A 144,179-nucleotide genomic window follows, 5' to 3' on the forward strand; every position below is an offset into this window, starting at 1 on the left:
ATCTGTGGCTTTAGTGTTTTGCTGCTGCGCATGAGGTTGCAGCTTTGAATCCCGACTGTGGTGGCCACATTTTGATGCAACGGAATGGAGACACGTTGGTGCACTTGGATTCAGATGCATGCTAATAACTTAAGCACCCTCCACTATAGCATCTCTCTTAGTCCTAGTGTTGCTTTAGCACATTTAACACACTCAGTCAACCACCGCATTGGCAGGGCTATCGGTGACAAATTGAACTAAACCTATCCACTCATATTCTCTCCAAGATTCTTCTTGGACATTCCAGTGCACACTCCGGTGATCTAAGAGCTACAGATCGCCACTAAGTGTCCTCCGCACTGCAAAGTGAAAAAGCATCTTCATGGGAGGTTTCTTTGTTTTCTGCAAACAAAAATGGAACTGGTGCATCTTGGGGCTATGTGATCACAAGATGTTTGTACAACAAAAAGATTTAACCCATGAAACATAAAGGTCCTCCAGAACCAAGTTATGGAATCCTAAAGTTAAGGATGCAAAGACTACGGGCAAAAACTATAGCTATGAGAAAAAAAGATAACAGGATTCCTTGTTACCGTTTAGTGTTCCTTGTCACTATCAAGAAGCTGCTCATCAGATGGTTATATGTTTGAGCAGTGTTAATTTGTGGTGGAATGTTGCCTTGCTTGTGTGTATGATGAATTGCAGTTCCATATGCAGCACCTTCATATTGCAACAAGATGTAATGTGTAGCTTCTGTAATTTGCAATTTGGAGGTGACTGTGCAATTTGAAGACAATCAGTATGATTGAGCATCTTATGTGGGAAGCTTCTGGCTTCAATTCCTGTACTAAAAGCGTTTGAAATTTTACTCATGATTGGACAAGTACATATTTCTAACGTCTTTCTTGGACATTCTGAATTTCTGTATTTTACTTGCATTTAATGGATGTTAGTACATCATTGTTTTCATGGCTGGCTGTGTTTTTTGCTGCACATTTTCTTGCAACATTGTTTCATTGCATTTAACAGTGCCATCATTTCCTGCTCTGAAAGCTTTTGTGGGATCGCCTTACCTTACCTTAATACAGTGTCATCATGACATTGATTTGGGGCTTGTTTATTATGGTCACAGTTTCAATTAACTAAGTTACATAAATTGTTTTCATTAATTTGTGTGTACGTGTCTTGACTTGGTTGAGTGGTAATGCCCATTTTCGATTTCTTATCAGCATGTTGAAGTCTGAACATGCCTTATAATGTGAATGTAATGCACTGAATGGAATGCAAGCAGGCACAATTAAAATTTGAGCTGTGTACTACTCTTACTGGTTTATAATCAAATATCATGCTGATAGAGCTATATGCAGTACATATTTAAAATACATGAAATGGAACCTCATTTACAATGTCCAAAGTCTTTGCTCATTCTAACAGCTGCTTAATAGTTTTAATAGCTGTAGCAAAATGCCAGTGTTTCTGCATTCACGTGTTCATTTTGCTAACGTGTTGGTAGAGCTACTAGCAAACCTCCATCCACTGGTGGATTTCACGTGATGAAAGGCTTCTTGTATTTATCATCATAGCATTCGTGGCTAAGGGCTCTGGTGTCTTCAATGCATTTCCTGGTTAACATAACTGACCAGTTCAGCTGGTCTACTGTCAGTTTTCAAGCTTGTGCAGCTGGTTTATTTCGTGCCACATTTTTCATGGTTTTAACTGGTCACAAGTGGTAGCACTAAGGCTAGTTGATTATCATTGCATATGGTTTGATTCTCTCTTTGCTCCTACACAAGCTATTATATGCTTTTTTGCCATGTGCTTCCTGTATTCTTGCTTGGTTTAGGAAGAATGTATTACCTTGGTAGTCATTAGGACATTTTTTTTCCATGTGCATAGCATGGTTTAGAAAGAATATGTGACCTTGCCTGTAAGCTTATTTCTTTTCAAGCACATCTTTTACAGCGAAGCAGTCTATGGCTAGGGTTCCATGGATTTTTTGTGTCTGTCAACAAATCTGCATGTGTAAAAATTCAGCTCCCGAATTTGATGCAAAATCGCTTCATTCTATGCAAAAGCTTATACGTCTCATCACTTGGATATGCATTTTCAGTAGATTACTTATAAATAGGCACCATTTTCAAAATCGGTAGACTCTCTGGTAGATAATTTTGCTTGCTTATGGGGGTATGAGCCATTGCTTAAGGGGTTAGGAGCCATTCATTGTCTTACATGACAGATTTGTCATTCAGTTTAGCGGGCATAGAAATGGTTATGCATTTAATAACAGAGGTGATACGAGATGTGTGTGCATACCTGTCGTCACGATGGCCACCGATCAGGATACTAAATGCATATCCAAGTGATAAGACATATGCTTTTGCATGGAATGAAGCGAATTATATGAACATGGTCCTACTAAGACCACTGACCAAGGCACAGCGATCAAGAAAACTTGTGTGCGCATTCATGTGCTGCCGGTTTAGAATAAATGTATGTGCCAGTGATGCTCTACTTCCACATATCCTCAGTAGCATAATGGCAATTTCTCGCCCACTTGGTCCATTCCGTCGTCCAAAAGTGCCCTTAATAATGCAATGGAACTGCGCCGGTATTCTACAGCGTCTTTCTAGTGATCAGGAAATACGTGCATGTTCATGTCCCGCCAATCAAAATAAAAGTGCGTGTGCATGTGCCTTTCATCGGGTTTGCTGCCATCACCGCTCAAGAGAAATTAAATTTGCTCATACCTTTGATCTAAATTATGTGTCACCTTGATGTTGTGTGCTAAACAGCTTTGTTAGCAATCCACTCCACAGCAGTGGAATGGTGCACAATTTTCTTTCTTTCTCTTTTTTTTTATTGCTTGCAGCTAGGGTTAGTTTTGTCCATGCAGGTATGATTTAACACAATATTAGGACGACCAGCGCGTGACAACAGACACGGGGTGAAAAAAGATGACTGATGTGTTCCTCCCTGTGTCCTTTGCGTTGCGTGCTGGTCGTTGCAATGCAGAATCTGCTCGCCTAAAGCTACACCTTACTTAAACCCATGGTACTTGGATAACAACATAGATTGAATATGTATTACCTGTGCTTCCTCTTTGCCTACAATAACACAAGATATGTCAAACATGATTTCAAATGTGCTAATCAGCACTTGAAATAATATGTATGTTCATGCTGATGAAAGTGTACTGACACACTCTTATGCTGTAGCAAACTCTTGGCATTCAGACGCATGCTCAATGAAACGTTCCAGTTGTGTTCAGTCAACACAGATGTCAATGTGCGCGATTGCCCAGATTTGTTTTCTTGTGCATTTTCACTTGAAACTTCCAGCTGATGTGTTATTAAGCAGTTATAGAATTATTGAGTGGACGTTGTGGCATGTGCTACTCTGCGATGGCTTGCATCAAATTTGTGTTGTGCTCCTATTATTCTCATGTTCAGTGTATTTCAATTTTGTTTATCACATATTGACAACGTTGTGCATACTCTTTCAATATTACAGTTAAACATTGATATGAACGAAATTCTTGATGTAATGAATTATTCAACTTTTTATAAGTTCTTGTCTATAGAACATGTATTTAGAACCTCAGTATGATGTCTATACAGTCGAACCCGACTATATCAAACCCGTTTACATCGAATTATTCTATATATCGAACAATTTCTGGTCACGGTATAGTTACAATGAGTATATATAGCAAAAATTACGCTTACATCGAACAAATATTGCAGTGACTCCCGATATATCGAACGTCAAGCGGCGGAAAAGTGCCCCCAGAGGTTGGCTTTCCCTCGCGGTAGCGGGGAAACCCGGCGGCGCGGCTCCATCCAACCGCTCTCCCTACCGTGACCGCGCTATCTCGGGCTGTTCGGGCGAGCCGTCGACACTCCCCGTGTAGCGCATAGTGGAGTCTATTAGGCCACCATCCTCCCTCTTTTTCTATCATCTTTCACTTGCCACCCCTCTCCCCTGACGACGCTTCGCCGTGCTCCCGCACGGGTTGCAGAATCAAGCGTCCTTCCTTTCTTTAGATCACTATCTAGCGACACTCCCCAGCAAAAGATGATCCTGGCCCGCCTACAGCGCTTGCTCAGACAGCCAATCAGAAGCTCTTGTGCTCTCTTCGTGCAAGATGGCGAAAGTGCGAGTTGTCTGGCTGCTTCTCTGGTTTATCGTGTTTGCGCCTTGTGGGCCTTCTCCCGCAGTGTTGCCGTGATGGAGCGGCAGAATTCGCCGTTTGTCGTGAAGCTCGAAATCATAAATCGCGTCGAACGCGATGAGAAGTTGGATGTCCCCGCAGCGTGCAAGATTCCGAGGAGCACTCTCGGCACGATTAGGGCTAAAGTGGCCAGACTCGCAACCCGGTGCCATGGCGCCCGACGCTTACGCACGGCCGTGTACGAGGGGTTCTTCATACGTGCCGGTTTCCGCGTGCTCGGTGAGGACTGTAAATTCTGATGAATGCGACGAAGCCGTTGCCGAAGTTTGGAGCTAGCTGACAAAATTTCCGGGACATTCGAATCAACGGTGGACGAGTTTGTGAGTGCAGATGATGGTGTCGCGACCACGGTAGAGCCCGGAAACTAAGACTACATCGCCGACATCGTACCGAGCACAAATTACAGTAGGAACATTGAGGAAAGCAACTACGGTCCTTTGCCCATATCCTCCGAAGTGACTGGTGCACTCGCATTAGTCCGGCGCTTCTGCGCGAATGCGGAAGGTTGCGGCCTCAGCTGCTCCGACTCCTTAGACAGCGTGGGGAAGTGCGTGCGTCGCAGGCAGCGAAATTGCCCAAGCAGAAGAAAATGCAGGACTAATTTATGCCAAACTAAGCTAGTTTCGTTAATAAAGTGATTTTATAAATGGTATGTGCTTTTATGACATCCAATTATTTAGCAGGCTGGCGTTTTTTTGCGAGTTCGATATAGCCGGGTTTGACTGTACACGATTTCAATATAACGATATGTCACTGCCGCCGCAAAGGAATACTGAGACAATAAGTAGGAACCTCCACTGACGTAGATAGTCAAATGGTTCAATTACAAGCGGCTGCTTGTGAGTGCACCTTTACAACCTGGCGAACCATGCCAAAGCAGAGCAGGGTCATGTTCGTGTGAAGTCCAAGTGCGATAAAATACTGTTGCGCTCCATATGCTGTATGCTTTGGGTGTGAGTGCAAGCGTGTAAAGGTGAGCCAAGAACGACGGTGGCTTGATGAGCGCAGTTTTCCTGTGCGAGTAAGAAGAAAGGGGAGAGCAGAGCGAGCTGACAGTAACGCGATTATGTGTGTGCGAGGGGGCAGGTTGGGGTGCATCCTCTTTTCTAGTACAACCATGACTGCACATGGCTGTGAGCGCACATTCAGAGGCTGTGTGTGCAGAGAGAGGGCATGCCCAGATGGCGTGGCATCATGTGCATTGTCCTCCCGTGCACTTATTACTGGAGTTTGTGTTATCTTGAGTTTAAAAGACGCACTGAAGTGAGAGGCAGATGCAGTATTCGCTCCCCACTACCGGTGCTTTTCATGATAGTGTTGCCCCACTGCAGGAGACGCTATCAGCCGCGGTGGCGGAGAGAATGCGAACGCGTGGCTGGCTTCGCCAATGTGCAGTATCAATGACATGCATGAAACCTCATCACCGACTCTCAAATTCAGCAAAGTGAAATTTCTTTCTCATTCAAATTTGCTTTTCCTGAGTAGTATTTGCCTGAGCTTGTTGATTACACATAGCACAAATGCTTTCCAGCAGAATGCACGGACAGAAAGAGATGACACATGTCCCTTTCATGTTCAGTTGCTAGTCCAGTGTGTGTCATCATCCCTTTCTGTCCGTGTCACCGCATTCTTCTGGAAACCATTCTTGATTTTTGGAAAATTTTGGGCCCCTTCGATGTAAGAAAAATTCATCAGTGAGTGTACTTAGTTGCATAAAAGGTTGACTTTTAATAGAAGCAAATTGCCAATTTTACCCGCTTCGTTATATCGAGGTTTAACTGTATTTTGTTAGTAGGTGTATGTGAAAGTTTAAACATTTTCATTGAATTGAATACCAAGATCCCAAAACGATATGGGCCTAATACATATAATGTATGTGTACACAAGGTCTGCTCCAGAAGATTGTGCAGTATGTTTAAGCAAATTAATTTCGCAAACTTCAGATACATCAATGTGGTCACCCTCGAAATACTCCCCATTAGACACAATATGCTGGTTCCACCTTCCACTGCTGAAAGCTCTCTTTGAAGTCCTTGTCTGTTGAGCACTTCTGCATCAATGTTTCCGTTCCTTTTGAGCACCAGTTCACATTTGAGGAACGAAAGCCGCAAGGAGCTAAATCTGTCATGTAGGGAGGTATATTCAGCACAGTGATAGAAGTGCATGCCAGAAACTCGTGTACTATCAATGCAGAGTGCACAGGGGCATTATGGGCATGCAGAATGTGTTGCCACTCTCTCAAATTGGTTGCACGCAGTGCACATGTTCTCTCAAAAGCTTCAGGACCTCCACATAGAAAGCTGAATTTACAGTTTGACCTCTGGGTACAAATTCTTAGTTCAGAATCCCCCACGGCAGTCAACAAACACAATCAACATGACTGATTTTTGCTTTGTTTTTCCGTGCTTTCTTTTTTGGCCTTGAGCCGTCTTTGTTCTTCTACTCATTGCTCTGCAACTTCAGCTTGATGTATTCATAAATCCAAGTTTCGTTGCCTATGACGACCCTCTGGATAAATTCATTGGTATCGTCTGAAGTTTTCCAATCAATGCGACATTCTTTACCTCACAACTTTTGTTCTGGAGTCAGCAGTTTCGGCACCATCTTGATTAAGACTTTTTTCATCTCCAAAATTACAGTCAATATCTGATGAGTGGATGGCTTTTCCAAACCAAATGCTCTTGTTATCACATTAAGAGTCATTCAGTGGTCACAGGCCACAAGAAGATGCACACGATTGATGTTTTCATCTTCGCATGAGGTGTGGCGGTGCCCTATTTTGCATCGTGCTGAGAGTCTCCACAGCCTTCCAGAAAATGCTGGACCCACTTGAACACAGTTCCTTCCTTTAGGGCATCCTTTCAATAGGCATTTTGCAACATTTTTTGAATTTCTGCATCATTCCTTTTTCTATCTCACAAGGAATTTGATGCTGAACTATCGTTCCATCTATTTGTTGGTCTCCATTCCGGCAAAAAAGTGCGTGCATAAAATTCTGCATTGTCATACAGTATTATAGCTTGTACTAGAGGTCAACAACATACTTTTAGCGAGAGAGAACAGGGCCGCAACATGTTCCCACTTTCTTGCTGACTTAATGCGTGAACTTTTGGGGCAGACATCGTATGAAACTGTATAAAGAAATGGGAAGGAAAAGCATGTTACCAAAATCTAGTTTGTTTCCTTCAAAACATGCAATGCCATTGGAATACTGCTGAACTGTGGTATGCTTGTAAATGAGGAATACACTATTAGCTCTATGCAGTTTCAGTAGGTACTGTCTCTGAACAGGCACTTGAAGCAGCTGGTGGACAATATGTGTGGTCTCCTTGCCACATGAGGAAGGCTCCCATAAATGCAGTAGCCATACATGTTGGGCCATAATCAACCACTTTAAAGAAATTGAACATAATATTATTGCATAGAATACTTGATTCAAGGGAGAAGCATATATTTCCTATTTGAATTTCCAGTGTACTTACACTTTGGAATAGTGGATATGTCATGCAAAATTTTTGCCACTGTCAGATCATTTGCTAACTGTGGCACCACAGTTCCTGGGCAGTTTTCCTCTGCTACTTGTGCTTGTTTCAAATGTGCAAGAAATAAAAAAAATCTGCTTACAGACAGCTGGCCTGCCATGATAGCCTGATGGCTAAGTGCTTGCATTGCAGAGTACAAAGTTGCTCGTTCACTTGGTAGCTTTTTTGCATTTTGATGGGACTGAAGTGCTAAAGCACACATGTAGGCAGAGCTTGGTGCTAGCTAGAGAACCACTGAAGTGATTGAAATTATTCAGTAGCTCTCCACAGTGCTTTGTCATAGTGTGAGCAAAGCATAGACTTTTGCAAGCTGCTGTCTTCATTTTGACTAACATTACTAGATCAAGCATTCCTTGAGGTAAGGTAAACACAAGATGGCAGTGCTACCAGTTGCTGTAGTGAACGTGTTTTGGGACTAGTCACTTACTCAAAGAATTATGCTTTAGCCGGCTCTGGTTACCACTGCCCAGTCAAAACAAGAATCAGTCCACAGGGGTAAAGCTTTACTTAAAGCACTGGTTCTTCCAGCACCAGTAGTCAAAAGAAAAAACTGATGGAATGCATTATTGTCATCTGGGCATGTGCCTTGCTTGTAGGAATCCTATGTAATACAAAGGCGTAATGTATGCTATCAGTCGTCGTGATGCTTTAGAAGTTTACATAATTTTCACTGATGAAATGATGTTAGCAAGCAACTGTTTTTCTTAGCCGAATATTCAGCGGTCAAATGGGGCTGTTTCATACGTCAACATATACTCTAACCAGTTTTTGCCTCTCATTTCACCAGCCTAATTCTATGGTGCAGTGAGTTTTGTACTCAAGATGGGAAGAGTTATTGTGCATGACAAAAGACTTATTCCTGCAAATATTGACTGAGTCTTTGTGTTCTTCCTCTCTTTAGTGTCATTTCCAAGTATGGCAAGTCTTCAAGTGGAGAAGTCTTACCACTGCACAGACCTTTATGCACGGGGCCTTCAAGCTGCAGTTGCATGCAATACAGCCTATGTGGCAAGTCATCAGGTAGCAGGTGACACACAATGTACAGATCTTGCTCGCCAAAAGTATGACATGGCTGTTCCTAGTCTGAGTACAGCAGTCAAGCTGGAAAATGCCATGGTTGATGGTGGCATCAATGAGGGCGCAGATGAGAGGCCTGAACACTTGGACAGCTCCGTGCATGGCAAAGGCCAGTGTTGGCTAACAGCTAGTCGTGACAAGCGGCGGCCGCGCTGTGATTTGTGTCCATTCTCGGCAACCAGCAAGTTCCATTTAATGCAGCACTTTCAGAAGCACTATGACCAGAGGTGTTTCAGGTGCACCGTCTGTGCGAAAGTGTTTTACAAGAGCGTGCACCTGGCCGACCACATGCGTACCCACACGGGAGAGAGACCCTTTCGGTGCAGCATCTGCCTGCGGCAGTTCACTCAGAAGTCTGCCATGGTGCGTCACAGGTTGCAGGTGCACAAGCAAGGGAAAGACCGCTGAGGCAGAACATCACTTTGCTTGCCTCGGCTCTTGAGGTTTTGGTAATTGGTGCGGGAGAGAATCTCTCTGTTGAAGAGAGCACGCCAATGCACAACTGTAGAATGCAGCTCTCTGTGGGGATCTGAGTGCTGTCACATATCTCTGTGGAAAGTTGAAGTGTCTGCGTTGTTGTGAATTATGTTGGCCTTGAGGAAGCCTTTAATCATTGGAAATGTTGAAAGCGAGCTAAAGACACTTTTTTCCACGGTTGCATCATTGATACCACAGTCCCTTCACTCCTTCTGCAAGTCCCACTACCTAGGGAGTTTCATAAGTAAATTCATTTGCCTTGACAGAATCAAGATACAGCCTTTTTATGTGTGCGTGTGTGTGTGTGTACGTGCATGCGTGTGTATGTGCATGTGTGAGTGTTTTATGATTGCATTTCTTATGTCTTGTCATTTGTTATGATGTGAATCTGTGGTGCACAAAATTATGCTTTCAATTACACATTGACATGTGTGAGATTTGAATCTCATTTTAAAGGAAGCTAACATGTCGTTCTGATGTATTGACACTGGTGCTAGTTGTGAGGCTTAGGCACAGTGAGTGTGAGTGAAGCCTCCTTTGTAATGTATGCAGCTACTAGTCAGTTGTGCCAGCTGGGTACCGCAGAATTGCCAGCATCATCCCCCGTTTGACACTTCACTGTCTCACCAATTATTGCAATTCACTAGTTCACAGTCCAGCTATAGCTGCAAGTTAGTCCCGCTTTTGTTCAGTCCTGTGACTGTCACTGTTGCATTATCAGTGGTAAGCTGCCTGTAATAGAAACAGCATGATATGCTGTTTATGCTCACAGGCTCGCATGCTAGTCAATGCATTCTGCCTGTGTTTTATTTTGTTAGCATTAACACTGTTTAATATTATTTTAAGAGAATTAATAGTTGCAGAATTACTACCACCACCAACCCATTTTGACTTCTGGACAAAGGCTTTCAAGAGATCTCTCTTGTGTCCCCAAACCCCACCATGTGCTTTGTCTAACCTCATTGTGCCATCTAATTCCTTGTTGCCTTTGACTCTGTGCCGTTTCACTTGACACTCTTTACCATTTTGTTACTGTCGTAGGCCACCGGTTATCTGTTTTTAACCACATGACCTGCCCAAATCAACTTTTTCCTTGTAGCCTGCCATATATGCTGCTTTGATTGCCGAGTGAGCTGCAGTATGATAACCTTAAAATTACCCACACGTGTACATGTGCAAACATGCATGCACACGCACAGACAGGTGCTTGGCAATAACATCATCTATGAGGAAAAATGTTAGTTCATTTCATTAATATCCATCATTAAGTTTTCATTACCACAAGCCTTTGTGTAATCTGAATCATTATAGAATTGTGAAGGTGCTATCACATAAAGTGTTAGTGTGGCACTATTAAAAATTACCTTACATGAGCAACAAAACACATGAAGGAAAAAAAAAATGAAAGGTCAGATATTATCTATTTCCATTAGGCATTGTATGGGGCAGTGTTCTACAAGGCTGTAGTTTGTGGACCCCATGGTGTCACTAGGAGAGCTCATTGGGGGTTTGTGGGTGCCCTTCCAATGGTGCATCATGCGCAACCATTCCTTAGAAAAAGCCGTCGCTGCATCTACAGAGATTTTTAACATGGCTTTATGGAGATGCATTCTTGCTATTGCACATGACAGGATCGTAAACAAAAAACAGAATTATGATAGTTTTATAGTTGCTATATCAAACATCTTTGGCAGAATGTGAGGACATAGAAAGCACCCGGAAACTTGATTTTGGTAGCTGCAAATATGTGTTTCTAGTTAATATTGCTCCGGGTTGATGCATTTTATTTATTTACTGTTGCGTCGAAAAGAGTGTTTGAAAAGTATCTCTGAACAAGCTGGGAGAAAGTCACAAAGTGTGTTGAAAGTTGAACCACTGGTGTAGACTACAGTGCCACTCAGGTTACTTTTAAAAGAAATTCTAGTCTTAAATAAAGCTCACCTCAGCCTCATCCCATCCTATGTGTAAGCCTGGTGGTCCAACTTCTCTGTGGTGTTCATCATCCCTTGTTCTTCATTTCTTGTTTCCATGTAATGAAATCCCAGTGGCGCATATTTGTGCTTTGCTTCTCACCTGTGTTGAGTGTTGTTTGTATCGATAATCTTTAACCAGCTAGTCCAAATACATCTCCATCTTCAAACATTCATTTGCAGTCATGTTGCACTTGAAAAGTTAGCAGAAAGTGTGCGTCACAAGTTGCATGTAACATATGCAGTGGAGCATGGGAGTCAGCCTTCAAGTGACATTGTGAAGTGTAGGATGACAGCATGTCTGTTGAAACTTCCAAGCATGCAAAAGAAATTGAAACGTGTCGTTTTAGGCTTACCTTTTGCAGCAAGCATGCATATCCCCTGCGGAGTTGTTCGATTTTTATGGAAGAATATATGACACAGTTTTGGTGATACAGGTTGCTAGAGGATCATGCCGACCTCATCTCTGGCAGATCTCATTTTTGCTCTGTCTTATGCTGCCTGTTTGTTTTTAATGTTTGATAGGCTTTGTTAAGAGGGGAGACAACCCACCCATCACTGAAGGCCTATTGTGCTACAAATGGGCTTGTTTAGGTGTTCAGTAAAAAGTGGGGCATTTCATAGAAGCCAGGAGAGCCAGAAACCTTTTTGTTTTGAGAGTCTCCTCTTCTCTGCCCTGTAGTACCACCGTCCTTTCCTGTGTATATATTTTATGTCACTCAAGATAACTTTTTCATGGAAGCTGCAGTGTCCCATATTTGTTAATTGTCTTGCTGCCAGTCCTAAATGATTTTGCCCCTTATTTGCTGTTGCCAGATGTTCTGGAAAACTCTGTGCAGCCTTCCCAATTTCATACACACTCCTGTCTCAATAATTGAAATTCAGGGAGTTCAAAAGTCAAGTAATTGTAACAACGTTAGGGCCCAGTATGTGTTTAATTAATTTCCAAGTAATTGAATTTCAACACACATTTTAATTCATTAAAACAACTTAGCTTCTTGGGTACATAACAGTGCCGCCAATAACCGTTGATAAGAGTGAATCTGTAAGGCAAGAGTAGCCAAAATGCCCGTGTTTGATATTCAGGTTGCTTTGAATATTGATGATCAGTTTGGCAGGGTCACCACAAGATGATGCTACCAATACTTGTGTAACGTCAAGGTGGCAGCATTTTTCCATGTTGTCATTGGCCTTCCCATGTTCTCGCCCTTTGTCTGGATGATAAAAGTGTCTAAAGAGCGGATGGTTTCAACTTAGACCCTTCTTGACGGTGATAACTGAGATTTGAGCATTGATCTGAAACTTCTTAAGCATGAGTTTTTAACTGCTTTTCACGGTGCAAAATTAACTGCAGAAGGTTATTTTTGCATGGCTGTGTGTTTTTCTTTTAATGTGAACAAAGAAAGCCTATGATGCACGTTAAGTGGGACACACTCTATATATCGGTGAGCAAACACCTTTGATTAATTATTGAATCCATGCATGCAGATGTTCAACTGCCTCTTTATCTCTCGTGGCTAACACTAATTATTCACTGCTTGTGTGTAGGGACTATCTGATGGCATCATGAGATACGAATTAGGGGAGCCCGTTAAGAAACTCGAGACCGTCTTTAATAATAAACCCACACATGTGGGAAACATCACAATAAAATAATTGCCTGTGCTATGCTAGTCATTTTACTGTCCTGTCAGCCAGCACAAATTGAGGTGTTACTAAGGGTTTGTCTTCCTGCAGTGAGTGGTATAACTGTTTTTTTTTTAGAGACTTGCACAGTTTTGCATGCACTTATTTTTGTTTTCCTTAATTTAATCTGACCTTATTCTTTGCTTTTATCAGATCCCCATGTTACTCTCGCACTGAGTACAGATATTAATGTAAAAGTGTGAAAACCTGAAAAAATGTTGAGACCAAGTTGTGAAATAGTTTGGAGATTTCAGTGCACTGCTCAACTTGTATTCAGTGGCAGCAATATCGCTGAAATGCTGGCTTTGCTCTGTCGTGTGCCGAGGCTAAGCATTTGTCATTTTGGTTTTGTTGCAGCACTGAGTCTGTTTGGTTCTGTTGCCTTAAAACACATAATCGCTTAATACAAGAACAGTTTCCACACAATAATTGATGTACTGTTAGCAGTGCATGAAGTGTGCTACTTGATAGTCTGTAATGTGCACCATGTTTCACAATAAAGGAAAAACCATTTAATGTTGCCTGGAACGCTTCAGTTTTTGTTAGTGAATTGAAATTATGGCTTAACTGAACTCTCCAAAGCAAAAAGAGTTAGGCGTAGCAGATACGAGTTGGATATTGAGTTTAGCAGCAAATGGAGCTAGACTTGAGTGCATGGCATTTTGTATGTACTGCAACATTTCAATGTACGTACATGCTCTATAGCATGTTCAAAAGCGTGGTAGTAACAGACACATTTGTACCTTTTCTATTGAACTGTGATCACACATAGCACACATGAAAATATGTTCTTAAGTAGTGCAAGTGGACTACAGCCTTTTGCTTGTTGTTAATTGCAAATCTGAGTCTCGGTTAAAGAAACATTCCTTGACCAGCTGGGAAAGTCGTGCTTCCCACTTGTACATCCTTGTGTTAAGTTGGCTATACTAAGAAACTAAATAAAAGTAACAATTGGTAAACATCTTTTTCTTGTTAGTCTATTGTTAGTCTGTTATACCACCAGTGTTATAACGCTATTTACTAAAGACTTCAGTAGTTTTTGTTTGTGTTGTGCCTTTACAAAAAATTTTTTACTTCACATCAAGGTGCAAGAAAATGACTGACCTAATGGCCATTATTATCAATTGCTTGTTGTTTTTGTCATCGTCGCCCACATCACTAAATTGACATTGGGCTTCAAGGAAATGCCATCTATTATTTGGAATGTCTCGCCTCTGCGGGCTGCATTGTTATTTCTGTTTTTTACGATGATAAAGCACAAAACATGGGACAAAAGCAAGATGATATGGGCAGGACAAGCGCTGTGAACACTGTTATGCAAAGACAACAATGTTACAGGCATCAACGGGTATCTTAAGTTTTGTACCATATGTTCATACTGTTTTTGCCTTATGCAGCTTGTCCCATTTGTCCCATCTTTCTTTGGTCCCATGTTTTGTGCTTCATCGTTGCTAAATGTGCTTTGCTGAGTCGCCCAAAAGAATGAATGAATGAATAAATCTTTATTTTCCCACTCAACCATGGAGGAAAGCGAGCAAGCAGCTACAGAAAGAAGGCTTGAAATACCCTCAACCCCCTGAGAGCATCCGACAGTGAGGGAGAGCAGAAAAACGTACTCAGTCAACTAAAAAAATGACAATAAAGGCCAAAATAAAGGTGTTGCGTGTCACCACACTTAAGGTAATCACCACAGACACATGTGCTTAATGATTGCTCAAACTTATTTAAAGCGTACTGTGCACACGTATCAACATGAGCTGAGCAATGGCAACAACAACAATATAAAGCTCCAAGTTTGACAAATTCTTTAACACTTCAAAGAAACAAATTCACAGGGTGCCAACACAAAGTGCCTAGATAGTACTCGTAGAATATTGGTGCAGCCAAATCAGCTAGTCTAGACACTGAAGTAGCCTTATCCAATATATGAAATTCATTTGATGAGTGCGGTAGGTTATTGCTGAGTATTCTACTAGTGCTGTTTCTCTGATGGCTGCCATGCCTGTGCTTTTCTCGCAGGCATAGTTTTCGTTTCAGACAAAGTTGCAGTGCTCCAAGCCGTTCAGCTGCCACCAGGCTGGCCCCACCAATCCCCCGACGATGGCAACACTTCGGGCAGTGCCAACGGCGCACAGGCAGCAGCGACAGGCATCAACCAAGCTGCCCACGCCTCCGTGCAACCTGGGGCGAACGTCGCGTTGTACGCGAGCAAAAGGCAGCTGCAGTTCTGCACCTTGTGTCCGTACACGACCATCTTCACCAACAGCATGGTGCGACACATGCGGACACACACGGGCGAAAAGCCGTTCAAGTGCGGCGTCTGCCCGCGCACCTTCACCCAGAAGCACCATGCGAGGGAGCACATGCGGACCCACACAGGCGTGGCCCCGTTCCAGTGCAATGTGTGCTCTCGTAAATATTTCAGCAAATGTAAACTGCGTGACCACATGATCGTTAAGCATAACGGTGGAGATGTCAAGGGAGGTTCGTCACTCCAAATTACTTACGTGGGGAACACGTCATCCTGAAATGGCATCTTGGGGTTTCTAGCCTGTTCTTGGGATCGCAGTGGTTTCTTACAAGTTGGTAGCGGGTCATTCGACGTCCAAGTATTAAACAGTGTGAAATACTATGTTGCATAATTTTCTCCATTAACTTGTCATGTTTTCCTTGCTCTATTTAGCTTTCTTTCCTATTATTACAGGCAGCTAATGTGTAAATGTTTGCATGCACTATAGCATTCATTTTGATTTTCAACACAGTATACCCCTATTATTTTCGTTCTCCATGGGAAATGGAAGATATCTACACTTGAAGGTAAGCATTTCGACAGAATTGCTTGTCTGGTTGGGAAATTTATTATGACTTTCAGACTGACTCCAACCAAATAAATGAATTTTATTAGCCTGACGTTTCAGAATACGGGGGGTAACACAAACCGCGTGAAGGGCAACCTACCCTCTGTGTATATCCATGTCCTTGGTAACATGACGAAAAGAAGAAAAGGATTCCAGTCAGGTAGATTCCCGCTTAAGTCACCAACACCAAAACGTCTGCGCTCACCCGTACCCCCCCCCCCCCCCCCCTGCCTGTCATCAACAGCACTATCGCGGGCCAAGCTCCCCCAGCACCGGTCATCCCGGCTGACCAGCACCACTGCAGTCATCTCATCCTTTCGCTTCCCCCCCTTCCCGTCTGTGAAGTGTCTCCCCACCTTCTGTACTCTCCTCGCCTTTTTACAAAAGACCCTTTAAAAGCTGCACACCGGCACCCCAAAGAACAACCCCTGAACAAGGAGCCGAATAGGCTCTGAAACGTCGGGCTAATAAAATTCACTTATTTGATTGGAGTCTGTCTTAATGTCCTAAGGATATCTAAACCTACGATTATGGCTGTAGAAAAGCGCTACCAGTAACTGGTATGGCGTCGAGTTTAATTTTTGTATGTTGGTGCGGTTGCACATTCTCTGATTTGGGGCCACGGGCTTCCTTGCCCATGTCAACTTACTAAATGCAATAGTAATTTTTTTTTGGTTGCTTTGAAATTGCTACACATTACTTGCTCCTAAAACTAATGCATTGTAACCTTTCTTCCTTAAATGCCTTTTAATGGGCCTGTAGGGTGTTAGATTAAATATAAGTAAGGGCATAGCTACGGGTGTTTCTTTCATTCTTTTTATCTCATTTCTTTTTTCCTTGCACTATCTATGCCAAACTCATCTAGAAGAATACACCAGCTGATATGGCAAAGGTAGTAATACTCTGGTTGTGGGCTAGTCATGTGCAGGAGATGGCCTAAAAATGAACACTGGAGGCATAAAGCTGTTTTACTCTCACACATTTGGAAGTTCTGAAACAAAGGTAGTAGCGGTGAGATTTTACCACTGTAATGTGGCTTATCAAATAAACTTGTGAATGGAAGAGGGCCACTGAGAAGGCAGAGTAGAGTCAACTAGTTTTGTCTTTGACAATTTACACCAACTATAATTGGTTCAACTCACTTAGTCATGCTTGAGGCACAAGTCGAAACCATTGAACTTCTCCTGCTGAAAATATCAACTGCTGGCAGCCGATTCCATAAAGTGGCCCTTCATAAATACAAACTGCTATGTAGTCAAAATGTTAGCTTCAGAAAATCCTGATATAAAAGAAAATTATATTTTCTAAACCCTCGGGAAAACACTGCAATAACAGAAATAGGTCTATAATTGGCTACATCATTCCTATTGCCACCTTTAAATGTGGCACTTGCTCTGGTCTTTTTTTTTGTGCAGTGCACCACGCCAGACTAAAGAATTTTAAAAATTCGGAGCCATTCAGGTGTATGACCAGTGGCGCTGTATATAAATAAAATAAAACAATATAACTTGAATGTGCACATTATGTTTATCTGTATTTACATTTATCTCATGACCACACTAATTATGGCTTTATGGTTGCTATGATAGACGGCCTTGAGCTCTGTGACGGCACTGGAGATGTTCTTGGTGAACATTAGGTCTATGCACGACTGATGGCATGTCGTGGAGACATTGGTCTTGGTGTAACATTAAAGGTCGAACCTTTCCAAGAGAAACACCAAGAAACACTTTCCATCGGGATGAGACACATCGTCGTTAAAGTCACCCACAATGATGATGGGATTGGGGTTCACTGGGAGGATCCACCTAAATGTGTAGATCATAAGGGACCATTTCATGGTCCCTATTTGACGTTCCAGGATGAATGTATACGGTGGCTATAATTCTGTCTTCAGTCTGTAAGGTGCACGCGTCGGCACATTCCATGGCAAGGCTCTTGGCCATCATCGGTAAAGCATAGGGCACAATTGCTGCACTGTCATTATTTGCGTAGATCGCAACGCATCAAACCATCATCCATCATCGGTTTTGACACGTCTGGCCTCAAACGCAGCTGGGACTCATACAATGATAGGATTTTGTATTATGCTTAAGCTATTCTAGCTCTATAGACGCCGCCATCGTTTTTGCTTACACGTCTGGAAACTAGCCTAAGACTAGCTCCTCTGTAAAATAAAAATTGCAGCTGAGTCCATCTTGTAGCAACTGTCAAAGTTTATGAGATTATAATTTGAGCAATGTAGTTACATATTATATAACTGAAGGATTTATTTATTTAGAATCTGTACTTAGAATCTATATTGGTCACCCCGAGATTTCTATTCCTTTGGTTATAGGCACAATACAGTGCATCTGAGATTGGCCCACTTTGCTATGACACTCACTGGCCAGGGTCAAACTTGCCCATGATGGTACAATGGTGATGCGGTGGTGGTGGAAGGATGTCGAAGGGACAACAGTGAGATGACGACTGTAAAATGATGACAGTGGGACGACAACAACATTATGACAATGGGTTGTGCCCAGTGTGCCCCCTCCTTTAGCTATCTGCTTGAAGTGCATGGTCGTTTTGGTGGCAATGAGGATGGGATGAGCCCATCCTATTGGTTGTGCCCTTGGAAGCCCTGGCTAGATACGCAGCTTGTCACAGTTCGAAGAAGCTACAGACAAGTCGCCAGCATATCAAGTACTGTTAGAAGCTTTCTTCGAAATCAGTAGAATCACATATGTCGGACAAAAGAAGCGTGTGTTGCTCGTAGCAGCTAGGGTATGCGCACCCACACCATGGTTGTCATTAATCATCGGTGCACACCAACGAAGGTGAACACACCTACCTGTGCCCTTGTGTCGGCGGCCTTGTTATGGTGAGTGGCTTTCCTGAAGTTAAAAAGTGCAGCAAGTGGGCATTCGGAGTGTAAATCACCTTGTGTGCTCACGCAGAGCTGTTGCTGATATTTTGTCACGTCTCGCTGCTACAAGGCCACTGATGCACCATACTGTTGATGCTCAACTAGATAATTGCAAGGGTGTACAGTGCTCAGCTTTTTAAACATCATTCTTGGAGCTCATAGCTGTAATCACTTTTTGCGCTCGCAGCATATATCGGCCAGGACACCGAGCTGGTGTATTGTATGCAATCAAAGCGAAGGCCTTTGTGACGTGCATTAGGACCTTATGATTACATTTGGGGTCCCCCAACAAGCACCCAGCTAAACACGTTGCCCAGCACTCACCAGTGGAGCAAAAATCGTTGGCCACCACGGCCACCCTAGCCATGTGCGGTTTGAGTGCCGCGTTCATAAACCACATGCGAGTGATCTACCAGACCTCACTGTACATAAGCAAGAAGCTCTAGACATCCTGCAGAGGCATTTTGCACTCAGCCAGAACTGAGTATGCCCTGTAGTCTTTATTATGAAAGAAAATAAAGAAAAAGCAATCATTTTCACCTTTCTTAAAGGGGCGCTTTTTGTACATGGGGATAAAACGTCCCCGATGGGCAGTGGCCTAGCCAGAATATATTTTTTTAAGGGAAAAAGGCACGCACTTGAAGAGCTGGGCAGGTTAATGGGGGTACTGCACAGGCTGCATACTAGTGAAAATTTCGGGGAGGAAGGGGGTGCCATGCCCCCTTGCCTACGCTGCTGCCAAGAAGGTGCAAGTCAGCTACCTACATACATTTATAAATACATATACACACATTTGAGTTCAAAGAAATACATAGTAGTAATGTATTTCTTTAAATACATTACTAAATACGTACACTGCTACTTCGTCGCCATCGGGTACAACTCTTGAGCGGTTTGCTAACATCGTCGCCACAGCTCAGACGAACCGATGAGTTGAGGCCGCAGTACACCGTGGCAGTGGCGTAGTCTGTGGCACATTGGGCCCGTGCACCCCTCCCCTCTCCTGAAATTTTACAGTGGAGCTGTTTACCTCTAGCCGCCATATGCATACATCACGTGCGTTGCTAGAGGGGATGCCTTGGGTGGCTTACGTCCGTATCGGGGACGCAACATGTGGACAGCAATGGAGATGGGTAGGGGAGAGGGGAAAGCCTGTGAACGTGGCCTGTGCTCCTGTGGTTGTGACGTCACGCGCGTTGGAGGTGCCAGAGCGGCTACAGAAGCAGTTGGGGCCATTGAGGAAAGAAACATGGGTTGCGACAGATGCATGGGAGGTGTGGTGACCACGGCGGTGCTTGTGTCGGAGTAGTGTAGTGCTGCTCTCCTGCTCCCCCTTGCCACTAGTACTCAAGTTGAGGCAAAGTGCAAAATAATGTGTCCTTCCATTTTTAGTACAATGCTATTTTTGTTCTACCAGGTCTGCTTTTTCATTTTGTTTATAGTAATGAACATGCCACGCATTTGATATACTTTTGTACAACATCTGAGCAATTATATAACTAATTATTTTCTATATTCATTTGGTATGGCTGTCCATAAAATGATATTTGCTTTGTTATTACATATTTTTAGGTATTTTGCATGTCTTCATTGTTTTTGCCATTGCCATTAAATTTTCGAGTTCTTTATAGTTAATTGTTATGACTATGTAATACACGTCATGCACTATTATGCAATATCTGAGTGCATATATCAGAAGCCCTTCTGTTCTTTGGTAATTAGATCATTTTATAAAAATCTCGTTTTTTATATGTGTACACATGAAACGGCCTTCGCGTTTTATTGTGTTCTATTTTTGTATTTCACTGCTTTAATTTTTAAACTTTACATTGAACTTTTGTGTTGTTTAGTAGTCATAAACACGTCATGCATCTTTCACTTCTGTTTGTTTTCTGAGCATGTATCAAACCACCATATATAAATGTCTGTTTTCAAAAACGAAGTCAATGAAATGAGACGAGATGTTTGGTGTGTTATAAGTGGAATAAATTTCTTTATGTTCAGACACATGCTGAAACTATCACAGTAATGGACAAGACTACGTGTATGCTAACACACAAAGAATACACGGCACACCACGCACGACTACACAAACGATGCCAACGCGCAGCGTAGCGCCCCCCCCCCCCCCCCCCCCAAAAAAAAAACTCCGCGCGCAGGCAACAGTAACAATGATAATCGGTGCGTGCAACATGGGGTTGGAGGAGGGAGTGGGATGATGAGCAGAGCAGGTCAGCATAATAAAAACAAGCAAAAAATTATGCAGATCCCACTAACTGTGGGAATCTATGTAAACGAAGCATTCCATGCTGGATGCTTTGGATGACAATAATTAGCGGTGATGTTGACGGCTAAAGCTCAATTTCTTCAACGTTTAGTCTAACACGAGAGTGAGTTGACGTTAAACGTTACCTTGTGGGCACCACTGCTGTTCGTCTGCGTAGTACACAGAACATACGGGGAGAGGTGTTTGCTTGAGGCGTCGTGCGCATATTTCATAACCTCTGAAAGGGTTGAGCATAGTCATTGCCTCACATGGCACGTAACATTGTGGAAGCAGTATTAAACGATTATGGGACTGTACGTGCTAAAACCACAACCAGATTATGAGGCACGCCATAGTGGCAGACTCTGGATTAATTTTGACACTGTGATGTTCTTTAACGTGTCCCAGAAGCTAAGTGCAAGTGCATTTTTATTTCACCCTCGTCGAAATGCAGCTGCCGTAGTTGGGATCAAATCCATGGCCTCTAGAAATTCCATAGCCACAAAGCTAATGCAGCGGGTACAGAAGCTTACGAGACGTTCATTTGAAGGATCGCCAGCCGTTTATGTGCAAGCGCAGGTAAGAGCGGGCGTGAGAGAGAAAATCTGGGGGCTCATACCCTTTTGCTCCTTGACTATATCGTTACGGGGGAATAAAATATATGTATTTACAACATATACAGTTACGAGGTTGTAGCTCGACGATCGTCTACCGATCGTCGAGACACTTCAACCTCTCCTTCACCTCAAAACGTCCAATCGTCCACAGCGGCAGAAACTCGTACATGACAATATGACTCTGCCTAGGCACTACAGAGGAGGTTTCTTAGCGCGCATTGTATGCGTTTGTCCCCTAGACATGCCTGCATTGCGGAGTGCGGTCGAGTTTGCTTGCGCTCCGCCGCTGGCTGCCTGCGCGGTGAGGCAGTGGGCACAGACGCCCCGTTTGGTGATCACTGTGTCTGAGGGGGCAAGGTTCTGACTGGCATTGTATAAGTCGCCGGTTGCTTTTTTCGTCATGATGATAGATTGGATTTATTACAAGCACTGCTCCAGAAGGGCACATGTAACCAGCAAATGGAGGCCTCAGGAGAGCACCTGAGGTTATAATAAAGCAGGTGGTGCAGGATCTCCAGGGCACCCAAGGGGTAACAGGGGGATCAAAGCTGGAAGCAGGGCGGCCCGTGGGTTGGAGCTGTGGCAGCCGAAGCCGGAGCTGTGGCAGCCGAATTATTGTAAGAAACTCTATGCCTCTATGCACCGCAGGCGCGAGACAGTCTGTCCGACATAGCGGTCGCCAAGTCGGGCGTCAGTGCCCACTGCTTCACTTATTTTATTGCGCTGGCAGCCAGAGTCCGAGCCGTTCGAGCGTTAACAAACTCGACCCCATTCCGCAATGCCGGCACGCCTAGGGACAAACGCCTACAACACACGATAAGAAACCTCCTCCGTAGTGCCTAGGCAGAGTCAAGGAGCAAAAGCCCACAGATTTTGTAGCGTGAGCTACACTGGACGAGGGTAAGCAGTTTCACGTGGCTCCTGGAGAGACGTGCTGCGCATGTGCGAGCAGTGACGTCACACGGCGGACAACCGACGCAGCGGAGCCGCCGCGCGCGATTCCAGAGGAGTGACGTCATAGCCGCGGCAGACGCACTGGCGCCGGCGCGTGCCCAGCTGTGCGCCTCCGTTGCGCAGTAGCCAAGTCTGACGCTGCGCCGGTGCCGCTTGAGAGCGCCTCTCATTTTGTGCGCATGCGCAGAGGTATCAGTGGGGGTATACATATAGCGGGACGTCTGCCAATGTGGCATGGCATGGTCATGGCGAAGGAGAGCGAACTTGCTGCTCAGCGGCGCAGAAGAGCGGAGAAGCTTAACTCATCAGATTCCGAAGTAGTTGCCTGGCAATTAGCGGTTGAGCGTAGGAAGAACGAACAGAAGAAAGCTAAACGTGCTGCGGAGAAACCGGAGCAAAGGGAGGAACGTCTAGCAAAGCGGCGGCGGCAGGAGGCTGAGCGACGTGCCCGATTATCTCAGCAGCAGCAACAAGACGCCGTCGATGACCTCAAGGCTCGCCGTGTAAGCATGATAATCAAGCTAATTGTAAACAACCAGGAAAGCTAAGAATAATCAGCTGAACCTTAGCTCACGTTGCGTATATTCTGGCGTAGCCGAGCTAAGCCACTGCTAATTTTTCTTTCTCGCGTCCATGTATGCATGCGCATACATGGCTGGCGATCCATCAAATGAACGTCATGAACGTCTCGTGAGAAATAGCGCCCACGCTACAGTCTTTTAAAAATCCAAAAGAAGCCAAGCCAAATCATTTTTTTTTTTTGGCTATTGGGGTGAACGCAGCGAGGACATAACACGAATAACATATGGTAACCACAGAACACCTATACAAACTTACATGGCGAGAACAGCAACCCAGTGAACGCAACACAGCCGCTCGTAACGACCGGGTGCACGCAACGCCGGCCTTCTTTATGTGCTCACTCTCGCCATGGATAGCGCGTTAGTTGGGCTATCCGTGCGTGCGCTTCAGCGCAAGCGACAGGCTGAATCCACTCATCCAGGAGATATAGCTAGACGGCAGGCTGCGAAATCTCAAGCAAAAGCAAAGTTGCTTGCTGAAACACCGGAGCAGAGGGAGGCCAGATTAGCACGTTATAGGGTATATTACCAAGCGCGGAAGCGTGCGAAGACCGAAGCTACTGCAACCGCCGCCGTCGGTCAGCAACACGAACAAAGAGACGAAGCCATTGATACAAGCAACGGCACCCACAACGAACGTTTGACGAACCACACCTTTCCGCTGGCGGCAGGCTCGACTGCGACGCCCAGGTCTCACCGCGACTTCACGGACAACCCGTTGGGCAGCGTGGGTAACATGTGTGAAAGAACGCGGCACGCCAATGACTTGACCGCGGTGAGTGAGCCGATGTATCCTACGCTAGATATGGCATTCCCCGAGTGGGAGCCAGAGTCTGTCCGTTCAGCCAATTTGTCGCACGTGTAGGCAATTTCTTGTCAAGCAGAAAGTGCCTCTCGTCAGCGTAAGCAACGACTACCCGCCTATGCTTGCCGGCTTGCCTGCGTTGAACGATGTGGCCGAACATCTGCTGTGGCCCCGGTCAAGAAACACAGGCACACCATCAGATTTGCAAGAAAGCCTTTAATAAAACTACTGGGCTTCTTCAATTTTCGTAGTTCTGGCAGCCAGAGGGCAGCCAACTAGTTCCGGTCCTGATAGGAAGCCATGTGGGCTGGGATCCCAAGACAAACCGAAGCTGCCCGAAGTTTGCAAAGTCGAACGCCGGGGTAGCTGGCCGCGGGATAAATGTAAACAAGCATGGCAGCACCAGGCGAGGCGGCACGCGCTCGGCGTAGACAGTCCATTTATGCGTTGTCAGCTTGAAAATATATAGTTGCATTCAGGGATACGATCACTTTCGCGAGATTTCGCGCGACTCGGCACGGGATGCGCACTGGACACCTCACTTTGGACAGCGCAACCGACAGCCTCCGTCGCGTACAATGCGAAGACGCGAAATAGCGCGTAAGTGATTGTATCCCCGAAAATGATCGCTCGAGGATCTGTGCTAGCAGCGATCACGTCGCCTGCCGGCGACAGTGATGAGTTGGCGTTGTGTCATCACTTGACAAGACATGAAAAAGCGGGATATCGGGTACGTCTTATACGCATAAAATTTTGTGCCGACCTGCTTGGGCTTTGATTTCAGAAAGTTTGTTTTGGCTGATGGTGCATCTAAGGAGCTGGGGATGCGGGTGGCGCATGAAAATGCACACTGCCTGTGATGACTGGAAAGTTTCACACGAAAAACAATATTGGTTGCAATCATGAGAGCAATAAGCTAATGTTCGTGTTGCCTGATGTATGTGTGCCTATTCTCCACCAGTGTATTCTTAATGTCAACTGCCTGCAGTTCGAACACATCACGGTTTCGAGCTGCCACCCAAGCATACGACGGAGAGACTGAGCAAACACGGGCTAGCTGCAACGCGTTCACTAACTGCAGAAAAAAGAGATATTGTCGCATACATATGCAAGATATGTGAAATGGAGCACCACCAGAGAAAGAACCAAAAATGTACCGCATTGGGTGTGAACGAGCGTGTAAAACTTCTGTGGAACACGATGCAGATAATATGCGTGCATGAGAGTGCAGCATGCTGTTTGCCGGGAGAAGACTTCATGGGACACACAAAAGCTTCAAATGGTTCACTGCCAGTCGTATCGCACTGCTTTGCAATGTGGAACAGTACATTAGAATCCAAGAAGATAACGCTAGAAAAAACGAAATCTGAATATGACCATAGCCAGTTGGCTGAGCGATGCCAGCGCAATGCCAGCGTGACAGAAATGAAAACTACTCTTGATCTTCCACAGCCAGCCGTAGAAAGCAGTCACGCATTTGTCTTTTTCACAATATGTACTATCACAAGCCTGCTCTTCGATCCTTGTTCATCCTACGAGAACCATTTCACTCACACCGGCTTGATCATCCCCATATGGTTAACATACCATATTTTTCAACTGCTGCAGGCTCGCAATCATTTGTCCTCTTAACCGCAAGGGACTGGAATCACTTACATGACTTCATAACAGGCATAGCTAATTCAACTGCCTTTAAAAATGCCCTATCAAACTTATTGTAGTACCATACATTACTTCCTCGTGTGTAGTTTACTCTACGGCAGTATGTAAATATTCTGTATAATGCTTCGTTCCTTGCGTTATTATTTATCGTGTTCACTTTTATTATGTATGCCCCTCCCCTCTGTAGTGTATTTATACCCTGAGGGTATTGGAAATAAATAAGTCCTCAAGCGCCCGCATTCTAGTCTGTCAAGTCCCCACAAAGATGGCGGCGAGCGATCATCGCCTCTTTTAGTCGTCTGCTTGCCAGAGAACTTCCAGAGAGCAGCCACACCAAAATCGCCCTGGCTGGTTCTGGCAGCCTGCAGGTAGCCAGAACTGTCCAGCCCGAGTAAAACGAATGACTGGCGGAAGTGCGTGGCGCGGTGGGCGGAGCAACCCGAGAAAAACAAAGGTGATCTGGCTGCCAGAGCCAGCCAGAGCTCTTTCTGAGGCTTCGGAGCAAAGACTATGCCCACTGTGCGCATAGTCTTTGTAAAACCAAGCCAAACAGAGCTTTCGCCCGTGATAACTAGGTTTATAAGAGTTTACCTCAGCCAATATTTTATTAGTGGTCGTATTATTATTATTATTATTATCAAATGTTATCTTGTACTTTTCAATTTTTTTGCAATTCGTTTTTTTTCTTCATGTCTCATCAATTTATGTATATCTTTTTTTGCCTTGGGGGGGGGTCTGTCATATTCATAGGCACGGTCCTACAAGCTAACTGAGGCTTAGACCGGCCTGCTTGTGTTGTTTTGTATATTTTGTGGCAATAAACATTATTATTATTGTTATTATTATTATTATTATTTATTATTATTAAGATCTCTTGAACAGATAATTCAAAATTATAGTAGCTGTCTTTACCAGTACATTTTTTAGCTGTGGACGTCTAGAGGTACATGTACTTCAGTAAGCCGTGCTAACATTGCAAATTGTTAAATGAGGCACGGACATCAGAAAAAAAATGTTTGTACTGTTGGATAGTAATGCACGTATGTGAACCATCCTTTATTTAGCAAGTAGGTGTAACAAGGCATAGCCTGACTGGTCAACGAGCACATTTTGCTTAGACCAGTTAATTGAATGTCACCTGTAGCAATTACTTATTTCTGAAATAAAAAGAATATCTATTTTGTGTACCGATGATATGATACTGTGCATGTGTTGACTGAAACAAGGATGTCGCCTCTGCATGAAACACGTCATTCTTCACAAAGTGTTGCTCTGCTGGGTATCTTGAGAATTGAAATAGTTTCTAGCAAGGAGACATTTTGTCAATGATGCTGCAACTCGAGCAGAAAGGACATCCTCGTTTCAGTTACAGATGAAAAATAAGCATGGCACCAGCATAAAAAACAAAAGGTTGTTTTACTATGAATTCCTAAAAATGTAGATGGTTCACATCTGGACAAAGAGTCTGGGCATCACTCTATCTGCCAATATAAATTTTGTTTTTCTGATTTTCGTGCATCATTTAAAAGTGAATTTTAACTTACTCTGTGGGTGCCTCTTGTAAAATATTGCCCTAAGCTTGCATAGAATCATGCAAAAATAACCAGTTCATCGCCATACCACCCGTTAGTAAATTCTATAGCATAGGACACCTTATAGAGATCGAAAAGTAAATCAGAATATGCTGTTAATAAATTTTTTTGACACTCTTCGTACAGATGAGCTCCTCATGAAGTGCAGTGCATAAAGCATGAATGCAGGCCTAAAATGGAGCAAGACATCTACTTTGCTCCATGTGACATATTCAAATTTTATTGCATAACAAATTAGAAAAGATGGAGAACATGTAATTAAGAAAAGTGACAAATAGCAGCAAAGGTGAGAACACATGCATTTTGAAGATAGCTGCTGCTTCCATAGCAGGACAGGCTCTGCAGGTAAATTTCCCTTACTAGGAGAGCAGTGGCTGCCCACGAAGGCTTGCTCTCATTGGCTATGTGTGAAGGTTCATACACAGGCAAGAAAAACCTGCACACAAGAGAAAAAAGTAAGAGAGAAAATGAAAATGTCTAAATCGGAACTTCAGTTAGCAATATGTGCCAAGCAAGAGGGTAGGCTCACATTATAAATAAACTTAAGCACTACTTTCTTTTAAACCATTAAGGCCTAAGAAAAGCCTACCAGATAGATTTTGTTCATTTTCGGTGCACTAGTCTTTTAACTCTAATCACATTGTGAAAGTTTTATGAATTGTACTTCATTATTTCGACATTTTTCACTGTTCATTTGTCACTCTTACAATATAGAGTATGCAGGTACCATACAGAGGACTTGCGATAAAGTATAACAAAGCAATACTTCTTGGGCTGTATTCTTGGTCAATCACTTTTGTTGATATCATTTCGTGTTGGCCCTAATTTGCTTAAGTCCATCACCAGTAAGGTGTCGCTAGATGATGCATCATACAAAAATTGAAACTATCTCGTGACGTGATCAAAAGAGAATTTTGCCTTCTGTCTGGGCAGTGGTTACTTGCTGGTTGGGCCAGAAAGTGCAAAGCGGCTTGCAGAGGTTACAAACTCATCAGTGCATCTATAGCTAGGTAATTCTGAGCACCTGCATAAACTATATAGCTACTGAGAAACCACTAAACACAAAAAACTGTATTCAAGTTGTGGCCCATGCTGAACAATTGCACACAGAGGCGCACCTAGCAAAGTGTCAAATGTGGCAGCCTAATCAAAGGGCCGAAGCAAATAAGTTGCTAAGTTCTCATAACACCTGTAATTCCTATTATTGAAATACATGACAAAAAACTGCACTTGCAAGCTTTATAAAGCCATTGCAGGACACGTAAAAACGAACATGATTACAAGACCAGACACCCTGGGACTGCTGCAGTCTTGTTTTGTGTTCTTTGTGTTTGTTTTTATTTGCACTACTATGGTTTTATCAAGTAGCAGCCGACTAGCGCAAGAAGAAGTTATCCTATGCACAGGGAAGTTATGACAGAATTTGCAAAGCACCCCTCCATATTGCTGGAATCTGCAGCATTATGCCTGTTCTACATGCACATGTGACATAAGACAATCTGTATCTCAGACGTATGCACCTCCGCACATCATTATATGATATCCTCACAAGGTCTGTTCCATTTGCCTGCACCACCTGAACCAGTTCACAAGGTACTGCACTTTGCTATTTGTTTCAGTGGTGCAGCAGTGGTGCTCTCTGAACCACTGCATTTGTTTCAAAAGGTGCAGGAAAGGTGCATGGCAGGTGCACACGTACAGGTGCGAAGCAGCACCGCAGCAGGTGGCACAGCATGCGATTGAGCAAAAGCGCCACTGAAACCCTACTTACACGCATCAGCTGTGTCTGCACAAGCTCGGGGTCTATTTATGCCTCGGGAGCTGATCATACCTCTGGTTCGGGACACCTCAAACTTATGCATCCGGTGCACATTAGTTGGACAAAACACAACGCCTGCATCGTGGCCTTCGTTCTGAGTGTCGCGTAGTGCCTGCACCACAGAAATCGAGCTGCACAATTTCTTAACTTACCATACACTGCTGTGAAACGGTTCACAAGGACGCACGCGAATTGAATTAGCCTACAGTAAGGGCAAAAAGCAATCTGCACAACCTACCTGAGATGATTTATTTGGCATGTGCCAACTTAGTGGTAATAACGGTAGGGATAAAATCAAAGTTCATTATTGTATGGAGGCCTTGGCCCATCTTTTAAAGTAGACCATACAGCGAATTTTAGAATAAAGAACTTATTACATGCTGACTGGAATACATTTGTGCTTCATGGACGCCAGGTACAACATGCACTGTTATAGCGACTTTTTGTGCATGTATGGAATACTGCAAGTAGTGACAAAACAGAGTTGATTTGTGAGTTCTTACAAAATATTGACTAGTGACAGTTCTCAAGTTTGTTAGGGCTTTGGGAAACTAACTAGTAGTAGTAGAAATAAACCATCTCTCCACTGTGGTGCTGCAAAATAGAATAATGGTGACAGCTTATTAGGAATGAGTGCAAAAAAGTGCCTGTTTGTAAATTACCAACTAGCTCTTTCATTTTAAAGGGATCCCCAATTTTAACCCATATATAAAGCGCTGTGAAGACCAGAGAGGTACAGTACCTTGATTTATGCTGATCATGATGAGGCCCCGTCATCCTGGTAGCACCAGCAGAAAAGATTGCTTGCATGAGTTGTCTGTACAGCGAAAACAACAAAACAAGAGAGCATTGAGTCAGTTGAAAGACAGATTTGCATACACATATGAGGGGAAACACATTCATTAATAAACAGATTAGAGATGCCGCACTTACTACAAGTGCAGCTTATTTAGACCAAGGCACTAGTGCAATTTTTATGTAAGTGACCGATGCATTTGATGTGGTATGACACAACTCAGCACTCCAGTAACATTTTTGTTTTGCTATGAAGCGCAAACGCTGCAATATGCCTGCATGCAAAGCTGTAACTCATGCAAAAAAAAAAAGACAACACAGGGCAAGTTCAGTCTGGTTCATGATTACGGCTGACTTCACTCCCTCTGGTGGTTTCATGTTAGTTAAACATAAACAAGTGGATGGAATCTTCGGGCAAAAGATAAGGATGACTAAAACTGGTAGGTTACAGAAGCCTGGTGATCAATAATTGTCATGATTAACGTTTTAGTTATGAGACAGCTAAAAAGTTCAGCCATTACTGATGAAAAATCAAGTACAAGGAACTTCATTTATCGAAAAAAAGTGTTGTCCGAACATACAACATACAGAGAGGCATCAAGGGTAACGAAGGCGGTGAATGCAGATCCTGCCTTTGTGATAGTGAGCTGTTGGTGAAAACACACAACAGAGCTTATTACGTGAAGCACTCATGCAAAACACATGGCAAACAACATGCACAAAGCTAAATGACGCCAGTTAACATCTGTCAACTGTACGGAACAGCTGAGAACGGAACACAACTATAGTTGGATACAACTTATGTCTGCAGTGAAGCCCCACCCATGCCCTCATAACCACCAGCCACTGTTCCTCCACGAGGCCGCAAATAGTTTGTACGTCAAACTTTCCCTGTTACCTGAATAAGGCAGTAACCAGAAAAATAAAATTATTAGCTCGTAATTTTATGTTTTTGCTCGTCTATTATAGTGGAATGGTGAAAGCCTAATTCTTTACTCAAGTGAAATAAAATGCTTGCTTCGCTGCAAGTATTTATTGTCAAGTTTAACTTCAGTTGGCAGTGAAGTTCCATGTGCAAAACAGGCTCAGCAATGAAATGAACTGTGCCGAGGACTTTTGAAGAGTGAAATTCTCAGACTCCATACATTTTGTCCATGTCTGTTGCACACCTCATTGCTACCGCCGATTAAAAGGCTCTTCTAGAACAGCAGACACTCCAGAGGTATAAAGTATGACACCATTTTTTGAAAAGGTCGCATGATGATGCCTTTATTTGCTTCTGTGGTTGGCTGGGGGAGCAACACAACCCCCAGACGGTCCGTGTGCCTTGGTTGCCAGCTGCTCTTTTAAGTTGTATCCTACTGTAGTATCACATATTTAACCATGCCCCCGACTGGAACATTGCATGCGCCAGTGGCCGCTGCCCCCCCCCCCCCCGAATTCTTGCCCCCAGTGTTGCCAGCATTAAGTGAAGTGCCTGACAAATTTAGAGTGTGTCTGCTTGACTAACGTTGTAGCTAATTGCAGCGCACTGGCACTGTATGCCACCAGTGTTTCACTTGTTGTTGCCTCGAAACATGACTAGTACTCACGAGGGGGATTGGTCAGACTGGAATAATTGGAGAACACCCCCAACAAAATACCCAAGAGAGGTAAAGGCAAATATTCAAAAGAAAGCATTGCTTGCTTGCTTGTTCCTTATCTCATGGCGCTCATCCACTGCTGCCAGGCTGTGCTGGGTGAGCATGGGATAATGGTTGTGAGGTTTCGTGTGTGTGTGCCCTGGCCTGAAAAGAATAACTTACCATTGATTGTTGACACAAGATTGGTATACAATTAAGTTCTGATGTTGCCAGCTTATTATGTTGCTTCTCGTCCGTGCTAACTTTTGTTCATTAACACCAACGGTCACCCTACCTTTAACATGCCTTTTGGAGTTCCATGCACTTTAAGGTTAAAAGTTATAAGTTCTTGAGTTAGACGTTCTGAATGTGTTTACCTAAATGAATTCTGGTGACACAGGTAGGGGGTTGTTGCCACAGATAAATACATACTAATATATTTTGGGCTTCTAGGTTCTGTTTAGAAGAACATCTATTTGCAGTCTTCCCTTGGACCAAGACTTCTATAGCAATTTGTTCTTTTCCAGACGTTTTTAATAGGTTCTGTGTTTCAGGAGTGGAGTTTTCTCAAGGGGGTAATCTGTGCATGTGGGGAGACATGCATGCCATGCCTTTTGGTGGCTTTCTCCGCACAGTTCTGAAAGCTGGGCATCTGCGGCTTAGGTGGGGAGGCTTATGGTGTTCGGTTTGACTCAATGCAGTGGTCGGCGTATCGCCAATGCCTCATCGGTGTGCTTCTGTATGTTGCACAAATGCAAGAAGAAGAAGAAAATGGGCGCAAGCTATCTGCTGCGTGAGCATGGACGGTTCACCGTGGAAGCCGACAGCCAAGTCACATGTGTGTAGCGGCCACTTTTGTCATTATACGCCTCAGTGATGTTTTGGCCAGATTCGGTGAAGGGGCACTCGACCTCTAATAAGCCAACTTCATCACAGTCTCTGACAGGCTGATCCAGTGAACCAGCAATGAAGGAATAATCTTCGAGAGTGTGAAGGCCTGTCTCGTATACTTCAACGTCCTTGACAAAGTACTGAAGGAATTGAACATGCTTTTCAACAGCTACACCCTCACTTTGAAGGCCATATAATCTTGGGTCTTCTGCTTAAAATGGAAGCTGTTTGTAGGGATAAAAATATTTCTGATGAGCCCCTCAGGCTTCACACAGTGAAGTACTCTTCAAGAAGTCGAAGCGGTGAGATGACCAATTCTCTGTGGTCCGCAACTGGTCATTGCATTGGCCTGCGGTCCTCTGACGCAGCTTGACTTTGGGTAACTGTGAGTGGAAGTTGCTGATACTGCTGATGTTTCAGATAGGCACTGGCTTTGAGTTGCAGTATCAATTCCAAGATAGAGAATATGCAGCCATGTTATAAACGGAGAAAGCGATACGGGCAAGACATAGCTGCTGCTTTCTGTGAATGAACACGTCGCAAGATGTCGCTGAGTGTTCTTCGAGAAGTGCAAAAGAAGAATCTCGCTGGTGTACATGCCTCATACACAACTTGTTTTGATGAGGGAAATACACTATGTAACTATATCGATTGAATTCTAAAAGCATTACCGTTGACAGTCATCGTGAGGTGATTTCCCTTAAAGTTATTATTTATTTATTTATTTCACATCACCACTTGTTTATGTGCTTTTATTGTTAAGCAATCAGTGCACCTACCTTGTGATGGCGCTATCCATCCGCAAGGCATATTGTTGCATGATGGTGTTTTAGCGCCGCAAAAAGTGAAAAGGAAGGCAGTGGTATGCTGGCTGTCTGGCTCAACCTACAATAGACACACACTATTTCCTTTTTGTAGCCGTGTTTCAAGTGCAGCCTATTCCGAAGTGCCCCATGCTTGACTGAAACCAGACCTCTTATGTACTATGCATTGCATAAATGTTGTGTTATGCATGCCTCCTACTTCGCTGTGTACTACTTTAAGGCAACACTGCTTACTATGTTTAATGGAGAGCAACTGTATCAATACTGCAAACTCTGTTTTGCATAGACTCTACCACACTTTACCACTGAAATGCCAAGCGTCGTGCACTAGGCACACACATGTTGTGTGTGCCCAGGTTTTCTTTATGCTACTCTTATAATTAACTGTCTTGCTATGAACATTGCAAAAGCATAAAGCAGCTCCATCTGTGCAGCTCTTCCTATGCCATCATTTACATTTGGTAAAACGCCACCGAGAATTATGTTTACTGTGCACTTATATTTATAGATTTAGGCTTGAACCTACATCTAACATGGAAAAAATAAGATAAGTACGAAATGTTAGGTCAGCACTTTTTTAATGCCTTAACCGTTTTATTATTTTGACAATTTCTAGGCATGAACTGCTTATTTGTTAAAAATTTGATATTGAATATTTTTCTTCTAAAAAGCAAATTTTTGATGTTCAAAAAAAAAATTTAAAGCTGATACTAAGTAAAATAAACCAAATAAAGTTTATTAGTGCTCATGCTAAATGAGGCCAGCTCTCTGCTGGTAATCAACAATAAAAGAACAGAGCAAGAGTGCAGTTCAGAAAGATTTATCATTCTGACAGTGCTTTACCAGGCATGCCCAAAAATGGAAACTGAGGAGGCTTCATGGGAATGTAATTCACGTCGATGCACCACCAATGACGCGCACTGGCAATAGTGTCTTCTGAGCAGTCTTCTTCTGATGAATTGTTACCTTGAAGTCATCGGCTATCGCTTTCACTTCCAGGAATAAAGTAAACTTCGGTGCCTGAATCATTATTGTCTGAAGAGCTGGACGACGGTGAAAAGCTTCTTTTTCATAACAATGGACCAGCAATATATGCGTCGCATCTACCAGATGCCATTTTTTGAAACTTGAGTTGCCTCCCTAAAAAGTTTGGAACAGTGGTTGAAAAAGAAATTATCTGCCAAGTGTTGCCATCTGCGAAGTCACACACTAACTAACCTGCAAATGAGTGTGTCTCATTCAAGATGCTCAAAAAGAGATATCTCGAGTGGACGAGTGTAGATCGTCCACTCGAGACGGTTTTGGAACAATTTGGCAAAGGTGAGCTGTGCTCGTCCAAAATGGCCCTTTGCAGTTATGTGTTAGGCCCCTCCCAACATATGAAAATATGTTCCAGTAAGATGTCAAGAAGCACCCGAGACGCATGCGTGCTTTTATTTGCTGGTTATTTGTGTTTGTAGTACCAGTGTTTGGGAACTTTTTCAACTAATAAGTGCATGAAGAAGGAAAAAAACCAGTCAAAAACACAAAGGACAAGAGGAGAGGTTCACACCTCTCCTCTTGGCCTTTGTGTTTTTGACTGGTTTTTTCCTTCAAGTATGTACCAACTGGCCCAGATTTCAACCCTTCTCTAATAAGTGCACTTTGCAACATCTCCAGGCAATGGCAGCACTTCTTTTCCACCTCGGTGTGTGAAGGGATGTTCGTGCAACATATGGCATGAAGTGCTGACAGGATGGCAATGTTTTCTGTGCTTGCATTTTATGGATGAAATTAATGTGTGGTCAGTGAATCAAAAGATGATTTTAATGGCGTGGATGAATATAACTTGCCTTCAGATGTTCAGCAAATGTCCTCGGATGAGAGCACTTTAGAAGAAAGCGGCATTAAGGAGCCTAAGACTCGGTACAAACCTTCACCCAGGAGACTGCTTTGAGTGCTATGATGCAGTGCGCTGCTACTGTTGAGAGCCTGTGCAATAAATTTTATGAAATAAATGATTTAACATGTGCTTATTCAGATGAGCGTGCTTTCTGGTTGGTGTCTAAGTGTGCAAAACAACTCCTCACTAGAGCCACAAATTGGGTAAATGTGCATGGCTGCAAAGGGTTAAAGGTCGCGTGAGTTTCTTGACACTTCGGGAGTTGAGGTGTCTTCAAGTATGTGCTGATGACTGCTCATACAGTCTGCATACATGAAGGGAGTTTCAGATTGTTGTTTCCAGTAATTGAGTTAGATTAAAATAGTAATGTGGAATCTACTGGAAGATGATTTATTAATATGCTATAAGCAGAGCTTCTCACAAAAATCTAATGGCATAATCTAATGGCTCATCCAGGTTCAAGCTTGAAGTGAAAGAGGGCCTCCTATCACGGCATGCGCTGAATGCCTTGTAGATCTCAAATCATTGTGATGTCACCGCGTAGAAGCCTCCCCCCCCCCCCAGAAAAGAACACGAATGTCAAAGGACTTGTTGTGTAGCATTATGCGTGTTATCGGGGTGGAAAGACAGAAGTAGAAGTTTATTACGTGTACAATACAGAACAGCAATGTACGATTTGATGTTTTTGTGAAAGTAGCAGACGACATGCATCGGAGAGCGACTTGGATAAGAAACTTCACATTGGGAAAAGGTGATGACTGATACCGCACCGTATTTTTCGAAACACTAAACTCAAGTTTACTTCTTTATTCCGGGCGAGTAGGCCATGGCTTTTTTTTTTGTTTATTTTAAGTATCTACTTTTTCAAATCTTTTTTTCAAAAGTTTCAAATCATGGAGTGTTTTGTTTAGGCAGGCGATTTGATAAATTATAGTGATTTATGTATAAGCGTCATTTGGTTGTGCTTGTTTATAGCTTTCTGCCCCAACATTAGTGTCATTACTAATGCACTTTTGTCTGCAGGCACGGTTGCAGGAATGCTAACTGCCTTGGAAGGTCAAAAGTTGATCATGAGACATGTTGTGCTGTGAGCCGACATCGTTTCCATAGCATGCTTTAGTTTCGCGATGCAAGCAGAAGGTGCTGTTTTCTCATTTAATACGTTGAGTTGTCAGTTTATTTGCACATAAGAAATTTATAAGCAACAGCAAACAGCGCTTGTTCAAGCTTTGGAGCGTTCAATGGGTGCACAGCGCTGCTATTTTGCTTTTTGACACTGTGAACACACCTAATTCCATTACAACTGGTTCAGTTCATTTTTAGGTCATGCATTTGCACTAATCCTAGTGACTTTTCCCAAAAGAAAACCTTGACTTAAAATTGTGAATATGTTGTAAGAAACTCAACTTGGTCTGATTGGTGGTTATTCACTTCTTGAATTTCACTTGGGTTTGAGCATCTCTATAGGTGGCACTTGTCTGTTGTCTTTGAAAGCCCGAGTGTAGCTTTTGCGAAGGGAGGCACTGAGCACCGTTGGTGGCTCCAAAAGAACGACACACGTACTAGTTCCAAAACACGCCCAACTTACCCTCGGCTGCACTGATGGTGTTTATATATCCCCAGTGGGGCACTCCTTGGGGCCGTCCAACAGAACAATGTACTAAAATAAAATATACATTTCTCTTCCCTTTAACATAAACGGTATTAAGCTACACGTAATCATCCAGGTGCCTCCTTCGGCACTCTCGTTGAGGCTGTGCCAATTTCTGTGGTGGTTGAGGTTGTGATGTGAGGGACAGCGTCTGTTGGTGTGACTCGAGTGACTCCACTTGTTGCCGAGGCTGCATATCTTGGATGGATTGAGATTCTGGCAGACTTGAATGCGATGGTATGGGTGAAGCGGTGTGTTTGGGGTAGCAAAATAGGGAATGAATAATCATGCCGTTGTAGTGACTGTTTTGTGGGACTCTTCACTCTGCTCTTGGAAAGCTTTGCATTCCACAGAAAAACTTTTGCTGCCAGCAACAAGCAAATATGGTTCAAATTCTTGAAGCCACCGATTCCACGGTACTGCTGGTGTTCCTAGATGGTTCAAGATAAGGAGGGGCCTTCCTATAAAGCTAGTAATGTTGGGGCTGTATGGTTGTGCGTTGTTTACACCACCAGGTATTTTGCTGAGCTTCCTGGTGATGTGTGACATGAGCGGCTATGGAGGATGAGGGGCTGATTCAGCAGGTGGTGTTTGTTGCGATGAAAATGAGCCAAATGGGTATTGCTGCACCTGGTGTTGGTGATGGGCTGCTTCGTGGCTGCTGGCTGCAGTTGACATGCGGCAAAAAGTGAAAGGCAATCATGACACACGTCGGCTGTGACATTGTAGTGTTTGCGAAGGGTGGCACCGAGCACCGTTGGTGGCTCCGAAAGAATGATACACACACTAGTTCCAAACCACGCCCAACTTACCCCTCGGTTGCAATGAGGGTGTTTTTATATCTACAAGGGGTGCCCCATGGTGCCATTTAAAAGAACAAAGTACTAAAATATAATACACAATACCAAATCCTACCTTAAACACTGTGTACTACAAGCACAGACAAGCACCAGTCAACGGACGCAGATGGCCTTGTCACACGTATCAGCTATCAAAAGAAAGGTGTGGCCCCAACTTACAAACATACCTCTAATTTGTTTATATCCCAAGACATACTGACTAGGTAGCATTGCAGTTTTCAGCCTCAGTGCAAGATATCTGTATTTAGCTTCTGAAAGCTAGACAGACGTTCCTGTCTATCTATTGTGAGGTGCTATAGACCGTTTTTTTCCATGGGCGTCACCATAGTGCTACACAGCGGCGCCATCTATGGGCAGTCGGCATGCTGGCTTGGGCGAGTGCTCCTTTTTCCATGGCAGATATACGCTCGGCGGTAGTTTCTGGTGTTGTTTTCGCGTTCGTGCGGTCTATTTAGTATGACGTGGCGTCTTCTACGTGGAAAATGGTTCTGCGAGACGTACTGTGGTGCTTTAAGTCAGCATGGCCGGACTTTCTGCTGGCGCTGAAACAGACGGAGCATGCAGCGTGATGTGTGAGTGCATGTTTGAGCCTACAATCAGCCTCGGAGAACAATTGTGTATTTCCGAAAGTTCTATTCACTAATGTGACCTTATTGCAGTATTATCCTCTAGTTCTAAGCTCTGGTTTAGGAGCAATGAAACATACTCTACGATCGTAACAGCATGGGTACCGTTCTGCTACGATAGGAGCTGTGCTGTTATGCTGTGACAATTGTGCAAACTGTTAGCTGCAGATGACATTGCATAACTACTTGGTTAGGTGGATGAGGTTCCCACCCATGAATAAAATAGTTTTGGTTAGTAATAACAGCATACCTTACAGTGTGAACTATATTTGTCCAGCAAAGTGGCCGTTTATGAACTGCACGGGTATCCTAAGCAGTGGTAGGTGCTGGATTACAGTTATCTTTGTTCTATATAGCGCATGGTCCAAGCATGTGGCATCAACGTTATAGACATATAAACATTGTGCATCGTGACTATGCGAGGTCATACTGCGGCGTTAGTCCATTTTCTCTTTCTTTTTTTGAAGAAAAAGGATGATAAGCAAATTTTTTTTTCGGTTTTGTTCATTCCGTTCTCTATGACACACTCACACGTATTACGAAAATTTTGTCCTCAAAAATAGCCATCTCATTCTTTTTATGCGATTCTTCTCTGATATTATGGCTTTACAAGGCAAAAAGGTAATGCCGAAGCACATAGCTTATATATGTATCATGCTTGTTCACCAACCACAGTGATCGCTGTGTTGAGCACCGCCATCAGCCTCATGCAGGAGGCTAGCGTAGACATATAGTGATTTCAAGCGTACTAGATTTGAAATGCGTGAGAACGATGCCGGTGTGTCACAAATATTTGATAGCATCTGCCGCTTAGATGTTTCGTGGTTGCCTTAGGTTGGCTGTACACGAGCATGCACTATTATGTTGTAGTCCCGGCACCAAGTAATCAAATAGTGAGCAGATTTACCATTTCATACTGGTAATACAGAGACGCTGGTTCTCTTCGTTGAATTAAAACCGATATATGCAAAATAGTTCGCAACACGTACACACACCGTGACTGACAATGCGTGTCGCATCTTTGTGGCCCCAAGAGATAGTTCTGCATACTGTAGTTGCCGATGCACCGAAAGGCTTCCCTAATCACCTTATATGAACGGACATTGCATAAGTTTCACAGTACTATCTAGAACATCTTGAAATCGTTCTGCAGCACACTACAGCAATGCTTTCTAGCAGCGCCGCGCAGGATCGCACAAGCCATAGAGGAGGAAAGCCTTGCCGCACGCCCCTTTCTCCTTACCTGATGAAAACGTCTATATATGATATACTGCAACACGAGTCTCAGCGCGGAGTTGCCAATGAGGATCGAAAATAGTCGAGTATCGTACCTGTAGCACTGGAGCAATGCTGCAAAAAAGTGCTTGCACCTTTCAAAGGCCTGCTACGCACAAACACCTCCCTTCTTTAAATATCTGGCTCGCTTAAAAGGCTCTGTCATTAAAAATAAAAATATGATGTGGCTCGCTGAGCAGGCCGGATGTTGGCATGCACAGCGCTATGATTTCCGTGGTTTCGTTGGTGAAATCGTAGAGAAAGGTGAAATCCTCGAGACCGATCAAAATAAGGTAATTAACAGCAACGACCCTTTCGACTTCGACGAAACACCTCGATTTGACGCCACGAATGAGAAATGTGTGAGCGCAGCATCAAGTGAAAGAGCCGCTGTGAACCTGGATGTCAGCAATCTTTGTTCGTTTCATCAGCATTGCCAGCACAAGTAACGGACTCTGAGGTAGCCAATGGTGTACTTTTGTGTGGCTGGGGTGTTCCGTGTTGCTGTATGAAGTGAAAAAGAGCTGCTGCGTCTGCATAGCCTTTCACATACAACCCAGAAGCCTTTGCAGTAATGCAGAGTAACTGCATATATTGTTCAGTGGTTGTAAGGAAAGGGTGCCAGGCTCATTTTAAGTTTAGCCTTTCTTGATGTTCTTGTTTGACAGGTGTGTGCTGGTTCCATGGCAGGTGACAGTGGCGGACTGAAACGTGAGGTTGCTGACATACCTCCAAACACAGGTTGGTGATTTTTTTTTTTTTGGTCAACCAGTGCACTTGTTTTATTTCATCAGCCATGCTTGTATGCAGTAACTTATCAACAAGAATCCTAATATCTGCACTAGTCTTGCATTAGAATTGCTAATGGGGCAAGTTGATACAGCCTTACAGAAAAATGAACTGCACAAGTGACAAGGGGTAGTGGAAGACATCAAGCAGCATTTACTTGAGACTAAAGTTTATTTTGGAAGAACAGTGGCTGCATAACACAAGAAATTGTGCATGTGTGCAATGAGCTGGAATGAAAGAGAAAGTAAGGGGAACCAGAAAAAATAGTGGCAGAACCCATCTCATGGTGAATGTCAATGATTATGCATTAGCATTGAATCACAATTGTATTGCCATTGTTGAAATAAGTAGTGAAGGAGGTGTGTACTGCAGTGGGACTCCTCTTTTGCACTTCCCTAAGAACACTTGGTGCCATCTAGTGCTGCCGCTGCAAGGCTCGCGCGAGGTCTCAGAAATCATGGCACACCTGTACATGCAAAGCCTGAGAAACGTGTCATGCGGCAAACGGGCTCCTCTCTCGCGCTTCTTTTTGCGCACGTTGAGCCATCTAGTGGCTATGTTGAGAAGTCCGTGCATTTTCTCTGAGTGCACAGAGTGCTGGTGCATGTAAACGCTGGGAAGTATTCCCTTGTTTATCACACACCTAGTGGCACATGCAGAGTGACCAAAGTTGGTGAGAAGTTCATTGAAGAGCGGGACATACGCAGTGCATTCATGGCGAAGCTCGCTAGGCTTGAAAGGCGTTCATTGAAAAGCTGCACATACCCAGTGTATTCGTGTGACAGCCTGTTAGTGCATGGAATTCCTGTCCTTGAGGAACCTTTGTGACTTTGGTTCAGTTCCATTCAGCATTGGAGAAACCTAAGGGGTCTTTTTCATCATTGTGGAGTGGCACATTCCCAGTGGGACACACCGAGTTACTGAAGTTGGCGTCAAAAGTTTGTTGAAAGCCACCCATGGTTGCTTAGTGGCTTTACTGTTGGGCTGCTAAGCATGAGATCGTGGGATCAAATCCCAGCCACGACGGCTGCATTTCGATGGGGACATAAAGTGAGAACATCTGTGTACCTAGATTTAGGTGCACATTAAAGAACCCCAGGTGGTCCAAATTATTCTGGAGCCCCCCACTACATCGTGCCTTATAATCAGATCGTGGTTTTGGCATGCAAAACGCCACAACTGATGTTTCTTTTTTTATTGAAGACCAGCGCAGACCGAGTGGGACATACTCAGTTTCTTCCAACAGCAGTGCTTACCCAGTCCCGCATAAACAGTGACCCAAGTCAACCTGAGAGAGCTTCATTGAAGATCAGCATGTATGTGGACACTGCCCATACTCAGTGGCCCAAGCTGGTACACTGGTTGCTTTTGAACTCTTGTTACCTCAGCACAGCAGTTTCATGCATTGCAGTAACCATTTGACCATGTACAACCTAGTGACTAAGGTAGGCAGGAAAACGGTTAGGTACATACAAACATAGATAGATAGCCCCCGCAAATTGCATGAAGTACCCAAAGAATGCCAATGTATTAAAAACAAAGAGACACACATTTTACAATGCATGGATAACAATATTGGCATTCAAGATACACAAGTACTTTTTCATGGAGGGCAACTCAAAGGTAATTCTGATGTGCTTGTTCTTTTTTATGCCTCCATTTTTGTGCCTCCATTACAAGGATGCACTCTTAACTTTGTGATGAACAGATATTTTTCGATAAAGGGACTGCAACCATGCTGTGTGGAATGCATTGCCACAAAAGGGGATTACCTTGCCAATAATGGACTGTGCAGTTGTTTCTGTGTGCACACAAGGACTGTGGGCGGTCATCTCAGACAAAGAGTCCATTGCATTGAATCAGGGTGCTCTTGTAGCGGCATGACTATCTCCTCCAGAGCCGACAAAGACGTTGGCTCACATGCATGTAGCGCGAGATAGAACACGCTAGTTTGCTTGACCTGAGCAGCTGCGGTGTTGGCCGCTTCCGGGTTCCTGAGATCCCATGGTACCATGGCTGGCTGGCCTAAATAAACCGTGGCCATGGTAACTACCTCTTTGCGCTGCCTCCCACACTCCTAATGTCCGTCAGAAAAAATGTTAAACGTGCTAGTTTAGATGCTTTGCATGTGGAGGCTGCGGCTCTATACCTTTTGAATCGCCTGAATTTACGCAATTTTAACCATTTTTAAGGTCAACCTGGCAATGGGTTGTATCTAGTTTCTTACAAAAACACTTAGATGAGTTACAAGTAGTGCATCTGTTCATTTACCCATGTTCTGAGGTGGTTGTGGAGTTTTTGAAGAAGCGGAACCGTGAAGGCTGTTTTGTTTTCAGTGTAAATGTTGATCTTTATTATTCTCTTCCACATAAATCCATGTTCAGGTATGTTAAAAAGTGCTATATTAAGGACAGTGATGAACATAAGCTTGCCAACCAATGCAAGACCTCGGTGGAAGGGTTTCTAGAACTTTCGGAATTCTATCTAAAATCAGCAGTCGTTAGTTGAAATGAAAACGTTTCAATAAAAAAATCTGGTGTATGCATTGGCCCAAACTAGCGCCAGTTCTTGGTGATATTTTGCTTAGCCTAGTAGACCGGTTGATTCACCAATATAGAAGTAGCATTCTAAAGGGCCTTTTCTGCTACGTTGATAATTACTTGGTGTTCATTGATACTGCAGAGCCAACTAGAAGTATGATAGACAAAAAGAAATTCAGAGAAAGAGGCCTCTACCTGAAATTCACATGTGAAGCCTCATAGAATAGTGAACTGCAGTATTTAGATCTAAAGCTATCATTTCTGGGTGGCCATGTATGTTGGATGTACTCTCTCAAGTCTACTAAGCTGCTGTGCAATTTTTATTCGGGTTATTCAAAAGTGGTAAAAAAATGGTTTCATGCGTTAGTTCAGCGGTGTTCAAAGTTTGTTTCCATAATATTGACGAGAGCTTCGGGAACCAGGTATTTGCACTTCAATAACAGCACATACAAATAACAGCATTTTTAAAGTTTTTATCTAAATGTGCGAAACTCACCGAGAATAAGCATAATCAATGAAAAAAAAAATATTTTGCGAAAACTTTTTCTTCAATAGGGGGGAAACCCTGGGTGGTAGGCTGGAAGTGGGCTTACCCTCAAGCCACCTATTCCTTTGTTTCAAATTTGTACGCAGAGCTCTCATCATATGTGAACCATAGGTGTACATTTCATTTGCTTTACATTCGCAATCACGTACGTCTCTGGCACCATTGCAGCGGGTGATCTTGAATCGGTCTGTCTCTTATGACCGGGCTTTTAAACAAAAGCGAGCCACATTCCGAACTTCTTCTACCTCATCCTGCGTTGATGCCCTAAACCAACAAATGCTGCTTGCTGCCTTTCATTCAGTGCTGGCCAAAGACATTTAGCCAGAAACTTGAAATTTCGTCGTTATTATATTTAGTTCACGAATTCTAGTTAACATAATAGCTTACACATTTAGTGCTTCTATTTTTAAAGTGTGTAGCTTTATTTGACCCTTTCAGCCATTTTTGTTGTGATCGGTAAAGGTCAGACTTTCAGTGCCAATACGAAGGCACCAGAGTTATGCAACCAAATTGTGGGGCACCGTACGTACAGTTGAACGAGAGTGACTCTGAAGGTTTAGGTGAGAAGGACAGCCTTCCTCTTCTGCCACCAACCTCTCCTCCTGTGGAAGCAGTGGGAGAGGAGTATGGCAGTCACCTTATACACCAGCACTTGCGCCATTGGAGACCTTGTACATATGACGAATACTGCATCTACAGATGTACGGCTCAGTGGCTCTGTTTTATACAGAATTACACAGTGAAACAACCAATGCTACCAAAATATCTTTGCAACAACTAGTGTAGGCCTCAGTGCACATAATTCTTATATTAAAGTGAATCGCTTTGTAGAAGCATTCAGCTGTTCGCTTGCATTGACTATCATTGTTGATGGTTCCTGCATGATTTCTTTTAATTGTGCAAATGCTGAACACCTAATGTCAGGAACAAAACAAGACAATTATACTATACAGTGGAATCTCAATAAATGGAGATCGCTTAAACGGAACTGTCCCATAAATGGGACACCAACCTCATGGTTGGTTGGTTGGTTCATGCAATTGTATTCAGCTTTGTCTCTCAGTAAATAGAACTCCTGATAAACGGAACCAATTTTCCTGGTCCCTTGAAGTACTGTTTAAGGAGAGTCCACTGCATAACAAAGTTGCACTCCATATGTTAAAATCAGAAAGAAGAAAAGCCGTAAATTTGTTGCTGTAAAGTTGCTTCACTTGAAACTTTAATATGACTGACTTCTAGTGTTACAGTGAAGCTTTCTTTACCTATTCTCCTAGTATTGGTGTGGCTGCTGTCTGGATGGCTCAGTATTTCGGGGGATATATTTGAATGTATGTGCAAAGGTTACATGTGTGCTAAATGAGAGTGTACCTGTGTTCTGCGTAACAAAAAAAGTTATTCCTACAGAAAACCTGAACATATAATGTTTGCTTCCAGGTATCTCTAAAGCACACCAGCCTGTTAAGGGAGGGGTGAATTACTGTATTTTTATATGTTTAACCTGCACCAAAAATTTAAACTTAACAGTTAACTCGGAGTGCGGATTATATGCGGATTTCGCCTTAAGGTGTGGCTTCATGGTAGCTAGGCACATGCTGTTGTAAAGCTACACTTTAAGTCAAGGTTCTTTGCCATTAAAAGTTTTGTTATCTTCTAGGGAACTCCACTCCTGTGTGCTGAAGCTCCCTTTTCCCTCCCTCGTAGTCGCCCACTCTCCTCACTCTTTAAGGTTCACCATGTTGCATTTAGTGGTTAGTGAACTCTGCACGTGACGCCGGTGAACTAAAACTGGAATCACAATGAGCTGTGCTGAACGGCTGTCCTTTATGGTGCAGCAGAAGCTGATGATTATCAATATCACCAAAGTGGGGTGGCAGGAAACAAAGCCACTGGTCGAAGATACTATGTGGACGTGTCATGCATCTGCGAACAGAGGCTCTTTTTGCAAAGATTTGAGCATTTTATGCGGTTATTCCTGCTGGTTATATACGCATATTTTCTTTTTCTTTCCCAGTTGTTGTAATTGGGGTGCAAGTTATGTGTGGGGGGGGTTATATGGCAGAAAAATACAGTATGTCATCACGGTGCATTGAAAACGGGAGATGAGACACGTGTTACAAAAACAGTCAGTTAAGAGATAAAGCATACAGCTGTCTTCTTTGTCTTCAGATCTTCTGCACTACAAGATGGAGTCCACTAAAACTCTCGTCATTATCCTTATAATCTGTGTAGAGCAGGCATGGCAGTATTTAACAGATTCTTTGATTTGCATTATTTTCTTCTACTTAGCCATTTGGTATGTGCTGCTGGGTGTGTGCCTATTCCAGCAAATGCTCTAGAATGGGTATGTCCCACTGCAATGGAAGAGGTACAGAATCCTTAAATGGTGCTTGATACGTGTTGTACTTTTCTGTGCATACCTCTGTCATCAGTGTTTTTTCCTTGACAAGCGTCGTACATCGCCTTTGTCCTTGTGACATTGCTGCACATACTCTATTTTCATCTGAGTAGAAGTTTGCATTTCAGCATAGCTTGGGTGTGATGTCTAGTGTACGAACCTATAAATTGAATGAAAATAAAGTGGCAATCTTTGATGCGGATAAACATAAGCATTGCATGACATTATCTTTATTTCTTTATTTCAATAGCCTAAAGGCCCTAGGTGTGAAACAAGGAAAAACAGCAAGTTTATTTGAACCAAGGTGTTCAGATTAGCATAGTTATAAAAAAAGTCATCCAAGTACATTGAAGAGGAGCATAGCACATTTTGTTAAATATCCAATAAAGCACTGATCATAAGTACATTGGGAAAGAACACTGCATACATATAGCATACAAAGACTATATAAAACGAAGGCAGGCAGATATGGGTTGGCAATGTTTTCATTTTGTAAATAGCCCAGGAGCGCTGAGTGAAATACTGAAGGCTCTGATATCTCGGCGATGTCAGACGGCAGGGAGCTCCATTTGCTTATGCACAATGGTAAAGGCAAATTTTGGTACTTCTTCGTCCGGGTGAAAATGGGCGATAATATGTGTGCATGTTGAAGTATGAGGGGCTTGAAAAATCTGCGATTGGGCGAACGTTGTGTTGCTATGGTAAAGTGAGTAAGAAATGATAGCCGAGTATGCCGTCTGCACATGGCAAGCTTAGCTAGCTTAAGTTCTGCTTTTAGTGATGAAACGCTGATGAAATGTGAATAGGATGACGTGACAAACCGTGCCACCTTGTTCTGTACCATTTAGAGCATGTTAGTAAGACCTGTCAGTTGAGGATGCCATATGATTGAAGCATATTCTAGATAGGGCCGAATCAATGAATTGAAAGCGCACAGTCTTGTATATTTATTAGCGAAATGCAAGCGTCGTTTAAGGAGGCTGAGCTTCCTGGAAGCCTTATTAGTACCATATTTACTTGCATAATGATCGCACCTCTGAATTTTGTCATCAAAATTCAATTTTTTTTCTTTCCCGTGTAATGATCGCACCCCGAACTTGCCGCAGCGATATGTTGTGTGCCAAGTATAGCTAATGATGATCGCGCTTACCATCTGTCGAATGCTGTCGAATGCTACGCGAACGACTCTTCAAGACATACCAAGTGGTCTTTACTCACCAAATGTTCTTAAAGGGCCCCTGAAACGGTTCGGACAAATTTTGTAGACGCGTAGGGTACAGCTTAAGTAGAACATTCACACCACAATTTAAGTGAAGCGTTACGTATTAATGGAGCTACAAGCGATTAGGTTACCCTCCTCCCTAGTCATGCTTTTCCTCCTCAACTCGTTTGCCGAGCGATCGGGGCTAAGCTCCGCCTTCACTGGTTTCGCGTCACGATGCGATGTCACATCGTCCACTTCCGGTTGTTTTGGAGCCCGCCCCCGCCCGTGTGAAACCTCTCCGCTAGCCGCTTGGCCGTCGACCCCAAGCGAGAGCTATCGAAGCAGCGTGCGTTGCGAGCATTCTGTCGTAGCGCCGAACGTGTCTGGTATTCCGGTAACCACAGGCAAGCTGGTCATTTCGGCAAATGACTGGAGGCATAAACTCAAGCTGATGAAGGAACTTTAGCGTAGACGTACGTGCGGCCTGATCGGTCTGCACGGTCCAGCCACTTGTTGGCGCAGCGCTAATATTGCTCTAACCAAATGTAAAACATTTTAAACATTTATAAAAACAAAGTGTTGATGATTACACTCCTGCAAAAAATACACACCAGCAGCCAAAGAAGAATACACTTCGTTACTGCTACTGTGTATGGTTGAGCTCTGTGCCACCAGGTGGCTGCACCGTGCAGACCATTCGCATTTGCGATTCTGCTCATCCCATGGCTCATCCTGTTACGGCACAGTCAAGCAGCCAGACCCTGTCCCCTTGCGCTTGCATTTGCCCTAATACCGGACTCGCGAAACGCTATTGCGCGCGTTAGTAATCTTCCGGTGTAAAGTGACGGCCACAAACGCGCAAACCCTGGCGCCGATCGGATAGCGGCAGTCCGATGCGCAGCAGCCAGCTCGCTCGTATGCTGCCTTGCAGAGGGACACGATGTCGCAGCTTGACATATTGCCAGTCGCTACGTTTGCAGTCCACAAAGCAACAAAGTCGAATCATAGTGCTCGCGAAAAGACTGAGACCGACTCTGACCGCGGAGCTCTCGACAAAATGGAGTACGTTGTAACGCAAGCAGACGACACTTGCTGTGTGCCGGAAGTGCTTAATTGTATTGAAAAATCGTTCTTGTGCATTCTCTTTATGTTACTTTCTGTTTATAAAAACAAATGAACTAACATTCCAACTATTACGAAGATCATTTGTTTACCATAAAGTTGGAAAAATGATTGATCATGCGCCCTGGTCAGCCAATCAGATAGCTCGCCCCACTGACGTCATATGGGTGATTTTCGTCATATGGGTAGGGGCGGCTTAAAATTCCGCCGAGCAGCGTGCTCCGATCGGCAGCGATGTGCATTTTTAAAACCTTATAATAAATTACACGCTTTACGCGGAGCACTTAGATGTGTCAATTAATGATCAGAAGGACCTACTCTAACGACTCAGTACGTTTGTAGAAAATCGTCAAAATCGTCAAAAAATAATTTCTTTAATATTTGTACTAGAGATATGAAAATCCGCTCACTTATGTAGCCTTTCAAGCAGATTTCAAATATGTCATCAGTTCTTGTGCAGCTGCTATAGTTCTTGAGTTATGTCCTACACAAGGGCAAAATATAGTGATTTTGTAGCCACCTTATTGTGTAATAAATTTTCGCATTATTTAGCTCTTTGTAGACTGCAAAGTGCCGATGTCTATCTAAACAGTGTGTAAAATTACTAGAACTATGAAAAACAAAATTAGGACACTTCAACAAATTTATTTCACAATCCCATGAAAACAACGTTGTACACTTATAATTTTTTTATACTAACAAAATTTGGCATACATACTCTTGAACATATATAGTGCTGGTTTCTACTTGAAATTGCAGTATCTCTCAGCAGTAATCGTGAAAGTACAAAGTTATATTTCAGGGAATTGAGAAAAGAAAATTAGTTGACATACTATTTTTTTCCCTAGTTCCAGTAATTGTACATCCTGTTTGACTAGATATCGGCACTTTGCGATCTACAAAGAGCTAAACAAGCTACAGCGCGATGCTTTTTGTGAAAATTTAGTACGCACTAAAGTGCCCAGAAAGGTGACTTTATTTTGCCCTTGTGGATCACTTAATTCAAAAACTATAACAGCTACAGAAAAAGTAATGACATATTTGAAATCTGCATATAAAACTCTGTAATTGGCCAAATTTTGAAGCCTCTAATACAAGTAATAAAAAAAAAGTCGTTTCGAGGAGCATCAAGCAGATGCCCCATTTTATTCCTTTCATCACTTTCCACACTCCCATGAAAAAAAAAAAGATACAACCAAACTTGCCTTAGCTTTATTATTTGTAGGCTTTATAATGGTGGTGGTCAACAACAAAAAAGGCGCCTTATGATTCTTCTCGTCTGCACTCGTGGGCATGCAGCAAATTGTGAGCGGAAACAATAGTACCCACGTTTACACTGATACGTTAGAAGCGTACCCTATTTATACGTCGATGCTTGTAACACAGCTAAGATATTCGCCCACCCTTAGCGGAAACGTGCCGTATTAGGATAGTAGTGAAGACGAATGCCGCAGTTTCTGCAGCATACCCGCCATGTGTTTCTATGTCACTGGCAGCTAAGCACGCCCATCTCTGTTTCTGTCCCTCAAAGAGGACATGGCTGCGTTATTGTTGCAGAATTGCTGATATTAACGATAGTATTCATTAATGATATGGAAGAAACTGTTTCAATGTGTGTAGTGTACTCGCGAAAAGAAAAAAAATTACGTTCCGCGCATTCGGCTTGCTCCGCCGGCCGCCATTCTTGTTTTGGTGTCCCGCACTGTTACAGTGGCAACTGCCTGTTTGTTGACCTGCTGTCATCCCGCAGCAAATGTGGGATGAAAAACATTCTTTTTTTGCGGGAAATTTAACCCCCGTAATGATTGCACCACTGAATTTGCAGCAATTTTTTTTAGAAGAAAGTGCGATCGTTATGCGAGTAGATACGGTAATATGCTCAATGTGAGCACGCCAGCTTAAATCATAAGTAAGTATGATGTCCAGGTACATAGGATCCGAAGGTTCTTAGCACCCTCTGCCACGTCGTAGGTTTGACTGCCACCTTGGTCAGGTGCTCTGCAGCTGCTTGGGGCTGAGGGCCATGGGTTAATTGTAGGGGTCATTTGGGTGGTAGTGGCCGAATACTGCCCCAGGGAGGTCATTTCCTGTTCTGGTGAGGGACTGTCTCTGTGGAAGCCTAGTGGTTCCTAATTTGGTTGCACCTGGACTAGTGCAATCTCACTGGCTCTCGGGAATTTGTTTCTTTCTGTTGCCGGGGTCAGGTGCCACTCCAAGCCTAAAATTGTCGACTGGACAAGGATTCATCCTGTCTGATTAGAAGCCCAGTGTTCTACCTCTGCACCACGCCACCACTCTTTACATGTTTGCACACTGATCAATTCCTCTCGTTGATTTCTTTGGCGTGTGCTGTGCGTGCTTAGAGAATCAAGAGCGCTGGTTGAGAGTCGAAAAACAGTCCTACATAACTGGTGGAGGTGCTGAGTAGGGCTGGAATTTCCCTACTGACTAAACGAGAGAAAGGCATCCTGGTTCAGTGAGGGTGTAGTGTTGCTCTGCTGTGGTCAAGGTGCGGCTAGCATAGGCAGCAACTTTCTCCTCGGAAGAACTGTCACGCTGCAAGGGGACACTGCCAATTCTGTGGCCTCTAGCATTGGTATGTGGAAGTATTGACGCAAGCTCATCAAAGTGACACAGGACAGGGTCTGATGTCAGGGCCTACTGAAGGTCTTGAAAGGCAGTTTCTCATTCGGCTGACTACACGAAGTGAATGCTGGAAGTTAGCAGCTTGTGAAGAGATGCTGCGATGGTCGCTAAGTTCCCGATGAAGCAATAAAAATAAGAAGCGATACCTAGGAAGCTGCAGAGCTTTTTAATGCACTAGCATTGTTAGGCTACTTCACGCACTTTCTGGGGCTATGTATATAATGTATGTTTGTATCTAACAGTTACCTACCTTGGGTCACTGGGTAGTCACACCTTGGACACGCCTCGTACATAACTTCTTCCGGCAGTGGCAGTAGATTGGGTCGCTATATTGATTCAGTGCTAACACATTACCATCGACAGTCATTGCGAGATGGATTCTGTCGCTTTCTTTAGTATTGCCTGCAAGGAAAGGTGAGTATCGTGGAAACTTTGTCAGAGTTTGGTTGAATGGCCTCTTTGATGACAAGGTGGCCCAGCACTTTGATGCTCTCGTGTTAGTGAAGCTACATTTTTTGGTGTTCAGCTGAAGGCCAGCTTTAGTGAAGCACATGACAGAGGTATCCATACATTCACCATCTTACAGAGCTTTCTAGGCACTTTGTTGAAAACCTGGAAGAAGTGCAAGGTTGGATATTGTGTACTCTGTATTTAACACAAGGTGCTCAAGCAGCTGTCTGCTACTGCACACTGCTATCCTACTCGCTATTTTTTTTTCAACTTAATTATGCTGTGAGATCATGCTGTTTTTTTTTTTAATGTATGCGATGACTTGTGGTAGAGCACACATAAAAATTCAAGGGGCACTTGGTTATCCCTACTTGGATGAATGCGAAAGCATTGCGACCACCGCACGATGCCTAGACATTATGCCACAATGCGAGGTTGTGGGTTCGACTCCCACCAAAGGTCGTGGGTCCAAATGCCTTAACTCTGTCTTAATTAACTTTGCTGAAATTAACACCAAAGGTCATAGATTGGACTTCCACCAAAAGTCGAGGGTTCAAATGCCTTAACTCTAACTTAATTAACTTTGCTGAAATTAACACCAAAGGTCATGGATTGGACTTCCACCAAAAGTCGAGGGTTCAATTACTTTTTGGACCATTAGTGGTCATGCCAATGCTGACAATTACACCGGATTTTCTGCCTCATGAGCCATATAATGCTTTCGCATTAATAAGGATGGGTAAAGATTGGCAAAAATGTAATATTAACAGTAATTAAAGCCTTCATTTGGCGCAAAATTTGAGTGTTCCCTTTTAGTGAAGCCTTTGTTCAAGCTGACGATGGCTAACTGTGCTCTTGTCCAGATGAGATATTTAGCACACATATGGATATGCTGATGTGGGGAAGTGGTGTATTTTGGCAGCAGGTGAGGGCTAGCCTTAAGGGTGGATGTAGTTGTTGCAGTATGATCCTCCATTGTTGCCTTAGTTCTGTGACCTAGCGTGGTTCTGAATAGGACCCTTCTTCTCAGTGCTGGTAATAACACAATTGAAATGTGTAGATTGTAGCACCTGTCCTCTACTGTCTGGCTGCTTTGCATTGCGCAATTACGAGCTTTAGTCATTCAGGCTCAGCACTGTTGGCGCCCTGGCACTAACAGCATATGTGATGGTCATGTGGACTTGATGGTTGCGGATAGCCAGCTCTGAAGCTTTGCTTGAATGCTCCTCATTTGGTGACAGGGTGTCTACCAACCTGGAAAACCGGGAATTCTCAGGGATTTTTAGTAGTCTGGAAAAACTCAGGGAAAACTCAGGGATTTTGTGCCTCTATCAGGGAAAATTAGCTTTAATTGAAAGGGTCGAAAGTCGCGGTAATGCTGGCTCGAGTAACAGACAGGAATCGTAACGAATCGTCTTTGACGCCCTGTCGTCGGCAGGAGGAGTTGCCAGTGTAGAGTCAACGACCGACTTTCCGTATTCCCGATAATTTGGACGGCTTCGTGGCACCACCGCGTACCCCATAGAGTCAATGTATCAGCACGTCTGAAATTTCGGACCCAAGAACTCTTTGCCGTCCGATTTTCCGGACGTTCTGCGTGACCGCAGGTAGGAAACGGCATTGATCAAAGCCACCACCGCTGCCATTTTGATTACCTCGCCGCCTCGAGCCGGCGCTATCGCACGCAGATCCGCTGGAAGCCGTAGCCACCACTGCGGCAACGCTACGCCTAGCTGCTTCGACGTTCGCTATTAAGCTTCATGCCGTTTGGTGCCGTGTTTCTTCATTTCTCCGCTGTCAGCAATAATTTTGGCTTCGAAGCTCGGAAAGCACGGCGCCTTCCATAATGTTGGTTCCTGAAAGTTAGTTTCGCCTCAGTACAGTTTTGTGACGCGGTGAAGCATCAGCAAAAGCATTGCGGTGAAGCTTAACAAGTGTAGAAAGGGGCAATTGTCACGGGACACAGTATGTATTCCTTAATTTTACACGCGTGCACCCGCCCTCTCCTGTCACAGTAGGAGCACCGCTATGCCGAATAAGTGTACTGACAGGCATTCAGAGCTTTTCCAGACGTGTCTGTGTCGATTTCAGCCCTGAAGAGCAGTAAAAGACATGCATTTATTTTTTCGGACTGCCTGATTTTTCGGAAGTATTCGCGGCCCCTAGGGGGTCCGAAAAATTGGACGTTGACTGTAAACTGACCAAGAGTATGCTTCAAATGGTCCGTAGTGCGAACGCGCGACAAAAGGAGAACGAGAACAGAGAGGTCCGACGCATTGAGGGATGAACGGGGAATGAATTATGCGAGTGCTTCTTTGAAGGAGCCTGAGCTCAAAAAACACTCTTGGCTGACGCCGAGATGCAGGTGTCCCTCATACAAACCAAAATAGACTCTTTAAAGCAGTGAAGCACAACACTGAGGCGTCGTGCGCGGGCTGAGAGTATTTTAGGACAGTTGAGGTTGACTTACGAGCTGTTGAGACTCTCAATTGTGACAAAATTCGGGCCTCATACCACTGAGCTTGCTATCAGTTGGTATAAATAGCTCATATTCGAAAATATTTGCTTCTGTATGCATCTACTTTTTATTTGTATTTGAGAATGTATGACTCGGTTCGCAATTTCTTTCGAAGACATTTTATTTGCTGTGCATTTTACTGACCTCTCCCTTCTAGTCATTTTTTGAATAACATAAACTTAGTATTCAAATTGGATGAAGTCGGTTCTTTTAAAAAAATTTGTTCATATTCTTACTAAAGAGTGACAGCATCGGGCGATATGGTTCCAGCCCGGCTTGCCATAAAACATAGTTCTACATCACTCGGGGAATTTCGCAAAGGCACTCAGGGAAAACCTGGAAAACTCAGGGAATTTGGAAATGTCAACTTGGTAGACACCCTGGGTGAACAGCCGGTTATTCGTTGGACTTGCTCATTCTGCTTTCCCCACTGGTTCATGGGCAACACGGCAAAAACTGGTCCTGTGCACCTGATGCTGCATTGAAGTGAGCAAATCACGTACTGTCAGATGAAGAGCTATTCTGCAATCTCACTGTGTGTACAACATAGGAGCCTACATACATATTTTAACCCTGTAATGGCCAACATATTGTATACGCTATGCTGAGTTTGGTGCCTCAAAATGCTAATTTACACATGGAAAACTTAACACAAAGTCCAAGTAACATTAAAAAAAATATTGTATGCAAGAATCAAGTTTCAGTTGATAATAGTTACAAATTTTCTAATTACCATACTGAATAAGTATAGCTCAAATAAGAAATGTTCTCTCCATGGCTGGAAATAATGGTGAAGAAGTTGTTCCAGTTTTCCTGGGATGATTGTGGAACCGTGCTTGGGTACTACAGGGTTAGTGTCACTGCTGATGTAAAAATCCGCTGTGGATAGGCTACTTGCATCTGTGGATGCAATACAGTGGAAAAGTTTACTCTAAGTTTTACTGACATTGTAGCGTAATGTAACATTTTAATGTTTTAGTGTTTACATTATTCCTAATTTATATTAATGACTTGCCCACTCACGTTTCCTCGAACATGTGTCTATTTGCAGATGACTGCGTCTTGCGTCGTAAAATAACTAATTCCTCAGATATTCTAGCAATTCAGGAGGATCTAAATAACATAAATGAGTGGTGGCGTACGTGGCACATGGAATTAAACATTAGGAAGTGTAAGAGTATGAGGATTATTCGTACTAACATGATCTGCCCCACCTATACGCTAAATAACATCCCACTAGGATGTGTAACGTCATATTGATACTTGGGGGTTCACATTACCAGCAATCTATCCTGGAAAACTCATATTGATCACATAACCTCTAAGGCCACTCGCACAATGGGATACTTTAGTTGGGAATTTTCTTTAGCACCATCATCACCAAAAGTCTTATTGTACACAACTTACATTCGTCCACAGCTAGAGTATGCATCATCACTATAGGACCCTGGTCATGACACCCTCATACAGTCTCAAGAGGCAATACAGAATCGCTCAGCCCATTTCATTCTTGCCAACTACCAAAGAACTGCGAGTGTCACTAACATGAAAGCTCTCCTACACCTCCCGCTGTTATCAACCTGCAGAAAACTATCTCACTTATGTCTTTTCCATAAAATCTACCACAATGCGTGTTTACATTCTATCTTTGTTTAACCGCCACCATACATTTCATCTCGCATTGACCACCCCCAAAAAGTAAACATTCCGCACTGCAATGCCGTCGGCTTTTCATATTCATTTCTTCTCCAAACAAGCAAAGATTGGAATAACTTACCCGCATTACTTACAAGCATAACTGACACCAATAACTTTAATACTACACTTCAAAATTTCATGTTATAAATTAATGTTGCGTTTGCTTGCTCTGCATAATAACTGCTCTTATGCCCTAATTTTAAGTTATGGCTTGTATTTTTTATATGGTATGTTCTTTTTTTGTCTTCGCTTTCATTTTTGTTATGCCATGTATTTTTGCCATGCTTACGAGTTTCTATTTACCATTTTAGAGCGCAGCTCTTTGGCGTCCGTTCCTGGGTTTCGCGTCGTCGTCGGCGTTGTCGTCGGCCTGGTAACCAGCTCCGCCCCCCTTTCATCCCCCCAGCGCTAGCAGCGACCGACTGATACCGCTGGATGCCGCTAGAGAGTCAAGATAACGTGGCTGCATAGAACACCGTCGCCGCCATGCAGAAAGAGGAGGAAAGGGTCCCCCCCCCCCTGTTCTTGTGTGGCGGATAGGGTGCTCTTCAGTTGCCGACGCGCCGGTTATTTCACGTAGGCCCCGGCACGTCGACGAATACGTGACCACCTTCCCACGGCTAGACCTGGTTCTTAGCGCTGCGGAAGCGAGGGTATCATATTGTTTGTGTCGGCATCGGCGGCGTTGTCCCTGAAACCAACTCCGCAGCTGGGGTTGACTCACTATCGGCGTCAGCGGCATCAGTCAGTCGCTGCTATCTCTTCCCTCCTCCCTTTATCGTGTTGTCCGCTTGCTGCGCGCGCTTCTGCCCCCATCGTTTGCCGCTGGGTGTACACGCCGCCCCCCTCCCCCCTCTTCCTGCGAGTCTCCGGTTGTCAAAGCGCCGGCTCGAACTTAATTCCTTTCTTCGCTCCTCCTCCAATGCAACCCCTGTGCGGTGGCAATCAGAGAGCCAGATCGGTGGCGGCGGATCTGTATATGTGCACCGCCCGAGCCGAAATTGCCGCTGCCGTTCGCCACTGCGAAATTATCTGCCAGTTCTTTCTGAGCCATGAGCGAGACGACCGATGGAAGTCCTCCGTCTGCTGCTGCTGCTGCTAAACGAGCTGCCAGAGCAGAGGCCCAGCGCCGTCGCCGTCAGAATCCAGAGGTGCGTGCCGCCGAAGCAGAAGCTTACCGTCGCCGCCGTCGAGATGATCCAGGAGTACGCGTCGCCGAAGCAGAGGCTAAGCGCCGCCGCCGAGAAGACCCTGCCGTTCGCGCCGCCGAAGCGGAGGCTCATCGCCGCCGTCGAGAGCAACCAGGAGTACGCGTCGCCGAAGCAGAAGCTCATCGCCGCCGCCGAGAAGACCCTGCAGTTCGCGCCGCCGAAGCGGAGGCTCATCGCCGCCGTCGAGAGCAACCAGCAGTAAGCGAGGCTGAAGCAGAAGCTCATCGCCGCCGCCGAGAAGACCCTGCCGTTCGCACCGCCGAAGCGGAGGCTCATCGCCGCCGTCGAGAGCAACCAGCAGTAAGCGAGGCTGAAGCAGAAGCTCATCGCCGTCGCAGAGAAGACTCTACCGTTCGCGCGGCCGAGGCCGAGGCCAAACGCAAACAAAGGCTCGCAAACAGTCAGGGTGAAACAGCTTATTTGCTGCGCTCAAATTTCGCATTAGGAAGTAACGTAATCGTCGGTAATTTTTATTATTTTGTATGCCATGTTTTGTGATGTTTTTGCCATGTTGTTGCCTTCCTTCCTTATATTTCCTTGTTCTTTTTATTAATTATTGACTTCCACGTATTTAACTTTGACGGTTTCTTCGAAAGCTTTTGCTTCTTTGCACTTATAATTTTTTTCTATAATCAACTATTGTGTACTTACCTTGCCCTCCCCCCCTCTGCAATGTACAACCGTACCTTGAGGGTATAATAAATAAATAAATAAGTAAATAAACAAGTAAATAAATAAATAAATAAATAAATAAATGTTTTAGTGTTTACATTTGCATAGCAATACTTGCCCTAAGCTAATAGTTTTCTACGTTATGATTGCTGTAGTGTCTTTAAAACTGTCAAAAGGTAGCAATTACAGGCTGAATGACCCTTATGATACAGATAGAGATTAGGATGCAAATTAGCTTCATGGAGATTTAAATAAGCCCCAATATCATTTAAAACCAGGACGGTGAAGCTTAGATCCTTAACTCTGCTGTTTGATAAACAGCTGTACTTGAACTCACTATGTGCTAGATTTTGCCGTTGTAATCTTGGCATAAGTTTCTCATGTCTCCCTACACCAAGCTAACTGTGTTAATGAAAATGACCTGCAGTGACTGCTCCGCGAGTGCTGCCGAGGAGCTGTCTTTGTGGACAAGTGGTCAGCACGGATGTGGGAAGCCAGGCTCCAGGTTGGAAAGTGCGCAGGGAGGTGTCCATCCAGTGCGGCTTACAATGGATGCCCCCTCTACCCCTTGCAACGGAAATCTGTACGTACCATGATCAGTCAGGGCAGTAGGCACAGGGTTATGAATGGTGAGGGCTTCACTTAGCGCAGGGGTTCTCAAGCATGTTGCTCCCAGAGAAGCCTGCTAAGCTTCATGAAGCGCCAAAGAATCACCCCCTCTCCTCCCCCAAATAGAGAGGCTAGGCGTAACGTGCAACACATTTTGGGGTCAATGGTGTAGTTGGGCAGGCTATTTTGACAGCAACATACAACTCACATGGTCCAAACTGGGTGTAATCATTATGAGCTAAGACGAGAGCATCGCAGCCAAGACATGCAAAGAAAGAATTACAGTTTTAAGTGCTTATCGCACTGGGACAATTAAACATTACATGACAAGAGGTCTTACAATTAGTGCCGACTTTACTTTGAGTACCGTAAAGCATTGTTAATTTGGATATGACAGGACTGAAAAAAAATATATCAGAATTAACCAAATGTCAAATTATCGAGGGTCTCAAGAAAACAATAAACAAATGCTAATTACGTCAACACACTTTTATTTACTGAATGAATCAGCAAATCATGTTTCTATTTTGCACAAGAGTGGTTTCAAAGCTGCAATTCTTGTCATCTTGAGAGTTCCTTCACAATGTATATCTTCATCTGAGACGTGCTTTTCACTACCACGAGCAAATCTCGATTATTTTCGCGCCAGTGAGCTGGCCGCCAACAAATCGCCTGTCCATCACGATATAGCCAGTGCTTTCATCTTTGACGGCTTTGCACTGAGTCGAAGCGGAACTACTGTTTGCCACAACTGCTGGAGACAAAACGCAGCTGCCGTTGGCATGTTCATGGACGGCGACCTGAGGGTTCTGAAGGTTCTGAAGGCACGCGGCCGATGTCTGCTCGCAAGTCAAAATGAAAGTCAAGAAATGTTGACGAAACCGTGGTATGGACGGCGACTACGCAGTTATGAAGGCAAGCTACTAGTTGCTAAAGCGGTGTTATGCATGGGGATAGACGCAAGAATAAAAAGGGCTCAGTTAGGCACGAAGCATTCCGGTATTCCTGTCAGTCACATATCATGAACGATTTCCGTTGATGACAATCGCGATGCGGACTCCGCCGCTTAATTTTGGTTGGACGCTAGCGCCTATTTTGCTCTTTTGCACCTCGCATTTCTGGTACTCCGCACTCACTGAACTACCATATGAGAACCAACTAGGTTGTGCTGCTCTGCGCATTTATTTTTTTATCCTCCGACGAATATGTCAACGCGCAAGCTAGTGGCACCTATCTACACATGGCAGAAATGCGCATGATGGTAAGTTACGGCTTCCGAGATTCAGATTCAAAAGCTTAAGTGTGCTGCCCATTTTCGTAGGCTGTATGGCTACAAGCTGCTGGTGGATTTATTGTGTGGTTCGTGTGTTTCTGTTATGCACTGTGATACGCATTTTGACACTCGGGCATGTGTAATGGGTGTTCCTTGGATTGAGCGCACCTCGTGTTCACTATCTTAGCCATTGGCGAGCATGGAACCCCAGGAGGGGCCTGTGGAACCCCTGGGTTCTGCAGAACCCACTTCGAGAACCCATGACTTAGCACAACAAAAGGGAGCAGGAGGCAGTTCCTAGTCCCAACTGCAACAGGAATGCTTTTGGGTAGACTAGGGAGTATGGGTCCAATGGACCAGTCGACTACAGCAATGCCTGTCCTTGTGGCCTCACCATGGGAACTTGCCATATGCCTGCTATGCACCCATCTGGCACAAATCATTTGGCATAACGCAACTTACAATCCATTACTGTGATGCATGTTCAAGTGGAACCCAGTACTTGTAAAAATCTTGCAGGAAATCTGCAATTCATGATGGATGTTACCACGATACCTACGCATTTCACCCTATGCTTTTGATAAAAAAAGTGCTGCATTCGAACCCTTGGATAATGATATCAATTTTAACAACATGTTGGTTATAGCAATTAGAAGCTGCTGCACCGTCAACTTTTGTATGTTTTCTATGGTGAAATAACCCGCTTACTACAATGCCCTCATTCAGTATTAGTGGTTATAATGGTGAAGTCTGGCTGCTGGGTGTCCATTCCAAAACATAATGGAATGCAAAATCCTTGAAAAGAAAAGAGAAATTCAAGTTGCTGCACCCTCGCCCACCACCCCAATGGCCACCATGCGCTCATAGTGTAGATACTGTTTTCCAGCCTTCTCCACATCACCAGCCTCGCACACCTCTCTCTTGTTGGCTTTCCACCCCTCCGAACACTAATAACGCCCACTGCTCTATGCCACACCACCCTCCTAAACACGAATGGACCGTGCCAACTGCGCGGACATCACTGCTCTGCCAGATTGCTCGCTAACCCATCATTCTGCTCAGTTCTACCAACGGATTAGGCTGCTTGTGCTTGTCTTTGCTGGTTGCATTGAAGTCGTTCACGGCCACATGGTTTCTCCGCCACGTTTGACTCACCGCCGAAATGAAAGATGGCTGATCTGCCCGCTGACCATTGGCAATGCACGATGTTGCCCGTGAAAAGAAAGTGCACTGCTCCAGATTTGGAAAGAGAGCTCAGTATTATGGAGGACTGCAAGGACGGTAAAAAAATGTGTGACTTGGTGAAGAAGTATGGACTATCGTAACCAACATTATCGACAATCATCTGCCTGGCAGAGAAGTTCAACAAAGAAAACTGCTCGATAGGCAACCGACACAAACGCACTCGACAAGGTGCCTATAAGAAAGTGGAAGAGGCCTTCTACGAGTGGTTTCTCAGTACCTGTGCCATGAACTTGTCCATCACCGGGCCCATTCTGGCCACAAGAGGGAAGCACTTTACCTGACTCACCAACAGTGTGGACTTATAGCCAGGTAGCAGCTGGGTACAGTGCTTCAAAGAGAGGCACGGCATTGTTTACAAAGCCGTCACCGGCGAGCTAGCTTCGCTTGATGTGGAGGTGAAGCAGAAGTGGGTGGAGGAAAGGCTGCCCCACATCCTCAACAACTACACTGACACTGGTGTATTATAATGGCAACCAAACAGAACTGTTCTTTCAGATGTTGCTGTCCAGTATGTATGTACTCAAATGAAGACATGTGTAAAAGTGGCGAAAACAGCAAGCTTTGCCTCACTGTGTTTTGGTGTGCCAAAATGGATGGGAATGACGTCATTTGGAAATTATAAAAAATCCACGCTGCTTCCATGGTGCTGCCAGGATACCGGTATGCTACCATCACAACCGCAAGGCATAATTGACACAATAACTTTTTCGTTAGTGGCTCTGGAGTTCAATCAATGTATCGAGTGATCTGAGAGGAATGTGGCGCTCATTCTTGATAATTGTAGTGCCCACACTCCATGCCTAAGCTCTCAAGTGTGGAAGTTTTTTTCCTGCCTTCGAACAGCACGGCAGGCTTGCAGCCTATTGAGGCCAGCATGATTGCCAATTTTAAAGTCATGTATCGTGGCTGCTTCCTGAACAAGTTAGTCTTGTTGATGGACATGGCCACGCAGACAAGCAGGTAGCAATGAGGGTTGAAGATCAATCTATTGATAGCCGTGCCGTTTATATTTGGTGTGCAGTCCGAAGTAAGTGCTTATATGGTATAGAACTGCTTTAGGAAAGCATACTTTCTCCGAGGCAGGCTTATGCAAAGTCTGCGAAGCTCCCACCGGTGAAGTGATGCCTGAACTCTTGTCCGCAATCGAGTAGGATGCTTCAGGGTTCAGAAATGTTTGTACATGCAGACGACACATTAGAAACATCATAACTTCTAACTGATGAGCCGATTATCATGAATGTGCTTGCATCAGATAGCGACGGCAATAATGGCAGCGATGACGTGATAGGGCAGGCTGCCTCATGGTTGTCCTCGCAGGGGCCTGGCCATGCAGGTGATTTCCCTTCGGGGCTTTGTTTTGATGAGGGACCTTCTGCTGCAGTATGTGGAGCACTTGGATGCCTTGGAGAAGGATGCTGGCAAGCTTCGTGTACCCCGCAGGGGCGTCTACGTCAGCAGACGTTTGGTGTGTTGCGACACCACGTACCTGAGCACACGAGGGTTGGACCCTCCTCCCGCGCCTAACCGTGCGTGGCTTGGCCGTGTCCGGGGAGAAGGGATCCTGGGGGTTGAGCCATTTCCGGGTGCTTGGACCTTTACGGCCCCTTGGGGGCGGCAACACACTTCTTTGGCCTCCGCTTCACATAGACGGCACCCCCGGACTGACCCACCCGGGGGAAATTGGTAGTTGCCTTTTCCTATCCTCCTCTTTAATCTTCGTCTTTCTCTTGCTTTCGGTCTTTCCTGTCTCCTCCTAGCTTCCTTTTTATTTCCACTTTTCCCAGGCAGCAAGGGTTAACCTTGTGTGGTATAGCCAACCTTGATTATAACAGATTTTGTTATAGTAGTGTCGTACAGCTGGTGCGTGCAGGCCGTGTCTTTTCACGGTCCTGCAGCGTGCCCTTGTTGGGCTCCATTGTGGGTGGCTGGTAGTGCTGCCGAATTCCCGCATATATCTATGGCAAGTTTTTTTCCACCCCTTCCTGATCACCCTCATAAACGAGGGCGCACCGAAGAAGTATTTAGGTTCTATGGCCGTCATAGTGAAAGCTTTCCCAAATTTCATGAAAACCGCAAAGTCAGCGAGAATGATCTCTCCTTTTCTAGTGTCTAAATCAATAACCGATATTCTTGGCCAAGGCTTTAAAGTAACCAAACTTGCAAGTGGAGATCTCCTTTTGGAACTCCGAGATAAAAATCAGTTTGAAAGGCTGCCGAATCTTGTCTCTATTGGGGACGTTCCAGTGAATGTGACAGCGCATCGCACCATGAACACCAGCCGTGGTGTTGTATCTGATAGTGACCTGATTGATCTGACAGAGGCTGAACTACTTGAAGGCTGGAGTGACCAGAATGTGATCAGTGTAAAACGAATCAAAATGAGGCGCGATGGTAAAGAAATTCAGACTAAGCATCTTATTCTTACATTTGGTTCAAGTGTTCTGCCCGAAACAATCGAGGCAGGCTATGTGAAAATCAGGGTGAGGCCGTATATCCCAAATCCCCTCCGATGCTTTAAATGTCAAAGGTTTGGCCACAGTTCCCAGAACTGCCGTGGCCGACTAACCTGTGCCAAATGTAGCGACCATGAACATCTGTCCGAGTCATGCAAGAACACTCCACACTGTGTGAATTGTGAAGGGGAGCACCCTGCGTACTCATGGTCCTGCCCACATTGGAAAAAAGAAAAGGAAATAGTGGCAATCAAAACCAAAGAGAATATTTCGTTTAAGGAGGCATGAAGGCGTGTATCCTTCTTACCGAAGAATAGCTTTGCCAAAGTGGCACGTCAGGGGGCAGCGCCACAACGACCTCCGGCGGCTGTCTGGCCCACACCTAGTGAGCCGGCAGTGACGTCACCTGCCCCCACGGCGGTTGCGGCTAGCGCTGCTCCGTCATCCGAGAAAGGGCCATCGACCTCCGGGCTGGTGGCCTCATCCTTTGAGAAGAGGCTTTCTCAACAAACTAATCGCTCACAAGAGCGGGTGTCCAGAGCTTTGCAGGAGGCGATTGATATGACGCCAAGTCAAACGGCGCCATTAGCGCCTAAGGAGTGGCGAGAATCACTCGACCACTCCAAAAAAAGAGAAACATCGCATTACGGGACCGGCAAAGGGTCCTGTAACCTAAATTCTCTTTCTAGACACACAGCACTATCCTCGTTCCTGTTATGGATACCCAAATATTACAATGGAACGTGAGAGGACTTCTTCACTATCTTGATGATGTTAAAGAACTCCTTCACAAATTCACTCCAAAGGTGCTGTGTGTCCAAGAAACACACCTAAAAGTAACACAGACCAACTTTCTAAGGCAATATGCCACTTTCCGCAAAGACCGTGAAGATGCACTCACCTCGGGGGTTGTAGCCGTAATAGTCGATAAGGGCGTTGCACGTCAGCAAATCAAACTCCGAACTCTCCTCAAGGCAGTTGCAGTCCGAGCTGTGCTATTTGGTAAGTTAATCACAGTTTGTTCGATATACGTCTCCCCCTCCTGTCAATTTTCTAAAGCAGAGTTTCAAAGCCTTATCGATGAACTTCCTCCACCATACATGTCGTTGGTGATCTAAACGCACATAGCCCCCTGTGGGGCGACTCGCGTTCCGATGCACGTGGGCGCCTGATAGAAAATTTTCTGTTTTCTTCAGATGCATGTTTATTGAACAAGAAAGAACCAACGTATTACAATGTTACACATAACACATACTCATCCATAGACTTGAGCATCGTTTCGAGTTCACTATTTTTGTACCTGGAGTGGTCTGTTCTTAAGAACCCCTATGGGAGTGACCACTTCCCAATTACATTAAACCTGACCAAACCAGATGCATGCTCTCCGCATTTCCCCTCGATGGAACCTCGAATCGGCAAACTGGGAACTGTTTCGAGAACTCACGTGTTTAGGATGGGGACGACATTTCTGATTTTAATATAGACGATGCTGTGGCACACCTAACTGGTTTTATTATTGACGCTGCAACAAAATGCATTAAACAATTTAACGGACTGGCAAAGAACCGTCGCATCCCATGGTGGAATGACGAATGTCGAAAAGCACGCAAAAATCAAAACAAAGCTTGGGGATTGCTTCGCAATTCTCCAACAGCTGAAAACCTTGTTAATTTCAAACAAGTCAAATCTCAAGACAGGAGAGTACGTCGACGTGCGAAGAGAGAGAGCTGGGAGCAGTACATATCTAGAATAAATACTTACAAAGATGAGGCAAAAGTGTGGAATAGGGTGAATAAACTAAAAGGCCGGGAGACGAACCCCCTGCCCTTAGTAAGTACCCAAGGAGATGGCCTGGAAGGCCAGGCAGACTGTCTGGGTGAACACTTTGAGTATGTCTCCAGTGCATCGCATTACTCAGAGTAATTCCTGAAGTTCAAAGAATGCGCTGAGCGACAACCCCTTGATCGGAAATGTGCCCAACATGAAGGTTACAACCACCCGTTCAGTTTAGCTGAGCTCAAAGCTTCTCTTGCTTGTTGCAACAGCTCAGCACCAGGTGGTGACCGTATCATATATGAAATGATCAAGTACCTGCATCCTGAAACACAGAAAACACTCCTCTCACTTTTTAATGGCATGTGGGCCTCTGGGTATATTCCATGTTCTTGGAAAGAAGCTGTCATAATACCCATACTCAAACAAGGTAAGGACCCGTCCTTACCTAGTAGTTACAGGCCTATCGCTTTGACAAGCTGTTTCTGCAAGCTCTTTGAAAAGATGATAAACCGGCGCCTAATCTATATCCTTGAGAGCAATAGACTACTAGATCCTTACCAGTGTGGTTTCAGAGAAGGCAGGTCCACCGCAGACCAACTTGTCCACATTGAGGCAAATATAAGGGATGCCTTCATACACAAACAGTTCTTTCTCTCCGTATATCTTTATTTGGAGAAAGCATACAACACCACATGGCGCTTCGGTATTATTTGAGACCTTTCTGCTATGGGTATCCGCGGGAGTATGTTAAGTATCATTGAAAGTCACCTTTCTAACCGCACATTTCGTGTTAGGGCGGGCCATGCCTTGTCAAGTTCTTTCACCCAGGAAACTGGTGGTGTGCTGTGCTAAGCTGTGCTAAACAAGGTGGTGTGCTAAGCTGCACTCTCTTTATTGTGAAAATGAATTCTTTGGGCATGGCTATCCCACGAACAATTTCATACTCCGTATATGTAGATGATGTGAAGCTTAGTTTTAAATTGTGCAACTTGACTATCTGCGAACGCCATGTCCAGCATGCCTTAAATAATGTAGCGAAATGGGCTGAAGAAAACTGTTTCAGGTTGAGGCCACAGAAGAGTACCTGCATTCTTTTCACGAATAAGAGAGGAATAGTACCACATCCTGCGATTGAGCTCTCTGGTAGCAGATTACCTGTAAGTGCCGAGCACAAGTTTCTTGGCATCATATTGGACTCGAAACTGACATTCATCCTGCGTATTAAATACTTGAAGGCTAAGTGCCTCAACACAATGAACTTATTGAAACTTCTATCAAGTACAACATGGGGCAGTGACAGGAAATGTCTTTTGAACTTGTATAGGTGTCTTGTCGGCTCACGTCTTGACTACAGCGCTATAGTATATCAGTCCGCTACACCAAGTGCTTTAAAGATGTTGGATCCTGTCCATCATTTAGGAACCAGCCTCGCGACTGGAGCCTTCAGGACAAATCCCGTACAAAGCCTTTATGCAGAAGCAAATGTATGGTCACTCCATTTTCAGAGATCATATAGCAGTTTTACATATTTCCTCAAAGTAAATTCTAACCGCGAACACCCTTCTTATTCATGCATAAACAATATGACCGATGCCAAACTCTTCAATAACCGACCTGCAGCGAGAAGACCGTTCTTTCTGTGTGCAAGGAACCTCAGTGAGGAAATGGGTGTTCCGGTGCTTGAAAATTGTCTTATGGCTCCAGCGAAACTGCTACCGCCATGGCAGTGGCAGCTGAAAGAGTGTGACACATCCTTTCTAGAGATCACTAAACATGCGCCAGAGACACATATCAAAATGCATTTCTTGGAGCTGCAGTGCAAGTACTCGTGCACAGAGTTTTACACAGACGCTTCTAAGTCGCATGTCGGGGTGTCCTACGCAGCCATTGGTCCATCCTTCTCGGAATCCGGTGTACTGCACCCTGAAACAAGTATATTTACGGCTGAGGCCCATGCACTATTGTCGGCTGTGAAACATATTAGAAAATCAAATCTTCAAAAAACAATTATATTTACAGACTCCTTAAGCGTCGTAAAAGCCTTGAAGTCACTCTGTAAGCACAAAAACCCCGTACTTACTGAGCTCTATTCCATTCTCTGTAGAGCGTATATGTCTAACCAGCATGTCATTATATGCTGGGTACCTGGCCATAGAGGCATCGAGGGGAATGTACTAGCTGACGAAATGGCTACATAACTCACGTCGCAAGCTATTATTCCTACGGCTGCTGTCCCTGTCACAGATCTGGAGCCTCTCTTACGGAAGAATCTGCGAAGCCACTGGCAACACTTGTGGGACATGGAAACTATGAATAAGCTTCACTTGATTAAGCCAAAGTTAGGTTTCTGGCCCCCGAAAACAAAAACACGACGAACTGATGTCCTATTCTGTCGACTCAGGATTGGGCACACCTATGACACCCACAATTTTTTACTGACCGGAAATGAGCCTCCAACGTGTGGTAGATGTGGTGAGAGGCTGACCATTCTCCACGTCCTCCTGGAGTGTCGGGAAGCCGAAGCTGAGAGAGAGAGACATTTTCCTCTTGTATATCGCCAGCACACCCTTCTCCATCCAGCAATGTTTCTTGGTGAAGAACCGTTCTTTGACACCAAAGCAGTCCTGGGTTTCTTGAATGATGTCGACTTGCAAGTTTTTAGCCCCAGAAATTCATAGCACATCCTATTTTTAGAGGATGCCGCTGTGATGGTAGTCTTGTATAGCACATGCCTGCAGGCCCTTGCATCCCAAGGACTCTGTTAAGGCATTAGTGCTTATTGCAAAAAGTATATCTGTGAGATATTTCACTATATCATCATTATCTCACAATGTTTATTTCATGTCCCTTGTACAGCCCATTAACCATCGGCGTAATTTTATCTTGTATAGGTTTTATGCACTTTAAAGCAACTGTTTTTAGGCTCCTTTACAGCCATCGTAACATCTGCCCTTCGTTATTCATAGCTCCATTGCGAACGCATTACCACCGGCCTGGCGCTCTTTGGCCACACTTGGCCCTTGCGCCACAAAACACTACATTCATCATCATCAAGCTTCGTGTAAAGCAAGCAAGGTTAATGAACGTTGTTTTTTTTGGTGCAAGCCATGGGGATTTACGTGGCAAGATGCTGGTGGCAATCTTGCCCCAGTGTTTCTTCTGGATTTCTCAAGCTGAGAGGCTGCCATGACAGCCTTCTCGCATTACTGAAAAGGCCCCTTTTGGGGCCACCAAAGCGATGCCTTGGTGGAGCTTGCGTGTCATTTGTCACCTCTGTCGCCTCTTTGCATTTGTTATAGAAGTGCCATTGTTGAACGCCGACAGCCACAGCTTGTTACATGCGATCGGAGTGTGCGGGAAGCAGATTTAAACAGTTGAATGGCTCAACACAGTCAGCAGCCATATAGAGGAAGGTTGTCGGGAGGGAAACTAGCTTTCCCACCATTATAGTTATCTTACGACAGCTCTGCCATCCCCCTATTTTGCATTTTTATTCTGGTAGCAATTATATGGACACGTCAGGCATTTCTGCCATTGGCGTAGGTGTTGCTGTAAAGTTCTGTGTGAATTACAAGGGCGATAAAATTGTCACTACGTGCCGTATGCTATATGAGTGAAAACGTGCGAGGGTGAGCCGGCGTTCACAGCTCAATCTTCTGCACCCAATGGAGGAAGGCGGAAAGGAAGTGTGCCGCCTTCTGTCATGCGCAAGGCTTTGGGGGGAGGGTGAGACTGGGTGGGGATGCATTCTAGTCTGGGCGACCTGGGCGGCCAGTGCACCTGGCCAGGCCGCTTGATTTTGAAAGCCATCTGCAATGGGTACAGAGTCCATGCTGCGCTGTGTTTTCGCGACTTCCTTCAACAAGGTTTGTTGCATTTAAAAGAAAAACGTAATATCTAGTGACTGTTTATTTCGAATTTTTGATTTAGGTCGTCAATTTTTTACAAAAATTGGCAAAAATTCCAAATTTCCAGACAGCGAAACTATAAAGTTTACGTTTCTGTAACTCAGCAATGAAAAACGATATCACAGTTCTGTGAATTGCATATTATAGCACTTCTAAAGCACACAAAATTTGTACCTTACACATGAATCTAAAAAAGATTTAGTAATATGGAAATGCAGCTTTTGCAGCACCCCTGTACACAGCGTGAAAAATTCACGTAATATATAAATTGACATGCTGAATTTGTCCACTTTGAATGATCTTATGGACGCCATTTACAGAATCCTAATATCTGTACTTGATGGAGAGCTATTTGTAAACTTTGTGCTTCTATTTTTTTCTAACTTTCGAATTTTAGAAATATTTTGTTGCGATAGCAATAATTATATGGAAACTCGAGGCAGATTTCTGGCGTTGCCATGAGGTTCCGTATGAGTGAAAGCATGTGAGGGTCAGCTGGCGAACGTGGTTCAATCTTGCATGCGCGAGCGAGGAACATGGCCTGGATGCGTGCCCTCTCCTATGGCGCGCGAGGCAGGGAAGGTGAGGCGAGGGAGGAGGGGCGTTCTTCTCCTGTGGCTGCTACGGTGCCTCGATGTCCTCCTCGTCCGCTTACAGAGTGCACGCAACCACGGCGTCTACTACGGCGTTGGCACGCAAATCGCGGTCGCCATGGTAGACTCCTTTGGCGGACGCCGTAGGGACACATTGCCGGTGCTCGTGTGTCTTGAAAGCAGTCTGCGACGTGGCTAAAGTGGGCGCCCACACGGGCCTCATCTTCAAAGCGATTTGCGATGTGTGTAGGGTGCTTGTAGTGCCGATAGCTTCATATGCACCGTGCTTTCGATGTTTCGTACACATTGAAGCGACATATGCACAAAGGCCAATTGCCTTGCGGCTGCTGCTGTGATTCCTAACTCCACCATTTTCACAGACTGTTTCCGCTGTCATCGAGCGATGTGTGTTCATGTTTGCCTGTGCGCACATGACACCGTGCTGGTGTCATCGAATTTTGGCCGTTAAAACTGATGGGTCACGAACAGGCGAGGAGCTGTCTTCGATGTGTCGCACGTGATCAGTGTTGTTCTGTAGGGAAGCGGCACCTCTGCAAGCTGGAGCAACGAGTCTTTTTCCCGCAATTGTCACAGCTCAGGGTCGTTTTGCTGGGCGGAGGCTACAGCTTGAAAATCGACAGGGCCATCAGGCACAACGCCGATCCAGGACAGTGCGTCAGCGGCTGGTTTTCGGGCCCAGAGATGTGGCGGTTGTCCGTAGAAAATCCAAAGGTAAAGGAAAGTTCTCGAAACTCACATTCTGCGTACGAGGAACTGTTGTCCTTGAAAACAAAGGTTAATGGCTTGTGGTTGGTCAGGATGTAAAAGCTACAGCCTTCAAGAAAAATGCAGAAATGCTTGGCAGCGCACTAGGTGTCCAACATCTCCTTCCTGAAGGTGTGGTAGCAAGCTTCTGTAGGTTTGAGGCATCTTGAGAAGCCCAGCAGCCTCCAGTCTGTGCGATCGTGCTGCTGCATTACTGCGCCTACTGCCGTGATCGATGCGTCTATCGTAAGGCGAGTTGGCACATCGGGCAATGATGAATCAGTAACACTGCAGTCGCCAACCGCATTTTGCCTTCCTGGAAGGAGTGTTCTTGCTCCGAGGACCAGTGGAAGGTAGGCGTTTTTTGTTTTGGGGGTCGCGACGCAGCAGGTCGGTAAGCGGCTGAAGAACTTGCGTACAGGGTAGTATGAAGCACCTTTGAAAAATTATGAGCCCCATAAACTCGTGCAACTTTCCTAAGGAGGTTGGAGAGGGAAAGACCTCGATTACCTGCACCCATGATTCCAGTGGCTTAATGCCTTGGGTTGAAATGCAATAGCCGAGAAAATCCAGGGTTTCAACTCCGAAAATGCAGTTCTGAGGCTGTAGGACCAGGCTGTGTTTATCCAGTCGCTCAAGTAGAAGGTGATGGTGCCTTTTGTGCTCTTTATCTGTGCAACTTGCAATGAGAATGTCGTCAAGGTAGATGAAAATTAACGCAAGTCCACGCGTAACCTCGTCCATGAACCTCCAAAAGTTCGTACTGCATTCTTCAAACCGTAAGGCATACGGACAAACTCAAGTAGGCCAAATAGAGTAGTGATTTGTCTTTGGTTGATTGATTGATGTATTTTGGTTCCTGTGAGAAGGGTGCCAAAGTCATGTATGTGGGGAAGGGGATATTGATCTGGAGTAGTGATGGCATTCAAAGCTCGGTAATCACCACGAGGCCGCCAGTCGCCACTGTCCTGCTTTGGAACCAGATGGAGAAAAGAAGACCAATTGCTGGAGGAAGGAAGAATAATGCTAGCTGAAGCACATTTTTGAACTCATGGCGGGTGACTTCCAACTTGCGTCCAGCCAACCTCTGCGGCCGGGTGGCGACATGTGTGCCAGTGGTGGTGATATGATGCGTCACCTTGTGTTTCATGGGCAGTGCATTGTTTCGGGGCTTTGTGAGCCACGGGTACTCGGCAAGTGTGTTGTCATGTGCTTAGACTGGCCAAATGTACGGATGCCAGTTGAATCAAGGGATGTGACATTATCCTTTAGGCGCCAATCACGAACACTCACATCTAGGTTGAAATGGCTGAGGAAGTCCACTCCCAGTATGTCAAAGCTGACGTCGGCAATCACAAACACCTATCTGTGCAAGCGTTGGAGTCCAATGTCTAGTGTTATTGACCGGAGCCCATACGATGTGATGGCAGTGTTGTTCACTGCGTGGAGCATGGGTATCGACTTGCCGCATTGGTGACCTGCAGCCGTGGCACGGGAACAATAGACCGGTTGATTCCAGTGTTGACCAGGAGGCAGATGCCTGTGATGCGGTCAACTATGAGGAATAGGAGGCTTGCGCGAGGGCCGATGTTGCACGCCGCTTTAGCGACTAGCCAGTGTGTTTCCCGCTCACGAATAGGGTTGGGTGCTGTGATTTCCTTGTTTGCGAAAGCGATGGTGGTACCAGCACAACTGCCGCGGTGAGTCTCTAGGTGTGCTGCATGACTAAGAAGGCAAATTATTGCAATGCAATTGGTTGCCAATGTTGCCACCCTTTGTCAGCTTCTCGAGTGCACTGGTAAGGCGGTTGACTGTTTTCTCCAGGCGCTAGAGTCGGTCTCCTGGCTCTGACACTCTCGTGTCAGTGATAGGTAGCTGTGCCGCAGATGAGCAGTCATATATTTGGTCAACAAGTGCAGCTAGCCGATTGAGACTCAGCTCGTCGTAACCGGCCAATACCATGCGTTCAGAGTGTGGGAGGCATTGCAAGAAGAGTTCGTGCAAAATTGGAAGCTGGTTCTTGTTTATGGAGTGCTCACCCGATAATTGACACAACCGGTGTAGGAGTTGCGACAGTCGTTGGTCGCGGAGTTCTTCGGAGAGGAGCTGTTAGAGCCTACTCTGCTGGGATGGCTTGAGGTGCTGCAGGACTATGTATTTCAGGTCGTCGTATGCTTTGGCCCAAGGTGTACGCGGTAGGAAGTCGTCTATGGCATCGGCAATGTCAGAGGGTAGCGTGGTAACAATGTGCAGGTACTTTTCTGTCTTCGAAGTGATGCGCCAGAGTTCAAAATGTGCCTCTACTTGCATAAACCAAACGCGAGGTGTCTTGGGCCAGAAGCTGGGAAGCTGAAGCTCTGCGGTGATGACAGGAGACATAATCGCGGCATCGTCTCTCTGAGCAGGTGTAGGAGCGGCGTCGTCCGTTGCTAATGTTAAAAAGAACATAAATTTCCTGGGTCATCACTTTGGGAGCTCGGTTTGGTGGAGGCAAGGAATACATGTTTTGACAGCTTGAGAACGGTGAGTCGACTGGCTTTATTCAGAAGTAAAAGCAGGTTTGCCGAGTGACTGTGGTGGCGTGTGAATCGGGCAGCTGCTTCGGTTCCAAGTAAGAGCACTTGAAACTCTTGAAAGACTCAAAAGTTTTCACTCACTTACTCACTCACTCCAAGTAAGAGTAGGAGGCAATGACCCCCACGACGACGCATGGCAATGTAAACTGGATTTCCTGAGCAATGGGTAAGGACTCTCATGGCATGGCACGGCGAAGTGGTGGACAGTCGCTACATACTTAACCTGAAGTTACGCATTGAAAGAGTGCCCCCCTAGAAAGACTTGAACACTTTTCCCCTGGTTCACGACCTGAATACTTCAACCACTGCACTACAGCAGCTCCTTGAATTCACGCCATACTTGAAGCAAGTTATGCAGCTTTATGGAGGTGCAGACTTTTCATTTGCAATGAGGGAAGAGTCTAGTGTTGCATGTACTTTTGATTATATGTGAGACTGCGAAAAGACCGACGTCGTATTACTTGTATGATAAAAAAATTTGGGAGACACATTCAGATATATTTTTCATTCTGGACAGATTTGGCCTTGGCGCAGATCCTTTGTTTTTTCCACTTATGTTTACCACTATTTTGCCTTCTCCCTAGAACAGCGTGCACAACTGGACAGCTATTGTGGTTAACTTCTCTGCTTTTCATCCCCTATATTCTCTCTAACTCTAGATTTGAATTGCATGGGTACTCGGTAATCACAGTATGTGTATATTATTTGTTACTTTTCGAGACCGCAGCTGCCGTCAAGCCGTGTCCATAGTCATTGAAAATGCACACTCCGATTCCATGAATTCCCGTTTCAATGCAGTGATCTTTAATAATTGTAAGATCACTGCACTGAACCTGGAATTCTCGGAATCGAAATATGGGCAGCGGTGTCGACTATTCATGAATGCTAGTTTGCTGTCAGTCAGAAACATTCCCTCAGTCAGGATGTCCTCTGGTTTTTACCAAACTCGAGCATGTATATGCTAAGTCGTGAGACAAATTAGTGACGGCCTGGGGCTGCATATCGATTTTGTTGATGATGGAACACAAGATGATGTTGGAATTTTTTTGAGCAACAATGCTGTAATGAAAAACAAAAATTGCCTTGACTCCTCCTTTGTTATCTCCTAGCACATACCTTGCAAGAGGCCACTGTTGGTCAGCCACTGCCATATAAATAGGCTAAATATAATCGGGATGGTGGTTGTGATGGAACTAGACAAGAACCACGATAGATCATTTTGTTTCTAAGAGTAACTTTCTTAATAAATTCAGAGTGTGTTGTTTTCCTTTGCGAATTGCAGTTCCATCAGCGACAACTGGTCGCACCATCGAGGAGCGAACTTTCCATGGCACAGGCAAGGCCGCGGAAAGTGTGCAGCTGTTCCGGTGTCATCTCTGCCCATACACATCACCTAGACATAGCAAGTTAAGATCGCACCTGGTGTCACACAGCAAAGAAAAACCCTTCAAGTGCGAGGTCTGCCCAGCGGCGTATAAGAACTTGGACTGTTATAAAGCCCACATGTGCAAGCATACAGGGGAGAAGCTCTATCAGTGTCACCTTTGTCCATATTCGACTGTTTACAGGAGGTGTCTGGTGCAGCACACAAGGAGTCACTCAAATGCCAAGCCTTTTGCCTGCAACATGTGTCCATACAAATCTAAAAGCCGTTCAAACCTGGGTAAACACAAGCGCATGCACACAGACGATTATCCTTTCAAGTGCAAGGTCTGCTCACTTGGTTTTCGGCGAAAGCACAATTTAAGAAAACACATGCAGCAGCAGCACGTGGACTAAAGCTGCACTCAAAATTGTGGGTGGCCATGAAAGCGGCATCCACCAACATGTGTTCTGCAAGAGAAATGTACTGCGCAGGGATGCAGTTGCAACAGGAGTGGAGAGACATTGCGCCAGGTATTTTCACTCCTGCGCATCTTGTACGCTGCTTTTGCATCTAGTCACGCATCACCACCGAGCTCAACTTTCCGCAGTGAAGGACCTTGGCTATAAGAGAGAGTCGTCCACATCGTGATGGTGCTATTAATCCTGTGCTATCCTGGGTTTTTAATGTTGCCCTCTGCTGCAATTTTTAGCCACCTCTGATTGTTACTATCGGCAATGGGAACTTCATCCACCTTTTGCCCTCACCACATTACAGCATTTTGCCGTCATGGTTTTGTGTGGCAGTCATAGCATTGAGATCTGCATGTGGTCTAATCACTAGTTGAGCACACAGGAAGAGTGGTGGATTTTGGGTGTGATTTGAAGCATAATAAAAGCAGGCTAACTGAAACATGTATTTTTCTCGCTTTTTGTGTTGTCCATACGCCTGGGGTGGCTGTTCTATGCAGCTTCCCTTGCCCAAGACTTTCTGTATACAGTAACCATACCGTGCCCTGGCGAACAATGCCAGTGGCACTGAAGCTGTCAAATTCGTAGTACCACTGCCTACCCTCGGAGATCTGGTGCAGTGTGCTGCGAGGAGGTCATGGAAAGAGGATGTTGTAGCGATTGGGCAACATTCAGGCGCTATGAACCTTGGAGGCCAGGCAGTACTAGGAGACAATGTGTTAACTCTCAGTACAGCCAGTGTTCACCTGCACCTTTGAGTGCCTTGCAAGTAAACAGTGGAGACAGCCTATACAAGGACTAGACTAATATTATAAATGTAGAGGAGGAAAAAAAGCTCTAGGACAAAGCTTCGAGTGGCACTCGTAGTCTAGCAAAAGACGAAAAAAAAAATGCTCGGAATCGGAGAATGACACCTAAGCAGTGTGACAGGAAGTCGTTTCTAGCCACCATGCTCTGCTGCACTGCTTTCGTCATCTGCTTGTCTCCAATGCATATCGCTCCAAAGTTATAAAGCAAAGTGAATAGTGTGGACGCTCTGGTGAGTCTGTTCGGATAAAGGCATTCACAGTCCACATAATATAAAAATAACTAAAGGCGATCTTTAATACTTCAACTCTTTCCATGCCGGGTCCAAATAAATAGATCACTTTGAGCAAGAGTTTTCGACATGTTGATAAACATTGCCGTTGCAATTCTTTCACGAGCAGCAACACCATGTATGGTATGAAATGTCGACGGCACACTATGTGCTGTACAAGTACTGCGCGAAGCATGTGAATGCTCCAGCGTCAGTTCAAGGTGCACGACTAAACCAGCTTGCTTGCATTGAAAAGCCGTTCAAACACGTAAAGTATAAGGAGACTTACTTGTAGATGCTCCTCAAAGGGACAACCTTTGCTTCGAGAGCCTAAAGAATGCAGTAAAAAATGAATCATACGCTTGCTGTAATAAGATGTAGCAAGCTTCCTGCAGAAATGCGCCTGCATATTAGGTGCATATCTGTTTTCACATTTGCGATGCCATGGCTTTCCTGTATAGCACAGACATCACTGTGGGTAATATTCACGTCAGCAAATCTAGATAATATATTTAAATGCGTAAGCATTTCAGTGCCTACGCAACAATGAAGCACTTCTATTTGTGTAAATTAAAGTGTAAAACACAACAAATTAGAAAAGAAATTAGCAGTGGCGAGTTTCAAACCTACCACCCCACACTGAGAAGCCGAGTGTCTTGCCCAATGGGCTAAGCACCCACGCTTGCAGAATGTCAATATATTTGAACCATATAAATGTGTTGCACCGGCGGTACAAAAATGTAAAAAAAAGAACAGTTTCTACAAAGGGTTTCTTGAAAATTTTGGTGATAGTGGAAGAAAAGCCATGTCTGAGGCCTTACGCAGACCCGACTTGGAGTATCGTAGATTTTAGGAAAATTCTGATTTTGTGGAAATGCCAAACATGCCACATCCCCAATGCGTTTTAGTGGTCGCGAGATGCGCCTTTCATTGGCGTGTTCCTTTGGTGACTGAAATGCCACCGATCTCTGAGGGCTCATGCGCTTTGCGTCATGCAACGCGGATAATAATTTAGCGAATTGACAACGATGATAAGGAGTCCAGGGTGTCTAGCAACTGGGAAAACCGGGAATTCTCAGGGATATTGAGTAGTCTGGAAAAACTCGGGGACAACTCAGGGAAATTGTGCTTCTATCAGGGAAAATTGGCTGTAACTTTATTGAAAGGGTCGAAAGCCGAGGTAATGCTGGCTCGCGTAACAGACTGGAATCGTAAGGAATCGTCTTTGACGCCCTATCGTCGGTTGGAGGAGTAGCCAGTGTACAGTCAACGAGCGACTTTCCGGATTCCCGATAATTTGGACGGCTTCGCGGCGCCACCACGTACCCCATAGAGTGAATGTATCAGAACGTCTGAAATTTCGAACGTAAGAACTCTTCGCCTTCCGATTTTCCGGAGGTTTTGCCGTGACCGCAGGCCCGAAACGGCATTAATCAAAGCCACCACCGCTGCCATTTTGATTACCTAGCTGCCTCGAACCGGCGCTCTCGCACGTAGATCCGCTGGCAGCCGTAGCCACCATGGTGGCAACGCTAGGCGTAGCTGCTTCGACGTTTCTCTATGAAGCTTCTTGCCGATGGCTGCCGTGTTTTTTATTGAAAGAATTCGCTGCTGTCAGCAATGGCACGGACTCCGCCTTTGTGGTTCTTGCGATTGGCTTAGAAGCTTGAAAAGCACAATGCGTTGCATAATGCCGGTTCCCGAAAGTCAGCTTCGCCTCTGTACAGAAGTGTTACTTGGTGAAGCATACGCAAAAGTATTGCAGTAAAGCATAACAAGCGTGGGAAGGGGCTATAGACGAGGCAACCTAAAGTTTGCCCGCGCGGCACCAGCGCCGAATGCTCCCCTAGCGGACCGATGGAAGTTTCGAGGGTCGTCGCTGCGCGAGCGCGCGCCCGTGATCTGTTCGGCGGGAGCGCTCGTGCTGGCTCGGGCGCGTTGTTTTTGCGATGGCGAGTGCGACCTCATCAGCCAGGAAAGGTGGCACGCAATACTGCTGTATTGCTGATTGCCATAACAGCCTCGAAAACACGAAAGGTCGAACGCCGCCCGTGAAATTCTACAGATTTCCGGGGAAGTGGTACGAGAAGGTCAGACGACAAGCATGGATAATTGCAGTGCGCCGAGTCAAGTAAGCACCATACTTTCGTATTCGCGTGCAATATCGCGGCTGCTCGATGAAACGGAATAGTGATATGCCTGTTTTTAGCGCCCAACCGTTTGTTTAGTCATGCCGCGTTGTTGAATTGTGTTGACATCCGCTGCTTGTTAGCGGTAAATGCATGCGTGTTGCGACGCTGAGCTTGACGACGCGAGCTCGATTCCCGGCCACAGCGGCCGCATTTCGATAGGGGCGAAGTGCAAGAACGCCCTTGTTACCGCGTGCTTTGATTTTTGTGCACGTTAAAGAACCCCCGGAGGTAATAAGTATTCCGGAGACTAACCATTACAGCGTGCCTCATAATGATTTAGTGGTTTTGCATGGTTTTGGCAGTTAAAACCCCCGAATTTATTTGATTCTACTGTGCCTTCACTCGCAATCGGCATGGACGAGCTTTAGAGAATTATTTCCATTTTCCAAACGCTGCAACTTAATTTACTAGTTGTGCAGGTAACGAAAGGGGACGCGCGCTAGTTTTGTCTGATAGCAGACAGCATTTAATGCAAGCCGCGGTCGTCGCGTGCGTCGGTAAGCGGCAGATCGGAAAGCAGCCGATCGAGACGTGCGCGTTATGTTTGTTGTTTGGCCATGCTTTCTAAGTTCACAATATCCAAGCTTGCTTTAAGGTAATTACCACCTTGCACATTCTTGCTGATTCACTCTTCCTGCCAAAAACCTTCGTTTCCTGTAGTAGCCGGCCATCGGTGCAAGCTTACTTTAGCTGTTCGCCCGACGAGACACTAGATTTGCTTTGGTGAGGCATGTATCTCTAATGCTTGCGCTCGTGCTGTTGGTCCTAAGGCCTGTTAACGTGGTCTGGGTTCATTTCGCGGAGCAGTCTGTACGAGCCAATCCTCATTAGCAGTGAAAACGCACCTTGCTGATTAATACGATGAGTTGCAATGACTCCAACATCTGCATTGAATAAGGCGTGATATACACTAAATATTTATTGCAGCATGATTCAAAGCAATGTGCGCCTATGTAGTATTTAAATTGTTAATTTTGAGCAGATGTGTGTTTTGGCTGTTGTGTTCTAGGATTTCGTGCATCCTGGGAAGGAAACTGCTTTAGTGTTCTGGTGAAGCAGCGTACTGACCAGGACAAGGCAGACACACACATGAATACAAGACACTCGCTGTGCTTGTGTCTCTCCTATTTGTACTGGTCAGTGCGCTGCTTCACCAACACGGTATGATGATTAATCACCAACTCGCCCAACTTCCCACATTACTGCGTTAGCTTTATAATGCAGTTCTCTTCGTGCCACGCAGTGACGTTATTGGGGCAAGAAATAGGCATCAGAAGTTACAGGCACTAGCATCTCCGAATCACCATGTATTAAAGGCATGTACAGTTTGCCAAAAACAGCTTAATTTGTGATTTGCCTGAACCTAAGCCTGAGAGGGTATAATGAGCTATAGGCTAGGCCACGTTGTTGAAGGTGGGAAGATGGTCTTTCTCGTTAGTAACGTTCCATGCTCATTTGTGCCTAATACATGTGTTCTTTCTGTGCTCGCAGTGCTGATGACACTCCCTGGGAGCCATCCAAAAGCATGCGAATTTACAAAAACAAGCAGGCTTTGCGAAGCGAAGACATCGATAACGCTTGCCGTTGTTCGCTGACAGCTCCGCGCAAATCAGAACGAACACAAACGTGTAATTTACTAATGCTCCAGCCAAGAAATTTAGCAGCAAAAGGCGGAAGCACAAAATGAGAGCAGCCGTGTGCGCGCACTCACGCAGTGACGTTATTGGGGCAAGAAATAGGCATCAGAAGTTACAGGCACTAGCATCTCCGAATCACCATGTATTAAAGGCATGTACAGTTTGCCAAAAACAGCTTAATTTGTGATTTGCCTGAACCTAAGCCTGAGAGGGTATAATGAGCTATAGGCTAGGCCACGTTGTTGAAGGTGGGAAGATGGTCTTTCTCGTTAGTAACGTTCCATGCTCATTTGTGCCTAATACATGTGTTCTTTCTGTGCTCGCAGTGCTGATGACACTCCCTGGGAGCCATCCAAAAGCATGCGAATTTACAAAAACAAGCAGGCTTTGCGAAGCGAAGACATCGATAACGCTTGCCGTTGTTCGCTGACAGCTCCGCGCAAATCAGAACGAACACAAACGTGTAATTTACTAATGCTCCAGCCAAGAAATTTAGCAGCAAAAGGCGGAAGCACAAAATGAGAGCAGCCGTGTGCGCGCACTCAGCTACCGAGGAAACTAACGGCAATCGTCACCGTCCCTCCACATCTCTGCAAGTATGCATGACCGCTTTGTGCCTGCATCATATAGAAATAAAGTGGCTAAACTTCTGAACTTGGTGTATACCTCTAAATCGACATCGTATACGATCTTGGACACCTGTGACACGCACTTGGCTTTCACTGTCACATCACCGTCCACGATTTGTTGAACGCCGTACACGTGCGGAAGCAGACGCTCCCCTTTCGTGAGGTTGCCGCCACGAAAGAATCTGTCCGCGTCGGCAGCCTTCTTGAAACCGCATTGCAATCTCTGCGTCGCTGTTGCGCAAGCAGGCGATCTGCCGCCGTCGAAAACTGAGCGCCGTGAGAACGAGCAGCGAAGAAACGCGCGGGCGAACCGGTGTAAACAAAGCGGAGACCGCGCCACGGCACGACCGCGCTGCATCACGTTTCCACATTGGGGGCGCTGTCAGGAGGCGCAGTAGCGCCGCCTGGCCATGGTTTTCTCGTCTATTGCCATGGGACACAGTATGTATTCCTTAATAATACGCGCTTGCACGCGGTATTTCCTGTCACAGTACGAGCACCGATATGCCTAATACGTGTACCGGCAGGCCTTCAGAGCGTTTTCGAATGTGCCTGTGACAGTTTGAGCCCTTAAGGGCAGTAAATGACATGTATTTTTTCCAACTGGCCGATTTTTCTGACGTTTTCGCGGCCCCTATGGAGTTCGAAAAATCGGACGTGGACTCTGCAACTGACCAAGAAAATGCTTCAAATGGTCTGTGGGGCGAACGAGTGGCGGAAGGAGGACAAGAACAGAAAAGACCTACGCATTGAGGAATGAAAGGGAAAAGAAGCGTGCTGCCGCCGTTTCGAAGGAGCTTTTGCTCAAAAAACAGTGTTGGCTGATGCCGAGATGCAAGTGTCCCTCATCCAAATCAAGATAAACTCTTTAAAGCAGTGAAACACAACATTGAGGCGTCGTGCGCGGACTGAGAGTATGTCGGGACAGTTGAGGTTGACATACGAGCTGTTGAGAGAGAATCTCAATTGTGACAACATTCGGGCCTCATACCACTGAGCTTGCTATCAGTTGGTAGAAATAGCTCACATTCGAAAATATTTGCTTCTCTATGCATCTCCTTTTTATTCGTATTTGAGAATGTCCGGCTCGATTTACAATTTTTTTCGAAGTCATTTTATTTGCTGTGCATTTTACTAACCCCTCCCTTCTATTCTCTTTTTGAATAACATAAACACTACTCCTTAGTATTCAAATTGGACTAAGTCGTTTTTCTTTAAATTTTTAGTATGCTTACTAGCGAGTGACAGCATCGGGCGATATGGTTTCAGCCCGTCTTGAGATAAAATATAATTCTGCATCACTCGGGGAAGTTTGCAAAGGCACTCAGGGAAAACCTAGAAAACTCAGGGAATTTGGAAATGCCAACTTGGTAGACACCCTGAGGAGTGATGAGGGGTTATATGGGTCTGATCGCGGTTGATAATGGTTAGACGTGGATGAATAAGGTGCCGAAGAGCGATAAGGGTTTATAATGCTCGGAACAATTCTGATGCGGTTGGTAAAGGTCTGATCAAGTCCGATAGGGTTGATAAGAACCGATAAGGGCTAACAGGGTCAGATTGAATTTGATAAGGTTGAGAACAAGCGATAAGGGTTGATAATTTAAGGGTCGGATCTAGCCCGCTAAGGTTGATAACGACCGCTACGGGTTTATACTGGTCGGATCAAGCTTGATATTTATAATGGCACTGAGCTGCGGGGAGATGAGCAAATGGCACAATGCTTACACATACTTAGACAACTCCAGTGAAGTTTTTGCCTTAATTTTTGTATGCATGGTCTAAATTCAAGAAGTTGGAAACTAGGACGAAGTCGCGCATATTAAAGTGAAAGCCTTAGATGGACGAAAAATTTGTTGTCCAGTGTTATGACACCAAAATTCTGTGCCGCCAAGAAGTGGCACCCATGCCCACGATCATTGGTGGGAGTCGAACCTACAACTTTTGGTGTTAATTAAGGCACAGTTAATTAAGATAGAGCATATTAACGCACTCGAACCCAGGATCTTTGGTGGGAGTCGGACCCATGGTCTTTTGTGTTATGGCAAAATTGACTAAGTTAGAGTTAAGGCACTTGAACCAACAACCTTTGATGGGAGTCCAACCCACGGTCGCTAGTGTTAATTAAGGTAAAGGTAATTAAGATATATTTAATTAACACACTCGAACCCACGACTTGTAGGCGTCAAACCCATGACCTTTGGTCTTAATTAGCGCAAAGTTAAGGCACTTGAGCCCACGATCTTTGGTGGAATAAAACATAGGGAAGTTACAATGCATTCAAATGAAAATGTTAAATAATTTAGTAGTGTGGTTTGCTGGGCCAGTTGGTGCATGGTGAACGTATAAGGGGTTCCAGCAAGTACGGACGCCAGCACCACTAAGAAGAAACGGACAGGACAACCCTGTCCTGACAACAGTCAAGTAATTTAATGAATGTCTCGTGAGCAGGCAGGCTTTCGTCTTCATCCTCTTTAGCGTATGCTAAAGTGGCTTTCAACCTTTTTTGAATATTTTCGATTTTTTAACTCTCAATGCTCATGCTAAAAAATGGCACGTTATTAGTTTCATTCCTGCTTTCCTGCTTCGTGAGGTGTTCCTTCGAAGTACCACATTAGAATTTCCGAAAACCCTCCAAGCAATTAGGGGCTGTAACTCGACGGCCCTCAGCAGGCTCACTGGACAGGCTAGTAATGTCCTAAGACTTGTAGCCTGCGTCTCAAATCGAAGATGCAGTATCAAAGAGGACAGTCTGCTCAGAACTTACCAGGCATTCTTCCTAAGTCAAGTTACCTACATCGCACCGTACCTTAATTGGGGTAAGGCAGAAAAGGTGAAACTCGACTTCCTAATCAGAACCGGTCTCAAGCGCATGCTTGGCGTTTCGCAGTCCACGAGCACCGAGAAGCTGCTGCAGCTAGGAATTCACAACGCCATCGATGAGTTTATGGAAGCTCACACAGCGGCTCAAATAATGAGACTATCATCCACTAAGCCTGAAATCAAGATTTTAGGAGTCGGTATCCAATCCAGACATAAACCGGCGACCAAAGTTTGCTGGACCCGGGAAACCAGAACTCGCATCATGGTTGACCCCGTCTCACGAAACATCCACCCAGTGCATAACGAGAGTAGAAGATTCGTGAGAGCCAAGTCCATCCTTAAAAATATCAATCAGCAGAAACTAAATGCCCTCCATGTCGATGCTGCCAGGTATGACAGTAAGGATGAGTTCACTGTCTCGGTTCTAGACGCGGAGGCAACCTGATTAAAGGGACACTAAAGGTTACCAGAAAGTCAAGTTAAAGTGGTAGAACAATTTTCTAGAACGTCTAAGGCGTCAATATAATCGCGAACAGAGCCTTAGTAACCGAGAAATTGAGGTAAATGCATGACACGATTTGAGACCCCCCAGCGACATTCCGGTACTAGCCCGATGACGAAAGCACTCCTCATAATTTGTGTTACTAATACTCAACTACTCGTATTAAAAAATACCATTTCATTCGATTATAAGACGGAAGAAAATGCTACTTGTCTAGGTCTATTCGATTCTAAGAAAAAACATTTTGACGTTACCCTTCAGTAGTATGGGTGGTCGAAAGGTTTCGTTTTCGCTGGACTGTGCGCGCTCGACTCTGCGCCGCGCACGCTTTGGAGTTCCAGTAGTTTCGTTATCGCGTCGTGCTGTGCGGGTTCTGCTGGCTCGCGAAACTTTCATTTGGAACAAGCAGCGAGAATGCCACGTCCATGTGATGTCGTGGGAAGCCCTCGTTGCTTTCCCGCTCCGGAGAGCCGGTGTCGAGGCCGCCGTCGTAGTACGCAACGACGCCGGCAGCGCGAGCCCTCAGCAGCAGGCCGCGCTCGTCAGTGCTCAAATCGCTGAAGTTGGGCCCAGCATCGCGAGCCAATCTGTCGTTATCAGGGTCCATTGCGACAAGCGTCGAAGTTTGCGTTATAGAATGAAGTACCAGCTTATGGTCGCGCGTTTCTCCTTCCGCTAGCCACCATACTCCCGCTTTCGCTCTGCTGTCGGCTCTGTCTTGGCTCTGTTTCTGGCCGCGCGTTTGCGTTTTGCGCAGAAAAGCCGTAGCGCCGCCTGCGGACGCCGTTCTACTCGCCGATGGCGCAACGTCACTATGAGACCATGATGTCAGTACTCCTCGATCGGAGGGCGGGCAATTTGAACTGCGCTAGAGGTACGCGGACGCTTCAGAACGCATTTCCCCTTAAAATAAGTCTCTCCTTGGCACGAAACAAGCGTTTCGAGGTTTCTGGGATGGTATTTCAACAGTCCACGTTGACTTAATAGTAACCTTTAGTGTCCCTTTAATGCACCCTCTGTCTATACGAAGTTTGCCCATGTGGCGGAGGAAGCGGCGATCATTCTGGCTTTTCACAACTCAAAAGCTCTCAATATCGTCTTCTTAGACTCGCGCAAGTCACTTAAATCATTCTCTTCCACCCTCGTGTCTGAAAACGCGAATACTATTGCGAACAAAGCACTTCAAAGAACTCGGGAGAGCAGCGAAAAAGGATACCACATCTCGTGGTTCCCAGCCCATCTAGATGGCTCAGTTAACCCGCGCGGACGTAATCCTAACGAGCAGGCCTACCGGAGAGCGCGTGATTTCACGTACCATGCTGTCGCGGGTAGCCAGGCTTGCAACGAGGTCAACATCCACGAAGATCCATTATGTGCTTTCCACAAAATTGTTTCCCATTATTGACTGGGCTGGAGGACACTTCCACCCCCCCACCCCTAATTGAACAAACCTCAGGCTAGCACACTCGGACTTCTGCAAACCTGTTCGTATCCCACTCCTCCATCTAATGGTATAGACCCTGATTACTCAGTCGTGCCCAAAATGTGGTCATGACTCATGCTCTTTTGAACACATGCTCTGGCTGTGCCGAGCCCTTAACGCCTCTCCACCAATCACGAAACAACAATGGGAGGAATCTATCAAGAGCAGCAATCTCCACATTCAACTCCAGGCTGTCCAGAGGGCCCACAACATTAAGGTGGGACTTCGTCTCCCGGTCCCATCGTGGGCGGAGCCACCAACTTGATCTTGGAAGCCTCCGGCTACCCTAGATCTCAGTCCTCAAATAAAGTTCTTGTCATGTCATGTCGCATCCACTCAGAACACCGATGATGAGGATGCTATTTTATGTATCGCGGTGTATGTTGAGACTAATAATACATCTTGAAATGAGATTTTAGAACCACAGCACTGAAAAGGAGCGCATTCCGAGTGGCAAGCACATAGTTAATGGATAATTACAATGTCTGAAGGAAGTCTCACTTTAAACATTATTTGAAAGTAAATTTCTGGAAAACTGCTGTAGCCGTGCTAACATCACGTTATGAGACACCTAATAACTTCTTGAAGTCCGTACCAATAGTCGCAATTAATTTATATCGGCAGAAGAGTACGTATTTTGGCTGGTTGGTTGATGATTACGAGCAGTAAACAGCGCTAAACAACAGTACGAAGAGAGGTTTATTATTCGAAGTTTAATTTTAGAGGTTATGCGATTTATTGCCCCTGCACATGCTGAATTTCTGTTACTTTTGTGCTTTGAGATAGCGGTAGAACAGTATATATTGTCACATGGTAATAACGGTCGAAGATACTTCAACAAAATTGAATGGCGAAACTAACTCTATTGGGCGAACCTGTGCCCACAAGAACAGGCTACACTCGGAGCTCAACGAAAGCGGCGAACACAGTTGGCGATTGTCGAAAATCTGATCAGCAGGTCAAGCGCGTCGGCTTTTATACATCAGTTGTCGAATTTTCCAGAGTAATCGTTGGGACCCACGTCTTCCACAAAGTTCTACACTATTCGCGTCGCACATACATACACTCAGATTACGCAAGGTTCGGTGTCGGACAGCAGATGGAACCATCAATAACATTTCAAAAACTTCCGATACATGCAGGCACGCCCTGCGCTGTGCGATAACATTTGTTAGGCGGTGAAACGTGGTCATCCGATAAAGATAAACAAGTACACGTGTCAACACCCCCCTCTTAAAAAACATTGACCCAATGCTGCAAACAAACCAAAGTAATAAACAAAACAACCCGTAGCAAAGAAGCAACAAAAAAAGGAAGTTCGTCGGTGTGTGTAAAAGGGCTTAAGATGCACCACGTGGACCACTTCATATCTTGCGCAGCACCGCTGTGAATGCAAAATGCTATCTGGCATGACCTCACAGACCAGTTCGCCAATACGTTGGATGATATTGTAGGGTCCGAAATAGCGTCACAATAGTTTCTCACTGAGTCCTCATCGGCGTATCAGGGTCCAAACCCAAACACGGTGGCCGGGCTGGTACTCGACGTAGCGTCGTCAGAGGTTGTAGTGTCGGATGTCGGTACGCTGCTGGCTCTTGATCCATAGGCGGGCGAGCTGTCGGGCTTCGGCGCGCTGGATATAGGTGCCGACGTCAAGATTTTCTTCGTTGGCGACATGCGGCAGCATGGCATCGAGAGTCGTCGTCGGGTTCCTGCCGTAAACCAGCTTGAACGGCGTGATCTGTATTGTTTCTTGCACCGCCATTTTGTAAGCGAAGGTTACAACATGGCATCCGAGATCTTGTGTTCGATGTCGACATACCTTACTAGCATGTCGGCGAGGGTCTTATTCAGGCGCTCCATAAGACCATTTGTTTGTGAGTGGTAGGCAGTTGTCCTCCTGTGCCTTGTCTGACTGTATTGCAGAATGGCTTGGGTGAGCTCTGCTGTAAAGGCCGTTCCTCTGTCGGTGATCACGACTTCTGGGGCACCATGTCGCAGCAGGACGTTCTCGACGAAGAATTTCACCACTTCGGCTGAGCTACCTTTCGGCAGGGCTTTAGTTTCAGCGAAGCGGGTGAGGTAGTCCGTTGCCACGACGATGCACTTATTTCCGGTTGTTCACGTCGGAAAGGGTCCCAACAAATCCATCCCGATCTGCTGGAATGGTCGGGAAGGAGGCTCGATTGTCTGTAGTAATCCGACTGGCCTTGTCGGTGGTGTTTTGCACCGCTGACAGTCTCGGCATGTCTTGGTGTAACAGGTGACGTCGGCGGTCAGGCGCGGCCAGTAATACCTTTCCTGTATCCTTGATAGCGTCCGGTAGAATCCGAGGTGCCCAGTGGTCGGATCGTCATGTAGGGTGTGCAGTACTTCTGCACGCAGCGCTGATGGAACAAGAAGGTAGTTGGCACGGACTGGTGAGAAGTTCTTCTTCAAGAGCAGATTGTTTTGAAGCGTGAACGAACACAATTCAAACTTAAATGACCTAAGGGCGACGTCGGTATTCCCTTTTATTATACTCGACGAGACCTTTTAGCTCTGGGTCTGCTCATTGCTGTTCAACGAAGTCTTCTGCACTTATTATTCCAAGGAAGGCGTTGTCGTCCTCGTCGTCTTGTGGTGGCGGGTCAATAGGGGGCGCGTGATAGGCAATCGGCATCAGAGTGTTTTCGTACGGACTTGTAGATTACAGTGATGTCATATTCTTGCAGTCTGAGGCTCCACCGTGCCGGCCGTCCTGATGGGTCCTTTAATTTAGCTAGCCAACACAGCGCGTGATGGTCGCTGACGACATTGAATGGCCTGTCAAATAGGTAAGGGCTGAATTTTTCTGTAGCCCAAATGATGCCTTGGCATTCCTTTTCAGTCAGAATAATTGCCTTCCGCTTTTGACAGTGACGGGCTAGCGTAAGCTATCACCCATTCAAGTCCGTCTTTCCTCTGGACTGGAATGGCACCGAGGCCTAGGCTGCTGGTGTCAGCGTGGATTTCGGTATCGGCGTCCTCGTCAAAGTGCGCAACTACTGGCGGCGTCGGCCTGCAGCGTTTCCCACTTGAACTCGACATCACTTTTGGTTAGGTGTGTCAGCAGCTCAGCGATGCGTGAAAAGTCCTTGACCACAGAGTGCCTGTAGTAGGCACACGTGCCAAGGGATCTACGCACTGCCTTCTTGTCGATGGGCTGCGGGAACTTTGCGATTGCAGCTGTCTTCTACGGGTCAGGGCGGACTCCAGATTTGCTGATGACGTGGCCTAGAAACAGAAGCTCATCGTAAGCGAAGTGTCACTTTTCCGGCTTCAGAGTGAGCCCTGATGACTTGATGGCCTCTAGTACTGTCACAAATTCTCTAAGGTGATTTTCAAAATTTCCGGTGAAGATGATGACGTCATCAAAGCACACAAGACAGGTCTGCCACTTCAATCCTGCTGAAACGGTGTCCATCATGCGCTGGAATGTTGCAGGCGCCGAGCACAGTCCAAATGGCATAACCTTGAACTCATAGAGGCCGTCTGGCGTGATGAAGGCGGTCTTTTTGCGATCTCGTTGGTTGACTTCTTCTTGCCAGTAGCCAGACTTGAGGTCCATCGACGAGAAGTATTTAGTGTTGCAAAGCTGATCCAATGCGTCGTATATCTGTGGGAAGGGGTATATGTCCTTCGTGATCATGTTCAGTCGACGATAATCGACACAGAAACGTGAGGTTCCATCCTTTTTCTTCACCAAGACTACAGGAGATGCCCACGGGCTTTTCAACGGCTCGATGATGTCGTTGCGCAGCATTTCGTTGACTTGTTGCCTAATAGCTTTCACGTTCTCTTGTCGAAACTCGGCAAGGGCTCTGGCGGAGTGTTTGAGTGCACTCTTCGGTTATTATGTGATGCTTTGCAACTGTTGTTTGTCGAGTCCTCGATGACGTCGAAAAGCAGTCTTTGTATCATCGGAGAAGAGTTCCAAGCTGTTGCTGCTTACTATTGGGGAGACAGACTTATGTCAAAGTCTGGTTCGGGAACTATAGTCGTTGAGGTAGATGCGGCAGAATCCGAGAGGATAAACGCATTGCTGGCTTCCACAATTTCCGCGATGTACGTGATTGTCATGCCATTGTTGATGTGCTTCAACTCCTGGCTGAAGTTAGTTAGCATATCTTCCGCTTTCCCGCCGTGAAGTTGAGTGGTTGTAGGCTACTGGTGGGATTAGCCTTGCAGTTGCTGCCGGCAATTGCTCCACCGTAGCAACACTTAAATATATATAAATCACATAAATCATACACAGACCTCACACTTACAAATGGTCACTCCTAAGGTCACCATGTGGAGGCCAAATCCGTGTCCTGCAGGTAATTTAAAAGAAGGCGAAAAACCATCCTACACAACTGGTTCCTGCGCAGGAAAACAATGTCCTGAAGAGAACTGTGAGGAACTTCTGTCTTCTTGAGGGACCCGAATAACACTCCTTTCCGCATTATACAGAGTACAGCACTTTAGGTAATGTTCTATGTCACTGCACACACACCACACGTTGAACATAATGGAGACAACGCCAGGCCAGTCTTATACATCCACGCAGGGGTACAAGCAGAGCCCGTGCGAATGCGGAGCAGTAAAGTGGCTTGGTTTCTTTTGAGACCCTTGATCACACATGGCTTGTGAGGTGAGCTCCACAATGAACTGAAGTGGCACAACACTGCTTCTCTGAAGAGTCTCTTGTCCTCTTGAGGCACTTTTCTCAATGGATTCCCAGACAGCGCTCTATGGGCGAGGCTGTCTGCCATCTCGTTGCCTATGATACCTATGTGCGAGGGCACCCATTGGAAACGTATGGAGAAGCCTTTGATATGGAGATTGTGCACCGAGCGTAGGGAGCTAAGACATAAGGCATCAGTAGGGAACCCGTGCTCTAACCTTGGAAGGGCAGATTTTGAATATGTAAGAATGACAACAGGTTGAGGCGTACAAAACCGTAGCTTCTTTAGAGCTGCCTCAATGGCAATGATTTCGGCCGTTGTGGAGGACACGATTGCAGTGAAGCGAATAGACCAATCGTACTTCAAAGAGGGAATGTGAAAAGCAGCTGCACTAGATACTCTGATCTTGACCACAGAGCCATCAGTAAAAATTTGAAGATGACGTGCATATTCAGTCTCAAGATGTTCCAGTACCAGCGAACGCGTTGCCGCGAAAGGAGAACTCCGCTTAGCGCAAACGTGAGGAATTGCCAACGAACAATCGAGGCTCGCGAATGACCAAGGTGGTTTCAACCTCTTAGTTCGACCGTGGAGTCTAGCGATCCCTCTTGCGACGCACATTTCACAGTCGAGCACTGGACATTGGTAGCCCTCGATGACGCCTTCGACGTCAGCAGGTCTTTCGGTGCCGACGGAAATAATAATGCCGGAGCGCGGCGGGAGGCTCACTTGACCTTCGAGCACACTCAAGGTGTGGTGACTACGAGAGCTCTCCGGTGGTATCGCTTGATCGTCCGACAGCATTATTGATTTCGACGTCAGGTCGATGATTGCGCCGTGTTGGTTCAGGAAGTCCATGCCGAGAATGACGTCTCGTGAACACTCTTGGAGGATAACGAAGGTGGCAGGGTATAAGTCCGGTCAGGAATGGTAATTCTTGCCGTGCAGATTCCAGTTGGCGTAATGAGGTGTCCTCCAGAATTACAAATTTGAGGGCCTTCCCCTGCAGTCTTTCTTCAACTGGGCAGCTCCTGTGTCCACTAAGGCGGTGATTGCATGGCCGTTGAGAAGCACTACCAGATCGGTGGTTCTGTGTCTTGCATTATGGTTAGTTCTTGGCATCGCACCATGGCTGCGTCGCGTTGATCTGTGGCAGGTACGTAGCATCATCAGGTCCTCTTTCGTCGGTGTATTCTTTGCTTCCAGACTTCGTCGGGACGGCAGCGTGTTGTTATGCCGTCGAGCTAGTCTCGTCGGCGTCTTCGGCGGCGGCGGAGGATCTCCGTCAGTTCGACGAACTGCAACCGCCCTTCATCGGTTGCTGCTTTTAGTTTTCCAGATATGTGCTTGCAGAGCGGCCCCGGGCTGTGCCAGTGTTTGGACGGCGCTGCGGCGACAGGTAGCGCGGCCTGGTGATGGCAAACGGGACGGTCGTCGATAACTCCACTGAGTGGCGGCGAGGTAGTCGGCAATGTCACATGGGCGCTCCCCTAGGCACCCTAGTTCCACCCTAGTTCGCTCCCCAAGGTGTGGACGCGGCGCGTTGACGGCGAACCCTTGGAGTCCCAAGTCGCGGTATGGGCATCGGTGGTACACATGGCCGGATTCTCCGCAGTGATAGCAGAGTGGGCGGTGGTCAGGGGCTCCCCAAATGTCTGTCTTTCTCGGGTAGCTGCGCTTGGCGACGGGTGGGCGTGCTGGCGGCGGTGGATGACGGAATTGCGGCGTTACAGGGCCCTGGCACGACCTTGACGGCGAGCGATGGCGGCGTAGGTCATCGTTTCCGAGTGGGGCTGTGGCGATGATGTTTGCACTTCAGTAACCCCAAGTGATCGCTGAACCTCCTCTTTGACGATGTCGGCTATTGAGGCCACTTGACGCTGCGACCTAGGGAATAGCTTCTGCAGTTCCTCGCGAACGACCGCTTTGACGGTTTCTCGTATGTCTTCACTGCCGAGTGATTGAACATCGGTGTAGTTTCGGTGATTATACTGCCTTGTACGCATATCTAGCGCCTTCTCAATGGTTGTTGCTTCGGAAACAAATTCAGCAACAGTCCTGGGCCGGTTGCGTATCAATCTGTTAAGAGCTCCTGTTTTACCCAACCCATGAGGAACCGAATTTTCTTCTCCTCAGGCATATCCAGGTCGGCGGGGCGGAACAGGCGCGTCATCTCCTCAGTGACGATCGCTGTGGTCTCGTTGGGTAATTATACTCGGGCTTCTAGCATAGCTTCGGCCCTTTCCTTGCGCACCATGGTCGTAAAAGTCCGCAAGCCGCTACGCGACAGGTTCCACGTTGTCAGGGTCGACTCTCGGTTCTCGAACCACATTCTGGCGGCGTCTTCTACGGCGAAGTATACATGCCGCAGCTTGTCTTCGGAGTCCCAGTTGTTGAAAGACGCGCTTCGCTCGTAGGTCGCTAGCCAGGATTCCGGGTCTTCAGTCGATGAGCCACGGAAACGTGGTGGGTCCCGAGGATGTTGCAGCAGAATGGGGGACGCTGGAGGAGCAATTGGTGTTGCCTTGGCCACGCTCTTGGTCATCTCAGGTAGAAGGCCGTGCTCCGGGGGCAGCTGTTGCAGTTGGCAGCTTGCTCGATATTCCGGGACGATGTTGGTGTTGTCATTCCGGTCCGGGCTTGGATCGCGGCTTGTAGGGGGCGTCCGGTACATGAACGAACTAGCACCTCCACCAGATGTTACGTGGTAGTGACGGTCGAGGACACAGCAACAAAACTGAATGGCGAAACTAACTCTTTATTGGGCGAACCTGTGCCCACAAAAACAGGCTACACGCAGAGCTCAACGAAAGCGGCGAACACAGTCGTCGATCGTCGAAAATCTGATCAGTGGGTCAAGCATGTTGGCTTTTATACATCAGTTGTCGAACGTTCCAGAGTAATCGCTGGGACCCGCGTGTCTGCCACAGAGGTCTACACTATTCGCATCGCGCATACATGCAATCAGATTACACAAGGTTCGGTGACAGACAGCGGATGGAACCGTCGATAACATTTCACAAGCTTCCGGTATATGCAGGCGCGTCCTGCGCTGTGCGATAACATTTGTTAGGCGGTGAAGCGTGGTCTCCCGATAAAGATAAACAAGTACACGTGTCAATTATATACTGATTGAAAGAATACAGACACTTCGTTGTTAGCGCTGTGGTCTGTGTCTCTCTCTCCGTCCTGTTGTTTTCGCTGTTTAGTGCTCGTAATTTATATCAGTTTTAACTGCAACGGTCATTGATTTTATCGGAAACAAAAGGCATGAAGATAAAAAAAAATTGGCTGAAGGCTTAGCTTGGTTAAGCCTGGAAGATTGCGAAAGCAATACCCTTGGCTGCGCCTTAAGGTTCGGCTAATGGTGTGGACATGGTTGCCCTTTGTGAAACTTATGGCTATACGTCATCCGACATAGCGCAAGGCAGCGCGCCGACCACTGCGAGGAGTCGAGCTGTAGCCACATTTATCCTCCTAGCGTGACGTCACACCAGCGAGCGCCCTCTCTCGGTAGCGCCGCAGCAGCGGCGCGCAAGGCTTCGCCTCCACCATCGATGCCGCGAGCTGGGGCTCCGTCTCTCGGTCTGGCGTGACGTCACATGGTCACGTGACGCGCAGCTGTGTAAGGAGGCGCCACGACCACCGATGGGCCGAAAGTGCGAGCAGTATTGCTTTCGCAATAAAAATACGCTCCCCTGGAAGTACTCGGGTACTTGTATTCACTTTCCCAATACTTTAACCACTAGGATTGGTAAACGTTGTTGCATTCACCCCATATTTGGAGCATGTTATGCAGTGTTCTGTCATAAGAAGCCAACAAACACTGACGCCAAGGACAATTTAGGGGAAATTACTTGTGTGTAAGAAACGAAGTAAAGAAACGATAAATAATGGAAATGAGAGTGGATGAAAAAACAACTTGCAGCAAGGGGGGGAACGATCCCACAACCTTCGCATTTCACCTGCGATGCTCTACCGATTGAGCTACCGCGGCGCCGTTTCCCCATCCACTTTCTTGGCTATTTATGTCAACGTTACTAGATTACCTACGTTGATGTATGTTTCCGGGGCCCGATTTTTATTAGTCATGTCATAAGCCAACAAACTCTGACACCAAGGTCGACATAGGGGAAATTACTTGTGTGTAATAAATGAAGTAAAGAAATGATAAATTAATGGAAATGAAAGTGGATGAAAAAACAACTTGCCGCAGGTGGGGAACGATCCCACAACTTTCGCATTTCGCGTGCGATTCTCTACCGATTGAGCTACGTCGGCGCCGTTTCTCCATCCACCTTCTTGGGTATTTATGTTTCGTAGTAGAGCCGCGGGGGTGTTAGCAAGCGCCACCACTCACAGACCTTGGCGGCGGATGTAGAACATCCTTTCTGCCGCAGGCGTCACGACAACGTGATCTTTTTGGGTGAAGGCAACCGGTCAATAAACCCACACATGCTACCTGAAGGCGTCATTGTTGCCTGATTCGAGACCCTGGTTATGTAATAAACGAGAACAAAGGGGTGGGTTAACCGAGGGGCCTGATTTTTATTAGTCATATCATAAGAAGCCAACAAACACTCAAACCAAGGACAACATAGGGGGATCGTTGTGGGATCATTCCCCAGCTGCAGCAAGTTGTTTCTTCATCCACTTTCATTTCCATGAATTTATCTATGTTGTCCTTGGTGTGAATGTTGGCTTCTTATGATATGACTAATAAAGATCGGGCCCCTCGGTTAACCCCGTTCTTCTTATTTATTACATAACGAGGGTCTCGAGTCTGGAAACATTGACGCCTTCAGGTAGCATGTGTGGGTTTATTGACCGGTTGCCTTCACCCAAAAAGATCACGTTGTCGTGACGCCTGCAGCAGAAAGGATGTTCTACATCCGCCGCCAATGTCTGTGAGGGGTAGCGCTGGCTAACACTTCCAGGGTTCTACTACGAAACATAAATACCCAAGAAAGTGGATGCGAAAACGACGCCGCGATAGCTCAATCGGTAGAGCATCGCACGCGATATGTGACGGTTATGGGATCGTTCCCCACCTGCGGCAAGTTGTTTTTTATCCATTTTCATTTCCATTAATTTGTCGTTTCTTTACTTCATTTATTACACACAAGTAATTTCCCCTATATTGTCATTGGTGTCAGCGTTTGTTGGCTTCTTATGAAGTGACTAATAAAGATCGGGCCCCTCGGTTGACCCCCTTTCTTGTCGTTTAGGCATTGTTCTAGTAACATTGACGCAGGTAGAATCTAATGTGTGTACTTGGAGCCAATATGACTGCAGAAAGGTTGACGTATTATTCGCATGGATAATGCAATCTGGGTGGCTTATTCAGAGAGAGACCGTTTTTGTTTCAAAGTGATTTCTCCTCGAGGCAGATCGCTCCTTTGGTTCCTGTTCTGTCCTTTTTTTTCTTGTCCCGGAAAGGTGTAACCGGCATGACAGTTATGCTTAACTCATCTGTCTTTTATATTCTTGAATGTGTTGTTTCTCACTCAGCTTTCGATGGCTTCGGTGCACTGTAATTGCAGTCTTTGTATATTCTGTTCCTTTCAAGACTGCAGATTCCGTCTAGCAGTGTCTAAATACAATGAAAATGCATACTTGTTATAAAGGCAGTTCACTCAAACTGGAATTCATGGAGTCGAAATCTTTTCGACAGCTGTGTCTACAATTCTTCAGTGTTACCTTGGTGTAAATTGGAAACTTTTCTAAGAGGTGTCCTCTGATATTTACTATACTCAAGCATGCGTGTGCTAAGTCGTGAGAGATGTCATCAGTAACGGCCTAACACGTGAAGACGGTTGATGCAACACAAGCTGAGATGCCGATCTTCTATTCTAATTTATGAGCAACACTGCTGCAATGAAAAATAAAAATTCGTCGAGGCCTTCTTATAGCGTAACACGTACTTAGCCAGAGGTTTTTGCCCAGCTATGGGCATCAAGGAGCAGACGGAGGCGAGAATAGAACGAGGAAGGGATTTTAGTCGGAAAAGCGTCTGGTTGGCTATCCTGCTCTGGCAGACGGAAATAGGGGAATAGAAAGATGACATATATATATATATATATATATATATATATATATATATATACAGAGAGAGAGAGAGAGTGGAAGGACAGACACGGCGAATTCGCGCACACTAAATCATGATGGAGGTGGTAATTGAGTGTTCGTTTAGCGTGTTTAGCGTAATAGCGGGCTTAGCGGAATTGAAATGCGCATGCATAGAATGCTAACTGACCCATACCGTTTGGCGTACACACGATATTTCTCAGGCTTAACGTTGCCGTATTTGCGTGATTTACGTAAAATATGGCGGCAGTCCCGGCTGCCTGCTTTGAGCTGAATTTGGCGTTGTTTTTGTAGAATTCATTTCGTTCGTAGCAAGTGACTGCGTATATGGCTTTCTATTAGTTTTAGGCCGCTCTAACGGCAGAGTATTCTGGATAATCTTGCGGGGCTTTCGAGATCACTTCTCATTTCGATCGCGTCCGAGCCTAACGAAAGAAACCTCCTAAAACAGTAATTAACAGGATACAGGAACTCCTCCTATATCTAGCGATGAGATCAGAAGGGCCTTACAAGACATGAAATGAGGAAGAGCGGCAGAAGAAGATGGAATAACAGTCGATTTAATCAAAGATGGAAGAGACGTAGTGCTTGAAAAACTGGCGGCTCTTTATACGAAGTGTCTATTGACTGCAAGGGCCCCAGAAAACTGGTAGGATGCCAACAGTATACTAATCCACAAAAAGAGAGACGTTAAAGAATTGAAAAATTATAGGCCTGTTAGCTTACTCCCAGTAATATATGAAACATTTACCAAAATAATCTCCAATAGAATAAGGGCAACACTGGGCTTTAGTCAACCAAGCGAACAGGCTTGCTTCAGGAAGGGAGAATCTGCAATGGATCACATGCATGTCATCAATCAGGTTATCGAGAAATCGGCAGAGTACAATAAGCCTCTCTATAGACCGTTTCATCGGGCGAGGAGGATACGGCACGCGGAGAGCCTTTCCTCCTCTCTGGCTTGGGCGATCCGGCGCGGCGCTGCTTGAAAATATTGCTGTCGCGTGCTGCGGAACGATTTCGAGATGTTTTAGATCTTACTTTGTGAAATTTACGCCATGTTCGTTCATATAAGGTCGTCAGGGAAGCCTTTCAGTGCATCGGTAACTACTGTAGCCAGAAATATGTCTTGGGGGTGCAAAAATGTGATGCGCATAATCAGCCGCGGTGTACGCGCATTATCAGTCGCGGTGCGTGTATGCGTTGTTTACTATATTGCTTATATCGATTTTAATTCACCAAAGAAAACCGGCGTATCTGCATTAGCAGCATTAAATGGTAAATCAGCTCACTGTCTGACCGATTGGCGTAGGGAGTAAAACATAAAACATAAGAGCGCATGCTCGTGCACGGCCAACCTAAGACAACCACGAAACGTCTAAGCGGCAGGCGCTATCAAATATTTGTGATACACTGGCATCGTTCTCACGCATTTCAAGTGTAGTATGCTTGAAATTACCATATGTCTACGCTAGCCTTGCTGCATGAGGCCCGTGGCGCTGCTCAACACAGTGATCACTGCGGTTGGTGAGCCAGCACGATACATATATAAGCTGTGTGCTTCGGCATTGCCTTTTTGGCCTGTATACAGCCATAATATATGAACGGGTTCGCATAAAAAGAATGCGATGGCTATTTTTGAGCGCAAAATTTCCGTAATACGTGTGAGTACGTCGTAGAGAACTGAACGAACACAATTAACCGAAAAAAAAAAATCGGTTAGCATCCTCTTTCTCTGAAAAGCAAGAGAAAACGGGCTAACTTCTCACAACGTTTATAAATATATAACCGCTGATACCGTATGCTTGGACCATGCGCTATATAGAACAAAGATATCTGTAATCCAGCACCTACTACTGCTTAGGACGCTCGCGCAGTTCGTAAACGGTCGCTTTGCTGGACAAGCTTAATTCAGACTGTATAAGGTATGCTGCTATTACTAGCCAAAACTATTTTATTCATGGGTGGAAACCTCATCCATCCAACCAAGTAGTCACGCAATGTAACCTGCAGCGAATAGTTTGAATGCTGTCAAAGTATAATAGCACAACTCCTATCGTAGCAGAACGGTACCCACGCTGTTACGATCGTCGCGTATGTTTCATGGCTCCTAAACCGCAGCTTAGAAATAGAGGATAATACTGTAATAAGGTCACATTACTGATTGCAACATTCGGAAATACACAATTGATCTCCGAGGCTGATGGTAGGCTCAAGTATGCGCGCACACATCGCGCTGCGTGTTCCGTCCACCTCAACACCAGCAGAAATTCCGGCCATGACGCCTTAGACCACTTCAGCACGTCTCACAGAACCGTTTACCGTGTAGAAGACGCGCGTCATACTAAACAGACCGCACGACCGCGATAACAAACGCCAGAACCTGCCGCCGAGCGTATACCTGCCATGCAAAAGACCGCTTTCACCCAAGCCAGTATGGCGCTGCTCATAGGCGGCGCCACTACGTTCACAATATGGCGGCGCCTACGAAAAAACGGTCTATAAGGCTTTCATAGATTACGAAAATGCATTTGATTCAGTAGAGATACCAGTAGTCTTGGAGGCATTACGTAATCAAGGACTATAGAACGCTTACGTAAATACCTTGGAAAATATCTACAGAGGTTCCACAGCTACGTTAATTGTACAGAAGAAAAGCAGGAACATACCTGTAAAGAAAGGGGTCAGACAGGGAGACACAATCTCTCCAATGCTCTTCACTGCGTGCTTAGAAGTATTCAAGCTATTAAACTGGGAAGGCTTAGGAGTAATGATCGATGGCGAATATCTCAGCAACCTTCGGCTTGCCGATGACATTGTTTTATTCAGCAACAATGCAGACGAATTACAACAGATGATTGAGAACCTTAACAGAGAGAGTGCAAGACTGGGGTGAAAGATTAATATGCAGAAGACAAAGATAATGATAAATAGGCGGGCGAAGGAACGAGAGTTCAGAATCGCCGGTCGGCCTCTAGAGTCTGTGAAGGAGTACGCTTACCTAGGTCAAATAATCACAGGGAACCCTGATCATGAGAAGGAAATTCACAGAAGAATAAAAATGGGTTGGATCTCATACGCAGACATTGCCAGCTCCTGACTGGAAGCTTACCATTATAATGGAAAAGGAAGGTGTACAATCAGTGCATTTTACCAGTGCTGACACATGGGGCAGAAACTTGGAGACTGACAAAGAATTTTGAAGAACAAGTTAAGGACCGCGCAAAGAGCGATGGAACGAAGATTGCTAGGCATAACGTTAAGAGACAGAAAGAGAGCGGTTTAGACCAGAAAGCAAACGGGTGTAGACGATGTTCTAATTGACATCAAGAGGAAAAATGGAGCTGGGCAGGTCATGTAACGCGCCAGTTAGATAACCGTTGGACCATTAGGGTTACCGAATGGGTACCAAGAGAAGGAAAATGCAGTCGAGGACGACAAAAGACTAGGTGGAGCGATGTAAATAGGAAATTCGCGGGCGCTAGTTGGAATCGATTGGCGCAGGACAGGGGACAGGGGGAATTAGGCCTTCGTCCTGCAGTGGACATAAAACAGGCTGTTGCTGTTGCTGCTGTTGAAAACATTAGAGATGCCTACGCCACCTATCGGTGATGTCGGGAAATAGGTGCGACGACGGAATATGGCCTCTGAGATCGCCATATTATAGAGGCTATGGTAGACAGCTTGTACTATTTGCTGCAAATCGCTGGACATGGAAAGTACAAATACAACGTGCCCCTGACTTGCATTGTGCTGCCTCGCACTTTCCAGAGGTACACGCAGATAAAATTGTGTGCACTATGTATAAGAACTCCAAAGCGTAATGGAATAGCGTCCTGCGCGTAAACTACGCTATCACGCTATACTAAATCTCTCTTTCTGCAAAGTTCGTTAGCGGAACAGTAGCGTTATTTACCTCAACTCCGCGATTACGCTAACGTTAAGCTAGAACTGTCTAATATCACTAAAAAGTACAGCTGTAGGTTGCTTTGTTTCTAAAGACAAAATTGCTTTAAAAATGAAAATTTCACAGTAAACTGAGTGTGTTATCTTTTCCTTTACAAATTGCAGTTCCATCAGCGACAGCTGGTAACAACACTGACAAAGGAACAAGTTGGAACCAGGCTAGAAGGGTGAACCAAAAGCTGTGTGTGCATGAAAAGGGAAGTGAGAAGCTGTTTCAGTGTCATCTCTGCCCGTACGCATCACCTAGGCTTGGCAAGTTACAGTCGCACCTGGTATCGCACAGCACAGAGAAACCATTCAAGTGTGAAGTTTGTCCAGCGGCGTATAAGAGCTTGAAGTGCTATAAAGCCCACATGTGCAAACACACAGGGGAAAAGCTATTTCAATGCCACCTTTGCCCATATTGGACAGTTTACTGGAAGTGCCTGTTGGAGCACAGAGGAACTCACTCAAACGCCAAGCCCTTTGCCTGCACCGTGTGCCCATTCAGAGCTAAAAGCAAGGCAAACCTGCGTAGACATAAGCTCATGCACGGAGGTGATGCACCTTTCAAGTGCAGTGTCTGCTCACTTGGTTTTCGCCGAAAGCATAACTTAAAAAACCACATGCAGCAGCACATAGAGTCGTAGCTGTGTTAGTGCATAGCTGTACTAGAGATTGTGGGTGTTCATGAAAGCAGCGCCCACCGTCAATTGCCCAAGCAAGAAAATGAGCTCGTCAGAAGATTGAACCGATGGCCTGCTAAAAAGCAGACGGCCCGATCTCGACCATCTGGGTCGCACCGAGCTTGGTTTTTGCACGTGGTTAGCCCGCGCCTGTGCCAGCTTGGTCTTTGCACGACACCGCGCCGTTGTCATGACCGCCGGTTGAATCATTGTGACTACGTTCGGCCAACACGCGGGCCGGCGACTTCCCCACTACGGCAACGGCATGGCTTGTCCGCGGCCAGCGTTCTTTTGCCGCAATTATTTTTTATGTATTCTGCTTTATTCTTTTTTGAGTCACGTATACGGGGTGCTTTTTCTTATGTCGATTTTGTAAGGCCTTTTGTCACAGATACCAGCGTGTTCCGCTTCTTAAATATGGTTAAGTGGTGGACATTACATTCTGAATAGGTCGCAAGTGCGGAAGCATCTAATTGAAAAAAAATCGCGCTAGCTATATTTTTAATTCATCGCTTTAGGACATATGCTGTAATGGCGAAATTAGAGGCAGCGAACGTGCAGGAACTATTCAATCGGAACCAATTGTGTAACTAGCACCAGTTTCGAGATATACGAAGTCACAGTCCGCAAAATGAGTCGGTGTCCTGATTATTTCCCACAAGCATTGCATATATTGGCAGTGCAACGAGAAAATAGCTATGACACCAAGGCATTTTTTTCCGTAATCTTTGACGTATATATTGAAACTGGTTGGTTCCAACTGAATAGGCCCTGCATGTTAACGGACTCATTTCCACCATTGCAACATGTGCATTAAAGTTATTAATTAAGGAGGTAGTTGGCACGATTTTGTCAATTAGCAGCTGATTCACTACTACTCGTTTCGAAAGTCCACTGGTTAAATGTAACCCAGATGAAGTCGCGGAGTACTGGTATCTACAACAGAAATTTAATAAAATTGACATAACAAAGACCCTGCATAATTCGCTGTTTAATTCATGCACCCGTTTGTGTCTTAAAGCGCGCTACAGAAGGCTACAGAAGGCGCTACAGAAGTATTCAGTCGAAACCTCAGCAGTCATGGAGGCATTGCGGAATCAGGGTGTAGACGAGCCGTATGTAAAAGTACTGAAAGATATCTATAGCGGCTCCACAGCCACCGTAGTCCTTCATAAAGAAAGCAACAAAATCCCAATAAAGAAAGGCGTCAGGCAGGGAGATACAATCTCTCCGATGCTATTCACAGCGTGTTTACAGGAGGTATTCAGAGACCTGGATTGGGAAGAATTGGGGATTGGAGTTAATGGAGAATACCTTAGTAACTTGCGATTCGCTGATGATATTGCCTTGTTTAGTAACTCAGGGGACCAACTGCAATGCATGCTCACTGACCTGGAGAGGCAAATCAGAAGTGTGGGTCTAAAAGTTAATCTGCAGAAAACTAAAGTAATGCTCAACAGTCTCGGAAGAGATTAGCAGTTTACGATAGGTAGCGAGGCACTGGAAGTGGTAAGGGAATACATCGACTTAGGGCAAGTAGTGACCGCAGATCCGGACCATGAGACTGAAATAATCAGAAGAATAAGAATGGGCTGGGGTGCGTTTGGCAGGCATTCTCAGATCATGAACTGCAGGTTGCCATTATCCCTCGAGAGAAAAGCGTATAACAGCTGTGTCTCATCAGTACTCACCTACGGGGCAGAAACCTGGAGGCTTACGAAAAGGGTTCTACTTAAATTAAGGACGACGCAACGAGCTATGGAAAGAAGAATGATAGGTGTAACGTTAAGGGATAAGAAAAGAGCAGATTGGGTGAGGGAACAAACGCGAGTTAATGATATCTTAGTTGAAATTAAGAAAAAGAAATGGGCATGGGCAGGACACGTAATGAGGAGGGAAGATAACCGATGGTCATTAAGATTTACGGAATGGATTCCAAGGGAAGGAAAGCGTAGTAGAGGGCGGCAGAAAGTTAGGTGGGCGGATGAGATTAAGAAGTTTGCAGGGACAACATGGCCACAATTAGTACATGACCGGGGTAGTTGGAGAAGTATGGGAGAGGCCTTTGCCCTGCAGTGGGCATAACCAGGCTGATGATGATGATGATGACAGAAGGCTGTGTAGACAAATTATCACTACAGTTCATTTTTTGTTTAATTTTATTGAACTATTTAGTGCAAACACAACAGAAATCGGAATACTTTGTTGTGAAATGCTGTGAAAGTAGATTAGTGGTCGTGCCATAAAATGTGAATTAATGACAGTCTTGTATGGGTACTTGAATGTGTCTTTCCTTGAATTGCATAGGTCTATTCACCAGAGAACTGTGCAGCCAGGTCTCAGTTGACCGATTGTACTATGGTCCCGCTCTGGTATATGAAATAAAGACATGCATATACTATGCAAGTTCCAGAAATTGGGCATGTATAACTATTGTTTGGGTGCTAAATATTGGACCAGACGCTTTGTGGCCTCTCAATAACTCCTAAACGTTGTACTTATGAACAGGTTGTTACAAATCCACAATTTTTCATGACAAACACTACATACGCAGCGCACATGCAAACGCATTCTCACGTTACTTAGCCTCAAGCGTCGCAAACATCTTACGCCAGCGGGGCAAAACTTGCCTTTCTTCAAATTATCTTACGCGTGTCATCACGACCGCAGGGACTTACATCATGCGCATGGCATATGCAAGGTGTCCAGATAACTTTAGCCAGTTTAAAAGTATGCAAATGCCAGGTAGCTGGATAGAACAGAGGTAATATTGTTGACCGTCGCTTGGAAATAAAAAAAAATTTTCACCCCGCCTGATTTGATAATTAGTCGTAATTAATTAATCAACTTCTCAAATATTACAATTAGATGAAAAGCGTCAATGAGAAAATTGTAGAGCGACGTGAAAAACTTTCGGTGCAGCTTTCTGTTGCAGAATACGTGCTACATAAAAATGTTTTTCCGAGCATGAAAGGAGCCCGCAAATGCACGCAAAATTGCCGCGCGACTGGCCGCCCGCGGCACTTTACGACGGCAAACATTACCTTTGTTCTGTCTCCCTACGTGGCATTTGCATACTTTTAAACTCTAGCTAAAGTTAGCTGGGACACTCTGTATAGTACGCTACGGACACTGCATGCGCACATCGGTGTTCCATGCATATTGCGATGCACCCGCAGTCTCTTAATTCGCTTGCACAAGGCTTTGGCATGCGAACTCTTGCACATTAAGTGCAGCTACAAAGACCACAAGGCATAGAATTTAGGCCGTGCTATTAACATGAACATGTCGATTTCGACATATCGAAAAGCGCAGACGAGCCCTCGAAACAAATAAACGCGGCCTTACGCGCTCTCCTTCCACAACGCTGGAAAGGATAGGCTCTAATAGCGTAAATAATACGTGCGACTTACGTGTAAATGTGAAGGTCCGTAGGAGATGAAAATCCGCAGGCTGGAAATATCCATTTATCGCGAAAAAGAAGCGCAGCACTATAGACACCCTTCGAAGCTGCGCCGATCAAGCAGCCACCGAACACTTCTTTCAGCAAAAAGCTCCCTCTGCACGTATTCTGAAATTTTCGCCTTCCACGAAACTATCGCCTTGGCTACGCATCCGCCAATGGCTCGCGCTGATTGGCGTTTTTAGCAAAACCGGAAAATAAACAGCCCCATATAGTAGTTCCGGCCTACGTCATTCTAGCGTCATGGCGTCGATGGGTGCTCTCATAGAGTTACTATAACTAACTCTAGAGGAAAACCTGGCCCGAAAAAATGGGAACCGCTAGGGCGCCGCCCTGTTGCTACTGGTCAATGTGGCTAGCGCAGTCACCATTGAAAGAGCTGAAAACGAGTACAGGTCACCTAATACTATTGAAAGAGCTGAAAACAAGTACAGGTAACCTAATGCTTTGTCATTTAAAAACGCATACCTGATGGCTTTATGAAGGTGATGTGTTAATGTTAAGTTTACAGAACGTGCTTGCTAAGTTTGTGACTTATGTAAACCACGATGTACGCATTCCTGCAATAAAGGATGACGCTGATTTCAGTTTCGAATCTGTTTTTTGGATGTGTAGTTGTTTCTTACAGTTTGTTTGACATGCGATGGCACGTCAACATCGGACGCTATGGCACATTCGTGCCTTTTGTACCATCCAAGCTCCGAAGTGCTCTGGCATGTAATTTCACGTGTAAGTAAGCGAATGTATCTTGTTCAGAACATCACGCGAGTAGACAGCTCTTGTGATGCATCACAATCGTTTGAGAACCGTCACAGTAGAGCATTTTTTTTTTTACATAGGGAGCGGTGTTTTTTATATGAAATTGCTGGACATGCGGACCAGCGCACCGGAATTGTACTGGCGAATCTACAAGTGATAGAATCTGTTTAATTGTTGCACTTTCAACAATTATGCTTCTACAAAGGCCACAGCAGAAAAACAGCTTGATGCCGACTACTTCTGTGCCACGAAGCAATCAAGAGGCGAGTGCCTAATAAGGACGAAATCGATTGCATGAACCCGCATATTATTAGCGTAGGCGTTTATTACCTGTGCAATATTTTCAACACTTCCTTGCATGCCATTTCATGTGACATATCTTTTCTGGTCAAAAATGTGTGCAGCGAATCTATTTGCATGCTCGACTCTGGGCCTGTGGGACCGTTCACTTGCACTTGATGCTGAGTCTTTTACATGTATCCATACACTGCAGATATGCACATCAGATCCCTACAAGCATTTTCAAAATTCAATTATTTTAGACAACACGCACATATGCAATACTGACATAATCTTAAGTACCACTAAGCAGCTGGGACACATTTTTGTTCAGTATACTCGCAGGTGGACAGCTACAGCTCATTTTCCTTAAACCAGTGCGTGCAAGGGGTACACAAAAATACTTTTTTTTTTCTCGCGAACCGACTATTTTGCTGTATAAGCAAGAGAACCCACCACGTTAGTGTAACATATGTTGTACATGACACTAATATGTGCTTTAATTTACCAAGGGGGATGAGTTACGTTTATGGCTCATTCAGTCAAATCACACTGCAAGCTGCATTCATTTTATTTTATTTATTTATTTTTATTTATAGATACTGTAATCTGAAATCAGATCATAGCAGGGTGGGTATACATAGAAATATACAAGCATGTAAACGCATACAAAATTCATCACACATGCAGGCATTTTCAGACATTGGTGAAGAATACATAACATTCAAGAAAAAAAAAAAACATACAAGCAGATAACGCACACGAATTCATAACATTTGCAAGCATTTTTCAAACATTAATAAGCAATTCTGGGTAACAATATCAGAATTAAGATTATTCCAGTCTGTTATTGTCCTAGGAAAAAAAAGAATATTTGAAACAGTTATTCCGTGCGTTTATGGGGGTTATCGATAAAGCATACCTTCGTCTCGTGTTATAACCTGATGAGTAAGTAAAGAACTTGGAAGTGTTAACCTTATAATGGCCGTTTACAAGTTGAAAGAGGAACTTTAATCGACAGATACGGTTTTGCAAAGTCACCGGGGGTAATCCACGGCGTCTTACGAGCTCACCAACAGACGCGCGGCCGTATTAATTAAAAACAAACCTAACTACCTTATGCTGTACACGTTCCAGTTTTTTAATATTGGTTAAAATGAATGGGTCCCAAATAATTACGGGATATTCCAACAACGGACGAATGTAGGAATTGTACGCCAGTAAACGAACACCAGACGTAGACGATTTCAGTGAGCGCCTCAAGAACAACAGTTTACGCAAAGAATTTGCAACAACAGTATCTATGTGCTTCGTCCAGGAAAGCTCATTGGTTATCCATAGGCCCAAATATTTGTACTCTCTTACCTCTGATAGAGATACGTTGTCAACATTATATGCAAATTGTAGAGGTTCTTTCTTATGTGTGATTCTCATAAAAGCAGTTTTTTCAAAATTAATAGACATTTGCCATTGTTCGCACCAAGCAGTGACCTTTGCCAGGTCATTATTTAGACGCACCTGATCATCAACAGAAGATATCTCTTCATACAAAATACAGTCATCTGCGTAAAGTTTCACGGAGACTGAAAGTTCTGCGACTATGTCATTTATAAATAATAGAAATAAATGTGGTCCCAAAACGGATCCCTGGGGGACTCCAGACGCAACCTCTGTATTGTTAGAAGTATTGTTTAAGGTGACAAATTGGTGTCTGTTAGTAACATAGGCTCTGATCCATGTATCTGTTCATTTTTTATATAATACCCTAATTTATGGATTAATTTGTTATTTGATACCTTGTCAAAGGTTTAACAAGATCCTTGAACACAATATCTGTTTGCTTCCCTTCATTAATTGCCTGTGCGAGATCGTGAACAGTCTCAACTAATTGAGTACATGTAGAAAACCTATGCCTGAAACCATGTTGGACATCTGTAAGTACCTTGTGCTCTTCTAAGAAACCTAATATATGTTTATGAATTATATGCTCTAAAATTTTGCATGATGTAGATGTAAGAGATACTGGTCTGTAATTGTCTATGTGTTTTTTTTCCCGGATTTAAGTAAAGGTTTGATTTCGGCCGTCCTGCAGTCATCCGGTAGGGAGCCAGCGCGTAAAGATCTGGTGAATACGACATACAGGTACTTAGCACACCATTCCGCATAACGCTTTAAAAATGCGTTTGGTATTTTATCTGGTCCTGGTGACTTTTTAGTATCAACGTTCAATAGCAAATTAAAAATGCCGCTCTCAGAAATGACAACGTCAGATATAACAGGAAGTGATATAGAAAAGTTGGGAAGGCAACCATTATCTTTGGTGAATACCGACTGGAAGAATTTGTTAAAAGCAGAACAAACGACAGTCTCATCACTTACACATTTGCCGTCTATCATGAACCCACTGGTAGAAGATTTAGGTGTGATTTGGCGCCAGAATCTCTCGGGAGACGTTTTAATAAACGAAGGCAGGATCGTTCCGTAACATTTTTCTTTGTTGCAAATTATTTTCTGTTTTAGTTGTTCTGAAGTGCCTTCAACAATAGATTTTAAGGTTACATTTGTTCTTGCTTTCACTTTTAACCTTTTAAGCCTTCGCTGTAAACGTAACCTCTCGCGAGAAATCCATGGGTTACGATGCACAGAAGATTTTGCAATTGTGGGAACGAAACGTTGAATACATTCAGAGACAATTCCCCTAAAAGAAAGCCATAAGTCATTTACATTGCAAGTGTTGTTTCTGAAGTCATCGAGGTAGAATGCAAGCATATCCAGATTAGGTTCATCATCAGCACGAGAAAAATTGGGAAACAAATGAACACCGTTTTTGTGATCAAGGTAGACATTTGACAAGCTCAACAAGACAGTTTTGTGATCAGAAATCCCGTTTGTGACTTCATAGGTTATCGCATTTCGGATGGCGCCACTTACAAAAAATAAGTCCAGAATTGAGCCTACGGCTCCCTGTACTCTTGTGAAATTATTTACCATTTGCAGTAAGTCAAACGTGAATACAATATCAAAGATTGTGTTATCAATACTGTGAACAGAATGCAATGAAAAGGTGTGCCAATCAATGTTTGGTAAATTAAAGTCCTCTGCCAGTAGTATTTTGTCATCTGATTTTACATGGCAGTGCATATATTCCCTTAAGTTTTCAAGTACCGCAGCAGAAGTGTTTGGAGACCTATAAAAACAGCAAGGATGAAGCGGACCTTGTTGATGTATGCTTTGCAAAAGACAGCTTCAATATCTTGCGCATCGGGCATACTAAAAAGTTGTATTGACGATTTGTACAAAATGGCCACTCCTCCACCTCTTCTGTCGCGGTCATCCCGAAAGGCCTTCTAGCCCTTAGGAACAAACTCACTGTCAAATGTTTTACTGCTCAACCACGTCTCTGTAAGCATGACAACGTCTGCATCATGCGAGAACAGCATGCCCTCAAGTTATACAGCTTTATTCACGACGCTCCGACAGCTTATGTTTAAGATTTTGAATGCAGGGCTGGTCTCTTTGTGGTGTCATTTATGGTTCTTCGGGATTTTATATCGTTGGTTTTTTGCATTATTCTATCCAAACATATCACCGTTAATGCTTAACTTATCAAAAACCAGCTTAACTTTAGCACCATTAATCTTTTCCTGTGATGCGCTTTCCCATAATTTCTTTCTGACATCACGAATTCTTTTCGAGTAGTCTTCGCTGACTGAATATTCTGAACCTTTCAATATCGGGCATGCCTTCATTATTAAAGTCTTCTCTCGGTAGTCATGTAGATTTATGATGACAGGACGATTCCTGTTTGATTTCCTACCTATTCGATGGCATCTTTGCATGCTCTTTATCGTAACTCCAAGTTTTTCGCTAAGAATGTACTTTGGTTTTTTGTCCGTAAGTTCCGTCTCTGTTTCCCTTTCCTCTTCTTTTATGCCGTAAATAAGTAAGTTATTCCTACGGCTTCTATTTTCCGAGTCGTCAGTTTTAGTTAACAGGTGTGATACAGTGGCTTCCAGTTTATTAATAGTTGACCTCACATGCTCTACTTCTGCTTTTACGGTGTTGCTAGTTGCCACCTCGTCTTTCAAATTTTTGATTCTCTCGGTCAAACCATCTATTTTTTTTCTCAAAAGAGCCCTGTTTTGCAAGAATGTCACTGACAGACGATTTCAGGGAACTTTGACCTAATATAATCTGCTGGAGCATTTCCCTTTCAGTCATGTCTGGGCCTGGATTTGATTCAATATCACCGCATTTTAAAAGATCGTCTTGCGAAGAAAAAATGTATGGTATCAATGTTCTATTGGATTTTGCAAAGGTTTAATGAAACATGTTTCCCTGTTATGCAGATATGCAATGACAGACCCTTCTGTGTATTCCAAAGGTAAAATTTAAGCTCTAAATTAAGTAAGACATTTCTAGCCAGAAACAACAGGCGAAAAATGTCTAATGCATAGTATCAGAAGCTTAAGGTACAGGAATGATGTGAAATGTCGAATGCTTTTAAGGAAAAAATGACATTCAAAAATGCAAGACGCTTTAGTGGAGCTCAAGCAAGTCAATATAGGTAGAATACTCTGCAAAATTATGCCAGTAATGGGTTAGCAAACAATGGGTCAGGAAATGCGTTCTTTTTCTGCAAAACAAAAGCTGATGATTGTCATTACATGAGTCACTTTAGCATCATGAAACTGCTGCTTGATAAATTCAGAAACAAACCAAAAAACAAGCCACGCAAAAATAAAGAAAAACAATTTGATGATGCTGTCGCCACACTGGGATAAATAAAAAGAACGGATCACATCTAATGTGGACATATCAGACAACTTGTGAAACACTAAAGGAAAAATTCAGTTTCGAGCTGTGGCACTTGCCGCTGTTACGAACGGCTTGCAAGGGTACCGACCTACAAAATTTTCCCAGCCAGCCGCAGCTGCGAGGGTGGCGAGCTTCCCAGTAGCGACCTTGGAACCCTTCCCCACCTGCTATGGCCACTCGTTTAGTAGGGACGACGATGTGCCGCATCAACACCCCCTCGGCGCCGCTATGACTAAACGCGGTCGGCGGACCAAGTACTGTTAGTGGATTCGCCGTGGCCGCCACGGGTTGCTTGGAGCGGGGGAATTCCTGCAAATAGATATTTTTTCAGCTGCGCTCTCACGGGCGCTAGAAGTCGTCAGTCAATGGACAGACGCGGCGGACACTGACTACGGGGTCAGTTCTTGGATCAAGAGGCGCCTGCTCGGGTCAAGACCCCTGTCTGCAAGAAACCCTCTCACCTCGGTGTGTTCAGTTAAACCTGTGCGGAAGTGAGTATGTAAACCTTCCCCCTCAAAGGCGGGTCGGTTACCATGACTTTGGACGCTTCGAACTGGTCGACGGTTGAACGGCCATTTTCCCTCACCTAGGGATCTAGGGAGGACACAGTGTTTAAAAGCAGCCGTGGCGCGGCTGCTGAGTGTGCATTCTCTTTCAGTAATGCTAGACTGATGAATTGTAACGTTCTCACGTATATAGTGTAAATAAATCCCATATTCCTCGTTCTCGATGAGAACAAGTTTCTCCATTCAACAACGTCCTCAGCGTGGATATGTTGGACGATGGCATGTGCCAGCTACCATCAATTTCATGCCCGACCCCAACCATTACACCGCATAGATGTGGGGGACCTTGCACCAATAGCGATAGTTACCACTGGAATTAGGAATTTAAAGCATTCGTGCAGACAAGGACGATTCTTTATATTTTTGGCTACCACTTCAAATGCCTCTACAAAGTGTTACAATACTGTACGCCGCCATACTATGGATCTCGCAGCAGCACCTGCAGGTAAAAAGCATAAGTAGTCAAAGTGCTGGTGTATTCTTGACACTATCTCAGAAAACTTTTAGACAAGAACAGTGCAAGAAGTAGACATAAGATCTACATTTATTTCCATAATTTCACACTTGAACGGCCTTTTATTTTTGCTTAGACAATGCCTCCGCCTAGCCACAGAAGCTCCCTCATGCAGACTCCGCAAGCCAAGAGGCCGTGGAGGCAAATGCAGGTAAGAGGCGAGAAGCAATAGCGCTGGTATTGACATTTATCTAATTTATTTCTTTTTCTTACGTTTAGGCAGCCAGCGCACCTCGAACAGCCACCTTGACTGCAGGTGTGTCACCCTAATCACCAAGGAAGCATTTGAGGGAGAGCGACAGGCAATGTAAACAGCCACTTCTCTATGTAAACGATACTCTTTCTCTCAGACGACTCCTACGTCTCGCCTTGCCAGCTCACCTGTGCAGACTCCAACAAAGATGTCGCGGAGGAACATGCAGGTCAGAGGCAAGAAGCAGTGGCACTGGTGTTGACATTTACCCAATTTCTTTCTTTTTTTTACGCTGAGGCAGCCAGTACACCTCGAACAGCCACCCTGACTGCGGGTGTGTCAGCAGATACCTGTTGTACGTATGCTCATAATAAACTTCAGTAAACTTGAAGGCAAATGGGACATTAGTGCATTGCTTTTTTGAACATTTAATGTACACATACAATATATGTTATACTTTGCAGTGCTACAGAGCGTATTTTGAAGCTTCCGTCTATATTTTTCACCTTTAATTACTTATGTGTTGTGTGGCCCTCAATGCAGTTCATGTTGTAGCAACTGCTTTGTCTGTATATTGCACACTGGATGCCCTCCATATAATTCTGGTTCATCTTGCTCACTGCACCGAGGCAAAAGAAATATCATGGGCGCAGGTGGCTTTAAAGTATCTCGACCATGCGAGGCACCGCTGCGCGTGCCAGGGGAGCTGTCCGCGCGAACACTCCCTGGCACACACCTGCATCGGCGGCCCCAAACAGTGCCTCCTTTACTAGATTCCTGCCGCGCCGCTAGTTTTCCCATTGCAGCGGAGGTTTTTGTAGTTCAGGGTAGTCGCGGAGACGACGCTCGATGCCGACCCTACTTCCTGTTGCGGAGGTAGTGACGATAACTAGGCTAGCGCGCGCTCGACCAAGGGCTTGACGAGAGACCGCGGGTCCTGCCTCCGAGATTGCAATAGACGCCGTTAAAATATCTGAGGCAGGGTAACGTGATTCAAGTTTGGAGCAGTCGCCGCAACTTGCGCTCGCAGCGGACCCTGGTGGAGGGGAGGACAGAGGAGAGGGGCCGGAACCAGCTTCTCAGCTCACGCGGCCGTTATCTTCTAAAGGAGGCATTGTCACAACCTACGTACCGTTCTGCTTCGAGCTTTGACCCCCCACCCCCACCGCCCCACTGTCCCTTGGGTACGCTGGAGTTCCTGCGCCGCCTAATTGTTATCAGGTGCATTCATGAGGCTTCCGTTTGTCGGTTACACGTGCCCTACAGTTGGTCAGTACTTGTGAAAAAAACCAGATATATCGTCGCGACGAGAAAAGCACCCCGCAACGAAAAAAGCCCCCAGCGGCTTCTGCAAGATACCGCGCCCCTGCGAAGGCAATTACGGAACGCCAACGAGGAATCTGACCACAACTTCGAGCTCCTAAGAAGAAGTAGTTTAATGACTGGAAAATGTAGAGAGGTCGGCCGGAAAATGGAGAATCTGGCTTGCTACGCTACGTAAGGGAAGGGGAAGAAGGGGAGAAACAGGGTCACAATGGGGGATGATAATGGGAGGAACGAGGTGAAAGACGCATTGCATAACTGGTATCACAAGTGTGAGTCCAGGCCCGTGTCGCCTGAGAAACGTGAAAGAGCCCACAGTGTCTCTATCGTCTGCCAACTCTGTGGCCATGCGCCTAGCAAGAGGTCCTCCGACAGTGGTCTATTGTGTAAATGTCTGAAGGTGTCTTCCATTGTCAGCCTTTCGCGCGCATACTCAGGGCACACCACGAGCACATGGTCTATAGTCTACAGTGCCACACACTGAACAGTCCGGGGAGTCTGTCCATCCAAGTATTTGCGCGTGAAGGCGACGCCTAATCGCAGTCTGTGTAGCAGGCATGTATGAGGGCGTGGAATTCCACGCAGAATAGGAAATTGCATATCGGGATCCAGCCTTTTAAGGCGGACGTGACGAGCGTCTGGCTGGGCCCTTCTCGTAGCACTCCTCATTAATTCCGACTGGAGGCATGTGATGTCCGGTCTGGAGAATGGCACTACACTTCGCAGGCCATTGCTGAGGGCGCGCCTTGTGGCAGCATCGGCTATCTCATTACCATTGAGCCCACAGTGTCCCGGGATCCATTGGAACATTATGCGGTGGTGTTTTTCTTGAGCGCATGAAAGTAGCTCGGTGATCTGCAGTGCCAGAACCTGATATGCGGTGTGGCGCAGGAAGCATCCCAAAATTTGCAGCGCGGGTTTTGAGTCCGTGAAAATGCACGACTCTTGAGGTGTTTCCCCGTAGATTTGGCGAATCGCTTCCCGAATAGTCACAAGCTCTGCAGCGGTTGATGTAGAATTATGATCTAGTATGAAACCTCGAATCATCTGTTGGGCTGGTATCACCACAGCTGCTGTCAATGCCTTTGGTGACGCGGAGCCGTCTGTGTAAACATGAACATATGTCTGGTATTCTGACCAGATGCACGCGAGAGCAAGTTGTTGTAGTCCACTGACGGGAACCAATGGTTTCTTTAGTATGTCGGGGGCATGTACGCATACGGAAGGTTGAACCATCACCCGCGGTGGTTTGACGGGGTGATATGGAAGGGCATAGCCTGATGTTATGTGGGGTAGATGGCAGCGGAGTGCACTGGTGAAACTGCTGTCCAGCCGCTCATGTAGAACCGACGTCAATGGATGGCAATGGTGTCGTGTCAGTAAGCGTAAATACACACGAAGTGGTTCGTGGGACAGGTATATCGATAGCGGGCATACGCGGGCTTCCTCAATTGTGCCTTTGTTGGAGGCACGCCGTGGCAACCCGAGGCATATTTTGAGTGCCTGCGTATTCATGTGACAGAATCCAAAAGACCATATTCAGCGCTGTACAAGGTTGAAGAAGGCACACTAATGCACTGTGACCCCAATGACTGTATGAATAATGCTTCCGATAACTCTCGGGCGGCGGTATCACGACTCTTTTTCAAAATCGTAGTATAATAAAACATTGCTTTGCACTTTCACATTTTACAATGTTTGACTAAATGGGAACATGTGCCTGTCGGTATGGATCGCTCATGTTCTCTAAGGCGCTCGTTAACACAGCGGCCTGACTGCCCTACATGCACTTTGCCACATGACAACGGAATCTTATATACCACACCGACGCTGCAATCTACAACCTTCGCGTGGTTCTTTTCACAATATGGGTTTTTACTTGTTTTTGAAATACGCTTGTACAACATTGACAGTTTCTGAGGAGCAGAAAAAACTACTGGGGTTTGGTATCCAGTGGCGACATTCTTTAGATTGTGAGCCACTCTATGGCAATATGGCAAAACTTCAGGCCTCTTGTGTTGCGTAACAGTTACTTTTGTGATGCTTCCCTTTCAGTTTCTGAAGCAATACCTCAGAGACTGACGTCACCACCACACTTGAGTAACCCGCAGCCTGCAGCCTATTTAACTACAATGAAACTCTGGTTCACAGTGTGATGACAGGATTTCATTACCGAGTATTCTAGACACATCAAAACAATGGCGCGTTTCACAGTCTTTGAGTGCGCAAACGCATAAGGTAAAAGTTCTTTACGTGCACGTGGCGAATACATCCAACAGGCGTCGCCTGTTTGTAAAGATAGCTGCAAATCTAAAAACTGGAGTTTGCCGTTCCTAGACAGCTCATGTGTGAAAGTTAAACCTTTGCCATTGTCATTGAACAGAGTTAAAATATCAGCTACCGGGACGGTGCATTTGTTGCTAGTCTGTTTTATCACAGCAAGAAAACCGTCAACATATCTTAAAGTTTGAACCAAGTCATTGTCTAAAGCACACTTAAGAGCGTGGTCGACAAACGATGAGAAAATATTACAAAGAGCAGGCGCCACACATGAACCAATACACACCATTTGTAAAAATAAGTAGCTCATGTTCGAACCAGGTAAAAGTTGCACTTACAAAAAATTCGAGAAGGGTCAAGAAATTTTGCGAAAATCTACCTCGCCACTTTCTTCGACGCACGTGATCACACTACGAAATAGCTCATCGTGCGGTATTGAGTAATAAGATCTTCGACGTCCACAGGAAAAAATGTCGGCTTCTGAATGGTGCAAAAAAGAGGTGAGGCGTGCAGACGAGTATAGAAGTGGACAACACGAACGCCGACTATCAACTGAATGGAGAACTGAGGCGAAAAAAGAAAGAAGACACAAAACTCATCTGTGCAAGCCCAGGAATGGTGACACCACGTGTCAGTCGGGTACATGTGCCGGTCTACGTGAGAGATAACTGTTAAAGCACGTAATCTCTTCCTCATGAAAAGTAATCGAAGGCTGACTCACGCACGCTCCTCCATCATTATATATATGCCATGCCTCTACCACAAGTCGCGTATCTTCATTCTTATGCCTGTACAATATTGCGCATTCATCTAACTCTGGCGTGCGGTTACAATCTTGGCAATGTAGAGAAAGATTAGAAGGCGATCCACCGGTTAACGACCTTTTATATTCTATTAGCCTCTGACTGATACACCGTCCCGTTTGCCCTACGCAGAACTGGCCACAGCTAAGGGGAATTTTATAAGCCACACCCATACGCCAGTCAGTAAAACTGTTGTTCTTATTGTGCTTCACTGGACAAATATCTGTTCTTTTTTTGCCTTTTACCTACTCCTTTTTCTTCTGTACGGCAGCCCATATCTTACCTAGCTTATTGGGAGCACTGAAAGCAACATTAACATCATATCTACTTGCAACTTCTTTAAGCCTGTGCGACACTGAATGAATGTACGGAATTGCCACTACTCTTTTTTAGCTATTATTGCTTTCTGTAATCACGTCCGTCCCCCTCGAAACCGACTTCTTTAGGCGCTCAGCCACAGTGGCCACTACTACACTAGGATAACCTGCTTCTAATAGACACCGGACCTGCGCATTAAAACTGGCGCTCATATTGTGCATGGAGGATCTGGTGAGAGAAGACTTAAGGCATGACATGGCAATTCCGTTTTTTACTACCTTGGAATGCTTGAATTGAAAGTTTAGCAACGGCTTCGAAGATCTTGGGGAGTACTGCCAACAAACGTGATTTTTGTTCGAAGACCAAGGAAATGTCAAGAAACTGAATTACGCGTCGCTGAGGAAATTCCTTGGTAAACTTTAATTCTCCTCCATAAAGTTTAAATTGCTCACTTACTGAGGTAGCAGTGAAATCGAATTCTTCCCTATTGCAGAAAGTCAGGTAATCATCAACGTAACGAAATATCTTGATAACGCTATCACCTAAGGCTTTCTCTAAGCCGCTGTCAACCTTACTCAGGTAAATATTGCTAAGGATAGGGGCAACCTTTGAGCCAATACAATTGCCTGATTTCTGCAGAAAAGCGTCATCTCTCCACCCAATCAGTGTCGACTTCAAGTACATTGAAAGAATTTCTACAAAAGCTCCCGTGGAAACACCGCATCTGTCAATAAAAGCTGACTCTTGCATTTGTTCTTTAAAGCACTCATTTACAGAATTTAGCAACCCGTCATGCTGCAAGGAATAATACAGGTCTTTGATATCCATACTAAAAGCTGTACAATCACCAGGATTTCCCTCTCTCAAATACTGAGCTAGTGCATGAGAATCACGCAAGCAAAAGGGGTGTGAAAAAACTAGTGAAGCTAAGCAGTTCTATAGGTAACTAGCGACACAGACCTTCCACGTCCCTTTCTCTGATACTATAGCACGAAAAGGAATTTCTTGCTTATAGGTCGTCGCCGAGAAAAACAGTTCTAAGATGAGGGATTTTGCTTTCTGGACAATAGAGACAACACTATCAAGATCAAAGTCATCAGGGGGTGCAGCGGTGGCGTAGAGGTAGAACACCCGCCTCGCGTGCAAGATGTCCGTGGTTGGAATCCCGGTGCCGCGCAATTTTCCACCGGATTACAAAAAAAAAAAAAGAAATCCGCGTGTTGATAAAATTGCATAAACAGGCCTGGAGTGTGGCCTGATCCCGATGACCAGAACCGGTAACGCACTCTCTCACCAGAGCAGGATTGGCCACCCTGGTGCAGTACTTGGCCACAACCTCGTATATGAAGACAACAACCAAACACCGGCCCTCAGTCCCCAGCAGCTGCGAAGCAACTGACCACGGCGGCGGTCAGACCTGCGGCGCAGCAGAGGGTGCTAAGAATCCCTGGCTCCGGACAGGCCGCCATTGGAATATGAACCTGGAAACGTTTAACGCTAGAACGTTATTTAGTGAGGCGAGTCCAGCAGTGCTATTGGAGGAATTAGAGGGCAGTGAATGGGATGTAATAAGGCTCACTGAAGTTAGGAGGCCAAAAGAAGCGTATACAGTGCTGAAAAGCGGGCACGTCCTGTGCTACCGGGGCTTAGCGGAGAGACGAGAACTAGGAGTCGGATTCCTGATTAATAAGAGTATAGCTGGTAACATACAGGAACTCTATAGCATTAACGAGAGGGTGGCAGGTCTTATGGTGAAACTTAATAAGAAGTAAAAAATGAAGGTTGTACAGGTCTACGCCCCTACATCCAGTCATGATGACCAGGAAGTCGAAAGCTTCTATGAAGACGTGGAATCGGCGATGGGTAGAGTGAAAACAAAATACACTATACTGATGGGCATAGGCACTAGGAATAGCAGGGGAGAGTTATTAGTAGAGTTTGCGGAACAGAATAATATGCGGATAATGAATACCTTCTTCCGCAAGACGGATAAACGAAAGTGGACGTGGAGGAGCCCGAACGGCGAGACTAGAAATGAAATAGACCTCATACTCTGCGCTAACCCTGGCATCATACAATATGTGGACGTACTCAGCAAGGTGAGCTGCAGTGACCATAGGATGGTAAGAACTCGAATTAGCCTAGACCTGAGGAGGCAACGGAAGAAACTGGTAGATAAGAAGCCGATTAATGAGTTAGCGGTATAAGGGAAAATAGAGGAATTCCAGATCAAGCTACAGACAGGTATTCGGCTTTAACTCAGGAAGAGGACCTTAGTGTTGAAGCAATGAACGACAATCTTGTGGGCATCATTAAGGAGTGTGCAATAGAAGTCGGTGGTAACTCCGTTAGACAGGATATCAGTAAGCTATCGCAGGAGACGAAAGATCTCATCAAGAAACGCCAATGTATGATAGCCTCTAACCCTACAGATAGAATAGAACTGGCAAAACTTTCGAAGTTAATCGACAAGCGTAAGACAGCTGATATAAGGAAGTATAATATGGATAGAATTGAACATGCTCCCAGGGACGGAGGAAGCCTAAAAGCAGTGAAGAAGAAACTAGGAATTGGCAAGAATCAGATGTGTGCGTTAAGAGACAAAGCCGGCAATATCATCACTAATATGGATGAGATAGTTCAAGTAGATGAGGAGTTCTATAGAGATTTATACAGTACCAGTGGCACCCACGATGATAATGGAAGACAGAGTAGTCTAGAGGAATTCGACATCCCACAGGTAACGCCGGAAGAAGTAACGAAAGCCTTCGGAGCTATGCAAAGGGGGAAGGCAGCTGGGGAGGATCAGGTAACAGCAGATTTGTTGAAGGATGGTGGGCAGATTGTTCTAGAGAAACTGGCCACCCTGTATACGCAATGCCTCATGACTTCGAGCGTACCGGAATCTTGGAAAAACGCTAATATAATCCTAATCCATAAGAAAGGGGACTCCAAGGACTTGAAAAATTATAGACCGATCAGCTTACTGTCCGTTGCCTACAAAGCATTTACTAAGGTAATTGTAAATAGAATCGGGAACACCTTAGACTTCCGTCAACCAAAGGACCAGGCAGGATTCCGTAAAGGCTACACAACAATGGACCATATTCACACTATCAATCAGGTGATAGAAAAATGTGCGGAATAAAACCAACCTTTATATATAGCTTTCATTGATTACGAGAAAGCGCTTGGTTCAGTCGAAACCTCAGCAGTCATGGAGGCATTGCGAAATCAGGGTGTAGACGAGCCGTATGTAAAAATACTGAAAGATATCTATAGCGACTCCACAGCCGCCGTAGTCCTTCATAAAGAAAGCAACAAAATACCAATAAAGAAAGGCGTCAGGCAGGGAGATACGATCTCTCCAATGCTATTCACAGCGTGTTTACAGGAGGTATTCAGAGACCTGGATTGGGGTGAATCGGGGATAAGAGTTAATGGGGAATACCTTAGTAACTTGCGATTCGCTGATGATATTGCCTTGCTTAGTAACTCAGGGGACCAACTGCAATACATGCTCACTGACCTGGAGAGGCAAAGCCGAAGGGTGGGTCTAAAAATTAATCTGCAGAAAACTAAAGTAATGTTTAACAGTCTCGGAAGAGAACAGCAGTTTACGGTAGGTAGTGAGGCACTGGAAGTGGTAAGGGAATACATCTACTTAGGACAGGTAGTGAATGCGGATCCGGATCATGAGACTGAAATAATCCGAAGAATAAGAATGGGCTGGGGTGCGTTTGGCAGGCATTCTCAGATCATGAACAGCAGGTTGCCATTATCGCTCCAGAGAAAAGTTTATAATAGCTGTGTCTTACCAGTACTCATGTACGGGGCAGAAACCTGGAGGCTTACGAAAAGGGTTCTACTTAAATTGAGGACGACGCAACGAGCTATGGAAAGAAGAATGATAGGTGTAACGTTAAGGGATACGAAAAGAGCAGATTGGGTGAGGGAACAAACGCGAGTTCATGATATCTTAATTGAAATCAAGAAAAAGAAATGGGCATGGGCAGGACACGTAATGAGGGGCGAAGATAACCGATGGTCATTAAGAGTTACAGAATGGATTCCAAGGGAAGGGAAGCGTAGCAGAGGGCGGCAGAAAGTTCGGTGGGCGGATGAAATTAAGAAGTTTGCAGGGACAACATGGCCACAATTAGTACATGACCGGGGTAGTTGGAGAAGTATGGGAGAGGCTTTTGCCCTGCAATGGGCGTAACCAGGCTGATGATCATGATGATATCAAGAATTTGTCTTGACAGGAGGTGAACCGCACGTTGCTTAACTGCGGAAGGCTTGAGTTTTACTAGCTGTAAATTCTTTTGTATGGCTGGAATCGCTTTTTCTGAAGACATGTCATCTGGCATATTTACGAAATAACCTTCCTTGTCAGATACTACTTGTGTAAGTTTATGCTCCACAAGGTAGCTAACTAACATTCGGACAGGGTCAGAAGCCTTAAAATGAGAATTTTGTTGTTTAAAGGGCCCCTGAAACGGTTCGGACAAATTTTGTAGACGCGTAGGGTACAGCTTAAGTAGAACATTCGCACCACAATTTAAGTGAGGCGTTACGTATTAATGGAGCTACACGTGATTAGAAGTTACCCTCCTCCCCAGCCATGCTTTTCCTCTCAACTCGTTCGCCGAGCAAGTGGGGCTAAGCTCCGCCTTCACTGGACCTGCTTCACGATGCGACGTCACATCGTCAACTTCCGGTTGTTTTGAAGCCCGCCCCCGCCCGCGCGAAACCTCTCTGCTAGCCGCTTGGCTGTCGACCCCAAGCGAGAGCTATCGAAGCAGCTTGCGTTGCGAGCATTCTGTCGTAGCGCCGAACGTGTCTGGTATTCCGTTAGCCACAGGCAAGCTGGTCATATCGGCAAATGACTGGAGGCATAAACTCAAGCTGATGAAGGAACTTTGGCGCAGACGTACGTGAGCGGCCTGATCGGTCTGCACGGTCCAGACACTTGTTGGCGCAGCGCTTAACCAGCCAAACAAAGCGCTAATATTGCTCTAGCCAAGTGTAAAACATTTTAAACATTTATAAAAACAACGTGTTGATGATTACACTCCTGCGAAAAATACGCACGAGCAGCAAAAGAGAATACGCTTCGTTGCTGCTACTGTGTATGGTTGAGCTCTATGCCACCAGGTAGCTGCACCATGCAGACCATTCACCTTTGCCCTTCTGCTCATCTCGGCTCATCCCGTTACGGCACAGTCAAGCGGCCAGACCCTGTCCCCTTGCGCTTACGTTTGCCTTAATACGGGACTCGTGAAACGCTAGTGCGTTAGTAATCTTCCGGTGTAAAGTGACGGCTACAAACGTGCAAATCCTGACGCCGATCGGATAGCGGCAGTCCGATGCGCAGCAGCCAGTTCACTCGTACGCTGCCCTGCAGAGGGACACGATGTCACAGCTTGACATATTGCCAGTCGCTACGTTTGCAGTCCACAAGGCAACAAAGTCGAATCATAGTGCTCGCGAAAAGACTGAGACCAACTCTGACCGCGGAGCTCTCGTCAAAATGGAGTACGTTGTAACACAAGCAGACGACACTTGCTGTGTGCCGGAAGTGCTTAAGTGTACTGAAAAATTGTTCTTGTGCATTCTCTTTCTGCTACTTTCTCTTTATAAAAACAAATTAACTAACATTCCAACTATTACGAAGATCATTTGCTTACCATAAAGTTGGAAAAATTATCGATCACGCGCCTTGGTCAGCCAATCGGATAGCTCGCCCCACTGACGTCATATGGGTTATTTCGGTCATATGGGTAGGGGCGGCTTAAAATTCCGCCGAGCAGTGCGCTGCGATCGGCAGCGATGTGCATTTTTAAAACCTTATAATAAATTACACGCTTTACGCAGAGCACTTAGATGTGTCAATTAATGATCAGAAGGACCTACTCTAACGACTCAGTACGCTTGTAGAAAATCGTCAAAAGCGTTTCAGGGTCCCTTTAATACTAGCAATGCAATCAGAAATACAGCGCGAGCGTTCTTCTTCCAGGACGAAACTGGTTATCCTGGAAAATCCTGGTGATTGTACAGCTTTTATTATGGATATCGAAGACCTGTATTATTCCTTGCCGCATGACGGGTTGCTAAATTCCGTAAATGAGTGCATTAAAGAACAAGTGCACGAGTCGGCTTTTATTGACAGATGCGGTGTTTCCACGGGAGCTTTTCTAGAAATTCATTCAATGTACTTGAAGTCGACGCTGATTGGGTGGAGAGATGATGTTTTTCTGCAGAAATCAGGCATTTGTATTGGCTCAAAGGTGGCCCGTATTCTTAGCAATATTTACCTGACTAAGGTTGACAGCGGCTTAGAGAAAGCCTTAGGTGATAGCGTAATCCAGATATTTCGTTACGTTGATGACTAGCTGATTTTCTGCAATAGGGAAGAATTCGATTCCGCTGCTACCTGAGTAAGTGAGCAATTTAAACTTTATGGAGGAGGATTAAAGTTTACCAAGGAATTTCCTCAGCGAAACAACAACAAAATCAACAAAATCACGTTTGTTGGCAGTATTCCCGAAGATCTTCGAAGCCGTTGCTAAACTTTCAATCCAAGCATTCCAAAGTAGTAAAAAACGGAATTGCCATGTCGTGCCTTAAGTCTTCTCTCACCAGATCCGTCATGCACAAAATGAGCGCCAGTCTTAATGCGCAGGTCCGGCGCCTATTAGAAGCAGGTTATCCTAGTGCAGCAGTGACCACTGTGGCTGAGCGCCTAAAGAAGTCGGTTTCGAGGGGGACGGACGTGATTACAGAAAGCAATAATAGCTAAAAAAGAGTAGTGGCTATTCCGTACATTCATTCAGTTTAAAAAAGTTGCAAGAAGATATGATGGTAATGTTGCTTTCACTGCTCCGAATAAGCTAGGTAAGATATGGGCTGGCGTACAGAGGAAAAAGGAGCAGGCAAAAGGCAAAAAAAAAAACAGATATTTGTCTAGTGAAGCACAATAAGAACAACAGTTTTACTGACTGTCGTATGGGATTGGCTTATAAATTCCCCTTAGCTGTGGCCAGTTCTACTTAGGGCAAACGGGACGATGTATCAATCACAGGCTAATGGAACATAAAAGGTCGTTAACCGGTGGATCGCCTTCTAATCTTTCCCTACATTGCCAAGATTGTAACTGCACGCCAGAGTTAGATGAATGCGCGATATTGTACAGGCATAAGAATGAAGGTACAAGTCTTATGGTAGAGGCATGGCTTATATATATAATGGTGGAAGTGCGTGCGTGAGTCAGCTTTCGATTACTTTACATAAAGAAGAGATTAAGTGCCTTAAAAGTTATTTCTCACTTAGACCGGCACATGTACCCGACTGACAAGTGGTGTTACCATTCCTGAGCTTGCGCAGATGAGTTTTGTGTCTTCTTTCTTTTTTCGCCTCAGTGCTCCCTTCAGCTGATAGTCGGCGTTCGTGTTGTCCACTTCTCTACTCTTGTGTCCTGTCTGCACGCCTCTCCTCTCTTTTTTGCATAATGAATCGTTTCCAACTAACTTAGCTTTCTGTCGTTCTATGCTGAATGGTCGTCTTCGGGAAAGGAAATAACATCGAAATAATTCTTTATGCCATAAAGATCATGAATAGTGAAATGCTTCAACTGTTTTTGCAAAAAGCGGCTAACCAAAACCCTCCAATAATTGTTTTCACTGACTATTGTACGGAAAGGCACATCCGGTTTGAGCGTTTTTGCAGTAAAAATAAGCTCTAGAGCAAGCACTTTACATTGTTTGGATGTTCGCTGATTGGATGCTGGTGGTTCCTTCACATGGTGCTTAGTGCGCATGTTCTTCTAGATTCTGTTCTCTATAAAAAAGTGACGCAACAAAATGATGTCAGTTGACAGTAGCGCCTTGTCCTGTCGTCTCTCTTGTGTCCGTCGTTTTTCGCTAAACAAAGTAATTATGCACCTATGGTGACACCATGAATTTTGGTGCCATAATGCCGAGTGGTCAAATTTTTGACCCATGGGCCATTTGAGGCTATCTCAATAAAAACGGAGAGTCACGTGGAAAGCGCCTAAACATGTGATGCCAAGCAGTAGTTTCTAGCCGCCAAGCACTTCTGCACTGGTTTCACCATTTGCTGGTTTGCAGCGCCACTCCGAAGTTGTAAGGCGCAGCGAATCGCGCATATGCTCTAGGGGTTCTGTTTATTTATTAGTATTTATTTATTGGTATTACCCTCAGGGCCAGAGGCATTACAGAGGGGAGTGGAACATACGAAAAAAGACACTATACAGGTTTTTCTTCTGCTAATACAATGTTAGCTGAAACGTGAAGCAACAAAAATTCAAGCAATTGACCGATAACAAATATAATTACGTAGTTGGTTAGTTACATTGCAATACACTTGTGTTTAAAACATTATGAAACTGGGAATATTGAACAGTGGACGTGACTGCTCCAGGAAGGTGGTTCCAGTCCTGTGAGGTGCGGGGTACAAATGATTGAAAACATGTTTGCGTTAAGCACGACATTATTCCCACCTTTTGTGCATGATCGAAACGAGGGGAAATGTATGATGGAGGAAGAATAAGGTCGTTGTGTAAGGCGGGACTGTAGTATATCTTGTGGAAGAGACATAGGCGGGAAAACTTGCGGCGGCAGGCGAGTGACGCAAGCTGTACGGACTCTTTCATTAAAGTGATACTGGCAGTACGACAGTAGTTTCCTAGAATGAAGCGGACAGAGTTATTTTGGACAAGCTCGAGGGCAGAGGTTAATATAGCAGTGCTGGGGTCCCAGATTGAAGAGGCATATTCGAGTTTACTTCGGACTAAAGATTTGTAAAGGAGGAGTTTTAAAGAAACAGGAGCAGATGAAAAATTGCGCCGGAGGTAACGTAACGAGCGGTTTGCATTGCTAATTATTTTGCTAATATGAAGAGACCAAGAAAGAGAGGAAGTTATGTGCACACCCAAGTAGCAATAGGATGTTACGGATTCGAGAGCGGAATTCTCGAGCAAGTAGGAAATGGGGCAAGAAGTTGTACGGGAGATGCGTAATACCGTACATTTTGTAGTGTTGAGTTCCATCAGCCAGACTTTACACCAGTTAGATATACAGTTGATATCGTTTTGAAGGATCGTAACATCATTTTGGTCAATAATTTCTCGGAAGACTACGCAATCGTCGGCGAATAAGTGAATGTTAGAGGTCATGCATTGCGGCAAGTCATTAATATAAATGAGAAACAGGAGAGGGCCGAGCACTGAGCCTTGGGGCACGCCAGAATGAACTGGCTTCAACGGGGAATTATAGGTGTTAGCAGACACGAATTGTGAGCGTCCGGTTAGAAAATATTCGATCCAAGAGAGAAGTTTCCTATCAATGTTCAATTAGCTTAATTTAAAGAGAACTAAACTGTGGCAAAGCTTTTCAAAGGCTTTCGCGAAATCTAGGAAGACACAGTCAGCTATAGAACGACGATCAAGAATTGTATGTAGCTTGTGTGTAAAGAAAGCCAACTGTGTTTCGCAGGAAAGAGATCGGCGGAAACCATGTTGAGCCTTCGAAAAGAACGAGTTGGCATCAAGGAAATTAACAATGTTTGTGTAAAGAACATGTTCGAGCATTTTACACGGGATACTAGTTAGTGAAATCGGGCGATAGTTTAGGGGTGAATTTTTACTTCCAGATTTATGAACTGGAACCACCTTGCCGACTTTCCAGTCGGATGGCAGTGTGGATTCATGAAGTGATTGTTGGAATATTTTGGATAGCATAATACTAGAATATATTTTGGTACTTTTTAAGAATTTCGCATTGATAAGGTCAATTCCTGGACTTGAGGACACTTTCAATGATTCGATAATTTTTTCGATGAAGAATGTTCACAGAAGGACCATCCCAGCCAACGTAACACAAGCATTAGATGTCTTAAGGGGGGACTTTAAAGGTCACATCGCGAAAAAGGGCCAAAAAATGCATTTCTTGAAAGTCACATTTTCAGTTTCTATAACTCTTTTTTTCCATATGATTTCGGAATATCTTAATTAGAAACCACGTAGAAGCGCTCTGAAAAATTTGTTCTGTCAGCCAAATTGGCGCCACATCTTGCGGAAATGACGGAAAAATGGCATTTTTCAAGCCACAATATCTTCGGAACGGTGCAACCAAGGAGGTTTAACGCCATCTTAGAAGGGCATTCTGTAAGTGTACATTTCATCTGCTGCTGAAGTACTGATATGATGGATGCGCCTTTCCCACGCATACCCTAGCCCAGCCACATTTAGCCCAGTCACATGTAACAATGCTATGCTATGACATTTCTAAATCTGTCGGCACCATTAACAAGATAACCCAGCTGATTCCGCTTTGGCTCAAACAACAGTTGTACTATGCTCTCCTTTACTGTAAACTTTGCTACAGGGCCCTGCTTGGGAACATCTTCAAAAACAAACTACAACGGGTTAATTCTTGTACAAAAACCAATCCTTCGTATATACTGCAATTACCATGGCCGTTTTGTAGACCTTGAAACAGCTCCATTATTCAAACACTAGTCCCTTCTTCGAGCAAACAGAATATATTATCTAAAGCTTCTTGTCACCATACATAAACAAAAATTATTCACCAAAACAGACAACGATGAAATACCTCGTTATCCACTACGCCGGAATACCACACTTACCGAAAACAAGAACACATTGTGGAAAACAAATATTTATATATAAGTAGATATAAATCTTAAATAAGGTAAGAGAACTGTCACATTCTAGCGCTTCAGAAAGCTCGTTCAAAAAAGAGCACAGTGCATTATTACTAGCCGATCACATTTGCTTTCACTAATTATTGATATGTTGTTTTTATTGCATCTGTATGTATGCATGTAAGACCCAACAAAGAGTTCATATAGATACGATTTGTGCTAATGTTTATGCAACTTCCTCATTCCAATGAACAAATTTTGCACTCAGTTTGTTACTGAAATTTTGTTCTCTTGCGCGAAATGTATGTACGTTTTATATGTATTCATTTGTACTCATTATAACCGCTGTGGTAACTGTGAGGTCTGGAACCTCTGTCAGGCCTTTGTGCCTTTAGTCCCAGTCTCCTTTCGCTCGGACGAGAAATAAAGTTCATTCGTTCATTCATCCATTCAAACTTTACACAACGGCAGTAAATTGTGCACACGTAAACACGAAACGTGGTACGTTCCCCAATTTCGAATTAGTTACAAAGTTCAGTCACTGCAACATAATATTCCTTTGTTCTGGCTGAGTATAACCGCACAATAGTTTTCGCAAATAAATTACTGCTCCAGTATATTTGTAAATTTGAAAATGTAACGCGTCTGCCGTTGTTGCATTGCTCGCATTTTAAACCATGCGACTTTCCTTTACTGACCCTATTCGCAACATTTTCACGGCTGAAACTGGGTTCTGTCATGGAGCGAGCAAAAGCAAAGCTCGCGGAAAATGCCCACGGACGCAACCTCGTCGTATTAGCAGGTGCGATATATGACGTCCTAAAAAGAGGGGAGGGGCAGGGGAGCTAAGCGCTTAGCAAAGGGGGTAGACGACTTGCGCGAGCTGCCCCCTGTTATAAATGGCGTGTAATACCGCGTACAAAAAGGATGATTGAAAGACGCTGCCTAATTGAAACGGAGGATGGATCCCTAATTTGCTATGGTTGTCTCGAGAGGTTGCCGGTCTGGCGGGCGCCCCGCAGTGATTTCGGGTCTCTTTGTGTGTGTGCATCTCAAGGGGAGAACCCTTTCCGCGAACTGTTCGACTGTAGGGGAGACCCTTTCCGCGAACCCAGCAGGACCCACATGTCGCCGCCAGCGGAGGCAAGCACGTGCAACGTCGCCTAGGAGAGAGGGAGCAGCCGCCAAGCACCGACGGGTCTCAGTACATGTCACGTGACGTTGACGTGAGCAAAATCCCGTCTACGATTTTAGCGGGCCTATTTAAGCGGTCCCGGAATGTATTTTTTATTCATTCATTCTCTTATATATCCTTCACCAACGATGGAATAAACAATGCAAGTTTCGCACTAGAAATCGTCTCGTCCCTGCCTGGTCGCCGTGGTCTACCGGACGCCTGCAGCCTGCCGGCAACGCCACGCTACCCAGTAGTAACGCCGGTCGAGGGTCGAGTAACAGGCGTCGCAACACCCCTCAGGTGCAGATCGTGGTGTGAACTTTGCCGTAGGTGCCTGTACGTGACAGTAACGTACAAATGGCCGTAGTGGCTGCTAATAAGGCTATATGGACAATGAGCCGAGAGAAAGGTTTTGAGGTTGTCGAAGTAAACAGGGAAGTGAGAAGGTGTGCTGGTTTTGAACGAGGCGGGATCGACTTCATTAGAGGTTTGGACGAGAAGTGGGCTGGCGACTTGCCGATCGCGCGGTTGCTTTTTTAGGGGGCCCACGGGCGCTCAGGAGGCCAGTGTAGGCAGTATTGAAGAAGGTCTCCTAGGGGAACCTCAGAACAGCATCGCCGTCAATAACAGAAAAAAGAGGAAAACAAGGAAGTGAGCTCGTCATGCAATAAGCTACATAAACATGCAGGGCTTCAGAAGAAAGGAAAAGTGGGTAGAGATAGAGGAGCAGTTAAATAGAGAACAAATAGGGGTGTATATGGTTACGGAAACACACCTTAGAGACTCGGAAGAGCCGCCATTGAATGAGGAATATTTTTGGGAAGAGTGCAATAGAAATGAGTCAGAAAGAAAGAGAGGGGAAGTCAGAATGCTCATCCATCAGGGAGCTAAAAGGAAAAGAGTAAATTAAAAATGTCAAGAGCATATTTGGTTTTTAGGTACAATGACTGGAAAGAAAACTAGTGTGGGCGTAATGCATTTGTGTACCGGAAATAATTGCACAGAAAAGAATCAAGAGTTGGTGGAATGCCTAAGTGCTGATATTAGGGTTTCGGAAATGATGCCGAAATTACCCTACTAGGTGACATAAATGCTCATATACAGGATCTAGATGGCTACACCGACAACAACGGGAAGTCAATGCTAGATCTTTGTGAGCAACATAGCCTCGTTATCGTGAATACAGAGCCCAAGTGCACAGTGACGGGCATACCACGTGGGAAGTGGGAAACTGGCAATCGTCCATTGACTACTGCCTGATGACAGAAGGAATTCATGATAAGTCGAGAGAAATGGTCACAGACGAAAGGTATGGGCACGTTGCAAGTGCTAGGCGGCGCTCTGTCTTTCTGAACCCTAGCGCCATCTGAGGAATAGTTGCGCGAATGCGGTAGGATTACTCACGGCGTCAGAAGCTCGCGCTGCGTGTTTGGCGCCCTGTCAAACGGTAGCGATGGCGCGAAACAGCGTGCCGATATTAATTTTAACCGGGTTTTGGGAATTACAAGATCTTGACAGCCTTTTTCGTGAAAAGAATTTAGAGAAAGGAAGTCGTCTATGCTAAGTGGGGCACGTCTACGAAGTGAGGAAAGTGTTGAACTCGCACTGATCGGAAATGACTGCTAGGTGTATTCCGCAAACAAAAAATAACGCACCAGCGAGATGCGGGAAGATCAGCGTAAGTTACTTCGTTATCTACGGTGTGGACGCATGAAATTATAGGTGACATTGATTCTGAAGATCGGCGACAGCAGACAAATCCTAGCGGGGAGCTGTGTTTGCCGTGCTGGCTTCGCAGAGAAGTACAAAGACCCCGCGGTACTTTCCCTGTACATACAGGACGGCAAATGCGAATCAGAAACATCTCATCCAAGAACGTGGGGCGAACGAACGACTCGTAAGACCTACCTGGGGTATTCTAATGTTGCTCTCCCCAAACACAAATAAAGGTGAGGAACTTACCAGTTGTGTCAGACTACGCTGGGAAAATATTTTCGCCCAAGTTACTGGAAGTGCGATACTTTTATGTTGCGATTTTTGAGTGCGTGCAAAGGAGGTTCCAATAAACCACGTCGTCAAAAATTTTGGTGATCTCAACTGCCCCTTAGTTGATATGCTGGGCGCAAAAGGGTGTACGCCAGCTTAGCCAGCTGCAACCCCTCCTCAAATCTCTCAGCAAGCCCTAGCACTGTTTGAATGGGAGAGGATTGGGAAAGAGTTCCACAGATTTACTGCGGTACAGTGTGGAAACAAACTACTTTGTTTGTTGCATATCCTGGTACGCACTGCAGGTGTCCCGTCTTTTTTTTCAGTTTCAGTTTATTCGTCATTCCAAAAACAATAAGTAAACAACAAATAGTATGCAGACGAGGGTCCCAAAGTCAATGACTGCAACAAGACCCTCGGTTATAAAAAGAAAAAAAAAAGATGTATACAAAACGTGGGTTAAAGCAGCAAATATAAAAAAGTGCAAGGAAAACAAATGAATGCGCCTAATGCAATACACGAGTAAGAGAAAACAAACGAAAAAGTCCATATATCAAAAAGCATAATTATACAGAGAACATATTGTAGGACATGAAACTATTTACAATAAGAAATAAAGCATCTTAACTCGATCATGTTTGAATACGTTCAAAGATGACGTTAGTTTAAGTGAATAGGGTAAGTCATTCTATATTTTTAAAGCTGCCATCATTGCTGTAAAAGCAAAGAATTCAGCGTTAACGCACTTGGCATAACGCCGGAACATAAAACAGCTTATGCCGTCGGACGAGCGCTATCCAGTGTTTACGCTGTTCTGCTTCATACGGTCGGCTTGGAAACCTGTAAAACTTTGTTCCTTTGTACGTGCTGTTGCAGCCCACTGCGCAACAGCTCGGGTTGCACTTCGGCATTGCTCAGAAAAGGCAACAGCTACGCGCGAAACGGTGCACAGACAGGCTTTCCGAACCCAAGCGGGCCGGTCGTATCCTGCCGGTTCCGCGCTCGCCGCCGCGAGGGGCGCCCTAGTAGGCGCGGGAACTACGTGCGCAACCTGCCTATAGCACCATAGGGAGTGACCATAAACGCATCATTTAGAATGTGGGATCATAAGTTGGGAAAGTGAGCAAGGAGTGCAAAATGACCAGTCCAAAGATGAACACTGAACGAATAACACTATAGTCACAAGAGTCGAAGAAGAAATTGGCAAATGGTCAAGCAAAAAGTGGGAATATATTGAGAGTCTAACTGTAATAACGGAAGAAATACGGAAGGAGAAGCAACATGTTCGTTGGAAAGAAAAAAAAAAGAAACCGAAAAGGTCGTGGGACAGGGAGATACGAGAAGCGATCGTCTAACGGCAGAAAGCATCCTGAGACCACAGGCAGGCTAAAAAAGCGCAGTTGTCGCAGGACTAAGCAGCCAGAAATTGGAAAATATACCGGAAGAAAAAAACTTAGGACCCTTCCACTATGCAAGGAAGGATGACCAGCGAAGCTGTGTACATGGGCCTTTTAATGGTGAACTGCACCTCTGCCCCGGGTCAGCCCGGCATTGCACTATCATTGGGATCGGCTGACGTATGGGCAGTGTTTAACGCCTGTTTCACTTCCAGTGCGAGTCGGCCCGGTATTGTACTATCTTCGGGATCGGCCCACATATGAGGAGTGCTTAACGCCTGCGTCACCTCCGCTGCGGGTCGGGCCGGCATTGCACTATCTTGGGATTTTTTTTACACGCTGATGCGATAGTGGGTAAAAGAGCCCTTAACAGCTTCGCTGTAAAAATCTATGGTTCAAATAGTGGTGCAAGCAACGATAAAAGGAAAAAGTGAACGTTGGTTGTCAGAAATACGTGAGAAAAATGACAACCGAAGATGGAATGGTAGCAAAAGCTGACGACAGTCAAAGTTCGCAAACGAAAAGCAAAGTGCTTTCGCTGTCGTTTCATCTTCACACCTCTCAGCAGAGATTCCTTTCACGTCCCACCCTCCTTGAAGCTGGCCACGTGTACGGGAACGTCTGTGAACGTACGGGACAGTACTTGTAGCGCATGGTCCCAATTAGTCACGTCTCGTACATTTCCGATTCTCACCAGGTCGCCGTCGAACCACAGACAGTCGCACACTCTGCAACTAAATCTGAAATGTTTATCGAGAAAGTCTCCTCGTAGGCCTCCGCATCTTTGACTGGATGGACCGTTCACTCGGTCCATCCGGTACCTCCGCCGCCGTATTGCGTTGCGAGTCTGGCGTCGTTACTGGCCTCCCTGAAGCCCTTGAGTTTAGCGAGAGCAGATGCTAAGTAAACATGCCCGCAATGGAGATTAGTAAGAGGTGATTGGAAGATTTATGGAAGTAAGGAAGCGTCCAAAACGGAGTCGTAAGAAAACAAAGTTCACTATAGGGATTCAGAAACTTTGGCTGTGGGGATTCATCGTGTGTTTTTTTTTCCTTTTCTTCTTTCTTTTTTAACATAGGTAGAACATTAGGCAATAAGAGCTTAGTGCTGCAACCCACCGCCCCGTTCCAAAGAGGACGCTCATAGCATCCATCCATGCAGCGTGCTTCGCCATTGGTCCGGCGCTTGCTCCTAGGGGCGTCGTTTGCTCTTTGCACCTCGAGAGTTCTTGACGTCTCGACCATCGTAATTTCGACCATTGTCTTGACGAGTGTCAAAACGGATGCTACGCGGTCATCGCATAAGCGCAGCTGATCCTGTCGTTTCTGGACGTCACAGACCTGCGGCTGAGCATTCTGAGCATCGGCGACGCGGACTTGGCAACCAGTTTTCGTGCGCGGGATCCGCAGACGCTGCTGAGCCTTTAGAGTGTAGCGCGCTACTATGTGCCACAGTGATCCGACCAAAAAGGCGATGACCACACGTCCAGCACGCTGACGGCGCGCGAGCAGTGGCATTGGCGGTTGCAATATTGAAGGCCAGCGGCGCTTGGTTCGCTCCTGCCCGATTGAGCGGGCGCTTTTAAAGGGCCCCTAACCAGGCCCCATAGCAAATTTTGGTTATACGTTGGAAGTTACGTGTCCTCTAGGGAGCGTTCTGCCGCAAAAATATTTCAAATCGGCTGATTAATAGCCGAGACCTAAACATTTCAGGGCTGCGAACACATAATTTCAGCAGGCGGGCTCCACTGCAAAGCGAGACACTCGCTCCACTCGCCCCGTCTAGCCTCTGCAAGCGAAATTACTCCCATACCAGACCTCGAGGATCGCGTAACGCATAAGTCACGGGCCCCGCCTAGGGGTCTGCGCATGCGCAGTACCGTCGCCCCCAGTTCTTGCGTACGTAAGCCGTTTGCGTCCCCTAATCTAAAAGTCTCTATTGTCTCGTTTCACGCAGTGCACAATTTTGTGCGCCGTGCACAAGGACACGACTTTCAGTATAATTCAGTGCTAGCCGAATACTGAGGCAGAACAAGCGGATTGCAGAGCATGATCACGCGTTGGAACGCGGTGGAAAATGGCATAGTTTCGGTACCTGCGCACGTGACTGCACGACAGTGGGAACAAGCAGACGAAGCGAAAGTACCATCTATCTTGCTTCGGTACGAAGTAAAACAAAAAAACACGCAGACATTCCGTTTGTGTCTTTTGTTATTTCTCTAAACTTCAATTCGTCAATTCAAGCAACAGATCACCCAAATAACAGATGTTTCCTTGAATAATTCTCGAAGTCACATGTCAATGCGAGCGACGTCACGCTGCGGACACGAGTACGTAGGCGCAGGGAGACGAGTACGTCACTGTCCGGCTTGGAGCGCGATCACCGCGAGGGAATAGGAAACTGGCGTTCAGATTGAAATTTCAGACTTTCTGCGGCGCATAGGGATGCAATTCTTTGCAAACACTATCGTTAGCGTGCATTGTATGCTTTGCGCTTGTCAGCTCAAAATGACCAGACCTGGTGTGGGGCCTTCCAAAATATAATTTGTTGACACCAGAGACCAACGTCTGTTTAGGTTTTCCTCGCACGCAAATTGATGACTCTCGCATCGTCGCTCTCAGTGCCTGCCCTACGCTTGCCTCAGCCGCTTCGCTGGGCCTACCACCGCCAGGAGTTGGAGCCCCGCTGTCTTTACAGTGAAAGTCGAGTTTATTTAGAGCGCCAAAAAATTAACGATGTGGGTAGGCCCGGGCAAAAAGTGAACACAATCACTTGAGGGACGCCCGAGCCCCCTGTACAAGGCATACAGCGAAAACGCAAAGTGTAAAAGACATAGTAATGCTCTGGCTATTTAACAAGGGCGAAAACATCTCGTATATACATGAGTTTGGGAACAAAGCATAAGAATAGAAAAAAAACACAGCATAATAGTAAAAAAACGGGTAAAAGAGCCCTAGAAAAGAGCCCTAGCCCATAGAAATTCATCGCAGCAAGATAATATTACACAGAATACATCGCAGCAAGATAAGAAAAAAAAAAAAAACACATGAACGCGGCTTTCAAAAAGAAGATATTAGTGAATTAATGCACTTCTTATGTCAACTAGTGAACTTCTTTTAGGAATTATACCCCTTGACAATAATTTATTCAAAACAGTGGGCAGGCTGTGTCGGAGCATCTGTTGCCCGTACATTGTACGGGAGAAGAGAATGTGCCAAATTTCTTTCTTGTGAAAGGAGTATTCTGAAAGATTTTGACTGAGGCAGAGTAATTCAAGAAAACTAAGCTGGTTATTTTAGATACAACGCTTATATTTTAATGCAAAGTAATATTCGTACACGGTATTATTCGCCAAAATTTGGTAACGAGCAAACAGTTCCTGAGTGTGAGCAAGGTAGTCTACGTTTGCAATGTAGCGTACAGCTTTCTTTTGAAGCATATATATTTTATTAATGTTTGTTTTAGTGGTAGTACCCCAAACCAAGAAACAATAATTTAGGTGGGATACAAAAAGCGCATTGTACATAAATAATTTTGTATGTTTGGGCAGAAAATGCTGAGATCTTGCGAGAATTCCGGTGCACTTTGCCAGTTTACTAAGAATGAACTAACTTCAGTGTACCCGCTCATGGTCTTGCTAAAAATTACTCCTAAAATCTTGACAGTGTCTACAAACTGTACATGTGAATTGCCTATGTATATATGTATATCTGGTTGAGTGGGAAACTGTCTTGTACTGAATAGAACCGCTTTAGTTTTTTTTATGTTTATGAGTAATGAGTTTGCTTCAGACCAATCCTTAAGTTTATCAAGAGCATTGTTAATAACAGAAACCAGAGATTGTATGGAACTACCTGCGAAAAATAAACTTGCATCGCCAGCATCAATTACAAATTTCGGCTGGCTGTCAGTCAAAACAAGGTCATATTTATATATAAAATGAAAAGTAGAGGTCCTAAAATACTAACTACCCTGTGGGACACCAGCAGTAATAGTTTGAAATGCAGATATATGTGGCCCTATTTTAACGCATTGCACACGATGACGTAGGTACGATTTCAGTAGCTCAAGTGGAGTGCCACTTATGCCATAAAGGTCTAATTTTTTTTAAGTAAGGTATTATGATTAAGGTGATCGAAAGCCTTTGAGAAATCTATGAAGATGCCGATGCACAATCCTTTATTTTCAAAAGCGTTAAGAATAATTTCTTTTTGAGACAATAAAGCGTATGCAGTAGATTTACCTCGCAAAAAGCCATGTTGTGCTATCGATATCAATTTAAACCTATTGCAAAATTTAAATAACCGTTTTTCAATAATTTTCTTCAACCCTTTCGAAAAAAGCGGTAAAATGGAAATCGGCTGGTAATGTGACATGCTATTTTTATCACCGCTTTTAAATAATACTATTACCTTAGATTTCTGCATCTGCTTTGGAAAAGACCCGCTTGATAAGGCAAGGTGATAAATATAAGTTAATACTGCTGCTATTAGAGTGAGGACAAATTTTACAGGTGAGATTTGAACGCCATATATATCACAAGACCTATTGTTCTTAGAGGAAGTAAAAATACTGCACACTTCAGTGTCATCCGTAGGTTCCAAAAATATACTATTGCTATTCCGTCGTATAGTGTTGCAAGCGAAATCTGTACGCAGACCGGTATTTATAATATCTTTGAAAAACGTATTAAATTTATCTGCAAGTGCCACACCCTCAATACGTTCACCTTCAAACCAAAGCTATGTAACTCCTGACGTAGACTGTGCTCGGTTTAATAATTTATTAACTTTTTTTCCAAACTTGTGCGCTACCATCACAGAACTCCCTGTCAAGCTCATTGTGCAGAAATATTCTTTTTTCGTTTTTGAGAAAAGACGTTACTTTATTGCGGTATTGTTTAAACTTGCCTAGATCAGCAAGGCGCTTGGTCCTCATAAATTTCTTGTATAACTGGTTTTTATTCATTCTAAGGCAATCTCGATTTATCCATGGCTTACGACTTCTAGTGGACTTTTTTTACAGTTTTCTCAGGGAAATGATCATTGTATACGCGTTTAAAACAGGTGATGAATGCCTGATAAGCCGCATCTACAGTCTCAGAAGAAAAGACGTCATCCCAGTTTTGATTTGAAAGAATAGAAAAAAGGGACGCGAGGGTGTCCGGAGTAATATTTTGCGCAGTATTCTGCGCTGATAAGTTGTGTTGTTTATTTGTGGCACATTTGAGGAGCACATAAATAGGATAATGGTCGCTGATAGAACTGCGTAATACACCTGAAAGTAAGCGACTAGTATTTACGTTAGAGATAAATACACCAATAAGTGTGGCTGTCTGCATCGTAACGCGTGTAGCCGTCTGAGTCAGTATGCAATTACCACTCGATTCCACAGTTAGTAAAAGAGCTTCCTGCGCAGGAGATCGTTTCAGGAGATCAATGTTAAAGTCGCCCCAAGAATTAAATTGAACTTGTTGTCGCTTACGTAGCTGGAGAGGCGGTCTAGAAATGCAATAAATGTATTTATGTCGGCATTGGAGGGTCGGTACGCTACGGAACAAATATAATTCTGTGATGACAAAGCTAAACATTCAATTTCGTTGCATATAAACGAAAATTCAGAAAGAAATTCACAGTCGAACATATTTTTAACCAAGATAGCAAGCCCACCCCCCCATCCTACGGGATCGATTTACAAAGAAGCTCTGACATCCGTCCGGCTTGTAAATTTCTTCGCCACATGTATACCATGTTTCAGTCAACATTATAGCGTTGAACTGGAAACTAAACTCGTCTAGAAATACTGGTAACTAATCTTCTTTGTGTCTAGCTGAACGAATGCTAAGGTGTAGGCAAGAAAAGCATACATCGGAGTTGATTTGAATTATGTTGCTGACATCTCGCAGTGACGCGTCCATCATTCAAGATAGACTGCTCAGGCTCGTGAAAACCGGAACAGTTTACACAATCTTTTCTACGTCATGCGCGCTACGGATATGCAAGACAGGAGATTTTTCCTCTTTTCGAGCATAGACCTTGCCACCACGTGTCCAAGCAAAGCGCCAGTTTTTCGCCTTTTTTTTCGCGATTGCCATTCCGAGCAGCTGTTTCATAGAAGGGCAAAGGTGCTCGTTGATGAATACAGGTTCGCTAGACTTATGGCCAAAGTCACGCGTCGAAAGTTTCAGCTTTCTTGCCTTCTTGAGCACAGTGTCACGCTTAGATCGACATTTAAACTGGACGACAATGTTAGAAGCAACCTTCGAGTTTTTCGCTGGAACACGGTGGCAGACGTCAATATCTGACTCCGGAAATGGGCTCACCAAGTCTACCAATCTGACTTAGGGTGTCAGGAATGCTTTCAGCCTGAGTGAAAGGCAAACCAGAAATGTAACCTCGAGGTTACATTTTCTAGAGAACTGCTCGGAGGCAGTGATGCGTTGCTCAAGCTGAAACGCTTGCTTTTGAAGGGCCTCGCAGTCCAAAACAAGCTTTCCATTTGTTTTTTTGAGAGATTTGTTTTCTTGCATCGTCACGTTCCTTCTTTACTTACTCAAATTCCAAGTTGAATTCGAAACTTGACTTAAGTTCGCGGATTTCTTTGCCTAATTCACGCTCCAACATTGCCTTAAAGTCACTTATTTCCTATCTTAGCTCCTCCTGGAACCGAGCAGTGTCAGCCATGGTACAACACGGGTAAATGGCTAAGAGAAAAGAAAAAAAAAATGCTAAGAACTTGGAAGCAGTCAAGGCAGCGTAACAGAAATATTTTGGGTTGAAAGAGATACTGTACGAAAAATGACAACCTGCAAAGAGAGCAGGTGCAGCGATTACGTCGATTGTCCGTGCTGCCTCCGCTGTGCCAAGTGCCTTCTATCCAGGAAGCCATGGCCTCGGATTTCTCTGGTCAAGTACCGTCATCAGCGCCACCACCCCGCGAACACGAGGTCTCCTTTGTCAAGCACCTCGAGCTCTGTTCGTCGGACTTGAAACTTTGATTCATTAGCATTGAATCCTTCTTCTGCAGTTAGCGAGTCAGTTTCCAGTATACCATGTTCGGCCACGTCGTTGGAGCGCTTCTGCCTGTTGACCGCCCCTATGACCACCTAAAGCGACGCTTATCCAGCTCACAACTGAAACGGAGCAGAGTTGATCCAGTCGCCTTTTCCACGTCACCGACCGTGTCACCAAAATCCGCTATCTCGTCGACACTGGCGCCGAGATCTGCGTCCTTCCTCCTACGTTGGCTAAGCGACGCCAACCTCCCTACTGACCTCCTCTCACCGCGGTCAACGGATCGACCATCCGGACCTACGGCCAAAAGTCAGTAATTCTTGAAATCGCCCTAAGTCGTAGCTTTTGTTGGAGCTTTGTGATCACGGCCGTGCGCCAGCCAATCATCGGAGCCCACTTTCTCTGGTACGACAAGCGAGGGGCGGATACAGGGGTAGGGGTGCGGTTGGACGATCGTCACCCCCCCCCCCCCCGAGCAACGAACTAATCCACCACCCCCTTCCATCTTCCCCCGACACCTTCTACCGCGGGCAGCGATGATCGCCGCTGCGGCGATGATCGTTGTTCGCGGCGAGCAAGGCAACCCTCACTTCTACATTTGGTTAGACGCGAAGCTGGCTAACGCAGCTGCCGCCTTTGTTTAAACGAGCTAATCGCATCTTCCCCGGTAACTTGAAATCGCCCTTTTGTTGGATCTTTGTCATCGTGGCCGTGCGCCATCCAATCATCGGAGCAGACTTTCTCTGGTACAACAAGCCAGTGGCGGATATAGGAGGGGCTGCGGTTGGGCATTCACTCCCTGCCCCCGAGCTACTAACTAATCCACGCCCCTTTCATTTTCCCCTTACACCTTCCTCCGCGACGAGTAAAGCAACCTTCACTTCTACCTTTTTTTAGGCGTGAAGCTGGCTAACGCAGCCGCCGCCTTTGTTTAAGCGAGCTAATCGCTTCCTCCCCGGTGTTACAATCTCGACCGGATGAGGTGGGTCTTCACCGCAAAAATCAGGAAACGATAACAAAGCCGGGCATCGTGATGATGAAAAAAGAAAATATTGTATTCACTTCATTGGTACATCGATGTGACTCTCATCTGAGTCTCCAGCGGTTCTTATTAACACGGGGGCCAGCACGGCCTTAAATAACCTCTGGTGGTCCTGTGGTCTTCGCCGTCTTTTTCCGGAGCCTCTGGAAGTATTAATGCTTTCGTTGTCCATCCTTTGTGTCAGCTCGTGGGGAAGGGGATGACGCCGTCTTGACCTTCAGTTTGTCTTTCTTCTTCTATTCTTTTGTGTCAGCTCGTTGAGAACGGGGTGGCGTCATCTTGACCTTGTGGCCTGTCTTTCCCTTCGCCCATCCTTTTGTGTCAGGTCGGGGAAAAGGGTGACGCCGGCACGGAGAAGCTAATTATGTTGGCATGGGGAAGCCAGTTTGAATGTTTCTCACACCTGACAGGTCGATCATAACAGCCCGTCTGTCGCCACGTGAGGTCTCGAAGGGGCTGCAGTATCCAAGTATTTCGAAGAGGCCGGTAGACCTCGTGCCTCTTGCTTCATTTCCCCGATAGTTCCGTGGCCCGGCTGGTGACACCTTCTGGAAATAAACCACGCCCAGCCCAAGGTACAACCAACAGCGAGCACCCAACCAACCACGAGAACTGCCAAGCTCTTCACATAAAAGCCTATCAGAATCGTACCCACAGCGTCGCTCGAGATTTCTGAAAACTAAAAACGTAGAAAAGCAGATTTGAGTGCGTAATTTTAACCAGCCTAATGCCTAACTTTCTTGTGTTTTCTTTTTCCGAGAAAGCCACGCTTGTTGATAGACTAAGAACGCATTGAAACACGGCAATAGCATTAATCCTAAATTCAAAACGGACAAACAAAATGCCTTCGAAGAAAAGCAAAGAACGAAAAGGGGCCCTTTACAACAAAGAAGGAACTTATCGATGCGCATAGTTCGACAATTATTACCTCTTAATGAGCACTCGATTGGATCGCTGTCTGAAGACCTTCGGGCCTCGCCGAAGGCAACAAAGGGCGCCAGGCATACGCTGACCTCTGTCGTCGTCTACCGATTTGTGTGCTCGCGGCTTGCTTTTTCGTCCCTGAAAAAGAGCTCACAAACGCGGGAAGAATTGCCAGCTTCCCTTTTCCCTCACTCTTAGGTCGCATTCTACTGCAGTGACAGTCTGACTGGTCCTTTTTGTACACGCATATTTCCGGCCGGCCGAACCTTTCAGCCGCACCCCTACGCGCAGAGACGCTTTCTGGTTTGTTGTTATGCCCCAACCACTGGCACGCACCGAAAGCTTCGGCGCGCGCTGGCAAGCGAACGCGTCGCTTCGCTTCGGCTGGAGGGAAAGGGCGCGCAACCACTGGAGACAAGCTCCGACGCGCGCCGAAGCTCGCTCCTCGGCTGCGGCGCACTGTTGCTGGACTATTCCGTCTTCATTCGTCAAAGTCCGGCCTAAAACAGCCTGCTGTAAACTAAGCTTAAACAATAAGTTAGTGATCTGTATGTGCTTTTAGATATAAAAAACACGTTTGAATGATGAATATACACCTGCCGCAACAGTTTTTTATTTCTGAAGTAACAATAGCGTACAAAATATCGACATCAGCGCTCGCGCGTCGTCTGTCTGCAAGATCGCTTTCCAAACACCTGCACGACGATGCCATATATCAAAAACTGTTGCACCATTTCATTTTTTGGTAGCTTATTGCACAGCCAATTATGTAAGAATTAGGCGTGCAATGTATAACTGAAAAAAATCTGTGTTGGAAATATTGCCACGTAGTAGTGACGGTAAATAAATAGTGCCGGCTCAATCGCAACGATAGCGGCGAGCATTGTCGGCAATCGTAGAAAATCTCATCTGCGGGTCAAGCGCGCCGGTTTGCATACGGCAGTCGTCGAAAGTTACAGCCTATTCGCTGGTGCCCGCGCGCCTTCGAGAAACTACAACACAATTCGTGTCGCGTATGCAATCAGATTAGCAAGGTTCGTCGACAACAGACAGAACCATCGATAACATTCGCGAAACTTCCGATACGTTCAGGCGCATCGTGCAGCGAGCGATAACGTTTAACATTTTTTAGCCGGTAACGGTAACCGGACACAGATAAAGCATCCGTGTCAATATAATTATGCTTGTTGGTACATGAAAGAAACGTGAAAAAGTGGGTTCTGAGAAAATCAGCACAAACGAATTGAAACACCTACAGCACTCACAGAAAAAAAAAACTAGAATAGCTAAAATGTATGTAATTCGTATCTTGTCTCCCCCCAATTCTTGATTCTGTCAAATCTAGCCCATGGAGCACCTCTCTTATTCTAGGTTGTTTTGATGCATCAACACCGCATCCGGAGGCCTTCACATTGAGTGTATTGCTACAAAACATTTTCACAGTGTAAGGGCCATGTTCTATTGTAACTGGTTTCCACATATCAAGTTTGCCTTTCTTTACATTAATGAAACGACATGCCATCAGATAATACAAGCTTGAGAATTAGAGGGTTTTAATAGGAGTCTTTCGTTGCCCTTTGCCAAGTCGTACTATTGAAGCACTTATTCGAATGTATGGGAGCAGCTCATTTGCATAGTATAAGAAATATATAAACAGGTTATTTTCACAATTTACACACTTCGTCACCACAAAAAGAAAAATTGCAGTTTATTGTTTTCAGCCTGCTATGATGTTTTGACTGAGAAAGATATATTAAATTTTTTCTGCGAGGCACGGAATAATTGCTGTGGCATATTATTTTATTGCACAACACTGCATACAGTAGCCAGCCATTATTAAAACTCAGAAGAAATCAATAGCACAATGCATATGATCAGGCACATAGCATATTATTGCACTTTCTTAATTCATGCCAGAACGACGACCACAGGCGTCCTTCTCCAACAAGGTCAGCATCCATCGTGGACTTTCTCTTCTTTTAATCTTTCCGTCCCCCTTTCCCTTTCCCCAGTGTAGGGCAGCCAACTGGGCTCAGTCCTGGTTAACCTCCCTACCTTTCATCTATCATTTTCTCACTCTCTTCTTAATTCATGCCCTTTTTTTTTAATTGCACGAAAGCTACTGCACTAAAATAGTATACTAGTACATACTTAAAAAGCACAATTTTATACTACGATAATAATCAATCATTCAAATTTTTATTGTAGTGCCCAGGAACAGCTAGAGAGCCTTCGTACTGGTGCACTTAACGAGCACTATGTGAGACAAAATGTAGAGAAAACATGAATGTAGTAGACAAAAAAATGGGAGATAGAGAAACAAATGGGGAAAAACGGAAATGCGGAAAAGTAAAAGGAAGTTAATCCTACGTGATTATCTACAGATACACAATACACAGGAAATGAACTCTGAAGTATGTTTTGGAGTCGAGTCTTATTAGCACAATCTTGTAACAAGCCCAGGCAACGAATGTGGAATGCTACCTGGTATACTGTTGCGGCACAAAGAAATGCATATGATCAAGAAGCTTTAAGGAATGTATAATATCATGGACCACCTTATACAGGAACAAAAGGTGCGATTAATTAAGACTTGAATATAGAGGTGCGAGTTGAAGTATATTTGAGAAGGCTCAACTGTGGTCGCCAGAATGGCAAAAGTGGTGCTTGAAGATAGACATCAATTTATTCTGGATGCGTTCAATGAGGTCAGAATTAGATTTACTCATTGCACCCCCCTCCTACAGAGGCATACTCTAGTAGTTGGAGGCACACAGCAGAATTTCAGAAACACAACAGGTGAGTGGAAATCATGCAATATACGGCATGTAATTCCAAGAGCGTCAAGGGCATCTTGTGTAATTATCTATGTGAAGAGAAGCTTAGCATAGCATTTTGTCGAAGTACACACCAAGATCTTTCATTTCATCGACCCTAAGGAGTGGAGCTTCATGTAGGGTGTATCAAAATTTCACATGGTGCGTTTTGTGCATATAACTTAATGCCATAGTGTTGGAAGCATTTAAGAGTACTTATTGCTTCTGCACCAGTTTGAGAGCGAAAAAATTTCTTTTTGGAAGTCGATGCAATGGTGAACACTGTTGACAGTCTGAAATAGTCTGAAAGTCTGAAATGTCGGCACACAAAGTCATGCTGTTCATTTATTAAAATGCTCTTAGCACTAACAGAAAGCGAGGAATCCCATATCGATTCGAACACCTGACGCACTGAAGAGGATAGATATAGGTCGGCAGTTAGTAACTGCACATCTAGCACCTGATTTGTGCATGGGCAATGTCCATGCTACCTTCCGAGTGCTAGAAAAGGTACTAGACTTTAGGGAACTATTGAAGATGCATGTGAGAACGAGGAACAAGTATGCTTCCATACGTCTTAACCCTTTCAGACACCACTTTATCCCGTTGATTGAAAGTTGCTTTCACCACATCTCTTGCATCCTCAGAATCGTAGAAAGTGTACACCTGCAGCAAATATTAAGAATTTTAAATTGTTTAGCGAGTTTTGTCAAGTTTACAAAATTTCGACTCCATGCGAAAACTCACTACAGGAACACAAAATATGAAAACATCTACTATTTCGTGTTTTGAAAAGCTTGAAAAGCACTTATCCAGCCACTTGACAATTATGCCTGGTGCACGACATTGTAAAAAACAATGAAAGAAGTGAACCCGCTACATACAACATACTGACACAGAGTAACAACACCCAGCCGTCTACCTTCCCACTCATTTTGTTAAAACATTCTGCACATTATTCAAAATTGCAGCACAGTTCCAATAATAAGTGTTTCAAGATGTATGAAACACATTTTAAATACCATTACTTTCATCAGTGCTTTTGCTTGATGCACGCTCCTGCTGTGCCCAATTGTGTAGACAGCGTCTCAAAGGGTTAAGCTCTGTGGAGGAAATACCATCAACACCATAAGAAAGGGAAAGTTTAAGGCACTTCATATACTTGGAAACGAGCTTGTCATTGACTGTTAGCATACACTGCGCCAGACTGAGAAGGAAGGTTACTTGAAGCATATTTCACACCATATAGCAAACAGAAATGTTCTGCAAAGGCATCAGCAGTGTTCGAGACAACACCACTATGTTCATGAAGAAGACGTACATCTTTGGCACTCCTTTTAGAAGAGAGAGCCCACAAAGCTCCAGAAATATTTTGAATTATGTGTCACGCTGGCTTCAACACAATCAATGTGGTCAAAGTGATGATTCTAATAATAATAATAATAATAATAATAATAATAATAATAATAATAATAATAATAATAATAATAATAATAATAATAATAATAATCTTAGTGCTAACTTGGCACACTAGACTAAACAGAAGGCTGATGCCTGTATGTTAGAGCATCTGATAACCAGACATCCAAAGCAGGAATTTGCAGGATGCAGAAGACACTTCCTTCCCCTCCACGTGCACACACACTTGCTCAATAACAGCACGGCACGCACGCACACATTCAACAGGTGCACAACACACAGGAGTGCCAATGAAGTCTGGTTCCAAGGAAGGAGAATCCAAATCGCCAGGGGGGTGGAGAGAAAGCTCTGCATGCCAGATATAATCATGGAGTTGT

General features: G+C 45.0%; 1 protein-coding gene and 1 long non-coding RNA gene across 8 annotated transcripts; both read left to right on the forward strand.

Annotated features, from left to right (window-relative positions):
* Positions 1–8,778: 8,778 nt before the first annotated feature.
* LOC140212786 (uncharacterized) lies at positions 8,779–15,566 on the forward strand. Its single transcript, XR_011890091.1, has 2 exons — positions 8,779–9,550; positions 14,982–15,566. It is a non-coding gene; the product is annotated as an uncharacterized lncRNA (long non-coding RNA).
* Positions 15,567–22,314: 6,748 nt separating this feature from the next.
* On the forward strand, positions 22,315–104,076 carry LOC126529640 (uncharacterized). 7 transcript variants are annotated; one of them, XR_011890092.1, is made up of 4 exons: positions 22,315–23,071; positions 34,998–38,124; positions 40,122–40,194; positions 57,673–57,762. XR_011890092.1 is itself a non-coding variant. In XM_050177157.3 (4 exons), exons 1-4 carry the CDS (start codon positions 22,748–22,750, stop codon positions 99,988–99,990), a joined length of 1,077 nt encoding a protein of 358 aa, XP_050033114.1. In that variant the 5' UTR covers positions 22,594–22,747; the 3' UTR covers positions 99,991–104,076. The 7 variants fall into 7 exon arrangements, 6 of the variants coding, with proteins under 6 accessions (XP_050033114.1, XP_054925902.1, XP_050033112.1 ...); XM_050177157.3 differs by lacking the exon at positions 34,998–38,124 and adding an exon at positions 99,467–104,076 and having other exon boundaries at positions 22,594–23,071; positions 57,673–57,828; XM_055069927.1 differs by lacking the exons at positions 22,315–23,071; positions 34,998–38,124 and adding exons at positions 23,078–24,684; positions 99,467–104,076 and having other exon boundaries at positions 57,673–57,828.
* The last annotated feature ends 40,103 nt before the right edge of the window (positions 104,077–144,179 follow it).

The sequence above is a fragment of the Dermacentor andersoni genome, chromosome 9, assembly GCF_023375885.2.
Source record: "Dermacentor andersoni chromosome 9, qqDerAnde1_hic_scaffold, whole genome shotgun sequence".
Taxonomy (NCBI): Eukaryota; Metazoa; Arthropoda; class Arachnida; order Ixodida; family Ixodidae; genus Dermacentor; species Dermacentor andersoni.

Coding starts and splice junctions, on each gene's coding strand:
- LOC126529640 (XM_055069924.2), top strand. CDS start 56,415: ATGAGCGAGACGACCGATGGAAGTCCTCCGTCTGCTGCTGCTGCTGCT. Junction 56,980..57,672: donor AAGGCTCGCAAACAGTCAGG/GTGAAACAGCTT, acceptor AATGACCTGCAG/TGACTGCTCCGCGAGTGCTG. Junction 57,829..99,466: donor ACCCCTTGCAACGGAAATCT/GTACGTACCATG, acceptor TACAAATTGCAG/TTCCATCAGCGACAGCTGGT.